At 40.7% G+C, this 122,017-nt stretch overlaps 1 protein-coding gene across 1 annotated transcript; it reads left to right on the top strand.

The window, feature by feature from the left end:
* Nucleotides 1–11,111: 11,111 nt before the first annotated feature.
* On the top strand, nucleotides 11,112–106,680 carry GLDC (glycine decarboxylase). The gene is made up of 25 exons (XM_047700955.1): nucleotides 11,112–11,589; nucleotides 12,133–12,211; nucleotides 29,141–29,276; nucleotides 35,739–35,903; nucleotides 42,797–42,874; nucleotides 43,898–44,045; nucleotides 44,550–44,746; nucleotides 47,459–47,555; nucleotides 53,413–53,518; nucleotides 55,323–55,462; nucleotides 56,029–56,109; nucleotides 58,313–58,410; nucleotides 59,102–59,186; nucleotides 59,349–59,390; nucleotides 60,737–60,879; nucleotides 75,558–75,633; nucleotides 81,412–81,537; nucleotides 83,188–83,337; nucleotides 84,714–84,826; nucleotides 86,221–86,362; nucleotides 89,904–90,015; nucleotides 97,556–97,651; nucleotides 102,464–102,636; nucleotides 104,320–104,400; nucleotides 105,978–106,680. The coding sequence occupies exons 1-25, from the start codon at nucleotides 11,335–11,337 to the stop codon at nucleotides 106,119–106,121; spliced, it is 3,063 nt and encodes a 1,020-aa protein (XP_047556911.1). The 5' UTR covers nucleotides 11,112–11,334; the 3' UTR covers nucleotides 106,122–106,680.
* Nucleotides 106,681–122,017: the final 15,337 nt, after the last annotated feature.

The following is a 122,017-nucleotide window of genomic DNA, read 5'->3' as shown; positions in this document are numbered from 1 at the left end:
ATTTCTCTTTTTTGAAACAGCTTCAGTAGAATAGGTATTATTTCTTCTTTAAATGTTTGGTAGAATTCCCCTAGGAAGCCATCTGGCCCTGGGCTCTTGTTTTTTGGGAGATTTTTGATTACTGATTCAATTTCCTTGCTGGTTATTGGTCTGTGCAGATTGCCTATTTCTTCCTGTTTCAGTTTTGGTAGTTTGTAAGTTTGCAGGAATGCATCCATTTCTTCCAGATTACCTGATTTGTTGGCTTATAGCTGCTGGTAATAAGTTCTAATAATTGTCTCTATTTCCTTGTTATTAGTCGTGATTTCTCCCCTTTCATTCATGATTTTTTTAATGTGGGTCCTTTCTCTTTTCTTTTGGATAAGTATGGCCAGAGGTTTATTGATCTTATTAATTCTGTCAAAGAAGCAGCTTCTAGTTTCATTGATCTGTTTTACTGTTCTTCCAGTTTCTATTTCATTGATTTCTGCTCTAATCTTTATTAATTCTCTTCTGCTGCTGGTTTTAGGCTTTATTTGATGTTCTTTCTTTGGGTTCTTTAGATGTAAGGTTACCTTGTGCATTTGGGATTTTTCTAATTTTTTGAGAAAGGCTTGGATGGCTATGTATTTCCCTCTTAGGACCACCTTTGCAGTATTCCATAGGTTTTGAACTGATGTGTTTTCATTTTCATTGGCTTGCATGAATTGTTTAAGTTCTTTAATTTCCTGGTTGACCCAATCATTCTTTAGCAAGATGCTCTTTAACTTCCAAGTGTTTGAATTCCTTCCAGATTTCTTATTTTGGTTGAGTTCCAGTTTCACAGCATTGTGGTCTGAAAATACACAGGAAATAATCTCAGTCTTTTGGTTTTGGTTGAGACCAGATTTGTGACCCAGTATATGATCTGTTCTGGAGAAAGTTTTGTGTAACACTCAAGAAGAATGAGTGTTCTGTTGTTTTAGGGTAGAATGTTCTGTAAAAATCTTATGAAGTCCATCTGGTCCAATGTGTCATTCAAAGCTCTTGTTTGTTTGTTGATCTTCTGCTTAGATGATCTGCCATTAATAGGAATGGAGTGCTGAAGTCTCCTACTATTAATGTCTTATTATCAATATGTTTCTTTATTTTGGTTGTTCCTTGGTTTATATAATTGGCTACTCCCATGTTGGGGGCATAGATAATTACATTTGTTAGATTTTCTTAACAGAGAGACCCTTTAAGTGTGATATAGTGTCCCTCTACATCTCTGACTTCAGTCTTTGCTTTAAAATCTAATTTTTCTGATATGAGGACTGCTACCCCAGCTTTCTTTTGAGGTCCATTGCGGTGACCAATGGAGAGGAGGTCCCTCCCCTCACTTTCAATCTGGAGATGACTTAAGTTTCAAATTGAGTCTCTCGTAGACAGCATATGTATGGGACCTGCTTTTTTATCCAGTCCGAAACCCTGCATCTTTTGATTGAAACATTCAGCACATTAACATTTGGAGTAATTATTGAAAGATATGAATTTAGTGCCCTTGTATTGCCTATAAAGTTCCTGTTTCTGTAGATTGCCTCTGTCTCTTTCTGGTATATATTACTCTTGGGGTCTCTCTTCACTTACAGAATCCCCCTTAATATTTCTTGCAGGGCTGGCTTGGTGGTCACATGTTCTTTCAGTTTCTGTCAGTCCTTGAAGCTCTTTATCTCTCTGTCCACTCTGAATGAGAGCCTTCCTGGATAAAGTGTTCTTGGCTGCATGTTATTCTCATTTAGTAAACTGAATACATCTTGCCAGCCCTTCCTGGCTTGCTTGAGTCTCCGTGGATAGATCTGATATTATTCTGATGTTCCTCCCTCCATATGTAAGGAATCTCCTCTCCCTAGCTGTTCTCGGGATAGTTTCTTTGGCTCTAAGATTTGCAAGCTTCATTATTATATGTCGGGGTGTTGATCTGTTTTTATTTGATTTTGGGAAGGGTCCTCTCTGCATCTTGGATGTGAATGCTTGTTTCCTTCCCCAGATTAGGGAAGGTCTCAGCTATGATTTGCTCAAATATACCTTCTAGAGAGAGCTACCCACCAAACTTGGGGGTCCCAATAATTCTGACACTGGAATGTTTCATGGCATCATTAATCTCTCTAAGCCTTTTTTCATGGGCTACTAGCTGCCTATCTCTGTCTTCTCAACTTCATTCCTTTCCATCAGTTTATCTTCAAATCACTTATTTTCTCTTCTGTATCACTGACCCTAGCTATTAGAGTAACAAGTTTGTACTGCATCTCATTCCTAGCATTTTTATGTTCAGCCTGATTGGATCTCATTCTGCCATTATGCTCTTTTCAAGCCTAGTTATTAACTATATAATTGCTATCCTGAAGTCTATCTATGACATCTTACTTATATCCATATTGATTAGCTTTGTGGCAGAGAACACTGCCTTGGTTCTTTTTTGTGTGAGTTCCTCCTTCTTGTCATTCTCTCCAGAGAATGATGGCTGGGTGAATGAACAGAGTCCAAAATATCAACCATGACCCAAGCAAGATGCACTCTAGCAAAATCTGGCATGAGTGGAAGCCATCACAGAAAAACAAAGCCAAAATGAAACACAAGAATAAAAATTTTTTAAAAGGGGGTGGGGGAAGAGGGAGTATAATCTTGCAGTGTGGACAAAGCAGGGTGTTGCACTTGTTCCTGGGTGAATTTTGTTCTGTGTGTTTGAAGACACTAAATCCCAAAATTGAAAGGAAAGTAAAACATATATATTATAAATATATATAATGTATAATGTATAATGTATAATATATAATATATATACTATTATGTGTAATAATATTATGTGTAATATTATGTATAATAGTATATATATTATATATTTATAATATATAATGTATAATATATAATAATAAATAATATATAATATATATGTATATATATACATATATATAGTTGAATAGAGTGAAAAAGGGACTAAAATGAAGCATGTACCTATAAATAAATAAAATGTGAAAAAGTACAGGTTAAAAAGCAACCATGAAATACAAGTTAGTATAATAAGCAACTAGTTGAAATGAGAAAAAGGTTAAAAAAAAAAAAAGGGAAAAAGCATAAGAAAAAGAGAAAAAAAAAGAAAAGGAGAATTCTTCTGAAAAATAATGAGTTGTGAAGCAACACCTGAATCTCAATATACTCTTTTCCCCTGCTGTTGGAATTTTATAGTCCTGTGGGACCCATAGGCTTGTCATCCACCTATTCTTCCAGACTGTCTTCTTGAGGAAGGGCCTGTTGCATTGTTGCTCAGGTATCCCTGCCTGGGTGGTGATGTCCCATCCCCTGTCAGCGGAATGGGCTCAGCACAAACTTGGTCCTCTGTGGCTTTGTTCCCTGGAGGCTTTCTGTGCCTCTCCAGAGGATCAGAACAAACATGGCTATAGCCAAACCTCTGGGCCAGAACAGAAAGATCACTGTCTGCCCTCTTTAATAAACCCTTCAAGACAAACAGTCTGCACTTCTGTATGAGCCAAAAACCGCAGCCTCCCGCAGTGAGTGCTGCTGCAACTCCCTCAGAGGTAGTCCCAGGGGCCTGGCAGTGCCACTGCCCTTTGTGAATCTAAAACCAGGAGTGGCTGCAGGCTTGCAGTCCTAGATCATGTCTGGGTGCTGACCTAATGTCCATTCGAGGCCACTACCACCCTGCGAGCTTTTACCTGGTGGTGGGTGCAGGTTCCAGTCTTTCTCAGGCTGCTCAAGAAAAGAGGGATTACTGCATGCCAGGATCATGGTTTATGGCACCCTCACTGACCATAACCTGCTTGCCAGTTCTACTGCTAGGGCACTTGTACCGGTTCAGGCATCCCTGTTCACTCTGTGACTCATCGGATCCCAAGACGACAATGCCCTATCTAGAATTCTGTCTTTTCACTTCCAGAGTCCCTTTCAGAAAGGGATGTCTCTCACTAGAGCAGATTTCTAAGAGTTCTGATTTTGCACTCCAGTGTTGTATCACTGTCCAGGAGCCAATATATGGAGGCTCCTTCCCCCTTCTGTTTATCTTCTGATACCTCCCTATAGATTCACGACTCTGCATGTCCTATCTTGCAAAAAGCAGTCGCTTTCCTGCTTGTAGAGATCCAGATATATATTCTTACATCTCAGGCTGATTTTGTGTGTTCAAAATGGTTTGACATATATCCAGCTAAATTCTGGGGACTAGTTGAAATGGGGTCCCCTACCCCAACCTTGCCTCCTTCTCTCTCTGGCTTTTAAAAAGATTTTATCTTTTGGGGCACCTGGCTCATTCAGTGGGTAGAGCATGTGACTGTTGATCTTGCTGTTGTAATTCTGAGCCCCACATTGGGAAGTGATTATTTTAAAATAAAATCTTTTTTTTCCAAAGATTGATTGATTGATTGATTGATTTACTTTCAAAAGAGAGAGCACACATGCAAGTGGGCAGGAGGGGCAGAGGGAGAGGCAGAGAATTCCAAGCAGACTCCAGCCTGGGTTGCAGAGCCCAATGTGAGACTCAGTCTCATGACCCTGAGATCATGATCTGAACCAAATCCAAGAGTTGGTCGCTTAACCAACTGAGCCACACAAGTGCCCCAACAATAAAATCTTTTTTAAAAATTTCATTTTTTCCCTTGGTTTTCTTCAGTCTGAATATGATATCCCTAAGTGTTGTTGTATTTCTCTTACTTAGTGTGTTCTCTGATCTTCCTGTGATTTTTGTGTTTATTTTAATTTTTGAAAGTTTTCTTATTATTACTTCAAAAATTTCTTTTACTTTCTCTTTTTCCTCCTCCTAGTATTCTAGTTATGCACCTTTTGAAATTCTCCCATAGTTCTTGGATGTTTTGATCTGTTTTTTTGTTTTTGTTTTTGTTTTTGCTTTTTCATTCTGTTTTCTTCTTCTGAATTTCAGTTTGGGAGAGTTCTATTGACTTACGTTTGCATTCACTAATTCTTTCCTCAGCTGCGTCAAGTCTACTCATCATCACTTAGAAGGCATTCTTCATGTCTGTTACAGTGTTTTGATTTCTATCATTTCCTTTTGATAATTTCTTGGAGTTTCCATCTCTCTGCTTACATTGGCCATCTGTTCCTACAAATCATCTAGTTTTTCTACTAGAGTTTTTAAACATGTTAATCATAATTATTTTAAATTCCTTGTCTGATTATTTCTACATCTGTATCATATGTGAGTTTGATTCTGATGATTTATGTCTCCTCAAACTGCTTTTTTCTTGACGTTTTGCGTGTCTTGTAATTTTTTGTTGAAAGCTGAACATGATGTATATTGTGTGATAAGAACTGAGGTAAGTAGGGCTTTAGTGTGAGGACTGATGCTAGTTTGGCTAGGGTTGTATTGTGTTTAATGTTTGCTGTAGCTAACAGTGACAGAGGCTTCCAATTCCTCTAGTGTCCTTGTTTATCTTTCCCCCATTGCTTGTAGGATTCCCTAGTACTCTTCTTCAGAGACAGCCTGTGTCTGACAGCAATTTTAGTTGTTTCATTGGAGTCCTATTTATGTGGTGGTGTATTGTGGTAGAGAAGTGGTTTCTGATGTTCCAGTTAAATATAGGCCTATATCTTGGGCTGTGAACCTCCAACTGTATCTTCCATGATTTAGCTCTCTCACCCCCACCCCATCTCATACTCCTTTCCTTGGCTGCAGGGTTCCCAATCTATTCCCTCGAAGCACTAAACCTAGTTGATTTTTTCCCCCACTATGTGAGATAAGAAGGCTGGAGGGGGCTGGAGTGGGAGGAATTCCCTTCCCTAGCTTAGATAAACTCTGGAAGTCCTTTTCTTTGGAGAATAATTCTTTGTTGTGAAGATGGCTCTGGGCATATTTCACAGTGGTCCTTTTCCTACCAGTGCTAGGGGTAGATATTTCTTGGATTTTTACCCTAACTGTGGTGGAGCTCCTAGAGGTAAAGTCCATGAAAGTGTGGACCCCACTAAAACTGTAACCCCCAGGAGTTTCTCCCTCTCAAGTTATCCACCGTCAGCACCCAATGATCCTTCATAATTATCATTACATATTCCTACCAGTTTCTAACTCTAGCAGCTTCTGCTCTAGGCAAGCAAATCTTGGCTATGTCTCTTTGGATGAGCCTGTCTACCAGATTTCAAGGTGGCATTTTGTCCTGCAATGTCAGTTTTCAGAGGTGTCCAAAAGTCATTGATTTTTAGTTTATCCAGCATTTTCTTGTTGTAAGGACAGAAGTGATGATGTTTCATGCTCTTTACGTATTGGAACTGAAGGTAGAAGTTCTAAATCTCCATTTATAATCACACTTCCATAACATCCCACTACAATTAATGGACCAGAGTAGTTTGTTTTGGATCTGCAGAATTTAGCATTATCTTGGAACCAGGTTCCAGTAACTGCCCAAAGTTTGGGTCTTTTCCTTTCCTTGGAGTATTAGTCAGTGTTCTCCAGAAAAACAGAATCAATAGTATATATATATCTATATATATCAAAGGATATATATAGATATATATATATATATATATCAAAAGAAGTTTTAAGAAAATGGCTCCTGTTGGGACACCTGGGTGGTTCAGTCAGATAAGTGGCTGCCTTTGGCTCAGGTTGTGGTCCTAGGATCCTGGGATTAAGTTCCATGTCCGGCTCCCTGCTCATCAGGGACCCTACTTCTCTCTCCAACTGCCATTCCCCCTGCTTGTGTGCTCTCTCTGACAAATAAATAAATAAAATCTTAAGAAAGAAAGAAAGAAAGAGAAAGAAAGAAAGAAAGAAAGAAAGAAAGAAAGAAAGAAAGAAAGAAAGAAATTGGGCTGCCAAGTCCAGAATCTGCATTAGCATGCTAACAGGCTGGAGACATAGAGAAGAGCTAATCCTATAGTTCATGTCTAAAGATTAGGGAAGAGCCAATATTACAGTTCAAGTCCAAATGTTCCTTGTTGCAGAATTTCCCCTTGCTTAGGGGACATCAGTTTTTTGTTCTATTCAGACCTTCAGCTAATTGGATAAGGCTCACCCACTTTTGGAGGTCAATCTGCTTTCCTCAGAATCCACTGATTCAAACGTTAATTTCAACCAAAAACATTTTCACAGGAACACCAGAATAAGGTTTGACTCTACATATCTGGGTATTGTGGCCTAACCATCACACTTGGTAAATGGCCACAGGTATCTTTAGGGGAGTTTAGGAAGAGGATTTATAGTGTATATGTATAGCAGAGTTATAAGATCTTTTCTCAGGTGTTCTTTTTAAAGATTTCCTTCATTTGGGAGGCTCTGGGTCTATGAACTTGCTAAAGAAAACTACTTGAGAGGCTGTGTCTTTTTTTGGGTGACGTATCAAATTTTGGTTCACCAAATTAAGGAAGATTTTCTTAGGTTAGTCATTAATTAGCACCAAAGATCCCTGTGGATCAAGCCTGACTAGTTACTACTCTGACTCTGCTGCCCTTTACAGCAAACTTGCCTGCTTTTCTCTGTTTTCTAGTGCTGCCAATTGCCCTACCACTCTGGGACTCTATCATTACCACTGAAAACAAGGAGCGCATTTCAACAGTGGTATCTTCTACCATCGTCTCATATATGCAGACACAGAAAATACAGGCTTTTTAAGAATACTACTGCTCCTCTTAGCAATGGATATCTCAAGGTTAAGGTGAAGTGATTGTCCTTTGGGACTTCCTGAGGGATATAATGAAAGGGTTGAAGAGTACATTGCACATGATGAAACCATCCCAACATTCCTATCTCATCAAGCCTTTGGATCCTTTCTTTTCTGTTATGCCAAGAAAGTTTTAGTATATTAACCTAATTTAATGAAGGCCATTGTTGAGTCTGGTTTCAGTCAACCAACTCAGCAAACTCTTAGAGCCACTCCTGACTGATTGAGCTGATACACTGAATCCAGAATCTCTGATGCTACTAACATATCAGTAATTTCAATATTATTTTCCTTGGTCTAGAACACACTCCCACTCAGTACTGACCCAATCCTCCAGTACTGACATACATTAACAATATCTTGCCATTGTTTCCCTGTGTAGGCTTCTCCTCTAGTGTCAGGCATCTTACTCATCTTCCCAGGGCATGCTGAGATCTGAGTCTTGTGGATCTAGAGGTAAAGAAGTATTAACATACCTTTGCAAGATTAATGCTTTAGTGAAGCCATCATAGGATCATTAAGCAAGGGATGGTCAGCATTTCAAAGAGGGGATGAGGAGCAGCTTCAGCTGTCAGAGGGACTCAGTGAAAGTTGAAGGTTCATGATAATCAAATTCAACCCAAACTGCTAAAATGTCCCTGTTCCAAGTTAAGACTTAGTTTTTAATTAATCCCAAACTTTAACATGTGAGACCTGATAAAGCTGTGAATTCAACTTGTATGATAACTGGGCAATCCACAGGATCAAACATTGGTGTGATTTTTTGGGGGGGGGTCTCTCAAAAGAGTTTAATGAAGTACAATTTTGATATAACAAAGCAGAGTGGTATAGGGCAAGAAATAGGATTGACATCATGACAGGAAATGAAACTGAGAGCTATCTAATGGTGAAGCACCCCCCCCAAGGGCCATCCCACTGGATCCTTCCACACAACTTTCCCTACATTTCCTCTAGTTGTCAGAATGTCCCTCTTGGCTTCTGGAGTGGGTGTGATTTGTAAATACCTTCTCCCTGCAGCTAAAAAAGTTAAGAGATTTTTTTTTTTTTTAGAGTGATTGAGCTCTCTAGTTTTTGGAATTATCATTTTATCCTGTAAATTCTCTAGGGCACCTGGAAGCCACAGGCTCTCCCTATAGTCCTTGTAGATATTATTCACACCACAAAGGTCTATCGGCAACTAGTTCATCTAACAAAGACGTCCCTTCATGGGGACGTCCCCATTTCATGGGGAATTAAGTAACTGTTTCCATTTCATGACAAGACTATCATTATCTAATTTTCCACTAGTGACAGTGTTATCATGTACTTCAAACAGAACCAGGTCAGACAGTTAATCGCAGATTCCTGTCTTTGAGGCTTAATTTCTTAAAGCTACTTTTTGTCTCTATTACAGGCTCTCCTAAGATTCATTTAGAAAACACGGAGTATTTCAAACAGAGGAGGATTAAAATGCCAGGAATAGGTGTATATAAAACCAGTGGAAGAATTGCAAGAGCAAAAAACAGAGTAGATAGACCACCACTATCTTCAGGTAAACCACTGAAGTTCAGTGAGAAATTTCTGCTGCCTCCTATGTTGGAAAACCAAAGGACATTTCCACTGAGGGACACAGCTACCCTGCTGTACCAGTGTGGGTGGCTGGTAAGGAAGCACTCCATGTCTGCTCTCAGAGAAATAAGAAAATTATTTCTGCTTTATCCCATTTTCTAGTTCTCACACAAGTCTATCTTGCTGATAGAAGATTAATAATATCCAGAACCTGGAGCCAAAGGAATCTGGTAATTATAGTTCTCTGCCTTCTAGTCCCTATGATACACAGAGTGTACTAGACAGGAATAGGGATGGGATCCCACACTGAGGGTATCTACCAACTTTTATGAAGGCTGTAATTTCCATTCCAAATGAATGAAAACCTCAAGGACATTCAACCTAGCCCTTCTAGCTCACCACTGCCCCTGCTTACCAGATGCACACATTTTGCTTACTGTTTTGTTTTATACTTTCCGCCTCTTTGCCTAGTCTATGTGCCTGTCAGCTATGGAATCCAGAATGTACAGAGGATGATTGAAGAAGGAAGCTTAGAGGAGAAAAGAACAGGTTCTACTTATCTGTAGTCTAAGTGATGTTCTGATAACTTTTGGCCAGTCTTATTTTCCTTATATTAGGACAATTGTAATTTTGAAAGTTCATTCTTTGTTTTTTTGTTTTTTTTTTTAAGATTTTATTTTTCAGTAATCACCACACCCAGCGCTGGCTAGAACTCACAACCCTGAGATCAAGAGTCATATGCTGTACAGACTGAGCCAGCCAGGTGCCAGAAAGCTCACTTTAAAAAAAAAGATTTATTTATCTATTTGGGAGAGAGAGTGTATGAGACTGGGGGTGGGGGGGGGACGCAGTGGGCGGGAGAGAGAAACTTTAGCAGACTCAGCGCTCAGCACCAGCTGAATGGGGCTCCATCTCACCCTGAGATCAGACCTAGCCTGAAAGCAAGAGTAGCCTCTTGACTAACTGCATCACCCGGGTGTCCCTTCAAAGTTCATTCTTTTTTTTTTCCCCTTTCTTTCTTTCTTTTCTTTCTTTCTTTCTTTCTTTTTTTTTTTTTTTTAAAGACTCTACCTATTTGACAGAGAGAGATCATAAGTAGGCAGAGAGGCAGGAGGGGCTGAGGGGAAGCAGGCTCCCCGCTGAGCAGAGAGCCTGATGCAAGGCTGGATCCCAGGACGCTGGGATCAGGACCTGAACTGAAGGCAGAGGCTTTAACCCGCTGAGCCACCCAGGCGCCCCTTCAAAGTTCATTCTTGATAAAAATATCAAGAGATAGCTGGAGAACTTAGAGGTACACAATTTTCTAACTAGGACGATAGTGCAAAATATATACCTCAATATCTTTTGCATTCTCTCCCTCCCCACTTTATGTATGGGGAGAGATAGAGAAAGAGAGAGAAATGATTCAGCCTACTGTTGGGACAGTTCTTTCAATGCATAATCTCTTTTAAATCCATCCAGCTGTGTGAGTTGAAAAAAACCTGAAGCTCAGAGGTTGATTAACTTGCCCACAATCATAACTATAAAAAAAAAACTTTCATCTGCCCATATGGGTTTCCATGAAATATAGCCAGGAACGAGACCCTAAAATTAATTAATGGAAACTAATTATTTGAGCCTGACTTCTCTATCAGAATCATCTTTCATCTCAGCTGAGTTCCCCAAGCGCTTCGCCCGCAGCTGTGCAGCCGGATCCCGCGCCAGTGCCGTCCCAGACCTTAACCCCAAGCGCAGGGATCGCCCTAGTGTTCGCGTGAGCTAGAGATGGAGTAAGAGTGACTGAGGATGGCAGGCTCTGGGCCAGGAGCAAGACTGCTGAGGGCCAGAGTGGGGAGTAGGGGAGGGGGCGGGGCGGCTTGTGCCCCGCCCCTGCCCCTCTGTCCACTCCCATTGGCAGAGCCTTTCCTGGCCCCATCCCACCGCCCGCCTGCAGAGCAACGCTTAAAGTGTGCGGAGCAGGTGCCTCGCGTGGAGCAACAACTTTGTGCGCGTGTTCAGGCTGAGCGCTGCGTCCATTCACTGCCCACGAGCGCGCATCCGTCTCTTCAGCCGGTGGCCCACGAGAAGAGGCTCCAGGCAGAAGGCAGCAGCCACCTGGCTGCGACCAGAAGAGGCCGACAGCGCGGCTGACCCTCGCGGGCCGGGGCAGGGGACTGTGGCCGCGACCATGCAGACATGCGCCAGGGCCTGGGGGCTGCGTTTGGGCTGTGGAGTCGGGGGCGGCCGCCGCCTGGCTGGAGGCAAGGGACTGCTCTGGGTGCCGCGGGGCCGTGACAGCAGCAGCTGCGGCGGGGATAGCAGCAGGGCTAGGGACTCGCGCCTCCTCGAGCGCCTCCTGCCCAGACACGACGACTTCGCTCGGAGGCACATCGGCCCTGGGGACAAAGACCAGAGGGAGATGCTACAGGCCCTGGGGCTGGCGGTAAGGACCCCACCCGGCCTTCTAGGGCCTCCTCCCATCCTGCTCGGTTTCTGACGGCGGGGCCTCTCGGCCCCCGCCCGGAGCTCTGCTTTGCTCCGCGTGAGACGGGCTCCCGGCTCTGGGGCCCTAGCATGGAAGCGAGCCTGCGAGTTCGGTTCCTGTGCCCCAGCCTTCTCTCACCCATTTACTTTCTCCACCCGCTCTTCGCGCCTCAGAACCTTACGTTTTTCAACCCAACTCGCCCTCCTGATGAACCCTAACTTTGCAAAAGGAGGACCGCCTGGTTTATCCTATTATCTCCGGCTGCTGGCTGAAATCAAACCTGGAGTGGTCGAATCACTAACCGAATTCATTTGCTTTCCTCCAAGTGATTTCTGGTTTGCTCAGTTGTTCTTTTCTCTTAAAAAAAGAAACCGTAATTAGGCGATTTAAATGAGGTTCCCACAAGCCTTTGTAGATGCAAAACACAGAGGTGATTCTTTTTAACTCCCAAAGCACTTTCCTCTCCCTTTAGTGTTCATGGACTTAATGTTTTAATTTTAGAGCATTGATGAACTGATTGAGAAGACGGTCCCCGCCAGCATCCGCTTGAAAAGACCCTTGAAAATGGAAGACCCCGTTTGTAAGTTGCCGGGAGGACTCGCTTAGACTCCGCTTGCTCTGACCTATTTGTCTTCTATGGTCTCTGAAAATACAGCTCTGGGTTAGGATTGCCCAGGACTGGGAATATGTTTATTAAAATAAAACAGCGGCAGGTACCTTGATGGGCAGGAGAAGGTGGAATATTTAGTTCCTGGAGCAGTCAGTTCTGTACCCTAGGTTGGAGTCCATGGCTCGCCTTTCTAGGTTTTTATCTAGGCGCCGGCAAACTTCCCATGGGAAGGCAGTGCCCAAAGGCCTATGCAGGACTCCCCACTTCCCAGGCAACCATCTAGCGCCACGGTTCTCATATCCTTTGGGTTAAGAAGTGTCATCACCTCTGTGCAAGTCAGGATACTGTGAAGGGAAAAAGGAATTGCAAATATCATACAGCAACGGGAGGAGATGCAAACCGTCCTCCTAGCCCAATTTTCTTTATAGGACTGCGGTTTCACATTGTTTACTTATCTCAGGTCTAGTTTCATTATTTATGCTTAGTGTAAGGCAGCAGTACTCTTCAAGGTTAAATGATTTTTGTAAAGAAACATGCAAATAATATTTGTGCTTGGTTTAAAATGCTTAGTTTACTCATAGAATTAGAACTTTTTTATACATTTAAATCTCTAATAATCTGAAGACTAACTTTCAGAGGTATTATTTAAAGATTTTATTTACTACTTGAGAGCGAGAAAATGAGAGAGTGAGAGCGAGATCGAGAGAGAGAGAGAGAGAGAGAGAGCGAGCACAGGCATGAAAGTGGGGGAGGGCCAGAGGGAGAAGCAGACTCCCTGAAGAGCAGGGAGTTTTATGGGAGACTCATCCTGGGACTTGAGGATCATGACCTGAGCTGAAGACAGTCACTTAACCAACTGAGCCATCCAGTCACCCATTATTTTTATGTGAGCACTTGACTTTCATGGACTTAGGCATGAGTTCATATGTCAAAGGATTAGTTAGGCAGAGCTGAAGAGCACTCTCCCTCTCTCTGAACAGGAAAGAATTCTCTTGGGGGTTATCTGGTTGTGAATCATAGAGATGCTGTCTCTTATACTTTTGTTGAAGTCAGGTGAAGAGAGGGTACTTTGTTTTGTTTTAGGTTTTAGGACAGAAAGGATATATAGATGGCAGACTTCATTTTTTTAAAGATTTTATTTATTTGTTAGTTTATTTAAGAGGGAGAGGGGGCTTTGCAATCCAGGAGAGGAGCAGAGGGAGAGGGACAGGCAGACTCTGCTCTGAGTGCAGAACCCAGCTGGGGGTTGGATCCCACAACCCTGAGATCATGACTTGAGTGGAAATCAAGAGAAGTCGCTTAACTGACTCAGCCACTCAAGTGGCCCAAACTTTATTTTGTTTTAAAATAGACAACTTGAGGGGTGCCTGGGTGGCTCAGTGAGTTAAGTGTCTGACTTTTGATATCCACTCAGGTCATGATCTCAGGGCCTTTGTGATCAAGCCCTGAGTCAGGGTTCTGAGCTGAGTGTGGACTCTGCTTAAGATTCTCTCTCCCTCTGCCCCTTCCCGCCTCCAAAAAAGGGGCAAAAACTCAACAACTTGAGGTATGAAGCCAGTCCAGCTCCAGCAGTCTAATATAACTCAAGCTATGATGAGGACTGCTTCTCTGGTTGATTTCAAATCTGAACCATTTCTCCTGACCATAGGGATCTTGCCTTTCAAAGAAAATCTGCACATTTTGTTCAGTTGAACTGATTGAGACCTAGGGATAGCTGGAAGCTTTATCTTTCAATTTTAGGAAATAATAATACTGATTTACTGGACGTTTAAAAAGTGAAGAGTTATATATGTTTTTTTTTTTTTTAAGATTTGTTTATTTTAGGGAGGGAGGGGCAAAGGGAGAGAGAGAGAGAAACTCAAGCAGACTTCTTAACATAGGGTTGGTCTGACAACCCTGAGGTCACCATCCTGAGATCAGAACTCTGAGATCACAACCTGAGCTGAAACCAAGAGTTGGTTGCTTAACCACTACACCACCCAAGTGCCTCAAGAGTTTTACATATATATTAGATTATTTATTAGATTTATTTATTTATTTATTTTTGAGAGAGAGTGAGTGAACAGGGAGAGGGGCAGAGGGAGAGAAACTCAAGCCGACTGAGTGGGGAGCCCAACTTGGGGCTTGATCCCACAATGCTGAGATCCTGACCTGTACTGAAATTAAAAGCCAGATGCTTAACCCACTGAGCCACCCAGGCACCCCCCAAATTGTATATATATTTAAGATTTTTAAAAATTTATTTATTTGACAGAGATCACAACTAGGCAGAGAGGCAGGCAGAGAGGGAGAGGGGGAAGCAGGCTCTCCGCTGAGCAGAGAGCCCGACACAGCACTCCATCCCAGGATCCTGACATCATTACCCAAGCCGAAGGCAGAGGCTTAACCCACTGAGCCACCCAGGTGCCCCTCCAAATTGTATATTTTTAAAGCAAGCTGTAGGTAATGCCTTTCTGAGACTTTCAAAGTCAGAAAATGTTTAGGTCAGCCCTTTTTACAGTCTGCTCTAAAATAGATGTTCTTTAAGAGCATTAGAGCCTAAGAAACTTGTCAAAATTGTCTGTCTAAAAAAAAAAGTTCATCTACTCATTTCCAGCTGAATAATGTGAACTTCGGGGGATTCCATTTTTCCTTTCTCATTGGAACCATGCTCCTGATAAGTAATACACAGCTTACTTATAAACTTTAAACCTAGTGGCTTCTGTGAGTTTTGGGGCTGGGTCCCTCTGGTTATTCTGAGGTGCCTTAGAGAAAATATTGCACAGTCAGGAGGTCTCCCTGCTACCAACCTTGCCACTTCCTTGCCTTGAAGTGGACTGGCTGTCCAACAAGGCTTGCTTCTTGGAAGAGTGAGGTCTGGTTGGGGCAAGCACAGAAGGTGTCAGAAAGGCATCAGTGTTTTACCAAAGTGTGCACGTGTCATGGTTAATGAATGTTCTCCACATGGGGAGAACAAATTGGTCCGTATAACTTCTAGTAGTAGTATTTCTGTAGCAGAGCAGCATTATCCAAATGGTTTAATGTTGAATGCCTGTGTTCTGTTGTAGTTAGAGAGGAATTCTGGACCTAATATTTGCTCACTGTATACACAGGAAACTAGTAAGAGCTAGTTTTTACATGAGTTTTAAATGCCCTCATTGCTGAGTAAAAAGAAGACTGAGAGCTGTAAGTACCATGGAGATACTTGGGTTAGTTCTTACACATAATTCAATAATCTCAAACATTTATGTAGTGCTTACCCTGTACTGGGCACTTTTAAGCGTGCCTTCTTTTTTTTTTTTTTTTTTTTTAAGATTTTATTTATTTGACAGAGATCACAAGTAGGCAGAGAGAGAGGAAGAAGCAGGCTCCTTGCTGAGCAGAGAGCCCGATGCAGGGCTCGATCCCAGGACCCTGGGATCATGACCTGAGCCGAAGGCAGAGGCTTTAACCCACTGAGCCACTAGGCACCCCAAGTGTGCCTTTTCATGTGTTAATTTAGTCCTTAGTGCAACCTTTTGAGGTAAATACCATTTTCTGTTCTAAAGATAAAGATATCATGGCATACAGAGGATATGTCATGACTTGCAGTGGAGACAGAATTTGACCCAGGCAGCCTAGCTCCACTGTCCACCCTCCAACCACTAGTTTAAACCACTGTCTTCATTGTTTACAGTTATGCACAAATCCAGTTATACCAGATTCCCCCTGCCATTTACCAGCTGTTCTGTTGGAAATGCAGTGGCATGCAGAGAGCACAGATGTGGGAACAGCCAGCCACAAACAGGGAGAGGGAAGGGGTCACAGGTGCAGGACTAGGGTTGGGTATTGAAGGATGAATAATGATGCTCTGCTGGGAAAGGATGGTGGAAGCTGTTGTAGGTAGAGGGATCATTATGTACAGGACATGATGTGACAGAATCAAGAAAGTACAGATGATTCATCTATCATGAAGATGCTCCCCTCCCCTAGGACATTTAAGTGCTTTGAAAGAATACCTTATAAGTTGTCTTCTCAGCAAATCATGCTTCAAAGAAATAAGGAAAGCTACTCGATTCAAAACCCTGTTATCCTGTTCAAGTGAATCCACCCTCTCTCACCCACATACACACAATAAGAAAGAAAAAAGAGTTACCAACGGGAGCATTTATTTCCCTGGATGGGCCATGTTGCATGATTTTAGCTTTCTTTTTTATTATCTTTTCCTAGATATTTTACAATAACTATATATTTATTTTGTAATTACTACCAAATTTCAAAGTACTTTATGAACCAACCCAGTCACTTTTAAGCTATAGTTTGCCTTACTGTGTAGTATTTTCAGTGAAGTCATCTCAAGCTAACCAGATTGAATTAGCTCATAACTTCACAGAAGCTGCAGGGTTTAAAGTTTACACAGAATTGCACATTGCTTATTGTGAGAATGCTTAGGAAGAGAGAGGAGAAACTAACTCCTCTAATGTTCAAATTATTCAGCCAGAACCAAGCAGCTGAGCTGTCACAATGAGACTTCTGATGAACTTGTGGGAACTTAATGTTCTAAGCCACATCGTTTAGAGAGGTGTTTAATAAATGGTTAATAAAGGGGATGTTGTGTAATGTAGCTGCAGGTGGTGACTGTGTCACGTGAGTTGGGTTTGGCATTCTCCTGCAATGACCCCAAGTACACCTAAACAAAACAGCTGTTCCCCAGACTGTGGATGTCAGGTGTCTTTCAGCTGAATGATATCTATCATTGGGTTTTGCGTGTAGATTCTTCTAAGTTTGCTACAAGGCTCTCCCTTGGCTTATTCCTGACCAGATTTCTGGCTTAACATGAATTATTTTGTCTTTAGGATAATACCATTGGATTTTCCTTATATGTTTTCCTTACATGTGAAAATAAATGAAAACCAATCAAATGAGAAAAGTTAGACTATTTATTCTGAACTTATTGTATGAAGGGAGTCAGACTTTTGTTTTGGCAGAGGAATGAGAAAGCCTTATAGTGAAATAAAGGAAGGACTTCAGAAATGCCCATGTCAAGGGCTATTGGCATGCAGAAGATGTTGGGGGGGTAAGTAGAAAGAGGGGATCCTGTGTGATTGGTTAAGGATGCATATTTGGGGGCGCCTGGGTGACATAGTGGGTTAAGCCTCTGCCTTTTGCTCGGGTTATGATCTCAGGGTCCTGGGATCAAGTCCCACATCGGGTTCTATGCTCAGCAGGGAGCCTGCTCTCCTCACCCTGCTGCCCCACCTGCCTCTCTGCCTACTTGTGATCTCTCTCTGTCTGTCAAATAAATAAATAAAATCTTTTTTTTTAAAAAAGGATGCATATTTGGCTTTGTATGATTGTTCCTGTATTGGAAGTCAAGACCAAACTTCAGCAAGCTGTCAATTATTAATCAAGTCCTGGCCAATAATTTTGGTCCAACTACTATATAAGTTATTGTGCTGGATTGTCACTGAAGATAGCAATTTGGCGTACTGCAAGTGTAACTTAAGCAGGCTGGCTTCTGGTGTTTTAGAAAAAGTGTTGGTTTCTTGAGCAGGTTGGTGCAGGTTGTGGGTGAAAGTTACATGGTAATAATATGGTCTAGCCGTTGTCTGTTTGTGTATTCAGTCTCACAATAGAATCTGTCTTGTCCTTAGATTTTTGTAATTAATTCTTTTTAGGCAGACAGCTGCTAATCTGAGTGATATCTTGGACAGTTGGTCTATTGCCTGAATTGCTAAGTGTTCATTGACCATCTAGTATGTGCAAAGCACTGTGAGGAAAAATAGGTGAATAAAAGTAATCACCATCCTCAAGAAGCTTATGTCAGAAAGTTAAAAAGTCCCAGGTGCTGTAAGAACTATGGATAAAATGCTGAGTGCTCAGAAATGTGAAGTTGGGAGAGAAATAGGGATTCTGAAACAACGTAAAGAGTTAGAAGCAAAAGCAATTATCTTTACATTGACTGTTTCTGTGGTGTGTATATAAGGAAAAAAATGCAAAGAAATAAAGGTATCTTCACAGAAGAAGAAAAGACAAATGCAACATGATAAGCACAATTAGGGAAGTATTTTAGTATTGTTGGAATCTTGTCATTGATGGAATCTTATCAGAATACTTACACTGTCATTTCGGGATTCTGGTGTATGTTCAGTTCAATCAACAAAGCAATTCTTCAACCAGGTGTTCTACAAATTTAACTCAATTCTGACACCTGGAGATAGCATCAGATCCTACAGGGTAAGGGCTTGGTTCCATGAAACTGTCCCTTCTTTAGATGCCAATCCCAAGTCCACCTGTACTTCTGACTGACAAGCTATATTTTCGAGGTTTCCACAACCCCCCCCTTGAGTCTGATTAATTTGCTAGAGCAGCTCACAGAGCTCAGAAACATTTCCATGTTTGTCAGTTTATTTTAAAGGATGTTATAAAAGATACAGATGAATCACCAGATGAAGAGGTACATACGGTGAGGCTCATAAGGGTTTTGAGCACAGGAGCTTCTTTCCCTGTGGGACTTGGGGTTCACCACCCTCCTTGCATATGGATGCATTAGTCATCCCAGAAGGTCATCAAATCTTGTTGTTCAAGAGTTTTTATAGGGGCGCCTGAGTGGCTCAGTGGGTTAAGCCGCTGCCTTCGGCTCGGGTCATGATCCCAGGTCCTGGGTTCGAGCCCCGCATCGGGCTTTCTGCTCAGCAGGGAGCCTGCTTCCTCCTCTCTGCCTATTTGTGATTTCTCTCTGTCAAATAAATAAATAAAATCTTTAAAAAAAAAAAAGAGTTTTTATAGAGCGTAATGTATTTTCCCATCCCCAACCTGTCTCCTTCCCAGAGGTCTGTGGTGTGAGGCCAACAAAGTTCCAACCCTCTAATTAGTAGGTTTTTCTTGGTCTTTCTAGCCAGCCCCATCCTGAGGTTATGTAGGGCACCACTCTAAATCACTTCATTAGCATAAGATCAGGTGTGATCAGAAGGGCTTTAAAAAAATTATTTATTTGAAAGAGAGAGAAAGAGTGCATCCTTCAAAGGGCTTCTTATGAATAACAAAAGAATACTACTGTTCAAATTCCAAAGACCATATATATATATATATATATATATGTGTGTGTGTGTGTGTGTGTGTGTGTGTGTATATATATAGTATTTTTTTTAAAGATTTTATCTATTTATTTGACAGACAGAGATCACAAGTAGGCAGAGAGGCAGGCAGAGAGAGGGGGGGAAGCAGGCTCCCTGCTGAGCAGAGAGCCCCATGCGGGGCTCGATCCCAGGACCCTGGGATCACGACCGAGCCAGGACCCTGGGATCACGACCGAGCCGAAGGCAGAGGCTCAATCCACTGAGCCACCCAGGCGCCCCTAGTATATTTTTAAATATATTTTTTACTATACCACAGTGATATTTCAGTTAAATGGTGGAGGCATATCCCTATAGAAGTGGAGAAAAGAAAACAATAATCTTAAAAGATGCACCCTTGGGGTGCCTGGGTGGCTCAGTGGGTTAAAGCTTCTGCCTTTGGCTCAGGTCATGATCCCAGGGTCCTGGGTCCGAGCCCCGCATCGGGCTCTCTGCTCAGTGGGGAGCCTGCTTCTCCTTCTCTCTGCCTGCCTCTCTGCCTACTTGTGATCGCTCTCTCTCTCTGTCAAATAAATAAAATCTTAAAAAAAAAAAAAAGATTGCACCCTAAAATAATCATTTTTTCCCTTTTTTTTAAAGTTAGAATTCAAACTTAGTATCTCAGTCTTTATAAGTTATCATTTTTAGCATTAAAATATTTTGGGGTGTCTCAGTCAGTTAAGTGTCTGACTATTTTAGCTGAGGTCATGATCTCAGGGTTGTACGATTGAGTCCCATGTTGGGCTCTGTGCTTGGTGTGGAGTCTGCTTGAGATTTTCTCTCCTTCTCTTTTTGCTCTTACTGTCTCTCTCTCTCTCTCTCTCTCTCTGTGTCTTTCTTTCAAATAAGTAAATAAATCTTTAAGATTTTAAATAAATCTTTAAGAAATAATAAAATGTTTTAGACTTCTTTTTTGACATATAAAGGATACAAACATATAAACATAGTGAACAAATAAAATAGGTCCTGTGATGGGGACAAAGAACATAAAATGTAAAAACAACTTTTTCCCTCTCCATCTTGATTCCAAAGGATCATGGAATTTATCCAGTATCATCAAATACATTTTATATAAATGAAATTACTTCTTTAATATTAATTTAAAAACTGACTTTTTTGGGGGGGAGGAAGCTATTTTATCTATTAGAAATTAACTGCAAAATTCTGTGACTTAAAACAACCATGAACATTTATAATCCTCACCGTTTCTGTGGGTCAGGAATCCAGGAGCGGCCAAGTGGGATGGTTCTGGCTGAGTCTTTTGTAATATTGTGGTCACATTGGTGGATGCTCATCTGGGCCTGGAGGAGCCACTTCAAGGTGGCTCACTCACAATAGCTGTTGGGGGAGGTCTTAGTGCCTCCTCACCTGGGTCTCTCCTTCAGCTGCAGCTGGATTCCCCCAGAGCCAGTGATTCAAGAGAGGGAAAGAAAGCCAGCAGAAGCTACCCTTTTTATGACCTACCTGTGGAATTCCTTTAGCATCACTTAACACCACTTTCTATTGATTAGAGTGACTCATTAAGTCCGGCCTGAATTCAAAGGAAAGGGAATTAACTTTCACTTAAAAAAAATTTTTATGCTTGAATATAGTTGGAACACAATGTTACATTAATTTCAGATGTACAATATGGTGATTTGACAAGTTTATGCCTTTTCTGTGCTGACCACAAGGGTAGCTACCATCTGTCACCATAGAATGCTCTTATTATATCATTGACTGTTTTCCTTGTGCTGTGCCTTTTATTCTCATGGCTTATTCATTCCACAACTGGAAGCCTGTATTTCCCACTCCCCTTCACCCATCTTGCCCATTTCCCCATCTTTCCTCCCCTCTGGCAATGATCAATCATATTCCCTATATTTATAGTTCTGATTTTATTTTTTGTTTGTTTTGTTTTTTAGATTCCACCTATAGTGGAGTCATAGGGAGTCTGTCTTTCTCAGTCTGACTTTCACTTAGCATAATATACCCAAAATACATAAAGAACTTATGCAACTCAACACTAAAAAAACAATCTGATTTAAAAATTGGCAGAGGACATGAATAGATATTTTTCTAAAGAAGATATGCAATGGCTAATGGACACATGAAAAGATATTCAACATCACTAATCATCAGGGAAGTACAAATCAAAACCACAATGAGATACCACTTTATACCCATTGAAATGGCTAAAATAAAAACAAGAAATAACAAATATTGGCAAAGATGTAGAAAAAGGATCACTTGTCCCTTGTCGGTGGGAATGTAAATTGGTACAGCCACTGTGGAAAACAGTATGGAGGTTCCAAAAAAAGTTAAAAAAGAGATACCGTATGATCCAGTAATTCCACTACTGGGTATTTAACCAAAGAAAATGAAAACACTAATTCAAAAAGATACATGCACCCCATGTTTATTGTAGCATTATTTATAATAACTAAGATATGGAAGGAGCTGGGAGATTGTTGGAGAGTTTAGAGATGATATTTGAAATGTGCATTAGTTCAGGTCCACCAAAATGTACTCACCAGGATGACATTAGATATGCAAGAAATTTATTGGAAGTGGAAATAGGAGAAGGCAGGGGGTCTTTAGACTGCCTTGGAGTTCTGACCCTGGTGGAAAGGGAGAGAGATAGAAGGGGAGGAATGGCTAGGAAAATCTTAGACTGCAAGCACAGATCTAAGAAAGTTTTGACTGGTCCAAATGGGAGTCCTTGAGCCAAAGTCACCCACGTCTTGCAAGAATGCGTCTGCATTAGTTCTCTTGATGTTCTTAGTAACTGGCTGTGAGCAGCCTATGGGGATTATGGTTTTAGTATAAACATGGTGTTGATCCAGAGGGGCAACAGGTGGGCTGTTAGTTTCTAGGCTGAGTGTCTGGAGATGATGGTAATGTCATCAACAGGAAACTGAGAAGCAGAGGGGCTTGGAGGAAGGAGAGATCATGAATGTTTGAGCAGAATTGTTTGAGGTATTCATGGAACATGCATTTGGAAATGTTGAAGCAATAGTTGGAAATAATGCGTCTAGAACTCAAAATAGAGATGAGAAATGGGGTTCCAGATTTAGTGAGTATTCTAAACAAATTCATGGGGGGTGAGATGCCCTGGGGATGGAATATAAGGAGCAAAATAGAAGTCAGGATGTTGGGAAACAGAGCATGTAAAAGGAAGCAGAGCTGTCTGAAGTGAAGTAATTAAAGAGGCTGGAGGATAAATTTTCAGCCAGGGGTTGTGGACCCCACTGGCATATTCTGGACTTTTTTCTTAGAAGAAGGAATAAAGTCCACCTGCGGATGTGAGGACACTCTGAAGTAAGAAGAGTTGAAGGGTTGCCTGTCTGATGATTTGAGTGAGAGACGGAAAACGTGAGACTGAATGTTAAAGAAAAGTGGGTTAAGGTTCAGAATAGCTATTGTGAGCATCCAAGTAGTAAGAAACCTGGTATTTTTACAAAAAAAAAAAAAAAGGTATTTTTGCAATGACCACATTATCAACATACTGATTAAACAATGAGGAAATATAATTTCTAAGTTTCTGAAATTAATTGCATTAATTAATACACAGTGTTGTTTCACAGAACTTAATAGCTGTGGTTTTCCATCCATAAATGTTTCTCTGAAGCCCATACTTTTAGGGATGCAGTTGAACCAAAAATGAAAACAGTTTGTGCATTGCTTTGTCATCATGAGATTTTGTGATGGGTGATTATGGTGAATATTTGAGCTAGCTATATGTGGGAATTTAGGCAAGTTTTCATTGCAATGCCTTGATTCATCTGTATTTTCTGAGCACCTGCTATGTGCCTAGCAACCTGCTATGCCCCTTCTCACAAAGAGATTATAATTTGGTGGGTGAGATTCTGGGTTGAACTATAACTTTCTAGTTATGCCTATTTCTTTGGTCTATAAAAAATTATCTTTCTTGCAAGCATGTTAGATTGTTTGAGTTGGACTCCTAGAACATATCCTTCCCTTCTTGTTTTTGCTCTGCTGGCTATAACAATGTCCCCACAGGGCAGCAAAGAGGAAAAACAAATACTCCAGGACTTCCACCCTGATTCTCATTTCAAACTCACCATTTGGCCTGATTATATAGGTAAACAGGTATACCAGATAGATGTGAATTGCAGTTTCTCTGTAAATTTCTTTTAAAAATGTTCGTATATTAAATGAAGAGAGGTGGTAGAGGAGGCCTCCCACAGAAAGTAGTGTGACCCAAGACCAAGGAGAAAGTGACAGACATGGTGCCTCTTGTCCCCACTTCCCCACTGTGGGATGTTCTCATCTTCTTACAGTTAGTATTAAGATCTTGAACCTGTATTTTGGGTGAATGGGAAGGGCTGTAGGGACTGCCCACTCCTATGGAGACGAGGGGCCAAGGAGCCATCACAAACACAGGTTGGACCTGCCTCAGCAACTTTTGGCTTTAGAGGTGCCCGCTGGAGGGCTTTAACCCCTGGGGGTAATGAGGGGCTGGGTGCAGTGGGATATTAACTGAGCAATAAGATGGGAAAGAATCTGGCAGGATTAGGGCCAGGTCGATCAGAGCCCCAGTCAGGCCTGCATGGTCCTGTCCCAAGCATATCTTGTCACAGGTTCCCCTCTGTGAGTATCAAAGAGTGTTCAATTTGAAGAGTTTCGGTGTCCTTATTCTACATGACACAGAGCTTACAGATTGGTTTACCTTTCTGGAACGGAGAAATTCTGTGATTCACAGACTTTGTGAAACTGTTCTTTGTTGGGGGAGGAAATTTAACACATAAGAGGGAGTAGCATTTATGGATTCGGTAAGTGAGTTTAAGTCAGGCGGTTATGGGGGAGGAGTGGGGTGCTGCAAATGATTAGGTGATGATACGGAAAGGCTGCACATTATGATGGAATTTGTATGCAAATTCCAGGTTCAACTCAGAAAATCAGAAAATGTCCTGACAAGGGCTATCATTCATGGTCTGTTTATCTTGATTGAAACCCTTGACCCCACCCCATGGTTTTCTAAGCAGCTTTGAAGTCAAGGATCTGCAGGTTGGCAAGAAAAATATGCTAAGGCAGTCTCTGTCCTAACATTCTGGCCCCAGCTTTCCCCTTCAGCCTCTGGCAGAAAAAGGCCTTTCTGGGCAAATTCAAATATGATTGTGTTGGTTTTCAGTCCTGATGATTTCCTTGGAGACCTTTTCTGAGTATCTTGCCAAGTACACGAAGGGCAGGGAGTGGGAGGGAGGCTCTGACATTGGTTGAGTGGCTGTTTGGTGCTGGGTGCTGCTGGACTTCCCGGAAAATGCCCTGTGGACCTTTGGCCACTGAAAGGTGTCTGCACTCATATATTTCACAAGGAGGATTTTGTTCCGCTCATAACATTTTAATTGAATTTTTAATTTTTGAATAACATAGGCATATTGTCCAAAATTTAAAAACACAGAAAGATATGTAGGAAAAAGCAAGACTCCTTCAGTCTCCTCCTGTCAGTTTCTTGAGAATCATTCCCAAGATATTCTGTTACTATGTAGCATATGCATATGTATTTATTCTTTTTTTTTAATATAAATGGCAGAATCCTTTATTTTCTCTCCTTGGAAACTTTGACCTAATATTTTAAGATTGCCAAGAAACAAAAACAAAGCATGGGTACATTTTTTCATATAATTGACACAAAAAGTAATCAGAGCGTTATGTGTTAGGGATAATGACTTAAGGGTGGGGAACAATGTGTGTATACATGTGTGTTTCAGTATAGCAGGAACATTGACCATTACAGCCTGCCTGTCTATTCTAACGATATTTTTTTCCAGTTCTGGTCAAAATTCACATACATGGAAAATTAAGACCTGGGCGCATAGTGCATGGAATATTTAATACCTAATTGGCTTGATCCTGTTAGGAAGTATTTGTTTGGTGTAGTGGTCAGTACAAAGCCCCGCTTGGTATTTTAGGTGCTGGTGACAAGGGAGTTGCTATTGGAAAGTCTCTTTTAGAATTAGTAAGGAGAAAGCGTTCATTCTGAATTCTGCGAAGAGGAACAGCATGGAGATCCACCTGCAGATTTCTTAGAGAGTGGTGCCGAGGTCACTGAACTCTGTTCTTGGTACATTAGAACCAGGGCATTATGCAATGCTCAGAGGCAGAGGAATAAACAAGGTCAGAAACAGGCATTTATTCCGTAAGAAAAGAACATATTGCTTGGATTCCTGAAGGACTACTGGAGGACTTTTGTCACTGGGGATGCACGGTAATGCACAGTGACTGACTATAGGCAGGAACTTGGACAGTGATACATTGTTTCCAAGTGTTTCTTTTTTTTTTTTCCAAGTGTTTCTTAATGGACACTCCCTTTCTCTTTCTGTCTCCTTTCCCCCTGGTCAGTTTCAAAGCCATTCATAAGAAAGACAGTTACTGGAATTGGGCCTGTTTACAGGAGGAGGCTGTTTTTGTCAGATTGGATGGAAGAGTGAGAAGAATGTGCACGGCTGTGGGGTTTGCTCTGGAGTAAAATGGGAAGCATTTCAGAAGCATGGCCAAGAACCTACCCTACTCTTGATGACTCAGGAGTGTCCATTACCTTGGTGTACAGATGTCTGCTCATTTGTTTAACTCACTTTGTTCCAAAAGAAGGTAAATAAGAAAAAGTCAAGTTTGAGAAGCAAGGCTTGTTGATCCTATAATGCTTCTGTCCTCACATGGCGTTCTCCTCATATGTGTAGCTCTACAACCAAATTTCCCTTTTCTTATAAGGACAGCAGTCACTGAATTAAGACCAACCCAAATATAGCATGAGTTCATCTTAACTTGATTACATCATTAAAACCCTAATTCCAAATAATATCATGTTCACCAGGGGTTAGGACTTTAACATATCTTTTTAGAGAACACAGTTCAATTCATGGCACTCTTCTGCCCATCTCCCTTCTGGACTAATGTACTAGCTTCTTACAATATCTCCATGTTTCTAGGGTCTCCCCTCTGACCTAGCCACCGTATCAGTAATTATCTTTCTGTAACATAGAAAAGATATTATTCATTACTCTGTTACTCCTAAAGGTTAAACTCTTTTTTTTTTTTTTTTTTTTGAAGATTTATTTATTTATTTATTTGACAGAAAGAGACACAGTGAGAGAGGGAAACACAAGCAGGGGGAGTGGGAAATGGAAAAGCAGGCTTCCCGCCGAGCAGGGAGCCCGATGGGGGACTCAATCCCTGGATTCTGGGATCATGACCTGAGCAAAGGCAGACTTAATGACTGAGCCACCCAGGTGCCCCCACCTAAAGGTTAAACCTTTGATTTGACAGATAAAGCCCTTCACAGACCATTCTCATTTGGGAGGTAGACCTTTTGTCCTCATGACATAATACAGAGCAGGGACCTGTCCTTCTTGCACAGAATTGTGCAATTGAATTGAAGCTGGCCTTGCTGAATTGTGTGCTACCAGGCACTGCTAGTCAATCCCAACTTGTAATAGGTTCTCAATCACCCTCTTGTAAGAAAGCTTTGGGAAGTGAATGGATTTCTTGCATGATTGCTTCTAAGGATGCTGCACTTGCATAACTCCTCAGATATTGGTTTATTGAATTTTCACTTATATTTCCTAAACTTTCAATGGAAAAAGGTAAAATTGTCTATCATAAGGCAGTTGGATGATATTTACTCATGAAACTGATACCTAGAAAACTGTCTTCTCTTTCCTTAACCTAGTCTGGCAAAATGACACATCTCTTGTGAATTTACTTTTTGTGAAAGCATGTGGAGTGGGAGGGTGGGATGGAGGGTAAAAGTGTTTTCATTGAGGATAAAGAAGGATTAATGAGAGCAATAGTCACAGAGTTCAGTAGGATTAAAATAAAGTGAAGCATCCTCTTATCTAGTTTGCCATTTTAGAGACTGCTGTATATAGATTTTTCTCTGACATAGTAACAATAAAATCAGACAATTATAAAATTTAAGTGACTGAATCCCTGAGAAGATCTTAGAGGAGCCAGATATTTGCCCAAGTAGTTAAATTTTTACTGCAATGATGTATCTATAGGCAGAAGGGCAGAAAAAGAACCATGTAAGGTCATTTGTATCTAGAAACTATCTTTTAGTATAAGTGCTATGCCTGAAGCTGGTTTGTACCTGGCCTGGTGGGGAGAGTGTAGAATCTGGAGTCAGACAGACTGGGTTGTAACCATTCAATTTAAAGCCATGTAGCCTTGGGCAAGTGATCCTATACATGCCTCAGATTCCTAAGGTGCAAGAAAAGCATTTGGTATGACTCCTGGCAAAGAGTAATGCTCAGAGGTCAGATTTTGTTGTTACTATATGAATGACCCCAAATAGGGTCTCACCTGCATCCAAGAACTTTTATAATTCTTTCTTAATTATCGAAGTGTCCTAATGGGAATGCTGGTTAAAACTGCATCTTCTATTACAGCTGTTACTTTACAATATTGGGTGAAGGGCTTTTTATAAGTAGCCCTGTAAGTGACACAAAGGAAAAAATGTCAGCGTTAGTAGAGGAGTTTTAGAGAAAAATATAGGTCATGTGTTATTTAAGACTTAATATCAATATTGGTATTATAAGGCAATTTAAAAAGGAAAACAGTATTTTACTAAGAGAAAGCAGAATTTACTTTTTTAAAAAAAATTTAACATATAATGTATTATTTGTTTCAAGGGTACAGTCTTTGAATCATCAGTCTTACATAATCCACAGCACTCATCATAGCACATACCCTCCCTAATGTACATCACCCAGCCCCCCATCCCTCCCACCGTCTTCCACTCCTTAACGGTTTATCTCCCTCTCTGATTTCATCTTGTTTCATTTTCCCTCTCTTCCTCTATGGTCCTCTGTCTTGTTTCTCAAGTTCCTCATATCAGTGAGATCATATAATTATCTTTCTCTGACTGACTTACTTCACTTAGCATAATACCCTAATTCCATCTATGTTGTTGGAAATGACAAGGTTTCATTTATTTGATGGCTGCATAATATTCCTTTGTGTGTGTGTGTGTGTGACTGATACTTTTATATACATTTTGTGTATATATATGTATACACACTACATCTTCTTTATCCATTCATCTGTGGATGGACATCTAGGTTCTCCATAGTTTGGCTATTGCGGACATTGCAGCTATAAACATTGGGGTGCTCGTGCCCCTTTGGTTTACTGCATTTGTATCTTTAGGGTAAATACCCAGTAGTGCAATCACTGGGTCATAGGGTAGCTCTATTTTCAACTTCTTGAGGTACCTCCATACCGTTTTTCAGAGTGGATGCACCAGCTTACATTCCCACCAACAGTATAGGAGGGCTCCCCTGAGAAAGGCGAGGTTTTAAAAAATATTTTATTTATTTAGTTGGGGGTGGGGAGGAAATGAGAGATGGGGAGGGAAAGGGACAAACAGATGCTATGCTGAGCGGAGAGCCCAGCACAGGGCTCAATCTCACAACTCTGAGATCATGACCTGAGCTGAAATCAAGAGTCCAACACTTAACCAACGGAGCCACCGAGGTGTCCCAAGAAAGTAGAAAATGTAAATACCATAGAAATGTAAAGGGAACAGTAGAAACTCAGAATGAGGCAAATATTAAAATTGGGCAAGTCTAACAAAGCCAAAAAAAGAAGAGCCCAAAAAAAACTTATGGGGAACCAAACTGGAGTGGTAATTGAGTGCTGTTTTGGGATTTTTTAAAATTTCTGCATGCACTATGTAGTATTGTTGGGGGATTGATTCTTATATTTTTCATATAACTGTTTTCATATATATATATTCAAAGAAAACAAAGTTCTTACACTATAGTTAGAGTTCTCTTTTGAGATGTTTTTCTGCTTATAATATTTCTCTCTTTTTTGTAATCAGGTGAAAATGAAATCCTTACAACTCTGCATGCCATTTCCAGCAAAAACAAGATCTGGAGATCGTATATGGGCATGGGCTATTATAACTGCTCCGTGCCACAGACGATTTTGCGGAATTTACTGGAGAATGCAGGATGGTAATGTATTACTAGATTGAAAACAGGAGTACTGTGTTTTGATCTGCGTGAGTTTCCCCATTTCCCCACACAAGCTTGTTTTTTCCCCATTTCCCCACACAAGTTGGTTTCTGTGTGTTTGAGTCTGTGAGGAGTTGATGTTGTGTTGGCCATCAATACACACCGTCCTCATCTGCTGCCTCAAGTTCACAACTGCAGTTCTGAGGCACAAAGCATTTGTCTAGGCTAGGGCAGAGGTTAGCCTGGATGGATGAGAAGCACAGCACCTTTGTATCTTTTTCTGCTTTTGAATAGCAAAGCAGTCCTGGTTCATCAGAGTGCTTTGTCCTGGATTAAGTCGCTCATGTCCCATCATTAGAGGAGCCAGATTTATTGGCCTAATCACTCCCGCCTCCTGGCCAGAGCTTTTAGTTTCAATATGCTCCATTTCTTCATTAGTAGGAGAACAGGAAAGAACCATCAAAGAACTAGGTGCTTTTTGTTTTTGTTTTGTTTTTTTGCTTTTAGTGTGTGTGCGAATAATTTGCACTGCTGAGGTTTCTTTTCCACTGTGGTATTGACAAAAGTTTGCATGGTTGAACTCCAAGTTTGATTTCAAAAGCAAATGGCCCGTCTTTCCCCTTACAAAATAAGCCTCAAAAGTGCATGAATGAGCTGCAGCATTTTAGCTCTCTGTATACTGGTCAGAGCCCTTCACTCTTGGTGGCCATAGAGAATATTCACCATATTGATTCCTTGCTGTGAGTGGATGTGTTAATTTACTTTAGGAGCTGCCAGCATTTTGAGAGGGAAACAATGTTGCTTTGCTTTTTCAGTCTTGGTTTTTGGGCAGATTTTAAATGTTGTTCCTTTCCATTCACTGAAAGTTGATTTGAATCTCAGAGGGTAATATTGTACTTCACCAGCACTGATAGAGAGGGCTGTGCACATGAGGGTGAGGAGATTTCACAGCATCACCCTTCTGAATGGTTTCCATAGAGACAGAACCAACAAATTCCGGTGACGTGAGGTGAAAATAAATGGACAACATAGCTTCAAAAGAATACAAACATTTTTGCTCTTACAAGAAAATTTACATCAGGTCCAGAATTTTATTTTATGGGGTCCACTGTTAAAACAAATCTTTCACGGCTGGTAACATCAGTAACTAATAGAAAAAGACTTATATTTTCCTTGTGGCTGGCTATTTCTGTTCTGAGTAACTTTGGCGCTGGGATTAAAAGGAGAGAATCTCATGAATGTTTGTCCAACTGCACTACCTCCTCCTTTCTCAATCCCACAAGAATGTCACAGCCCAAAATCATAGAAAATACTGATTATTTTGGGATAAATGTTAATGCCATGTTAAATATATCAAGCATCTTGTTTGAGCCAGATAAAATGCTTTCTTGGATGTGCAGATGCTTTAAAAATATATTAAAATACATCTAGAAACAGAAATGAATTGAGTTAGTCAGTTGAAATAAAGAAAATGTAGGGATGCCAGGCTGGCTCTGTCGGTAGAGGATGAGACTTTTGATCTCAGTGTGGGGCCTTTGAGCCCCATGCTGGGTGTAGAGATTATTTAAAAATAAAATCTTTAAACAAAAGAAGAAATAGAAAATGTAGGTCACAGACACCCCATCTTAATCACCACATTTTGCCTAATTGAGTCAGCAAAACCTTTGTATAGATGACAGCAGGTCCATGTTAGCATTTTTCTCCTGAAATGAGGGTTAATTATTAGTGTCCTTGGGCCTCAGACTTACTGTCCTGAGTTTTTTAATAGAGGCTTGTTAAGACCTTTAATACCTGTTATTATAGTCGTCCAGAAAATGTGTAGACTAAAAGAAGCTCACAAATAAAAAGAAGTGGGATCATATATTTATTTTTGCAAGAAAACAATTATAAAACTCTCTACCTTTAGCTGGACTAATTACCTTCAGTCTAAGTTTGGGCTTATTAGAGTGTTGAGCAAGACGAGAAAAGCTGGCAAGAGAAGAAAATATTAAATCTCAAAGTCTGTTATCAAACAAACAGTGTGTCTCAGGTATGGAGGACTGTACTTGGGATGGCTGGGGTTTTTTCCTGCAGGTAAACGGGGAGCCATCTCCATTTAAAAAGGGAAGTCAAATACTACACACTTCTGCACAACAGATCTTCAGTAAGTTCCTCTTTTAAGCACAGCATTAGGGCAGTAAGATAACAAAGGGCAAGTTGTGGATATGGGGCATTGGAAGGAAGATTAATGGGAATTGATCATAATTTGGGCTCAAAAAAACTGCAGTTTCTACCTTGAGAACTGGCACAACACCTTTGAAGGAATAAGAATATTCAGGAAGAGAAACTAGTGTATTTGGGGATCTAGTTGGAGGAAGAATAGGCAATGTGAAGCTGACTAAGATGTGATAAAGTTTCAGAAAAAAACCTTTCCAAATAGGAATACTTAATAATATCTGAGCAGAATTGTGAGTAAATCCTCTTAAAGATCAAAATAATGGAAAAAAAAACCTTTTTAAGACAACTAATATTTGGGCAGGATTTTACCATTTCCAAATGCTTTATATATATTAACCTCCTTTGAATGCTAAGAACATAATGATATAGGTGACGTTATCTTCATTGATCACCAAGAGAAATTGGGAGAGAGAGATTTGGTTACTTGTCCCAATTCACAGGTAGTACGTTAAAGAATTAAGGTTGAAACCCAGGGCTTCTTAATACTAGTATCATGATAATGCAGGGAAATGTGTGAATCACTATAGTACTAAATAGAGTACAGAAGAGTATGATCTTTCTGGAGAGGAACATGGCGATATGTACTGAGAACCTTAAAATTAATTATCATATATAGTTCAAAATTCTACTTCTAGCAATTTATCTGAAGGAAATAAGACAGAGGGTACTTAATTTGAGGGTACTTAAATAAATTATGGTAAATAAGATGATTTAATGCTATATAACAGTTAAAATTATGTCATTGAACAATATTAAAGTTATTAGAAATTGTTCATTGGATACTGTTAACATATAAAATGGCATAAAACTTCACACAGAGCATAATCTTATTTTAAGTATAAATATGATTATGGTGTAGAAAGAGTAAATTAATTAGCTTGATTATGATAATCATCTGCCAAAATATGTATATCAAATCATTATATTATATATTTTATTTTTTCTTATTTTATTTTATTAAGTAGGCTCCACACCCAGTGTGGGTCTTGAACTTACCACCCTGAAATTAGGAGTCGGACCTTCTACTGACTGAGCCAGCCAGGTGCCCCTGTACACTTTAAATATATACTGTTTTCTTGATTATCTCAATAAAGCTGGAGAAAAAAGAATTCTAAAGAAAAGTCACAAATAAAGAGGGGGCAGATACTACAACAGAAAAATGGGCAACATACTTGAGTGTGCCTGTCATAAAAGAGAAAAAAAACATTGAAAAGAAATGCATTTGAATGGTAACTGTTGTTATCTTGGGAGTTTTCAGATAATGGGTGATTTTATTTTCTCATCTGAATTTTCCAAATTTTTATAATAAAAAGGTGTAAGATAATCAGAAAAAAGGTCAAATTTACAAAAATGGGATCATGGTATTTGACACTTGTTCTTTTTAAATACATATATCAGGAGCATCTTCATGTCAGGAATTATTGTTTTATGGATTATTTTTAATAAATGTGTAGTATTATGTATGCATAATTCTCTTTTCAGTGAACACTTAATTTTGTTGGTTTTTTTGTTGTTGTTGTTATTACTTCTTTTTCAATATTCAGTGCTGTGATGAATTCTTTGGAATATTGCTGTCTCTATTCTTGTTGTATATGCTGTGTCCATGGGTATTCCTAATCTTTCCCATTTATTGGATGGACCAGTTAATTTATGTATGCTCATGTGTGTGCCTGAACAAGTTTGTGTGTCTATCTATATGTAAAATAATGACTCTGAATAAAATGAAAGTTCCAGATAGCCAGGCAATCTAAGCATGTCTTTGTGGTGGCAGGCCATGCTGTGTGTGAAAGTCTTATCGGATGTGAGGTCACAATTGCTTCTTGTCTGTGCCTTTTGTGTGACCCCTTTTCTACTCAGATTCCTTTTCTACTTTGTCTACAACATGTATTGTGTGCCTCATTCATTCCAGTTCACCACCCACTTAGAATTTGGCAAACTGATTTACAGTTGCTAAGCCAGGCTGTTCAAGGAGTTAACTGGAGCAAAAATGTACTCTGCTATACACCTACACACATACACACACACACAACTATGCCAGTTAAAAGTTTAAAATTATTTCAAACTCCTGACGTTGGACTGCTTGGTTAGGCAAGTTCCCCCACCCACTCCCCCTCAAACATAAGAAGTATTGGTTTCAAAGCCTTCAGAAAGGAAAGAAAAAGGATGGAAATATCCTGCACATGATTACCAGAGCAAGACAGAAAGGGATAGGGCTTGAAAAAAAAATTTTTTTTTCCTAATACTTTTCTGGCTTAGGAGAACAAAAATAATAGAATTATAAAACAATGTCAATCACATGTGGGAGCATGGATGCCGATCTGACCCACTTTGGTGGTAGAGTGAATGGATTCTGGGTGAAAAGATAGCAACTGTGTCACGAGTCCTCAGTCACCCTCTATCATATCACCTTGATGAAGTTCTAGAACCTAGGTGAAGTTCGGTGGGCCGAGGTCCGGAGCCGATGACCAAGAAAGAATTCTTGAGACATCTTTGGTGCAAAATGGTGGTTTATTAAAGCACGGGGACAGGACCCGTGGGCAGGAAGAGCTGCTGCCCTGTTATCCTGAGGAGTGGCTGATTATATACACAGGAGTTGGGTCGCTGAGAACAAAGGGGGTGATGTTAGTCTCTAAGGAATTTTGGAAGCAAGGTCTCCAGGACCTTGAGGGGCTAGCTATTGTTGGGAGAAAGGTTAGTTATTACTAGTAGTAAAAGTCTTCTTGTGAGACCCTTTAGATGTATATCAATGGGCCATATGCTTGGGAATGATTCTCGACACTATCTTGGAGATCTAGAGATAAAGTTTCACATTTCTCCTATCAAGTGTCCTGGTTAGTGAGATTTGGGTTTGGAAGAAATTTAACTTTATTTACATTTCCTTCTACCTCAGCCTCCTTCAGTTTTGTTTATGGAGGGGAGGGTGACATTAGGGCTTGAGGAACTGAGTTATTTGCCTCTGGAAATTGTGCTATTAATAAGGTAACTTCTTTGTTTGTAGATCTCTAGGACATTTGTAAACCAAGGGAGACTCCTGTCTTGCAGGATTGTGATCTCTGCAAGTTAACTATTTGTTTCTCGCTTATGGCAGTCAGGGGTGCCTGAGGAATGTCACACACATTACCCAGGGGAGCGGGTGGAGAGGGGGTGCAAGGTGCCAGCTTTTACTTTGTCCTCAGCCAGGCTCCTGTTCCCTCATCAACCTGATTTTATTTTTTTAAGAAAAATTTATCACTCTGAAATGATTTCATTTATTTATTATCTCTTTTTCCCCATGACAGCATATTATTGAGTTCAGGGACTGTTATCCATTTGTTTATGATGTATCATCAGCAGAACATAGCCTAGTTCTTGGTGTTACAGGCCTGTAGTAAAGTTTGTAGGATGAGTGAAATAATGAAAAAAGGATGAAAGTACAAAATGGATTAGCTCAAATACCTAAAGAAATATTTCTGGCTAATAACTAGAGGATACAGGACTAAAACTCTTGCTGTGCTGTCTTCTAACCATTTATATCCTTGAATTTTGATAGCTGCAGAGTTAACTTCTCCAGACTCTTAATAACTGAATAGTCAGGATTCTTAAATAGACCTCTCTTAATTTCCTAGGAGCACATAGAATTTCTACTGCTTAGTATAAAAACAAAGATTCAGCTCAGGTCATGATCCTGGAGTCCCAGGATTGAGTCCTATATCAGGCTCCCTGCTCGACAGGGAGTCTGCTTCTCCCTCTGAAAAGGTCATTCTTTGATGGTCTTCTCCACTCATGCTCTCTCTCTCTCTCTCATTCTCTCTCTCTCTCAAATAAATAAATAAAATCTTAAAAAAAAAAAACACTTTTGAGTATAGATAGTAAATTCTTAGATGCTTTCCTATTGTGGACTGTGATTGAGATAGGCTTTTAGCTAGAAGAAAGATAACAGGAAGTAAAACTTCTGTTTATATTACCGTAGGTAAACTCCCGTGGATTTAAGAACCAGGTTACAATAAAACACAAACATATGATAAGATTATTAATACAGACCTGTAAGATTAAAAAGTAACTTAAAAAATAGAAATGTAAGTACTGAATATGCCCAAACTAAAGATAATATTGTTACTGTGATTTAAGTCTAAGCATCCCTACTAATACACAATTCTCAAAGAAGGCAAACTTAATTCCAGTTACTAAATTCCAAAATGAACACATCTCATGCACTTTTCTGATAGTGAAGTCACAGTTTGGACATGGCCTTTGTGTCTTTCACAGGATCACCCAGTATACTCCATACCAGCCAGAAGTGTCTCAGGGGAGACTGGAGAGTTTACTAAACTACCAGACCATGGTGTGCGACATCACGGGCATGGACATGGCCAACGCATCCCTGCTGGATGAGGCCACAGCAGCTGCAGAGGCAATGCAGCTATGCCACAGGTGAGAGGCCCATGGGCCAAGGGCCATTCTCCAGTCTCTTCAGTTGTGCAGGTAGAGCTGGCCCTATTGGTGTCCAGTGATTCTTTCTCTCTCTGTCTCAGAAACACACACACACACACACACACACACACACACACACACACACACACACACACAGTAGCATTATACCAGTCAGCTGAGAGAACCAAAAAATCTGCAATAGTAGCAGGTTTAGAAAAGTGGCTTTTTAAAGCTGCTATTGTTTACCATTTAACATGAGAAAGCATTTGGCTCTTCTCATCCATTGTGTTGGCTCTGGTCATCCATTGTGTTAAGTTCAGGGATGTTAGGGCAGCTCTGAGATAGTATCAAGCTCCCTTCTCTGTGCCATCTTCAGTGTGAGGCCTTTGTCCTCATGGTCACAAGATGACTGGTGGGGCTTTAACCATGACCTCTGCACCCAGGAAGGAGGAAAGGGGCAAGGGTGCTGCTAGCTAAATAAGGCCTCTTGAAAGAGTTTGTTGGAAACTTGCATTCACAACTTCATGCTTTATTGACAACCCCTACCTATGTGACCTGGGGGAATGCTGCTTTTATTAGATGGGCGCACTGCTGCCCCCTGCGTTCTGGAGTTCTGTTCCTGTTGGTAAAAGGGAGAACAGTTATTGGATAGGAACTGGAGATCTGTATTGTTGAAATACCATTTTCTTTTTTTTTTTTTTTTAATTTTTTTTTTTAAGATTTTATTTTTATTTATTTGACAGACAGAGATCACAAGTAGGCAGAGAGGCAGGCAGAGAGAGAGAGGGGAAAGTAGGCTCGCCACTGAGCAGAGAGCCTGATGCGGGGCTCGATCCCAGAACCCTGGGATCACAACCTGAGCCGAAGGCAGAGGCTTCAACCCACTGAGCCACCCAGGTGCCCCGAAATACCATTTTCTTTCATGAAGCATATTGTTTTAGGTTGTCCTTAAATGTTTTATACCTTGTTTTCTTGTATTTAACAATACATTGTGAGAAGATTTGCTTTAGTCAGCTTTCTAGGACATGGCTTTTATTGACTACCTGGTATTACTCGCGTGAAAGTACCATAATTTATGTAACCTCATCTCTTTTGTTACACATTCACTTTGATACCATCTTTTATTGTTACAGATGCTATTGTTTTACATCTTTAGAATAAATTTTGTCAAAAGTTCTGATTGCGGGGCGCCTGGGAGGCTCAGTGGGTTAAAGCTTCTGCCTTTGGCTCGGGTCATGATCCCAGGGTCCTGGGATCGAGCTCCGCATCAGGCTCTCTGCTTGGCAGGGAGGCTGCTTCCCTTCCTCTCTGCCTACTTGCGATCTCTGTCTGTCAAATAAATAAATAAAATCTTAAAAAAAAAAAAAGTTCTGATTGCATGGAGCACTGGGTGTGGTGCATAAACTGAATCTTGGAACACTGAGAAAATAACTTTTTAAAAGAAACATATAAACATTTTTTTAATTCTGATTTTTTTTTTTTTTAGTTTTAAATAAAAATTTTTTTTAAAGTTCTGATTATTTCCTGAGGATGCGTTTCTAGAAATAGAACTGCTGGGTCATGGTATAGAGTTAACAGTTGCTTTCCAGTTCCTCACCTTCCTTTGTTCTTGGCCTTGTGAGTACTTTTGAACTTACCTTCCTGGTAGAATTCTCCCGTAGATGTCATCTGGTTGGGAAATCTGCCCATATATTCATGGTATGTTTGAAATTTTGTGCCTCTGGCTCTGAACTCTCTTTCTTGGCTTCCAGATAGAGATGGTTAAATTGGTTCTGGTACCAATTCCAATATGTGTGTGGAGGTTTTCCCCATACCAACAAACGATTCTTTGAGAACAGCAGGGTGTCTAAGAATTCCTCTCAATTCTGACACAATCTATCTAGAGATAGCATCGGATTCCAGGGGTTGAGGGTTCAGTCTCACAAGATTGCCCTGCCTCCACCCCTACTCCACCCCACCCCACTTCATACGCTGGTGGCAAGCCCATGTTATTTTCTTTGCTTCTGAGTGCCTGGCTATAAACAAGAAGTTCCCAGGACACCCTCAGTTAATTTGCTAGAGCGACTCACAGAACTCAGAAAAACATTACTTACTCCATCACTGGTTTATTATTAAGGAAAAAACCAGAAATAGCCAAATGGGAGAGATACATAAGGCAAGTTATGTGGGAAAGGTGTGGAGCATCCATGCTCACTCTCAGCGTACACCATTCTCCTCCAGTTGCCACATATTCATTGACCTAAAGTTCTCCAAACACTGTCCATTTGGGTTTTATGAAGGCTTCATTACATAAACAGAATTGATTAAATCATTGGCATTTGGGTATTGATTTGACCTCCAGTCCCTGTTCCTTCTGAGGTCAGGGAGTAGGACTAAAAGTTCCACCCCTCTAATCACATAGTCGGTTCCATTGGCAACCAAACCCCATCCGTGGACATTTTCCAAATTTAATTAACATTAAAAAAGACATTTTTGTGTTCTCCACAGTTAGGAAGTTTGGGGAGCTATGAGCCAAGAACTGTGGATGAAGGCTAAATATAAATGAAAATATGAAATATTTGGTATTCGATATTAAAATTTGGTCATGACCAAATATATATTTCTTATAAATCACAACATTGCAGTAGTGAACCCCAAACAAACTTGCTTAGCAGGTATGGAAAGCTCTGAATTTCCAGCCACAGGTTATTCTGCTTCCCAAGCAGCAGAGGTGGGTTCAGACTCTTTCACCTGATCCTGGGTGGACAGCCAGAAAGAATGCTTCTCTGTTCTCAGCTGTTTACATTTTCATCTTATCTCATCCTTATCCCCCTTCTTGTTGCTGCATCATCTCCCTCTGCCTCTCTTTCTAAGCTTCCATTTCATACTTGAAGAACCTGAGGCCTTTCTGGTTGATGGTTCAGGGGTTCAGTCCTGAACTGATTTGAGTTAATGAGCTACAGCACTGCAAATGCTCGATTTATTTTATCTCTCTTAATTCTCATACCTTCGGGCCTATGTTTAATTTGACTCTTGAAAAGTAGCTTTGTGGTTTTTATCTTTAGAAAAGATAAATAAAATAATAATATTAATAAATAAAAGTTAAAATAGCAGTGTTTTTGTTTCCAAAAACAGATGGCTCTTTTCTCCCAATTTAGATTCACACTGTAAAGAGCATTGTGCTTTGGATAATTAATCTCTTTTGTATCTACCCAACTCTACTTAATCCTCTATTAAATTTATGTTAATTATAAAAATACCTGTTCAGAGTGGAAAAATATGTAAACAGTAGAGAATATAATGAAGTGAACCTGCTGTTTCTCAGTCCTGTTCCACTGAGAAAGCTGTTGTTAACTGGTCAGTGTGTATCTTTCTGGGAAATTAAATGCATAGCACGATGTACATGTTGTGTTCCCCATCCTTTCTACCCAGATGTGCTCATGATACATGCACTGTTATATATACTATTAAAAAAAACAAAATTCAACTGAGCATATCTGAAGCATATCTGAACTGGCTTTATTATTAAACAGTTCACAAATTGGGCAGCATTCTACCTAGCAGGTAGAAAGGCTCCCTGAGGAGTTATACAAATGAAAGATTTTTTTTTTTTATAGGAAGGAGGGTGGGGCAAGAATGTGATAGGCAAGATCACCTTCCCTTAGGGGGAATGACAGGGTGTCTTATTATGCAGATGACCGCTTCTAGCCTTTGGTGGATGGAGAAAGCCCACGTGACAGGTTACCTCCTTTGTGCTTATCAGAAAATTCCTGACTCAGGGTTAAGACTACATTTCTGGAGGAGGTTGAAACTGCAGTTAGCTTAGGTATTAAGCCCTGGTTTGGTGACTGGGCCTGGTGCAAGAAACACCATTTTGGGCCTCTGGTTTTCTTTTTTTTATTTGACAGAGAGACAGTGAGAGATAGAACACAAGCAGGGGGCATGGAAGAGGGAGAAGCAGGCTTACCGCTGAGCAGGGAGCCAGTTGGGGGGTGGGGGGTGGGATCCATCCCATGACCCTGGATCATGACCTGAACCAAAAGCAGATGCCCAAAGACCAAGCCAGGGTGACGCCCCTCCCCTTTTAAAAAAATTTTGGTTTTCTTTTTAACAATCTCCATCAATTTTGTTTCCTGAAATCATGAACATTTAGAAAACTCCCAGGATTTAGGTCCTTTCTAGCTTTAAGGTACTGCCCATGTCTCTTCTCTGAGTTCTTTTCATGAATGAGGACATTTGGTTTAGATAATCTCCAAATGCTTCTTTGGCAGTAAAATTCTCAGATGTTTTTATTTCAACCTTTTATTTCTACTTGTACCCAGTCATTATCCTGTTTTTATTTCTTTTTTTTTAAATTTTTTTAAAAGATTTTATTTATTTATTTGACAGATAGAGATCACAAGTAGACAGAGAGGCAGACAGAGAGAGAGAGAGAGGAGGAAGCAGGCTCCCTGCTGAGCAGAGAGCCCAGTGTGGGGCTTGATCCCAGGTCCTGGGATCTTGACCTGAGCCAAAGGCAGAGGCTTTACCCACTGAGCCACCCAGGCACCCATCTTGTTTTTATTTCTTTTAACTCTTAACATATTTAAAAATTTAAGCCAGTTTAAGATTGATTTTGCTAAATAGGGTTGGAATAGTGTTTAAAAAAAAAAAAACCCAAATTCAACTGAGTAAATTTGAAGATCTAACTGGCTTTATTCAACGAGTCATGCATTAGGCAGCATCCCATCTAGCAAATAGAAAAGAGTGATAAAGGGCTACAGAAAGGGAAAGGTATTTTTTAAAAAATATCTGATGATTTAATTTCTTTTTTCAAATTTTTATTTAAATTCTAGTTAAAGTGTAATATTAGTTTCAGGTATAAAATTTCGTGATTCATCACTTACATAAAATACCCAATACTCATCATAAGTACCCTTCTTAAAATATTTTTTTGTTTTTTTTTTAAAGATTTTATTTATTTATTTGAGAGAGAGAGAGAGAAAATGAGAGAGAGAGAGTATGAGAGAGAAGCAAACTCCCTGCTGAGCAGGGAGCCTGACGTGGGACTTGATCCTGGGACTCCAGGATCATGACCTGAGCCAAAGGCAGTTGCTTAAACAACCGAGCCATCCAGGCACCCAACAAGTACCCTTCTTAATACCCATCATCTCTATTCAGCCCATTACCCACCCGTTGCCTCTCCACAACTCTGTTCTCTGTGGTTAGGAGCCTGTTTCTTGGCTTTCCTCTCTTTTTTTTTTCTCCTACATTCATCTGTTTTGTTTCTTAAATTCCACGTATAAGTGAAATCATATGGTATTTGTCTTTCTCTGATTGACTTATTTGGCATAACACAATACTTCCTAGCTTTATCCACATCGCTGCAAATGGCAAGATTTCATTCTTTCTTTATGACCAAGTAATATCCCATCGTGTGTGTGTGCGTGCGTGTGTGTGTGTATGTGTGTATAATCTTCTTGATCCATTCATCAGGCAATGGACACTTGAGCTGTTTCCATATTTGGCTATTGTTGATAATGTTGCTATAAATACTGGGGTGCATGAATCCTTTCGAACCAGTATTTTTATATCCTTTGGGTAAATACCTAGTAATGCATTTGTTAGATTATAGGGCAATTCTGCTAACTTTTTGAGGAGCCTCCATACTGTTTTCCAGAGTGGCTGTACCAGTTTGCATTCCCACCAACAGTGTAAGAGGGTTCCTCTTTCTCTACATGCTTGCCAAGACCTGTTGTTTCCTGTGTTGTTGATTTTAGCCATCTGACAGATGTGAAATGATATCTCATTATAGTTTTGATTTGTATTTCCCTGATGATGAGTGATTTGAGTATCTTTAGTCATCTGGATGTCTTCTTTGGAAAAATGTCTATTCACATCTTCTGCCCATTTTTTAACTGGATTATTTGCTTTTAGGGTGTTGAGTTTTATAAATCCTTTATATATTTTGGATCAGATATGTCATTTGCAAATGTCTTCTCCCAGTAGATTCTTCAGTAGATTGCCTTTTAGTTCTGTTGATTGTTTCCCTTGCTGTGCAGAAGCTTTTTATCTTGATGAAGATCTAGTCATTCATTTCTGCTTTTGTTTCCCTTGCCTCAGTTGACATATCTAATAAGTTGCTTTGGCCAATGTCAAAGACATTCCTGCCTCTGTTCTTCAGGATTGTTGTGGTTTCAGGTCTCGTATGTAGGTCTTTTACTCATTTTGAACTTATTTTTGTGTATGATATAAGAAAGTGGTCCAGTTTCTTTCTTTGACATGTTGCTGTCCAGTTTGAAAGAGAAAGGTTTTTATTTTTTTATTTTATTTTATTTTTTTAAGGATTTTCTTTCTCTATTTGAGAGAGATAAGGAGAGAGCATGAGCAGGGGGAGGGAGTAGATTCTCCACTGTGCAGAAAGCCTAACCATGGAGCTTGATCCCAGGACTCTGGGATCATGACCTGAGCCAAAGGCAGACACTTAACAGACTGAGCCACCCAACTGCCCTGAAAGAAGAAAGGTTTTTAAGGAAGTTACAAACAAAAAAGGGATTACTTAGAGCAATGTCACTTTACTTTGGAGGACAAAAAAGGTCTTATTAGGTGAATTACCACCTCATTGGTGCTTACCAGGAAATTCTAGGCTGACCAATTAAGATTGTATTACTGGGGATGTTTGAAACTATAATCAGGTATGTATTAAGCCCCACTTTGGTGACATGAACCTAGCACAAGTGACTCTATTTTGGGCCTTTGGTTTTCTTTTTAAGAATAGAAATTAGATTTCAGTAGAATTCTGATCAGTAGAATTAATGACCCATTTTTTACATTGCATTTAGAGTTTCCCTAAGTACCACCTTTGCTTTGCGTTCTTAGAAGCCACTTTGATTTCTTTAATGTTCATGTTTGAATGTGATTTTCCTTTTCAACAGACACAACAAGAGGAAGAGATTTTTTGTTGACCCCCGTTGCCACCCACAGACAATAGCTGTCGTCCAGACTCGAGCCAAGTAATTAATTTCAATCATATTTTGAACTTAGGGATAATCTATATCATACTCATCTCTGTTGTTTCTCTCTGTTACTTTCAAATTGATTGGAGGTGAACCAGGTTTACATTGAGGTTGTTCAGTTTTACTTTTCCTCCCACTGTCTTCCTGAGATCTTGCCTCTTAAGTAAAATGTGTCAGAATGGAGAATATAGAAGTGGCTTTAGTTGCCTTTGCTTTATATTGAGTAACCGTGTTGTTTGTTTTCTTTTTTTTTTAAAGAAAATTAAAAATACTAAAATAATTTCAGCAATGTTCTGGAAAGTTTGAAAAGTAGGGGGAAAATGGAATTCTCACACAATTGTTAGAATCTAGGGTATACTACTGCAAACATAGTTTATAGGGAATCTAACTAAAACCTAGGTGTGGTATGATATAGACAAAAACAAGTGTACTATATTAGTTTAGTGCTGTAATCAGATAAACACAGCACAACTATCCCTGGCCAGTGTATTTGTTTGTTTTCTTCTTATAAGAACTGGGCAATATTATATTCCCCAACCCCAAACCACCATCCCTTCAGAAGGGGTGTTCTCATATAGAATTGGAACTGGATGGTTAAGAAAGGTCTTTCTCTTTGTCTTATTGATGGTTTTCCATTCACCTAAAACCGATCCCAGGTGAAAGTGGTGACTGCTGTCTGAAGTTGGGTTCTTTAGTCCTAGGAAGCCATGTTCCTGACCCTTTCAGGAGCAGGTTCTAGCAGGAAAGGAGGAATGGGAGTGGTAAGGGTGGAGGAGAGAAACAGAAGCTAAGCTGTTGGAAGCACTTGAGATGGTGTGTAGCTCTGTTAACAATGAAAGGTCAGGTGTGAGATGGGCACACGCACATGTGTGCGTGTGTGTGTCAGGATGAGGTGGGGTGGGGGACAATGAGGAAGGACATGGAATATAGACACTATATCACTCAAAATAAATTGTAAGGGATTTTTATTTTCTCTTGAAAATCAAAAGCATGATTGCTCTTTGTCTTCTGTCTTTCCAGATACAATGGCGTTCTCATTGAGCTGAAGTTACCCCATGAAATGGACTTCAGTGGAAAAGATGTTAGTGGAGTGCTCTTCCAGTATCCAGACACTGAGGGGAAGGTGGAAGATTTCACAGAGCTTGTGGAGAGGGCTCATCAGACTGGGGTAGGCAAATCTCTCCTTGTGGGGGTCCATGGAGGTATGTCCCAACTTTGAATGAATGATTTTAATGCATCTTAGTTTCTATACCTGTATCGCCTAGAATGTTAAATTCTATCCTTCCTGCCTTTTTTCAAGTTTATTTTGTTCATTAATTCCTGGCACTCGGTAATTTTTTTTTTTTTAAGATTTTATTTATCTAAGAGAGAGAGAGCATGAGGAGGGGGAGGAGCAGGAAGAGAGGGATAAGCAAGCCCCCTGCTGAGTGAGGAGCTCAATGTGGGGCTTGATCCCAGGACCCTGAGATCATGATCTGAGCTGAAGTCAGATGCTTAACCGACTGAGCCACCCAGGTGCCCCTTTGTAAATAGTTTTGAATGAATCCGTGAGTAAATGGAATTCACCAAGTATGAAACAACCCTGTCTGTCTGCTTATACTGAACATAATTTACTACTCTCCAACTGCTCTCAGGGGAAGGTGACAATTAACCACCACTTTCTCCTTTCTAGAGCCTGGCCTGTTGTGCTACTGACCTTTTAGCTCTGTGTATCTTGAGGCCTCCTGGAGAGTTTGGGGTGGATATTGCCCTCGGTAGCTCACAGAGGTTTGGAGTGCCACTGGGCTATGGCGGACCGCATGCGGCCTTTTTTGCTGTTAGAGAAAGCTTGGTGAGGATGATGCCCGGGAGAATGGTGGGGGTAACAAGGTAACGCAGCTCATGTTTCTCCACTTTTTGATTGTGCTTATTGTTTTCCCTGTCTCGTCTGATTACAAAAGTTGTTGATTTTTCTCTGAATTTAATCGGGCCATGCACGGTAATTTACAGCATATTGGTATTGAAGTCATATAAGTTAATTTAATTAGGTTGACAAAAGCATTGAAAGACTGGACATTTTAGGTGTGTTTTATATCTAACCACTTTCATTCTCAAAAGCATTATCATGCGACACAATTAGGTAAAAGACACGCACAGTGAGAGATTACCATGTACACACTGTTATCTACATTATTTCATAGAGGTCTGCTACTTGTTTTTTCTGGTAATTTCTAAACGTACTCTCTCAAGTGCTTCTCATTGATACACCTCCTCAGATTAAGAATTTAGATGAATGTCATGATTATTACTGGGGAAATTTAGCATGCTCTTTTAGACCTTTCACTGAAGTTGGACTTATTAGCCTAAGTGAATAGTCTATATTAGTGAATAATTTGAATTTTTGAAAAGCAGCTTACCACATAATAGCAAGAGGCACCTCACTTTTTAGTGTAAAAATAGTTTCTTCAAGTATTCTTTTTTTTTTTCTTTTAAAGATTTTATTTATTTATTTGACAGAGATCACAAGTAGGCAGAGAGGCAGTCAGAGAGAGAGAGAGAGGGAAGCAGGCTCCCTGCTGAGCAGAGAGCCCGATGCGGGACTCGATTCCAGGACCCTGAGATCATGACCTGAGCCAAAGGCAGCAGCTTAACCCACTGAGCCACCCAGGTGCCCTCTTTTTTTTTTTTTTTTTAAAGATTTTATTTATTTATTTGACAGAGATCACAAGTAGGCAGAGAGGCAGTCAGAGAGAGAGAGGGGGAAGCAGGCTCCCTGCCAAGCAGAGAGCCTGATGCAGGGCTCGATCCAAGGACCCCAAGATCATGACCTGAGCTGAAGGTAGAGGCTCAACCAACCGAACCACCCAGGTGCCCCAGTTTCTTCAACTATTTTTACATTTGCTTCTTTCAGTGATGTATCTTTACCAGGTGAAATGAGGCAGAAAATTTTCTAATTAAAAAGAATTTAATATATTGTTCTATGCTGATTTTTTTTAAAGATTGTATTTATTTGTCTGGGAGAGAGAGCACAAGCAGTGGGAGAGGCAGGCAGAGGGAGAGCAGGCTCCCCATTGAGCAAGGAGCCCGATGTGGGGCTCCATACCAAGACTCTGAGATCATGATCTGAGCTGAAGGCAGATGTCTAACTGACTGAGCCTCCCAGGCATCCCATCTGCTGATTTTTTTTTTTAACATTTAATTTATTTATTTGACAGCACAAGCATGGGGAGCAGCAGGCAGAGGAGGGGAAGAAGCAGACTCCTTGCTCAGTGGGAAGCTTAATGTGGGGTTCTATCTCAGGACCCTGGGATCATCCATGACCTGAGTTAAAGGCAGACACTTAACTGACTGAACCACCCAGGACCTCCTGTCTGCTGATTTTTTTTTTAAATTTTTAATTTTAGTTATTTATTTGACAGAGATAAAGAGAGAACACAAACAGGGGGAGCAGCAGGCAGAGGGAGGAGGAGAAACAGGTTCACCGCTGAGCAAGGAGCCAGATGCGGGGCTTGATCCCAGTACTCTGGGATCATGACCTGAGCTGAAGGCTGACACTTAACAGCTGAGCCACCCAGGTGCCCCATATCTGCTGATTTTTGTATTGAGTTTCTTATCTTTCTGAAAAACGGACCCCAGAGCTTGGTGAAATAAAGGACAGGACTGTTGAATCTTTCTTTTTTTAAAAAATTTTTAAATTAGGTTATTTTTAAGATTTATTTGTTTGTCAGAAAGAGAAGAGAGAAGAGAGCACAAGCAAGGGGAGTGGCAGGCAGAGGGAGAAGCAGGCTCTCCACTAAGCAAGGAGCCCAACTCCAAACTCCATCTCAGGACTCTTTATTAAAGATTTATTTATTTATTTGAGAGAGAGAGAAACATGAGTGGGAGGGACAAAGGGAGAGCAAGAGAGAATCTCAAGCAGACTCTGAGTGAGGAGCCCTACTCAGGGCTCGATCCCACAACCCTAAGATTGTGACCTGAGCGAAAACCAAGAGTCAGTTGCTTAACCAACTGCACTACCCAGATGCCTCTAGCCAAATTCTTAATTATATTAGGAAAGAAGGAAAATTTTTCTTAGAGATAAGTGGTAAGATTATTAATATTCTTTTTTTAAGTTTTTAAAATCCAGGTAACATACAGTGTAATACTAGTTTCAGGTGTACAATTTATTGATTCACCACATTCTTTTTCTTTGTAGCAGTACAGTTGCTTTAGATTCTAGTGCAGAAGTTGATTCCTTTGTCAGATATTTTTTTTTTCTGTGTCTGCCAAGATGCTTAAAGTGAAATTGAATTTTCTCTAAATTTAATTTTAAATTGAATCCTCATTCACCATCATTATATTAGTCTGGGTAATTCCTGGGAAGTTTCCTTTCAAGGTTGCTAGTCTTACTATATATATCTCAGTTCCTCCCTCAGAGTGCATACTAAAAATTATTAGTCCTATTTAAAACAGGATGGCTTAGGAATTGTTTCTTTATGGCCTTGCAGCCAAATACGTTTTCTGGGTTCCTTTCAAGCTGGGAAGGAAAGAAATAGGTCCATTTGTGACCACCCTTGGTGCTATGATCATATGTATTAACTAAGTATTTTATTCTCGGACCAGAGATGCCACTGGGAAAGAAGTGTATCGTCTTGCTCTTCAAACCAGGGAACAACACATCCGGAGAGACAAGGCTACTAGCAACATCTGTACAGCTCAGGTAGATCATATGCCTGCCTTGTGCACTGAATCGTTTACAATCTACAGAAATGAGCTGCTCATGCATTCACTCAATTGTTCTTTCATACGTTTACCACCTACTGGCCAGTGTTTGCATCAGAAATGGTGTGATCTTATTGGTAGAGAAGCCCTGTGGTCTTGTCAGAACCAAAATATAATGTATTTTCCTGGAGCTCTATGTACGAATATACGTGATACTTCAGTGTTTCTAGCGTTCTTGGCCATTGGGCCAGGTCCATTATGGGTGGCATGCGACTGAGCACTTTCCTTAGGGTTGAAATGGAAGCCCTCTAGGAATGTGGTGAGGAAGGCAACATGACTGTGCTTGAGGGGTGATGAAGATTGACTGGTGGTGGTCGTGGGGTACTCTTGTTGGGGACTCAGGATAAACATTCCTGAAAGGATGGAATAAAAGAGGAGTAGCTTCCTAAGTTCCTGATGATTTTGGAAGTTGCCCAGGGTTCATGTCAGAGGGAGTAGTGTTTGAGACCAGGTCAGTTTCTGGGCTTAGGTGGAGGATTCTTCCTGAGCAACCAGTTCATTCTAGATCCATCTTCTCCTTCAGGGTGAGAGAAAGAGCTCTCTTCGACATCTCAGTGGGCAATACAGTGCATTTTTCTCTTAGGGCATTGGCTGAAAGCACCACCACCAGGTTTTAGAAAGACCATCCAGGGGCAGTAGATAATAAGATCTTTTTTTTTTTTTTTAAAACATTTTTTATTTATTTATTTGAGAGAAGAGAGAGACAGTGAGAGAGAGCATGAGCGAGGAGAAGGTCAGAGGGAGAAGCAGACTCCCCATGGAGCTGGGAGCCCGATGCGGGACTCGATCCCGGGACTCCAGGATCATGACCTGAGCTGAAGGCAGTCGCTTAACCAACTGAGCCAGCCAGGCGCCCATAATAAGATCTTATATTTGGTTCTATAGCCTTTGGTCTTTGGACTAGTTTCCTCTGTAGGTTTTGTTGTCTTATTGCCTCAAAAAGGTGGCTGCTGCTTTTTAGTTAGTTAAGAGCCCTTCTGTTATCACAGGAAGGAGCCTGCTGTCAAGAGTTTTTCCTCTGTTGATAACAAATTGAACTTTATGTGATGCTATTACTTTCTGTAGTTTACCCCTCATTTGTTGAATTCCCTGCTTGCATATTTCCCCTTCCTTTGCAACTACTTATTGTTCCTCATTGTTCTGCCCATGTACTTGCAAAAGATACCTGTCTGGTTATAAATGCATTAAGGGGTTTTCTGCTTCAATGTTTGAAATTAATTTTACAGGTGAACTTGGGCTGAACGAAGGTCTCCATCTTTTTCAGCAATTATTAAAATGATGTTTGCCTTGGAAATAGCCCAACTCTGTCTTCTTTGATTTTTTTTTTTTTGAAGATTTTATTTGCTTGTTTGTTTATTTATTTATTTATTTATTTAACAGAGATTGAGAGAGAGAAAGAGACAGTGAGAGAGGGAACACGAGCAGGGGAGTCGGGGAGGGAGAAGCAGGCTTCCTACAGAGCAGGGAGCCTGATGTGAGGCTGGATCTGAGGACCCTGGGGTCATGACCTGAGCAGAAGGCAGATGCTTAACGACTGAGCCACCCAGGTGCCCCTTCTCTGATTTTTTTTTTTTTTTTAAGATTTATTTATTTTTTTTAGGGAAAGAGTTGGTGGGGGGCAAAGGAGTAGAGGGAGACAGGAGAGAGAATCCCAAGCAGACTCCACCACAGTGGGTGTGGAACCTGATGTGCTGCTCAATCCCAGGACCCTGAGGTCACGATCTGAGCTGAAAGCAAGAGTTGGACACTAATTGACTATGCCACCCAGATGCCCCTGTCTTCTCTGATTTTTATCTTCTCATTCTAGAGAGCTTCTAGCTATCCATTGTCTATTTCATTTCATGAATTTCTTTGCATAATTGGTTGCATAAAGCAGTTGCTCATAATTCCAGTGTCATTCTCTATAAGCATGTAATTAATCTTTTTTGTTAGGAGATGACTGATAATCTTTTGAGATGCTCCTTGAACACTATTGCCTTTAACTCCAGCTTTCTGCTTCCTTAGCAACTGTTCTGTGTTCTCGTGACTGCCTCTTTCCTCTTGAGCATAATAGGCTCCATGCTGGAATTGTCTTAATTGTGCACTGTTGGTAGTACAAAGCCTTTTTTTTTTTTTAATCTCTGAAAGTGTGTTATTGAATTCTTTTTAAAAATTCTTTCTATAAACTTGTGATATTTCACAGATATCTGACTTTGCATCATGTCCTGTTCTTTATGTCTTCTTTTTTCTTGGGTTCTACTACCACAAGCAATTTTTTCATTAGCTTTTTCTAAAGTCATTGTGTTAAGGTATAATTTACATTTCATTAACTCTTTCAGTGAGCTATAACTCTTCATAAAATTTGACCATTTAAAGAATACAGTTCAGTGGTTTTTAGTATTTTTGTGAAGTTGTGCAACCATCACTAGCATTTCATTTCTGAACATTGTCATCACCCCAAAAAGAAACCAGTTTATGAAGCAGTCACTCCCCATCCTTCTCCCCTCCCTGCAGCCCCTGAGAACTACTAATCTACTTTCTTCCTATATGTATTTGCCTATTCTGGACATTTCATATAAATGGGATTTTTACAGTATGTGGCCTTTTGTGCCTAGCTTCTTTCACTTAGCATAATGATTTCAAGGTTCATCCATATTGTGGTATGAATCAGTACTTTTTTTTTTTTTTAAAGATTTTATTTATTTATTTGACAGAGAGAAATCACAAGTAGGCAGAGAGGCAGGCAGAGAGAGAGGAGGAAGCAGGCTCCCCGCTGAGCAGAAAGCCCGAAGTGGGGCTCGAACCCAGGACCTGGGATCATGACCTGAGCCGAAGGCAGCGGCTTAACCCACTGAGCCACCCAGGCGCCCCAGTACTTTTTTTTTTTAATGGCTGAATATTGTCCCATTGTATGGACATGCCATGTTTTGTTTATTCATTTATCAAGTGATGGATATTTGGGTTGTTTCCACTTTTAGGTATTTTGAATAAAGCTGCTATGCACATTCACTTACAAGAGTTTATGGGGAAGGGGCGCCTGGGTGGCTCAGTGGGTTGGGGCTCTGCCTTCGGCTCGGGTCATGATCTCGGAGTCCTGGGATCGGGTCCCGCGTCGGGCTCTCTGCTCAGCAGGGAGCCTGCTTCCTCCTGTCTCTCTGCCTGCCTCTCTGCCTGCTTGTGATCTCTCTCTGTCAAATAAATAAATAAAATCTTAAAAAAAAAAAAAGAGTTTATGGGGTCATATGTTTTCAGTTCTCTTAGGTGTATATCCAGGAGTAGAATTACTACACCATTTTATTGACCCACATTGAACTTTTTGAAAAACTTCCAGACTGTTTTCCAAAGGGGTTCACCATTTTTTATTCCCTCCATCAGGGAATATTTTATTTGAGGATTGTAATTTCTCCACATTTTTGCCAATGCTTCTTATTGCCTGTCTTTTCAGTTATAGCCATCCTAGTGAGTGTGAAGTGTTATCTCGTTGTGGTTTTAATATGCATTTCCCTTATAACTAATGATTTTGAGCAACTTTTAATTATGAGTTTTTGATTATACTTTTTTATTACTTTATTTAAGTATACTAGTTAGTTAAGTTTGTCCAGGTTATCCAGGAAATTTGAATTTTCTTGGTCTTTATTTCTTTGAACTTTGGAGTTCTAAAGCCTTTCTAAGATTTCTAAAAATGATTTTATATTTGTTGTCAATTTGTTGGCCAGTCACTTGATACAGTTTCCTCTTTGTGGAAAAGAACCATCTCTACATTATGCAAGATTGTTGTGATAAGAGGATTCCAGAGAATTCTGTGAATATCCGGCCTGAGTTTCTATTCCTCAGAAGTAGTCATAAGCATTCGCATACATAGTGTCATGGGTTGTTTAACTTGCCCTTTCCGTGACTAGAAGGTATTGTAGTGCTTCTATATTTATTTCTAATTGTTATACAGAGTCCACAGAGCTTCTGTACTCTCTTGGGGAATTTTTGTAAGAAAGTCTATTTCTGTGTTCTCAGATGTCTTCTTCTTTTTTTATAGAAAGGGAAAGAGAGGGAGAGGGAGAAAGGGACTCTTAAGCAGGCTCTATGCCCAGTGCATAGTGCAACGTGGGGCTTGATCTCAAAGTCCCAAGATCATTACCTGAGCCAAAATTAAGAGTTACGATGCTTAAGAGTTAAGATACTTAACCAACTGAGCCACCCAGGTGCTCTAAATGTTGTCCTTTCCTTTGCATGTTGTCTTCACTTTCTGGCATCTTTTTTATTTTTATTTTTTTGCTAGAGAGAGAGAGAGAGCACAAGTAGGGGGAGTGACAGGCAGAGAGAGAAGCAGGATCTCCACTGAGCAAGGAGCCAATGTGGAATTCGATTCCCAGGACACTGGGAACATGACCTGAGCTAAAGGCAGATGCTTAACTGACTGAGACAGCCAGGTGTCCCTTTCTGGCAACTTTTGAGAACTATTTCTTGTTTTGCAGTGGTCCCGTGGATTCCTTCTGGCAGCCTCGCTGAGAAAATCATACCTAACAAAATCAATCCAATATTGAATATCATCCAACTTTAAAGCACTATGTTTCTCAGGTTCCCTTCCCACTCCATGGTGATTGGCTGTGAAGATGACCTTGAACTAACTACTGACCTACTTACTACCTTAGGAGAAAAGTCACAAATGGGACTGAAAACTTCAGAGTTTATAGTGCTTACCTAGTAAAATAGGAGTGGCAGTGGGAGAATAGAGTAGGCTGGGCAGGGTAGGAATCTGAGACCTGAGTTGGGACCAGTTTCCTAGGGGGCCGGGATGGTATTGCATGGTTAGAAGATTGCTAATTGGCCGGAACTAGGGCGATAACGCAAATGAGGGATGGGACCAGGAAGAAGAGAAAAGCACGAGGTGGGCCTCCATCAATTTTTGCCACATTGTAACTCCTTTTGGTCTCTTATCCTAGCTATGTTATTTTATCCTCTTCCCTGACTCAACATGCCATCACAGTGGGTCCTTTTCCTTGTTTCCCGTGCAGGACTTCCTCACTGCACATCCTTGAGCTGACTGTGCCCCTTACTCTGAGAAATTCCAGTGCCATTCCTTTCTGTTTTTCATTACACAAAACACAGGCTTCCCTGTAAATGTTTTTGTGAAACCTCAATCCCGTGGTCAAGGGAGATATCTTTGCCCGAGAAAGTGACCTTGCTGTGAGCAGGGAATAGCCAATAGGTGCTGATTTTCTCTTTCTAATGTATGTCCTGCCAGTTCATTGTGGTTTTATTCCCCTGTGTCCTGCATTTTCATTTTCAGTAGTCCTTTTTCACACAATCTCCATTCATCTGTTGTTTGGCTGAAATTCAGCTTCTAGCACTTTATTTACGTTCTCAGGAGAATTGGGTTTTCTGAGTTCTTGTGTATTTGAAAATTACTTGTTGCTTTTATCTTTGAACTGTGAGTATAAAATTCTTAGATCTCACTTTTTTTTCTGACACCTTTATTACTTCATTGTCTTCCTACATGAAATACTACTTCTCAGTGTTTAATGACAGCCCCATTCCCCCCCTTATGGGTGATATGATTATAAAGTTTCATCCTCCTCCTTTATGGTGGTCAAATTTGAAGGTTTAGTGTCATGACTCCAGGGTGTCTTGGATGCTGTGTTTGCCCCTGAGATAGGCAGGTTATAAATGGGCCCCAACTTTCATGGAGAATGCAGGAAATCTGATCATTTTTTTGGTCCCTGTTTTCAATTTGGCATTTCAGGTCAAAATAATATTTCTTCTCACTAATTGTCTTCATCATATTGTTGAGCATGATTCCTTAAATGTTCTTGTTGTTTTAGGCTCTCTTGGCAAACATGGCTGCAATGTTTGCAATCTACCATGGTTCCCATGGGCTGGAGCATATTGCTAGGAGGGTACATAATGCCACTTTGATTTTGTCTGAAGGTGAGTCACTTATCTGTTTAAAAACTTTGGGACATAATAAGACTGATAAACCTGAGTAGGTAAAATAGAAAAATTGTGTCCAATACTGTTTACAAAATTGAAAGTCAAATAAAGTACTTCAACATTTCTGGGACACCTGGGTGGCTCAGTTGGTTAGGCCACTGTCTTTGGCTTGGGTCATGATCCCAGTGTCCTGGGATCGAGTCCCACATCGAGCCTCTTGCTTGGCAGGGAGCCTGCTTCTCTTTCTGCCTCTGCCTGCCACTCTGCCTGCTTGTGCATGGGCGCGCTCTCTCTCTCTCTCGCTCTCTGACAAATAAATAAATAAAATCTTAAAAAAAAAAAACCTATTTCAACATTTCTGATAGACTGGGTGTTAAAAATTTTAATATGGAGATCTCTTACTTGCTCCCCAACCCCATAAACATGAGCGGAATGATCACTCAGAGAAAAATGGGCAAAGGACATTAAGTGTAATTTTATTTTTTAAATTTTTTTAAAAGATTTATTTATTTGATTTTTAGAGAGAGAACCAGGGGGAGGGGCAGAGGGAGAGGGAGAATCTTAAAGCACAGAGCCTGATGCAGGGCTCAATCTCACAACCCTGAGATCACAGTCTGAGCTGAAATAGAGTCAGACACTTAACTATGTCACCCAGGAGCCTAAATGTAATTTTAAAAGAAGGAAATATACAAATAAGTGGCCAATAAGCATAAAACTTCAACCTTACTATTAAGGAACTGTAAATTGAAACAATATCGTTTTCTCCCATTACTTGTAAAGATTAAAAAGAATGCTGATATTGGTATAACTTTTTTTTAAAGATTTTTATTTATTTATTAGAGAGGGAGGGAGAATACAGACAAAGAGAGACGGGAAGAAGCAGATTCTTTGCTGAACAGGGAGTCTGACAACATGGGACTCTATCCTACCACAACCCTAAATCATGACCTGAGCTGAAGGCAGATGCTTAACTGGCTGAGCTACCCGGACACCCATGCTGGTATAACTTTTATGAGGGCATGTAAGCAGTACATTATCAAAAGCTTTAAAAATGTGCCTAAGTTTGAATAAAAAATTCTACTTCTAGAAATTTATCTGAAGGAAGTAATCAAGTAAGGATGTAAAGGATATCCACTGAAGTGTTGTTTATAATATCACAATCTTAGAAACAGCCTTAATGTTCAATAGTAAGTGATTAAACATTAAAAAGATGACTTGGATATTGAGCTATAGAAAAAAAATTCTTTATATATTACAAATGTTTTAAAGTGTAAAGAACTGTATGTGATATCACGCACACACACACACACACACACACACACACACACACACATTCCAATTCTAGAGTAATATACACCAAATTGTAATCAGCAAGTATTTCTGGATGGTGATTATGGTGACTTTTCTTTTTTTAAATATGTATTTATTTTATAATATTCTATAGCATAGTAATAAGCATTTAATTTCTTAAAAAAAAAAAAAAAAAAGCAGCTATCGAAACATTGGCTAAGACCAGGAACAGACTATAGTTAAAATTTACCTCTTGGGTCCCCCGGGTGGCTCAGTCAGTTAAGTATCCTACTCTTGATTTCAGCTCAGGTCATGATCTCAGGATCCTCAGCGCTCAGTGCAGAGTCTGCTGATCCCTCCCCTTCCCTCTGCTTGTGCTCTCTCTCTAAAATAAATAAATAAATAAAATCTTAATTAAAAAAAAAAGTTTACCTCTTTACTTCTCTGTGAAAGGTCAGGGGCTACAGAGCAGATTTCTTTTGGGGACTCATGGCTCTCCTGTCTTGTCTAGGTCTCAAGCGAGCAGGGCATCAACTCCAGCATGACTTGTTCTTTGACACTTTGAAGATTCAGTGTGGCTGCTCAGTGAAAGAGGTCTTGGACCGGGCCGCTCAGCGGCAAATCAATTTTCGGCTCTTTGAGGATGGCACAGTTAAGTAAAACTTACCCATTTTTTAAAACTACTTTAAAATTTCCTGACTTTTCTTATGAAAAATTTTCTTCTTAAAAAAATAAGCATTGGAATTTGGGGCATAATCTATGTTTTTTAAACAATCTTCATTTCCCACTAGGAACATTGTGACTTTTAAATAAAGGATAATTCATTCTTAGCTTTACTGAAGACTTTGTGTTTTCATGTAGGGGACTCTAAGCCACATATTTTCTCATAATACCCTTCACAATATGACTGTTGAAGGTAAAACATGATAAGTGATATAATAAATTAAGGAAAGAAAAGGGTAAGTGAATCTAGTGTCAATAGGGGTGACCTACAGGCACCAGACTGTTAGAGCCTGGAGGTGGCTCCTAAAACTCTAAACTTTGTGAAGCCTCGGACTCATCTAGTCACGGGCCAACTTGGATACAGTGGCACCCAGATATTTTGGAATAACTGAGGGTTTTATCCAGCATCTTCCTCCCTTTGACCTCTCTTGGGGTTTCTCCGCTGGTCTTGGTGTTTAGGGCTGATGTTTGCCTTTTCATTTTCATTTCTATAGCTTGGGATTTCTCTTGATGAAACAGTCAATGAAAAAGATCTGGATGACTTGTTGTGGATCTTTGGCTGTGAGTCATCTGCAGTAAGTAAATTAAGAAGGTGCATTTCTCATAATAACTGAGATGTTGTCAAAGATGACTTGGCCTCTTGTTCCATGTGTGACATTGGGTGGCCTGTTGTTAAAATTATGCCACTGACCATCCCTGACAGCTGGTGGTCACAGCTGTGGGCCCTAGCTAGTACCTTGCAGCCGGGCTACATGGGAGGCTTGTTAATGGTGTTTAATTGAAACTACCCTAATATGGAGAATCATGACATTGGTGTCTTGGTTATGTCAGTTTTGGGAAAATACTCATTCATGTAACATATTTATTGAACACCTAAAACGTGGCAGGTACTGAGGCCCTGAGGATGGTAGTGAATTAGACATGATTCCTGCCCTGACAGAGCTTATAGTCTAATGGGGACTCAGACATGTGAAGGATTAAAATCCAGGTGATATGTCATACTAAGTGATGTCTGAAGATGCTCTGTGAGGAGGAGCTTCTCCTCAAGACTTGGAGAAGTTGTCCTGAGCTGAGCTCTGAATAATGATGAGTGGGAGTTATCCAATCGGAGATGGCACAATTGAAGAACAAGGTGGTTGGGGCCAGAGGTGTTCTGGACACTGGGAAGAGCAACAATAAACACTTAGAGGAGAAAGATTACAATGTGAACTAGGGGCAGTTCATTGTGACTGAGTTGGTTTCTAAAGCAAATGAAATAGCAGGGCCATGTGAGGAGAAAGGAATGAAGATGATAGAGCAGTCAGTAGCTACCTAAACCTGTGGCGAGATGTTAAATCACAACACTCTACAGGACCCGGTGCATAGGAAGCACTCAGTAAACACTGTTGAATGCATCAGTGGAAGGAAATGTTTCCTATACAAGTAGAAATAGGTTCCAGAGTGCTGAACAGTGCCATCCTGGTCATCTATGTATTGTTTAAGAGAGGACTTCAGTACCAGATAACAGTTGTAAACCATCAAAGAGATAGCACACTGTTCTTTTTTAAGCCTTAGTTAATAAATCGGAGTGAATAAGCTGTCTTCTCCCTAGGACTCTGCATAGAATTTAACCACAGGTTCCGTGCATTTAAGGAATATTTATGGAGCACCCACCGAGGGCTCTAGATAGCTGTTACTATTAGCCTGCAGCAGAATGAGGAACAAGACATGAAGTTATATAATCTGGATGTTAAAGCCTTATCAGTTACAACATGCAAACATTTCTCCCATTCTGTGGGTTGTTCTTGATAGTGTCCTTTGAGATGCAAGTTTTTAATTTTAATTGAAGTCCACTTTATTTACTTTTTCTTCTGTTACTCATGCTTTTGATGTCCTATTTGAGAAACCAAAATCCAAATCCAAGATCATGCAGATTTGTGCCTCTGTTTTCTTCTAGGAGTTTTATAATTTTGGCTTTTAAATTTAGGTCCTTAGTTCACTTTGAGTTAATTTTTGTATATGGCATGTGGTATAAGGTATAAGGTAAGGGTCGGCTTATGGTATAAGGTATAAGGTAAGGGTCCAGCTTCATTCTTTTGTATCTGGATACCCACTTTTCTCAGCATTGTTTGTTGAAAGGATTATCCTTTTCCCCACTGAATGGTCTTGGCACATGTATTTTATTAGACTTGTTCTCACAAATGAAAGCACTGACAAGGGAGAATACTTATGTGAGTGTTGTCATCATAACTTTTTTTTTTTTAATTTACTTATTTGAGAGAGAGAGCATGAACAAGAGCATGCACGGAGGTGGGAGGCAGAGAGAGAGGGAAAGAAAATCTCAAGCTGACTCCCCGCTGAGAGCGGAGCCAGAAGCAGGACCCTGAGATGGTGACCTGAGCCAAAATCAGAGTTGGCTGCTTAACTGACTGAACCACCCAGGTGCCCCCCATCATAACTTTTCTGATAGCCCTTTAAAATAACTTACTAGAACTTGCTTCATTACTCAAGGAACATGCAGGAGAAGTCTTACTGGGGATGGGGGCAGGCAATAAAATTTGTAATTTTTCCTCTTTTCCTGTGACAAATGTCAATAGAACTTAAAAATGATGCTCTGGAGATTTGCCACAATTCATGACTCCTGATACCTGTTATCTCACCATGCCAGATGCCAGCGGGTGGGGCAGTGGTAGTAGATCTCTAGTGCTTTGTTGGGGTACATGCCGACCAGAAGCCTGGATCTCCACAGGTGGTTCCAGGCATGCTTTCCACTGTTTAGTCTGTGGTCTCTCCACATAGGAGCTGGTTGCTGAAAGCATGGGCGAGGAGCGGAGAGGTATTCCAGGGACTGCTTTCAAGAGAACTAGTTCTTTCCTCACACATCAAGTGTTCAACAGGTTTGTGTGGTTATGTGCATTGTGTGCTGTGGCTTGGGAGTACAATGGAGATTGGCTGCTTAATTTGTTTTAAAGATTTATTTATTTGAGAGAGAGAGCAAGTGAGAGTATGCAAGTTGGGGGAGGGACAGAGGGAGAGCATCTCAAGCAGACTTCCCACTAAGCATGGAGCCCGACATGGGGCTTGATCTCACAACCTATGAGATTATGACCCGAGCCAAAACAAAGAGTGGGAGGCTTAAGCAACAGAGCCATCCAGGCACCCATAGAGAGTAGCTTCTGGATCTAACTATGATATGCTCAGGTTATTGTAGCTCAGCCATGGCTGTCTAATAAACCATCTCCATAAGGATTCTATTCCTGATTTTGGCAAAGCCATCTCTTGGTGGCTCTGCTCCATTGGCAGTTTAACCCCTAATCCCACTTGTCAGGAAGAGAGGACTGTGGATACCCAGGAACTCAATGTACTCTTCTTCCCAACCTTTCCTCCTACCCACAGAAGCTTCTTGTCCTACTGCATCCCCTGAGGTTCGTGGGGGTTCTGTGTCTTTCCTTTCCTCTGATGCTTTTGTTGGCATGTTGCCTATGGCTCAGTTTGATCGGTATTTTGAAGGTGGACCTGTGTGTCTTATCTTTCAGGAGGATGATTACCTCATAATAATGCCCCATATCATGTGTTTTGTGTTCACAGGTATCACTCAGAAACAAATATTGTACGATACATGAAGAAATTGGAAAACAAAGACATTTCCCTTGTTCACAGCATGATTCCACTGGTAATTGCTGTCTTTATTCCTACTTCTAACCCTAACCCTGGTCCCACCTCTTTGGATTATATCTGATATGCTGCAAGAGGGATGAAGGGGTGGCCATGTGGGGAGATCAGAGGGTCAAGAGGAAATCACTAATGTGATTCATTTTGGATGTGCTTCTTAAAGGGGTCCTGTACCATGAAGCTCAACAGCTCATCTGAACTCGCAGTAAGTAGGATACTTTTCTTAAGAGGGAACTTAGTAGGAGCAGTGTTCTACCTTGTACATAATTACATAACTGGAGAAAGCTACTGGGATTGTGATTTAATAACTACCTGAATAATTCTTTACCTTGCTGTTCTTTTTTTTTTGTTTTTTTTTTGTTTTTTAAGATTTTATTTATTTGTTTGAGTGAAATAGAGAAAGAGCTCGAGTGGGCAGAGAGGGGCAGAGGGAGGGGAGAAGCAGGCTCCCCACTGAGCAGGGAGCCTGATGCGGGGCTCAATCCCAGGACCCTGGGATCATGACCTGAACCAAAGGCAGACACTTAACCAACTGAGCTACCCAGGCACCCCATCCTTACCTTGCTATTCAACAATTTTAGGAGAAATCCCAATTTTATTGCAACTTGATTGTTTAAATTTGAGTAAAATTATCTGAAATTAATACTATATGTTAATTAATTGAATTTAAATTAAAATGATTAAATATATAATATTCATGCCTTCCTACCCCCTATTTATTTATCTGTAGATTTTATTTTTAAGTAATCTCCACACTGAATGTGGGGCTTGAACTCACAGCCCTGAGACCCAAGAGTCACATGTCTATTGACTAAGCCAGCCACTTGCCCCTCCTATTCCCACTTTTAAACCTGCAATGCTTTTATCAACTTGTAGTTGTTAAGCTCAGTAGAATTCAGAACATTAAGCCTACTTTCTAGGAATCCATTCACAGTGCCAGAAGGATAGAGACTGCAGGTTTTGATTTATTTCTTGTATCAACAGAAGATTTGTTTAACTTGCTCTTGTGGTTGATAAATATCTCTCCTAGGCTAGGATCCATTTTAGCAGAACTGTCTTCTTCCCTTTTTTTCCATAGGATTATTCTGATATGACAAACCCATCAGACAAGAAAATCATTTTATGTTGTGATTGGAAGCATTTTCCCCGTTTGCTTTTGTTTGTGTCTTCTTCTGCTCAGTGAAGAGAGAATAAATATATGTGCCGTAAACCATACCAGAAACAACTCATTGGGTTTCATGGATATAAATCTATTTTGGGGACTTTTTGTTCCTGAAAAGATAAAAAAAAGTTTATATTTTTTTGTAAGTTCCCTTTCTAGGCCTTTCTGACCCACTTACAAAATGAAGGCAGTAAGAGTACTTATCTGGTAAGACTGTGGTGAGATTTAATGAATTAATGTGTTTAAAGTGCTTAAAACAATTCCTGGCACATAGTAAACACTCTTTGTGCTAGCTATTGCTATACTCATTATTGTCATCATTATTAAAGTTAGTATTGTTCTATTACAGTTGTACATATGTATGTGTTTTCTCCCCTGTTATTCTTTAGCCTATCACATGGAAAGAATTTGCAAACATTCACCCATTTGTGCCTCTGGACCAAGCTCAGGGATATCAGCAACTTTTCCAAGAGCTTGAGAAAGACTTATGTGAACTCACGGGCTATGACCGATTCTCCTTCCAGCCTAACAGGTAAGAGATTTCTTCTGTCTTTTCAGCTATCTCTTTTGGTATAGTACCCCCCCCCCCCCCACGCCAAAACTTTGAGACTTGAAACAACAATTTCGTATCATTCTGAGAGTTGAGTAGACAGTTAACTCCACTGGGGTGGATGGCTAGAAGGTCCAGCTAGTAGCCACATTCACATCGATGGCAAGTTAATGATGGGCTGAGAGCTCAGTGGAGGATGTTGCCCTGGGCCTTGGTTCTTGTTCAGGTATACCTCTCCATGTGGTTGCTTGAGGCTCATTCATCCTGGAATGATGTCTAGGTTCAAAGTGGAGTGTTCCATGATGGAAGAATGTGGGAGCTGCAAAACCCCTTAAGGCTCAGCCTCTGGAGTTTCACAGCATGACTTCCAGAGAATTCTATCTATTAAAGCAAGTGACAGGGCTAGCCCAGTTTGAATGCAGGAGAGGACAACACATAGGTGTGAATGTCCAGAGTTGTGTTTCATTGTGGGCCATCTTTGAAAACTAGTTACCATATCCATCAATGACATAGCATTAGAATTAGAATCAAGTACACATGTTAACTCCTAGCAAGCGGCAGTGTCTCAATCCAGTAGGGTCAGGAGAACCTAGATCCTGGTTTGTGCTATTACTAATAACTTAGAAAGTTCCCTGCCCCCATCCTGGCCTCTTTCTTTATCTGTAAAGTAAAAACTCTGAAGAACAGTGAGGTGTTTTTGTTTTTGTTTTTTTTAAAGCAGAAGACTCTAGCACCAGTTTTTGGGTACTTAATAAAATACAAATGTCTGTGTCCCACTGTAGCCCTACTGATCATAATCTCTAGGAGTTAAGACTAAGACACCTTATTTTTAAGAAGTAAACAAATGATTTTGATATACATCCAATTTGGAATCCAGTTGGTTTGTGATCTGTCTTCAAGGGAAAAGAGAGAGAGAGAGAGAGAGATGGGTAGACACTTTTATCAGCATGAATTCACATTTCAAGTATCTTCAGAAGAGTTGCGTTTCTGTGGCTGGATTCACCACCTTCTGCTACTCGAAGTATAATAATACTCCACCAGCAACCTCAGCATTTACATCACTCAGGAGCTTGTTAGAAATGCAGACTTCAAGATAAAAAAATCAAGGGTCAAATAATACATTATATGTTAATAAAAATAATTTTAAAAAGATACAAAAATGAATGTTTTTTTTAAAAGATTTATTTATTTGTAGGGGGTATTAGCAGAGGGAGAATCTTCAAGCAGACTTCCTGCCAAGTGAGAAGTCTGACAGGGGGCTTGATCTCACAACCCCGAGATCATGATATGAGCCCAAACCAAGAGTTGGAGGCTTAACCAACTATACCACCCAGGCACCCCCAAAATCAAATGATTTTAAAACTGAAACATTTATTGTCTCACTCTCTGAAATAGAAAGTAATTAGATCTTAGCTGCAATCAAGCCCTACCTCCTATTTGGTAACATAAGCTCTACAGCAAAGTCATGCACTATGTAAAAACATACATCCTATAAAATACAAACCCTTTAGGAAGGGGGCATATGGCAAATGAAAGGACACAGAGTTCTTTTAATAATAGCTTCTCAAATCCTGATTTTATAAATAGGAAGGAATGACATGCATGAAAGTCAGGCTTCATACCTTCATTAAAACATCATCAGCCCCTACCCCTTTTCAAAGGAAGAGAGAAACCTGAGTGAATTATTAATCTGTGGCATTAATACTTTAATTAAATGTTGAAAATGAAGAAACTTCGCCCTCTAGTGATGGAATATGATTACATCTTCTGTGTCCTATGGGAGAGTAATTGTTCAGGACTATTTAAACTCTTTAAGCCCTTAGCTTTTGCAGCTCATTGAGGGCCCAGCTGGGGTCCTAAAAGATGGGACCTAAGGAAAAGGAAGCTTGCCTTCCCTTAAAGCAATGGTTCCCAACCCTGGCTGGAAATTGGGAGTCATGTGGTGAGTTTATAAAAAGATTCTGGTATCCAGATCTCAGTCCCAGATGGAATTGTAATCTTAATAGGGAAAGACAGGGGTAAGGTAAGGGACACAGGCATGAGAGCTTCCCAGGTGATTCCAGTTTGAAGGCAAGGGTAAGAACCACTGTCGTAGAAGTTTCTCTTGTTGTTTTTCTTATTATATCTCTGTCCTGCTCTCCTCAGTCATGTGATTGGCAGTGAGATTCAGTACCCTGTCTCAGTTTTGTAGGAGGGAAGGAGATTGTTATTAGGATGTCCTTTCTGTCAGTGATGCCTTCTCCACCTTCACAGATTCCCAGATGTAACCCTCATTTCTAAGAGCTGATTTGAAAGGAACATGAGCCATGCCTAAAGTTGAGGCTTATTGAGGGATATTTCTGGTTCTTAGCAGAGGCTGCTATGACAGATGAGGAAATGCCCTACTCTTTTGTTGGGAAAATCATGCTTCCAGAGATTAAAGTTTGGGGGAAAGAGGAAGGGATATACCATATATTCATTATGTAAGGATTTTATTTTTATCTTGTTAGAACCCTCTTGGTTTATTTGTGCTGATCTTCTCTCCACAAGTGAATTATATATCTAGGTTTCATTATATTCTAAGTATTATAATTAGTCTACCCACAGGACTAACTATTTATTGATTAATTCATCATAATTTACTGCTGGCTATTGACCACTCCAATCCAAGGTATTGATGTAGCCTTCATATTTATTGTAAGAAGAAATACAAGTTTTCCTGGATATTCTGTATTGAGGGAGAATTTACTATATTGTGTCAGCCACTGAAATTATACTTCTAAAATATGGGGTGCAGTCGTAATTATCATTAGGAGACTATTTCTTGGTGTTTTCGTTTATACCTAATTGGAGTTGGTCAGTATATCTGTAGGGTTCTAGAGGTTAGTCACTGAAAAGTTTTCCATCTAAAATTTCTTTTCCTTTTTGGTTGTCCTATGATTTTTATGATATAAATATGATATGTCATATTTATATTTATTATGGCAAAATTTTTAAGAAGTAGCATTAGAATATTTTGCAACTCTAAAATTTTTTATTGTGGTAAAATACACATGACATGAAAATTTAGCATTTTAACCATTTTTTAAAAGAATTTATTTATTTATTTATTTGACAGAGATCACAAGTAGGCAGAGAGGCAGGCAGAGAGAGAGGAGGAAGCAGGCTCCCTGCTGAGCAGAGAGCCTGATGCAGGACTCGATCCCAGGACCCTGAGATCATGACCTGAGCCGAAGGCAGAGGCTCAACCCACTGAGCCACCCAGGTGCCCCATTTTAACCATTTTTAAGAGTACAGTTCAATAGCATGAATTCGCATTGTTTTGCAACCATCAGCACCATCCATCTCCAGAACTTTATCTTCCCAAATCAAAGCTCTGTTTCAGTTAAACAACAGCTCCTCATTTCTGTCTTACCTCAACCTCTGGCAACCATGATTTTATTTTTTGCTGCTATTTAGTTGACTACTAGGTATGTTATGTAGGTGGAACTATATAATATTTGTCTTTTTGTATCTGGTTTATTTCATGTCTTTATCCATGTTGTAGCATATGCCAGCATTTCCTTTTTAAGGCTGAATAATATTTCCCTGTATGTGTGGCCCCACATTTTGCTTATCTCTGCCCATTGATGGACATTGGGTTCTTTCCACCTTTTAGCTGTTGTGAATAATGTTACCATGAAAATTGATATATAAATACCTGAGTCCCTGGTTTTAATTCTTTTGGGTATATACTCAGATGTTGTTTTTTTTTTTTTGAGGCATGGCCATAACTGATTTATGTATTAATGCAGAGGTGTAGGTGGGAAGAGGTATATGAAAAGAAGGACAGTTAGTTTTCTCAAGGTGGTAGAACTTCAATGCTTTTTGTCCTTATGCTTTTTAATTTTTTTTTAATCTTGGTTTTCCCCTTCCCTGTCCTTACGCTTTTCTAGATTACTAAAAACTTCTTTAACCATGATAAATGTTATATAATCTAAAAAGAAGTTAATTTTATTGTGGGGAGCATGCATACTATGAAACAAACACAATGTAAGATGCTTACAGATTCATTTCTACCCTGGGTTTTCTGATCTCAGAGCATTTCTCTGTCAGCTGATGGCGTGATAAAGCTGGCTTTGACACCTGCCCTGGGTTTTGTTCCAAACCATATTCTACCTCAGTCTTAGCAGCAACATAGTACTCAAACATAAAGTGAGAAAGTCTTGCAACAAGGGCATAGGAAACAAGCTCTGAAGAACAGAATGAAATTTAACACCAAGTGGACTCATAACACAACTCTCTGGTTCTAAAGATGATTGTGTAGGAGAACAGTTTTCAGGCATGAACCTGAGTGTCCTGCATGTGGTCCTGACTGCTCCGCCTCATCTTTGCTGCTGGGCCTTCCTGATCTGATCCAGTAGAGTTCTACATTATGCTCACAGACGGCTTTTGGTCTTTCCATAGTGTCTGCCTAGGTATATACTGCCACAGGACCTTTCCCTTCAGTGGATTTTTTTTTTTTTTTCTGAAAGGGAATTCAGTAACTCAAAGGAAGGGTTAACACCCAGAAAATGTGAGACCTCCAAAGGGCTTCCTCCTTAGACATAATGTAGGTTTCTTCTCTCAGCGAGAAGGCACATGCTGTTATTGATCTGATTGAAGCTTAATTGAGGAATGGCTGATGATTGTGGTTGAAAAAGGATTTTATTATGATCAACTATGGCATGAAATCTTTAACTCATATGGCAAAACTTTTTCTTGCTCCATTTCCTGGGACTGTTAGATTCCAAAGGTGTTTAAGACTTGATAACAAAAAAAAAAATGTTAAGAAGCTTGTCCCCATTTCTTGTATTTATTGCTCCACCCACAAACCTGGAGAGCATTTCCAGTTTGGTGAAGAAAGTAACCAAATCAAATTTCATTATCTTTCCATTTTCTACTGTGCCCAGCATGGCTTGCTTTGGCTTTTTCCCCCAAAACACTGTGACACACTTAAAATCATTCAGCACACAGATACACTCCAGAAATTGCTGGGTTAGAGTTACGATGTAACATTTAAGGCAGACAGAAACAGTAATTAACATCTTTCACTGGTATCGAAAGTGAAAGACAAACCAGGATTATTATTAGCTCCCTTGGTTTATAATAAGAGGAAGGAAATTGTTTTCATCTTTAAAAACAGCAAACTATGATCATGAATATGGAGATGTCAGTTTCCCAGAATCTCCACCTGAAAGGTTCTTAAACAGAGGTGTAAACAGAATAATCTATGGATCTCAAACTTGATTGTGTAGGAGAATCACCTATGGGGCTTGTTAAATTGCTAAACTTCTCTGTCAGAGTTCCTGATTCAGTAAGGCTGGATTGGGGCCTAAGAAATTACATTTCTAGCAAATTTCTGGATGATGTTAATACGCTGGTTTGGCCACCTACTGTGAAAAACACTGGAGTTGCAGCCATTAACAGTCGTGGCTGCTTATTAGAATTAGTTGGAGAGCCTGTGAAGAATTCTGATGCTCTCCCTACCCCACAAACTAGTATCAGAATCTCCTAGGGTGGGGTGGGGAGGGGGGGGGAGTCATGGTTTTTTAATACCTGACCCAGGTGATTCTAATGTGCATCATTGTTTTGGAGAGTGTATTGCCCTGAACAAACACCAAAGAAGTAAGCTTAGTTAGATTAGTTAGTTAGAATATCTTCCAGTGGTCTGAACTTTGCAAGTGCCCTTTGAAGACTAAATCACAACCATCATGTGCCTATCAGGAAATAGAGCAAGGAGAATCAAACACCTGATAGTTGCTACCTCCCACACCCCCATCCTTGAGCTCATGACTGACGTCACTGATAGCTCTTAACAGGGCTCATACCATTGATAATCTCTGATCATACTTTCCACGGAGGCTGGTGCAGCTCCACAACCTCCCTCTCAGAGAACTCTGGGAGGCTAGATAGCAGAGACCCTCCTCTGGTTAGAGACTGATTTCCCAGAATTCCAGGAAGAAGAGAATGGTAAAGGATGAAGAGAGGCATCTTGGGGTGCGTGGGTGTCTCAGTCCTTAAGCATCTGCCTTCAGCTCAGGTCATGATCCTGGGATCCTGGGATCAAGCCCTACATCAGGCTTCCGTCTCAGCGGGAAGCCTGCTTCTGCCTCTCCCACTGCCTGTGGTTGTATTCCCTCTCTCACTGACTTCTCTCTCTGTGTCAAATAAAAAATCTTAGAAAGAAAAGAGCACCATCTTTGAGGACATAGAACACAGTAAGGAGATCTCCCCTTCCCCAATTTCCTTAACTCTCAAAAGTGTATTTTGATTTTTGCCGTTTGTAGGGTTTGGAGCAATGGTTCTCACACTTGGTCACACCCACAAGATTTTTTTTTTTTCCCTAAAGATTTTATTTATTTGTCAGAGCACAAGTAGGCAGAGTGTCAGGTAAAGCAGGCTTAGGGAGAAGTAGGCTTAGGGAGAAGCAGGCTCTCCGATGAGTGAGGAGCCCGATGCTGGACTTGATCCCAGGACCCTAGGATCATGACCTGGGCCTTAGGCAGCTGCTGAACCAACTGAGCCACCCAGGCATCCCCCCACAGGATTTTCTGATTCAGTACTTGAGAACTTGAATTTCTACCAGGTTCCGGTGAGGCTGATGCTTTGTTTGGGAACTTAAGTTTGAGAACCTCTGCTTTAAGGTACTCTTCAGATATCAGAATGGTTAGAGCAGCTGTATCTATTCAGATGTTTCTTGACCATAATTTGAAGGTTAAGTATAGAATTCAGTTTATGTCATATTAGATACAGATTGGTAAGAACATTCCAGAATGATCTTTTGAGAGGTTTTTATTATATCCTCATTGGAAAGGAGATCCAGGCAGTTTTTGGGTACTTGAGGTAAGCAACAGCATTAGACTGATTAAATCCTATTGCTTCCAAAGTACGTGTATTGGAAAAGTGTCAGTTAACCCTGTTTATTCCATTCATAAGATAGGAATCAGTGCCATTTTTTTTTAACCTTATTTTCTTGCGAGTGTCTGATGATGTTGCCATGGATTGAAAGTGGGATCAGTTTCACCCTGTCAGTTCCTTAGCTAATGTTTCATTTGGATCACTTAGTCACTTCCTGAGCACTTGATGGTGGTATTTTTAAAATAAAAAAGTTTTTGGATGAGGGGAGTTTGACATCAAAATGCTCAACATCAAAACATACATCACAAGAAATCATTAATTGGGTTTCCTTCTGGAGAGTGAGACTAGTAAAATAGGAGGGGGTTGCTTGTTTTACTGATACATATTTTTAAATCACACGAATGCATGATTTTATAATAATAATATAATATAATATAATATAATATAATATAATATAATATAATATAATATATAGTAACATAATTTAAACTTAAATCCACATATGAATTAGGTGGCAAGACCCAAGAGAGACTGGCAGCAGAGATCAGGGTTATTCCAGGGGAAGAGTCACCACTACCACTGGAAAATCTCTGACTGTCCCATTCCTTGGGTTACTCTTTCCAGATTGATGAAGTCCCAGGCTACTGGAGTATCCTATGGTTGGGAGTGGGTCATGTGTCCAGCACTTTGTTAATGGGTAGTGATTGGGAATGTCTGGTCCCTTCCTGCTTCTACAGGTGGCTTTAGGACCCTGCCTTTCTCCTGGGCTCACACAAAATGGGAAATTCCCCTAATAAGTAAGGAGTCTAAAAGACTTTGCATTCCCACATACACATAAAAACAGCAACAATGAATACCCAGTGAATCTCCAGCATCCTAATGGAAACCTTTCTTAGTATTTTTTTTTTTTTTAAGATATTTGTCAGACAAAGGGGCATGGGGGAATACACAAGCAGGGGGAGTGGCAGGGAGAGGGAGAGGCAGGCTCCCGGCTGAACAAGGAACCAGATGTAGGTAAGACTTGATCTTAGGATCCTGGGATCATGACCTGAGCCAAAGGCAGATGCTTAACCAACTGAGCCATCCAGGTGACCCTTCTTTAGAATTTCTAAGCACATTTCCGTGTTGGATCATCACAGCACCATTTTCTACTTGGGCTGTCTTTGATATCTTTACTGTTTATTTGATAAGTAGTTTGCAAATATTTTCTCCCACTCTGTAGCTTGTCTTTTTGCCATTTTAACAGGGTCTTTTGCAGAGCAAAAGTAATTACGGTGAAGTGTAATTTATCAATTTTCCTTTTGTGAATTGTGCTTTTGGTTTCAAGTCTGAGAACTCTTTGTTTAGTCCTAGATCCCAAAGATTTTTTCCATTTATTTCTAAAAGTTTTATAGCTTTATATTTTACATGTAAATCCATGATCCACTTTGAGATGATTTTTGTGTAAGGGTAAAAGTCTTAGGTTGACCTACATGTGTCTAACTGCTCTAGCACTATTTGTTGAAAAGGCTACTGTTCCTCCACTGCATTGCTTTTGCAACTTTTTAAAAAAATCAGTTTGGTTTATTTTTTGTGAATTGATTTCTGGTTTCTGTATTCTAATCCATTAATCTACGTGTCTATTCCTCCCCCAGTAACACACAATCTTGATTCCTGTAGGTATATAATAAGTCTTGGCATCAGATAGACTGATTCCGCCCACTTTCTTCTTTTTCAAAGTGTAGCTATTCTAGTTACTTTGCCTTGCATATAAATTTTGGAATAAACTTGTTTATATCTATAGAAATCTTATCTTTTAAATAATATATATTTTAGCTTCCAGATGTTACAATGCATACAATGAGCTAGATGCTAGTTGTTAGATATTATAGATAAAGGGAAACAATTCACTTCATATTTAAATGTATAATTTATCATCGAAGAATGATTTCTCATGAAGAATGTCTTTTTAAATGTAATAGTTAAAAAAATACCAAAAAAAACTCATCAGGAAATTCAAATATTATTAAAAATAAAATGGGTCCAGGGCGCCTGAGTGGCTCAGATGGTTAAGCCTCGAACTTTTGGTTTCAGCTTAACTCATGATCACAGGGTCGTGAGATTGAGCCCCATGTCAGGCTCTGTGCTCACTGAGAAGTCTGCTTGAGATTCTCTCCCCTGCCTCTTCCTACTTTCTTTCTTTCAAATAAATAAATAAATCTTTATTTTTTTTTCTTTTTAAAAAGATTTCATCTATTTATTTGAGACCGCACAAGCAGAGAGAGCTGCAAGCAGAGGGAGAAGCAGGCTCCCTTCTGAGCAGGAAGCCCAATGCATAACTCAATCCCAGGATTCTGGACCATGACCTGAGCTGAAGGCAGATGCTTACCTGACTGAGCCACCCAAAAGTCCCAATAAATAAATCTTAAAAAAAAAAAAAAAAAATAGGCCTACTGACTTATAAACAGCATAAAAGAGAACTTCTCTTAAGTCACACATTAAATGTGGCCATCAGTGTGCAAAAAATAATAATGGGGATAAAAACAGAAAATCATTTCTGTAAGAATATCTAGAGAAAATTAAGATAGGAACAGATCTGATAAATCTAGGTACTTGATAATTCAAAAAAAAAGTATGAATCTTAAATTACTGACACCAGATTTTAAAATGGTAGAATCCATAACATGATCATTTTCTTGAGGGCACATTTTTAGCTGCTTTTGATTAGTATAAATACAGTATCCTCCTAGAGAACACAAATACTGTTTTCTTAGTACAGTTGCAGTATAATTCAGCAGGACTTTTGGTGACTACTGGGGTCACCTTAAATCGTGAATTATCATGTTCTGCAGTCTTGTAAAATGTGTTCTATGTATAAATATAAAAACCATGAAATATTTCTTTTAAAAATAGCAGCTTTAGAGGCGCCTGTGTGGCTCAGTGGGTTAAGCCTCTGCCTTTGGCTCAGGTTATGATCTCAGGGTCCTGGGATTGAGCCCCTCTGCTCAGCAGGGGCCTGCATCCTCCTCTTTCTCTCTCTCTCTGCCTACTTGTGATCTCTGTCAAATAAATAAATAAAATCTTTAAAAATAGCAACTTTAATGATGTCTCTAAATATTCCAAAGCAGCGAAATCCTGAGGAAATTTCTATGGTGTCTATAATGTCAGCCACCATATTCTTGAAGCAGATTGAGGGTTTTTTTTCATGAGTCATCAAAAATTACTTCTGTAATCAGTGATAAATATACACAGTAACTGACCAAAATTCCTTCTTTACAGGATGCAGTTCATTCATAATCTTAATCCATCATTAGTTCTATGCTTAGGAAGTGCTCAGCTTTCCACCAGTGACCACTGGCCATGAATGTTCTGCACAGTCTGTAAGAGCACGCCATGTTCCTTCATCATATACAGACAGATCATTTGCTGTCATATTTCTAACATCTAGCAGAAGTCTCTAACTTTCCCTTGGGATTGATCTTGTGTAAGGGTGCAATAAAAATTTGTTCCAATATCTAAAAATGTAACCCTTCCAGGTATAATTAAGCTGTAGTATTTCTAAATTCCAACCTTTTTGCCCAGGGTTTTTAGCAAAGGTAAAGGTAAAGTGATAAAAATCTTCGACATTTATTGTGTCCTTAAGCTCTTGTTTAGTCTTGGCAAAAGAGCTGAACTATCACCTTGGCCCTGTCATGTCATCTTCAGATTTCCCCTCCCCCTTCCCCTTTTTGATAAATTCACATTGAGTAGCTGCCTGAAATTGTCTAGAGGATGCTGCACTGATACTAATAGAGTCCATGTTAAGTCATTAAAAACTGTGGAATTCAATCAACTCCATCTTATTTTCTCCTTGTGGGACTTCTAGTCTAAGAGTGAGTCTGGGTTTTGCAGGAATCATCTGCTCGATTTCACTCCTTCTGCATGAAGCAGTGTAATATGCAGCAGTTCTTGCACCAGCCTGAATAAATGCCATGGCTGAAGGACTTTATTTATTTTTTTTTAAAGATTTTATTTATTTATTTGACAGAGAGAGATCACAAGTAGACAGAGAGGCAGGCAGAGAGAGAGAGAGAGAGGGAAGCAGGCTCCCTGCCGAGCAGAGAGCCCGATGCGGGACTCGATCCCAGAACCCTGAGATCATGACCTGAGCCGAAGGCAGCGGCTTAACCCACTGAGCCACCCAGGCGCCCAGGACTTTATTTTCTAAGACAGTTTAAGCCTATGCTCACTTGGCTCACTTTTCTAAGACAGTTTAAGCCTGTGATCTCTGGGTCCGAGGCTCCCCACCCACCGCTGTCCTTCTTTCTGTTGCCAGCTCTCCAGGTCCCAGTCACCAACTACTTCCAATTTAAAAGATGTCAGAAAACCACTATCCTTGCTGCTACTCCACATGTAGTTTTCTGATAGACTTTCAATCTGGGTTTTGGAGCCAAGCAGTTATTTTTCATAATACTTTTCCACCAACAGGTGGCACTAATAATTCCCCTTACTTTATTTTTCTTCTTCTTCTTTTTAATTCCCCTTACTTTAATAGAACAGCAGTAATAAGGTTTATGTGGCCTTTAGAACATATATTTTGCACTTTTTGAGTTGCTGCATCCAGCATTTTTTTTTTTTTTAAGATTTTACCTATTCATTCGACAGAGAGAGAGATCACAAGTAGGCAGAGAGGTAGGCAGAGAGAGAGGAGGAAGCAGGCTTACCGCTGAGCAGAGAGCCCGATGCAGGGCTCGATCTCAGGACTCAGGGACCATGACCTGAGCCGAAGGCAGAGGCTTCAACCCATTGAACCACCCAGGCGCCCCTGCATCCAGCATTTATGATGAAGTCTTTAGCATATTTCCTTTCTCTTGGATTGCCAGCTCATAGTTCCAGTCTCTTTCATTCTTGGTCTGAATACTTTGGCTCTCCAACAAAACAAGATGAACAGAAGTTGTGAGAAAAACACATGGCCATTTGTTGAGGCCCCTTTCCATGGAAGAAAGGATGACAGTGTTGACTGCCTGGGCTGGAGATGGGAACTCAATTTTGAACAAATTTATTCAGCATTTATTGCAGAGCTACTCCATGCAGAGTACTATTCTATGTATTCTGAGACCCAGATACTACTCTCAAAGCTTACACTCTGAGACAAGACAGGCACACAAAGTAAATGTGAGCTCTATAACCATTTTCAATGTACAGTACATGTATAGGATTGTATTAACAGAAGAGTGAGCAAAATACTCTGAGTGCATATGGGTGCAATTTATTATCCCTATTTTAAAGATGAGAATACAGAGGCACAGAGAGGCTAAGTAACTAGGAGTGTGGGTGGTTTGCTGAAGCATGTTCATTTTTCTGCTCCCAAAATAAAAACATCGTGTGAACTACAACTATTTTTCCAAAGCCAGGAAAGTGGGAGACTGGCGTCTGCCTCCCTCCCAAAAGCAAGCAGAGCAGAATTTTTATTTAAACTAAGCAATGAGGAGCTGGGTGCCCCAGTCTTACAGGGACAGGTCTTCTTTTATGTGTAGTTAAACTTCCTCATTCTATCACTCAGACAAGGGTTCTGTGAAGGAAAACCATAACTCTGACTCCTCTGGGAAGCACAGCATACTCAGAGGAGTAGCACAGCTTACCTGGGAATCATGAGCCTCCTTGAGAGGCCAAGTGGTATGAAGTGTAAAATCTGCCACTGTGGGCCATTGGGCATGTAATACTCAGGCCTCAGTTTCTTTTCATGCAAAATAGGAGCAATGGTACCTACTTCATGGGAGTATTGGGACGATTAAATAAGATCATGAAAAATGCTTGGTGGCAACCACCACAAGGGCTACCATTTCCCAGTGCTTCCTTTGTGCACTCTGCCTGATAACTAGGACATGCTTGGTTAATGGAACAGTTTATACTTATTACTGTTACTTAGCTCATCTCCTCAATTTTATTGCTCTGCAAATCACCACTTCCCTTCTCTTTCTCCAGCCACACTCCAAGACTTTCACCCCAGATGCTTCCCTGTTCTATGTCCTCCCCAAGTCCTCAATTCTTCTGTCTCCTGACACCAGATGATCAGTGTTCCACAACAGTTTGCAAACATTTCAAATCCAACTAGTTTGATCCTTGTGTTCTCTTGAAAAATATTCCAGTACTCAAAATTTTAGCTTTTGGTTTATAAATCAAAGTTAATCTAGTTTGTCCTTAAGCCTTGTGCTTTTAGAGTATGACCTCAATATTGTGGGGTGATTAGAAAGGATGAATGCCAAAACCACTGGGCTTTCTATAGTTAAAGAATGGTATAATTTTGCGAAATAGAGGAAATACGCATTTGAATGGGATTTAAAAACCTATTACTCACTTCCCTTTCTTTCCTGCAGAAATTACTGAGAACATTAAGTAACAGTTTATGATTGAGTCAGCATCACTCACTGGACTGTTAGTCATTAAGTGTGCTCTGAAAGTAGTGCCTTCCAGGACTGCTTAGTTGGGTATGGCCGGCCTAGCAACCTCATGGATGTGGGGCCTGGGAAAGCTCACCCAAGAGACTAAAGGGAATGTTGACACATTCAAAGTACATAGTTCCTTTGGGGTAATCTGATCACTGACTAAAAATGTGGTGGTATTGAGAAATTGTGGTTTTAGGTATAATACTTTTGGAGATCTTACTTTATTTTTATTTTTTATTTATTTTTATTTTTTAAAGATTTTATTTATTTGACAGAGAGAGAGAGAGAAAGAGAGAATGAGCACATAAGCAGGGAGAGTGGCAGACAGAGGGAGAGGAAGAAGCAGGCTCCCTACTGAGCGGGAAGCCTGATGCAGGGCTGGATCCCAGGACCCTGGGATCAATGACCTGAACTGAAGGCAGACACTTAACTGACTGACCCAGCCACCCTATTATTTTAATTTTTTTTATTTAAATTCAATTAATTAACATATAGTATATTACTAGTTTCAGAGGTAGAGGTCAGTAATTTATCTGTCTTATATAATACCCAATGCTCATTACATCACATGCCCTTCTTTATTTTAGAGAGAAAGTGAGAGAGAGAGAGAGAGAGCATGCACGTGGAGGGGAGGGACAGAACGAGAGGGAGAGAGAAACCCAAGCAGACTCTATGCTGAGCATGAAGCCCACTGGCAGTTTCCTCTCACAACCCTGAGATGAGACCTGAGCTGAAACCAAGAGTTGGATGCCCAGCTGACTGCACTACCCAGATGCCCCTGTAACTATATTTTAAAAAACAGTTGTTATCTTTGAAAGATAAATAGTGAAATTTGAATTGATAAAATGATATGATTCTTGAATTTTGCTTCAAAATAACATGGTTCATGGTGCCTGGCTGGCTTAGTCCATAGAGCAAGGAACTCTTGATCTCAGGGTTGTGAGTTCAAGCCCAGTGTTGGGCATGGAGCCTACTTAAATAATAATCTAGTTCAGAGTGAGGGGGTTAGTGAGGGATATGGTTGGAAAAAGATTGACCGTATCTGAGAATTGTTAAAGCTGGGTGATAGGTACATGGCAGTTCCATATATTCTTCTATTTTTGTATAATTTTGAAATTTTCTGTGATAAATGAAATCTTAGGTGCATGGTCCCAAGCAGGGCTCGAAAGGACCATCTCTGAGTAGCAGTGGGTAAGCTTTAGTACAAAGACCAAGATCCGTTCTGTGGTTGTTCAAGAACTTTAGGCTGGTGCAGCGATCCTCGGTGAGCTTTCAGTGGTGTAGGGTAATATCTTTAGGTCACATGTTGGTGAACATGCCGCCCATGCCCAGTGAATATTGAATGAGTAAATGAAAGCAAAGAGGCCCAAAGCCCTGACCCTCTTCTTATCTTTGCAGCGGAGCCCAGGGGGAGTATGCTGGGCTGGCCACTATCCGAGCTTACTTCGACGGGAAAGGAGAGGGACACAGGACAGTGAGTATGGACAAGTGGTGGTTGCTTACCACCGGGTGGCAGTGGGTCCAACTCTCAGCATCCTCTTTGTTCTGTGGTACACTCCCTCTGAACCTTCTTGTAAGCAGTTAGGGAACATACAATTAAGAAACAGATTTCTTTGAACTGGCCATTACGGTCCTTACCCCAGGACATTTCACAGGACCATTTTAAGGGAAAACATTTGGAGATAAAAGTTTTTGCTCGAACCCAGTGTGTAAAAGTCAGCCAGTTTTTAGATTCTTCATTGCAAAATACAGGCAACTAACTAGTCATAAACAATCTTCTCATTTTAATAAAACCAGAAATGGACTGAGATTGGGCCACCACCCAATCTGTACCCCACTGTACCCCACTTACTTGGGTAGCCAGAACAAGCCTGACACCCTTTTCTCTAACTCTCCTGGAAGCAAAGGAAGGAAAAGACAGGAATGTTACAATTCCATGTCTTAGGCCTGGAGAAAGAGCAGAGACCAACCTTTAATTGTTCTGTAACTCCTACTGTGACTAGGCACAATTCTGCTTTCTGTATGCTCAAAAAATTTTTATCAAGGGGTGCCTGGCTGGCTCAGTTGATGGAGCATGTGACTTTTTTTTTTTAAGGTTTTTATTTATTTTTTTGACAGAGACAGAGGGGAACACAAGCAGGGGGAGTGGGAGAGGGAGAAGAAGACTTCCTGCTGAGCAGGGAGCCCAATGCAGGGCTCAATCCCAGGACCCTGGGACCATGACCTGAGCCAAAGGCAAATTCTTTTTTTTTTTTTTTTTTTTCCAAAGGCAAATTCTTAACTGACTGAGCCACCCCCACCCAGGTGCCCTGGAGCATGTGACTCTTAATCTCAGAGTTGTGAGTTCGAGCCCCACGTTGGATGTAGACATTGCTTAAAAAAGTACGGGGAGAAGGAGAGAGAGAATCCTGAACAGGTTCCATGTCCAGCATGGAACCCAACATGGAACTTGATCCCATGACCCCAAGATCATGACCTGAGCCGAAATTTAACTGACCGGCCCACCCAGGCACCCCATAAATAAATTTTTAATTAAATATTTACTGAATAAGTAAGTTCCCTATTGAGAATTGTCATCTCTAAGCAGCAGAAGAAGACATGGAGCAGAATTCATGGTTCTGCTTCAGTTTTTGCTTTGAGTATGAGAGTCTAGTCTCTAGGGTCCAGATTGCTCTTGGAGCCTGTATAGGGACTGACAGAGGTGCTAGTGGGATTGACTGGACTCCACTAATGCCCAGAGGCAGTGCTTGTAGCGATTATCTGAACTTTGCTTCCAAGTGTGGTGAAAGGGACTGTGTTTTAGGGAGGTCTTCATTTTGGTGATGACCAGCACTAAGCTAGAACTTCCACTGAATTGTAGACATGGGCTGTCCACATGAGCTGTAGACTGAGCTCCCTCTTAGAGGGAGCAGTGGGTAGGGGTTGGGAGCAGGACAAAAGTGACTGCCCATCTCAGGAGAGTTAGAGAAAAGGGTGCCAGGCTTGTTCTGGCTGCCCAAGTAAGTGGGATACCGTAGGTAGTGGCCCAATCTCAGCCCATTTCTGTTTTTATTAAAACTAGATTATTCATGGCTAGTTGCCTGTATCTAAAAAGCATTTCGTCTCTCTTTCAAAAAAGGAGGGAAGAAAGAACATTTTCTTTCTCCTTCTGTTTATTTATCCTGATTCCACAGGTGTGTTTTCCCAGGCCTTTACCCTAGTTGGGCAGTAAGTAGAACTGATTTTCAAAGAATTTTTAAAAAGAGGACATTCATTAATTGAGTAATTATTCAATACTGGTCATATACAAGGTACTGTGTGTACCAGTCCAGAGTTACATCAAGTCATAACTCAGATAGACATAGTCCCTGATACACTAGTTTGGTTTTTTTCACTTGGGTTCTCTAGTGGTTTTGAATTCTTTCATTTTCTTTTTTTTTTTTTTTTAAAGATTTTATTTATTTGACAGGGAGAGAGAGCATAATCAGGGGGAGCGGGAGAGGGAGAAGCGGGGAGCCTGATGGAGGACTCAATCCAAGACCCTGGAAAGGCAAACGCTTAACCTACTGAGCCACTCGGGCACCCTGAACTCTTTAATTTTCTAAGCAAGGGTTAGTTTAGAACTACTATTATTCTTTAGCATCATAAAGGAAATACTGAAGCTCCTGTTGTTCAGGGAAAGGATGCCATGTGACTGACATTAAAAGTCCCCCATCTGTTTTTCCTTTGTGGCTTCCTCAGACTGAGATAGCCACTAGAACTCCCCCTTGTTACACTTTTCAGCCACAAGGTATCTAGGAATCCTGGGAAGGGATCCATTCATCCAATGTGACCACACTGCCTCCTTTGTCTCACCCCCCTCCTTCCCAGAGGCTTTATAGAGAGGCCTCGGAGATCTACACTCTGGTGCTTATGGAAGGCAAGCGATGAGCCTGCCTTCTAATAACTAAGAGCCAGCTAACATACATTTTCTGTCTACTCCGTGATGCTTCCCACCCCTTATTGTTTCCTAGTTCTCCAGTGTGACACTAGGAAGTATCTGTGAATGTTCAGGAGTTGGGGACCAAACCAGAAAAGTCAAGGAGAAAGGATAAAAGAACTTTTGATTGCACCTGGGCAGAGATCTTGGACTCATAGATTTCTTTCTTGTGCCTTTCCCCTCTATGTGTTTTTCAGTCCTTCCTTCTCTGTCCCCTGTGTGTGACATTTCTTCTCTCACCATTGTCTACACTGTTATCACCATGTGTCCTTGTTCCATTCTGAAGGACAGAGGGGAGCTAGGTGCAGCGGTTCGGGGAGGGCTCTGGGAGGAAGAGGCAGGGAAGGCCACTCAGAGCTTATAGAAATACAGAATTCTTAAGTTTGGAAATGTTAGCATCCTTTCTAGATTAAAGATTTTAATTAAAGCCAATGTTTTCAGTTGGAAAAGAAGAAAATGACTTATTGCTCAAATAATCAAGGATTTTTCCACATCAGAGAAATCCAAGGCAGCTGCTACTGCACAATAGACTCTAATGGAATCCAGTAAAATATATCCTTCTTTTTTGAAAAGGAGTGTGGGGAAATCATGTGCCTCAGAACCTCCCAGGTTCCTGATGGTTCTCTTACTTCAAGCTATTGGGTAGTTATTTTCACATTTGCTCTTAGGTTAAATTTCAGAGGTTCCTAAAATGCAACAGCCAAGTTCCTGATTTACCAGTTTAATTTGGGGGAATATAAATTTATTTAACAAATACTTACCAAGCACTCTCCAAAGCCCTTTATAATTAATAATTCAACTTGTTAGTCAAATATTAACTTAGATTTGCTGATCAGAGATGAGATTCTTATACAAAGGGAAAACATTAACCCCTAGAAAACACCAAAAACCACTCCCTACCCGCAAATGTATATGGGAGTATTTTCGCTTCCCAACTGTCTGATATGAAATAGTAGACTTTGGTTGTTAGATTTTATTAGTGATAAGAAATTTATTTCCCTTACAAAGGAACACTGCTCCTTAATCCCTCACTCATTCAGCAAGTGTTAGAGGATGAGCTCTAGGTTGGGTCTATCCCAGGTACATTGGGGAGTTGGGAAAACATAGCATCCACCTAAATGGGCATGAATGCACCAAAGAGGAATGTTTTATATAAACTAAAGCATCAAATCTGGGTCCTGTTATTCCTATGTTCCTTGTGACCCCATAATTTTAAAGTGAGAGAAAATTACCATTAAAAATTCCCCCCCAAAATTATTAAATAAGTTTCCTATTTCCACATAGAAAACCAGAAATATATAACAGCAACATATAAATGATCATTGACAAAACCGCTGAGACTTTTTTCTTTCTACTGCCTCATGTCAGGATATGTATTAGTTTCTTGTGGCGGCTGTAACAAATCCTCATAAACTTAGTGACTTGAAAAAAACAAAAAATTATTTTCTCACTTATGGAATCTAGGAGACTAAAATTGGATTCCCTCGGCTGAAGTCAAGGTGTTGGCAAGGCTACCTCCTTCTGGAGGATTTAGGAGAGAATCTTTTTCTTTGCCTCTCTGGAGGCCTCCTGCATTCCTTGGCTTGGAGCCCCTTCTTGCCATCTCTCCATCCTCCCATTCATTCATGAAATTTTCTACTTACTTCATAGTCAAACCTCCCTCTGTTTCCCTCTGCTAAGAATACTAGGAAATATATATTAGGGCCCAACTGATAACCCAGATTTCAAGAACCAGAATTTCTCCTCTGAAGAACCTGATTTAATCAGTCACAAAGTCCATTTTGCCCTGAGATAACATCCACAGATTCTGGGGATCAAGTCTGGACATTTTAGGGGATCCATTATTTAGCTTACCACAGGACAGTTGACATTTTTACCTTGAATTTTTTTTTTTTTCCAGCAGAACTTCGCTGGTACAAATTCTTAATTTAGGCCTTTAACCAATATTTTATATTCATTCAAAAATTTTTAACTTGAATAAGTTGACTATATTAATTTTTCATATTTGCCTTTTCCTTCTTGATCAATGTTCTGCCCAGAAGGTGTCCTTTTATCCAAAGATTCTGTGATAGAATAAAAATACTTCATAGGAATGGACAAGTGACTTTGGTTGAGAAATTAAAGAAAGTCAATATAGTAGGGAATCATTTAAACTAGAAAAAGGATTTGAGGACACCCTGCATAATCAGCGTGAGACCAGTAACCATTCAAAAGAAGCACAAATGTTCTGTCAACAGAAAAGTGACAGTTTGCCTTTGTGTATGCACATATTTCTTCAGTAGACAGCTTTGCTGTTTTTGAGGAAACAGCTATAAGCCAAGTTTCCCCTTCATAAGCCTGTTTCCGTAATGCCCATCCATTTCTCTTCAAGGGATTGCAGTGATGGTTCTGGGATTTAGAAACAGGAGGATTATTTTCAGGGTGATCATTGCTTCTCCTGCTGCTTTCCGTTGGGAAAAACCTTGATGCACTTTCCTGTAGTGCAGCGTCATCACATCTACCCAAGGATATGTGTTTGCTTGCGACCATGTGATTTGTAGGAGGAAATGAAAATGATTTAAATCTGGGAATTCTAAAATTGTACCCACCATCCACCTTCTGTGGATGAATTCAGCTCATTTTTAAAGGCTAGCTTGGGCTCTAGCTCTGGAAACCCTTTCCCTTTCCCTCTTCTGCTTGAAGTGACACCCCTTTATTCTGAGTTCCTGTGGCCCCTGTTTATACATTTGCATGCATTTTCCATGAACACATGGCATGCTTTCATTCTCACCTTATGATTTGTGTGACAACTAACAATTCATTGCACAGATTAAGCATCCAGTAAATGCTGACATAACTGATGTATCAGCACTGGAAGACCTTGGAATTACCTCTGCCATTGTCATCTCTCCTGGATCTCAGCAAAGCCATGCTGAGCACTGAAGCTGTGATTTGGGCACTTGGGTCCTAGGGTTTAACTTCCAACCTCATGTTCTTATAAGATGCTTTCTTTCTACATGTTATAACTGTGACAAGGTCACAGTAAGCCTGGGTCTGGTTTTTGCTATGCTGAGATAAGGGAGGAGAGTACACGAGTCTTTAAAGAGCAATATTTGTGGATTCAAAGGCAGACTTCTCTTTCGGACATTGTTTTACACTACAATAATACTGAAATCATAGCAGATTTTAAGGCAGTAGTGACCAGTTTAAATAAAGCATGTGGTGCCTATTTAATCTGTATTTCAAGCATCTGTAGGATTTTTCTGCCATGAGTAGCCTGGTGATGATTTTTTCTCCTTCCTTTTCATTCCTAAGGTTTGCCTTATTCCAAAATCAGCACATGGGACCAATCCCGCAAGTGCTCACATGGCAGGCATGAAGATTCAGCCTGTGGAGGTGGATAAATACGGGAATATTGACACGGCTCACCTCAAGGCCATGGTACCCATCTTCCTCTAAACAGATGGGCGAGGTCTGGGTTGGGAAGAGGTGGTGGGGAGAAGGGACTGGATGGTTTATATCAATGTTATCTTTCTTTGCATTCTAATTAAAAGACTGCAGTTCCTCCTCTGAATGGTCTGGGTAAAATGGTGTAAAATCAGAAAACCTAACCATCTCCATTAGAAAAATAAAAAGCAACAGTCACATTTTTGGTCCATAATAAAACTGAACACAGTCTACTTCTTCCTTCACTAACCGGGAGAAGGTCCTTTAAACTGAAATCCCATCCTCTTAATGCATATGTAAGAAACTGAATGAATTATTCATGGTCATAGTAAGGTGACTCCTTGCAGGGCCTGCCTGCCTCCTCCTTCCTGCCCAACCTTCCCCCGTTTTCCCCATTAATAATCAAACTAGCGGTCACAGTTTATTCTCAATCTTTGCGTTGGAAATTAAAACATAAATGTAGATTTTGCAAATGTGTGTGACTGTCCCAGCCATTACCTGCTGAAATTCGGGCAGCATTCCATCTCCTTCCTGCAACATCAACCCCCACTCCCAACCTCCCAACCTCCAGGAAGAGGTTGCCTAGCAACTGTATCTGTTTTCCACTGGTGGACTGGAGGCTGCATCTTGAAGAGGGAAGGAAATCAGTTGAATAGCAATGTGATTTTGTCAGGATTACTAGGCATGGAGACTGAGAACTTCATGTAACTGCCTTCAAAGGAAGCTGAAAACATACAGCACTGCTTGTCTCTTCCATCCATCCCCCCTTCCAGAGCCCCACAAAGTTTATACCAACAGATATTTTGGGGTAGTTGTAATTACTAAGTTTCCCCAATATAGGATATGACCTTAAAAAATTTTTTTTTTTCATTTCCACATAAGCTCACTCTGACTCACTGGCCAGAACAACAGGAATGTGCTTTTTATATATGTTTGCTTTCTGTGAAAAGGAAATGTGAGGGAGATTTCTTTTTATCAGAGCAGAACACTCCTTATGGGAATTCTAATTTCAACAGAATGAGAGGGAAATGGAATAGGGGTGGGTATGGCAAGATGAGCAGAGAGAGATTAACTGTGAGAATAGACATGTCTGGAGCCAAAAAGATCTGAAATAATTATTCAGATGACTAAAACCAAGGAAAACCTTGGGGAGTTGAGCCTAAAATACCCAAAAATCTTTCTTTTTTTTTTTTAATATTTATTTATTTGAGAGAGAGAGAGAGAATAAGGGAGAGAGAGAGAATTAGAGAGAGAGAGAGAGCATGAGAAGGAGGGTCAGAGGGAGAAGCAGACTCCCTGCCGAGTCCCTGATGTGGGACTCAATCCCGGAACTCCAGGATCATGACCTGAGCTGAAGGCAGTTGCTTAACCAACTAAGCCACCCAGGCGCCCCCCGCAAAATCTTTCTAATAGTCTTTTAGGTCTTGATCTTGGAGACCTAACCTAAAGGCGTTTTGTTATTTCTTTGGAATGACTTAAGAAAAGACTAATGGCTGTGAATTGTTATTGCCATGGTACTTTGAGAAAATTCCAGAAATGGAAAGTCCAAGATTTCATCTTTCCTAATTCTGTAAAGTAAAAAGAAAGGGTTTGGCCAATAAACATATCCTCCTTTGTCTCCCTCTGCTCTTTTCTATCCCACAGGTGGATAAACACAAGGAGAACCTGGCAGCAATCATGATTACATACCCATCCACCAATGGAGTATTTGAAGAGAACATTGGTGATGTGTGTGACCTGATCCACCAACACGGAGGACAGGTCTATCTAGATGGGGCAAATATGAATGCACAGGTAGGCAACACAAAGAGGGACTCTCTGGGAAAATGGTTAAGTCAGAAAAAGATTTTTTTCCTCTGACTTCTTGACAATTGTCTCAAAACATGATACTGAATTCAGAACTGTGGTTGACTTTGTTTATTGCCAATTTCAAGCAAAGTGCTTCAATTTCTCTGAGGTTAGATTTGAAGGAGGTGATAGTGGGGGTTGGGGAGGAGATAAAGAGAGCAACAGGGTACAGGGAATGAACTGAATGTCCTTAGTTCATCAGAAGTTGGGATCTCTCTCAAGGTGCTACTGGTAAGAAGGTCACTTGACTCCCTGCCTATGAGCGTTCAGACCCAAGTTCTGGCCATTCTGGATGTTGATCTCTCACAATATCCCTTGACAATGAACAAGCCATTAATCTGGCTTCAACTTTTTCAGTGTGAAGTGGCTGAATAGTTCTGTCCCTGAAGGGCCAATCCTGATTACTTATGTGGGGTGTGTGTGTGTGTGTGTGTGTGTGTGTGTGTGTGTTAGAGTGAGAGAGGGAGGGAGGGTTGGATAGGGTTCTGTGTAATATACACCCCTGAGCAAATGCTGTAGGGGCATTGGAGCAGAGGATGTCATGATCTTTCAGAGTTTTCCTAACTTCTTGGTCATTGTTTGTTGTTGTGATTGTGGGTTGGTTTTGTTTTTCGTTCATTTTTGGTTTTGGTTTGTTTTACTTAGCCATTTCAAATTCTTCCTGCTTTTCTTTACTTCTGTCTGATTGCTTCTGTAAGTGTGGTCCAGGGATTATCTGTTGCATCACTAGCATTAATGCATGCTTCATCTTTGGCCACATTGAAAATTAGTCCTAATGCCAAAGTGGCAGGAAGGCCTGTTGAATGTTGTGGTTGGTGTTAGGGTGGTCTCAGGAAAACTGTCAGCCTCCCTTCCTTGCCCTTGGCCCAGCATCCTCTCAGGTGGCCTTCTATCCCCTTCCACTGGTGTGCCCGAAGTACATGATACTCAAAGCCAACCAGACAGGGGGAGGTAACGTTGCTAGGGTGAAAGTAATCTCTTCGTGCAGCAAGGAGGTACTTCCCTTTCTTTTGCTTAGGGTGCTTCCTCTCCTCCCTCTTGTGGTGGAAAATTAGGAATTGACTGTATATTCAAATCTGCATTTTAAAATCTAAATTAGGCTAAATGGTCAGTTGCTGTTTCCATAGAAACTATAAGCTAGGCTGCCTGTGGGATGTGAGGTTTTGACTGCAGAACTTGGCCAGTATTGAGAAAATTTCTGTGAACAGCTCTGCCTGCCTTTTCCTCTAAAGGGAGAAGCTGCAGTAAATAGCATGGCCACCTTTCCAGAGCACCATTTCAAGCTCTTGACTTTTGATTTTGGCTCTTTCCCTTTGTGGTAGGTGGGAATCTGTCGTCCTGGAGATTTTGGGTCTGATGTCTCACACCTAAATCTTCACAAGACCTTCTGCATTCCCCATGGAGGAGGCGGCCCTGGCATGGGGCCCATCGGCGTGTGAGTTCTGGGCTGCTTGTTTCAGGAAGGTTTTAGAGACTAAAAATGAAAGAATGCCCCCAAATTTGCTGTTCTTCTCATCAAGGTCTTCAAGTGTCATGGACACCTTCATATCTAGTGTTCTTGTAGGGGCTGGGAGAGAAGCAGTGAGAAGGGTGATTAAGGGGATGTCCAAAGAGGAGCATACTTAGATTTTATTAACCACAATGCTCGATTGACCACACTAAGCTCATAGTCATGTGTAGATAGAGCTGTTTATTAGCAGAGCAATGAATAGGGAGTTTACTGAGGTATTATGTATCTGAACTGGAACATTAGCACCTGCAAGTGTCCCTTAGACTTTAATAGATTTCCAAGAAGCTTTTCTTTTTATTCATTCTTTTTAAAAAAGAAATCAGCTGATGGTTATGTTGAAAGTGAATTATCTATCAATAACAGAAAGAACTCATAGGAAAAAATTGCTTGTCAGGGGCTGGGGAGCAGGGGGGTGGGTAGGGAGAGGTTGGTAAAGGGTATAAACTTTAAGTTATGAGATGTGTAACATGTAAAACATGTTGATTACCATTGATAACACTGTATTGTATATTTGACATTTGCTAAGAGAGTAGAAATTAGATGTTCTCAACAAAGAAAGAAAAAGAAAGAAAGAAGTGAGTTGGATGTAAAGTGTTAAACACTTTGCAGGCTGGATTCTTACTACATCTGAGAGAAGTCAGAAGGAAACAGACCTTAATACTAGAAATAATTAGATGAGGTCAGAATAACACTAAAGGAATGTCTCGTAGCTGTTGATAACTTTTTACACTGTGAAGTTGAATCATCTTGTGAAAATGATGCTGAGTAGCCATTTCCTGAGTTTCTTCAGTTTTCCAAAAATGGACCAAAGGGCCCAGACTTCAGGTTGCTGGGAGCCTGGCCCTCTTGGTTTTTCCTGTTTTTCTTTTTGATTATTATTATTTGTAACTAGTGGGGTCGCCTCAGTACCTCAGCTGTGGGGAGGTGGGATAGTGGTGTTCGGTGCTGGCCTCTGATGTTTAGGCCCATGGGGCTCTCTCTCAGCAGCACTCTCTGTCCCTTAGATGCCTTGGGGAAGAATGTGGGGCATGGGGCTGGGAGGTCCCCACATCCCGGTGAGTTCATTGCAAGCTATTTCATGCCTATCTGCCAAGTCATCTGCCATAGTTCTCTGGTGAGCCACTGGGACATTGATGGCTTGTGAAGAGGAGGAAGGAAGGAATACTTCCTGAACATCTGTTTCTTAGCAAGTGTCAGGTCCTCTCCACTCGGAGTTCCTCTACTAGGAATAGAGCTTTCGGAGAGGGCTTAGCACTTGCCTATTTGTTTGGTCTGGATCTTTTCATTATATCTTCTGAATTTATGTTTAAAAATAACAGGAAGAAGCATCTTGCCCCTTTCCTGCCCAGTCATCCCATCATCTCGGTAAAGCCAAATGAGGATGACCGACCTGTGGGTACTGTTAGTGCAGCCCCCTGGGGCTCCAGTTCCATCTTGCCCATTTCGTGGGCCTATATTAAGGTAAGGCCTGTGACTGTGTTAGGCAGGTGGGGGATGTGATATGTGGGTGGGAAACTAAGGCTTTCTCCTTGACTTAAAAATGAAGAAATCCAGGGGTGCCTGGGTAGCTCAGTTGCTTAAGTGTCCAACTCTTGGTTTCAGCTCAGGTCATGATCTTGTGGTTATGAGATCGAGTCCCACATGGGGCTCTGCACTCACCTCAGAGTCTGCTACAGATTGTCTCTCCCTCTGCTCCTCCCCCCCCAATAAATAAATAGATAAAATCTTAAAAAAAAAAAAAAAAGAAGAAGAAATCCATGATCTGAGATGTGGTTCAGTGAAGATTGCTGACTTTAGGTGGAAGAAACCTTCTTAAAGAGATGAGATAAATTTTATTTCATCTCTTCTAACAGTGCTATTTCCTTTGGGTTTTCATAGTGGGTTTAACATCACAGAAACTAGACATGCCAGATATGTTTTTCCAGACCAAGTTAAGTTCCATGAGTCATATGGATGTTCTGGCTACGTCATTTTAGTTTCCTGTAGGATTTGTATAGCCTCTTGCAAGTGAAAAATAGTGCACGTACTAATTATTACACTTGGTTGAAATCCTGAGGTAAATCTTTAAGAATAAATCTCATGTTGCTTTATATTTCTTAGGTACCTTGAAGGTAAGACTAAAAAATAGCAGAAATTTGCTTATGTGGTAGTTTTCCAAAGCTCTTTGCCCTTTAGAGCCTGTGGAACTATAACTCTATGGGGTAATTAGACTTTGTTAGAGAACAGCTTTCCTTTCTTTGTGTTTCTCCAAAAAACTGTAGAGCCAGAGTTTATTTTATACAGCTCTTGTTCAAATGGGCCTGCCCACCTCCTGGGCTGACAAGGCTATGCACTGGATAGGAACACTTGTTCAGCAGCTAATTAAGCAGCATTCCCAAACTGGCTTCCCTCCTTAAAGGAAGAGTGGCTTCTAGTGAAATAAGACTCCAAACTCAGCTATGCAAGTCATGTTGAATGGCTCTCTGGGGCTGGCTGTTACTCTGAAACAGTGTGGCATTTATGATTCTTAATGAAAACTTTCTGGGAAGCTGGAACAACAATTCTGTACCTCAGAGACTAAAACCTCCTTTTAAAAGTGATATTCGAACTAGAGGGTATCATGCTTAGCGAAATAAGTCAATCGGAGAAAGACAACTATCATATGATCTCCCTGATATGAGGGAGAGGAGATGCAACATGGGGGGTTGAGGGGGTAGGAGAAGAGTAAATGAAACAAGATGGGATTGGGAGGGAGACAAACCATAAGTGACTCTTAATCTCACAAAACAAACTGAGGGTTGATGGGGGTAGGGGGGTTGGGAGAGGGGGGGTGGGGTGATGGATATTGGGGAGGGTATGTGCTATGGTGAGTGCTGTGAAGTGTGTAAACCTGGCGATTCGCAGACCTGTACCCCTGGGGATAAAAATATATGTTTATAAAATTTAAAAAAATTAAAAAAAATATATTTACTGTATTAAAAAAAAAGTGATATTCGAGTTGTTTTACAAATAGTAACAACAAAAACAATCATAGTAAAGGTCTGCTTCTTTACAGACAGAATCTTATTCTCAGGTTCCTTTTGGTCCTGAGATCCTATAAACCTGGATTATTTATTATGGATATATTTGAGTTAGAGAGTATTTCCCACATAACAAAAAATAATGTCCCAAGTCTGGTTTGGCCATATGCCAGGAATACCAGACATTTATAATCTCCGTTATAAATGAAATAAATAAAATAGGTTTTAAACTACCCCTCTGACCTTGACCCCTCTCTTTATTTCAGGCTATTGCCTGGGCTCCAGAATTACGTTCTTTTCCTGCTTCAGTCCATCTTGGACACTCTGTAGTACAGCAGGATTCCCCTAATGGCCCAGATTATCTTCTGGTTTCCTTTTGCCGCTACTGCTCAGTCGTATTAGCCTACACAGAATCCTTAGGGGATTCTTCCCAAAATGCACATGCCTAGGCCCCATCCCAGAGGGAATCAAATTCAGCATATGGGAGGTAGAGGTTGGGTCATCAAACTTTCCATGTGACCCATGAGTTGAGAGCAATTGACTGGCTGAGCCAAATCCAAGTTCTTCATAGCAAAGGTTTGAATCTTCTAAGAGGATTGTCACAGCCCACCACCTCCACAGTAACCCCCAGACTGCAGCCCTGTGCCTTCACTTCCACGCTGCCCTGGTTTTTGTCATTCTTATCACCTGGAGCTCCTTCCCCTTTCTTTTTGCCTCTCCAAATTCCACCCATTTTTAGATTTCCACTCAAGTTCTGACTCATACTCTGGTAACCCTTCTTTGTCCAGCTTGGCAAGATGTGTCCTCTCCTTACTTTGGACATTGGTGTCACTGTTTTATTTGATGCTTTCTCATGTGCTTGATACTATTATGTATTTAATATATACCAAGCCTCCATCATACATGAGGTATTCTGGAAAGAACGTCAACAATAAAAATTGGTGCAATCTTGATTTTAAGCTCTTTGCTGGTGATAATGTTCACCCTGCGTAACCACAGGGATTTAGAAACTATCAGAAAAGGATAATATCAACTCTGGCTGTTGTTAAACATATACATGACCCTGAGTATGGACAACTGTAAGACAAACCATACAGAATTGATTCAGGGGGGATTTAGGTCAAGATCGCACAAGATTTCTGACAATTACCAAGACATTTCAAATTCACAGTAAGCAAACATAAGCTTTCCCAAGTGCATGTAATCTAAGATGCTTTTTCCTCTTTATTTTTTTCTTTTCTTTTTCTTTTTTTTTAAATTTAAATTCAGTTAATTAACATATATTATTTGTTTCAGAGGTATAGGTCTGTGACTCATCAGTCTTATATAACACCCAGTGCTCATTACAACATATACCCTCCCAATGTCCATCACCCAGTTACCCCCATCCCTCCACCTTCCTTTCCTCCAGCAACTCTCAGTTTATTTCTTGTGATCAAGAGTCTCTTATTCTGGGGTGCCTGGGTGGCTCAGTGGGTTAAAGCCTCTGCCTTCGGCTCAGGTCATGATCCCAGAGTCCTGGGATGGAACCCAGCATGGGGCTCTCTGCTCAGCAGGGAGCCTCCTTCCTCCTCTCTCTGTCTCTGCCTGCCTCTCTGCCTACTTGTGATCTCTGTCAAATAAATAAATAAATAAATAAATCTTTAAAAAAAAAAAAAGAGTCTCTTATTCTTTTTTCTTCCTTAGATAAAACACAGTCAGCAGCCAATTTTACCCTATTGTAAGCTTTGTTACTTTGTTCCTTTGTTATTATCATAAGAAATATAAAGTTATGTTCCAAGGAGAAAACTAAAATTTATTTAGAATTTATTTAGAGAATTTATTTAGAAAAGACTGGCAGACCTCCTTGTTGGGATTTTATACCAATTTTATACCAATCTGTAATCCAGAGTGATAGTGGGCTGACTCCCTTTGTAAGTCAGATTTATTTGGGGATGTCTTTTATTGGTGTCCATTTGTTTTACTTATTCTGTGGTTGATGACTCTTTCTCTCTCTGTTGCAGATGATGGGAGGCAAGGGCCTTAAACAGGCCACAGAAATTGCTATATTAAACGCCAACTACATGGCCAAGCGACTAGAAAAACACTATAGAGTCCTTTTCCGGGGTGCAAGAGGCAAGTATCAACCTTAGTTTACCATCACCTTGGTATCAACCTTAGTTTACCATCACCTTGGTATCAACCTTAGTTTACCATCACCTTGGTATCAACCTTAGTTTACCATCACCTTGGTATCAACCTTAGTTTACCATCACCTTGGTATCAACCTTAGTTTACCATCACCTTGGTATCAACCTTAGTTTACCATCACCTTGGTATCAACCTTAGTTTACCATCACCTTGGTATCAACCTTAGTTTACCATCACCTTGGTATCAACCTTAGTTTACCATCACCTTGGTATCAACCTTAGTTTACCATCACCTTGGTATCAACCTTAGTTTACCATCATCTTGGTTTTTTTCTTGACCAAGTTTGACCTAATGGTTTTCTATAGTGGGTAGGAAATTTCCGTTTCTTAGCATATGCCAGAGAAAAGCATAGATTTTTTTGGAAATAACTTCTATTTAGTGAACAGTTTAGGAGTATTAGTATTAGTATTAGTATTTGGAAGGCTGTGTGATGCAGTTAGTGTACACAGCCCAGGTCAACAAGGAGCCACACCCACTGAGAGAATCATACATAAATATTGAAAGCTTGGGGGCGCCTGGGTGGCTCAGTGGGTTAAGCCGCTGCCTTCGGCTCAGGTCATGATCTCAGGGTCCTGGGATCGAGTCCCACATCGGGCTCTCTGCTCAGCAAGAAGCCTGCTTCCTCCTCTCTCTCTCTCTCTGCCTGCCTCTCCGTCTACTTGTGATCTCTCTCTGTCAAATAAATAAATAAAATCTTTAAAAAAAATATATTGAAAGCTCATTACTTCACAAAGTGCTATGGGAATGCCTCTAGAAGAGTGGAGTAATTCAGATTGGACAGAGGAGGGACGGAATAATTGGGAGAGACATCTGGGAGGAGCCCCTTGAGATGAACCTGGATGAGAGAGGAGCAGACCCCAGTAAACAGAGACTGCAGCATGCCAGAGTTGTTTAGGTGGTGGAAGGCTTTGGCCGGGGTTGATAGATGGGATAGGAGGAAGGGAAACAGATGAAGAATGAAGGTGGAGAGGCAGTGTGGGTCCTTGAAGGTCTCAGAAGGCTCTTAGCTTTATCCTTGGGCCAGATGATAGCCATGAAAGGTTTTTTCATCAGGGGAATGACAGGATTAGGAGAATGATAAAGTCATTAAGAAAATTGGCAGGGGATGAACATCCTATTAGAAGTAGAATCAATAGGACTTAGTTACTGATTATTTGAGTGTGAAGAGAATTTCTGTGTAAGCCTCTTAACTCTGACAATAGAGGCATAATAGTTGGAATAATAGAAGGGGGAACGAAGTCACCCTGGAAGATGGGGAGGGGATGGAGCCAGACAGATCTGCAGAAATTTGGCTTTGGGCACAGACTCGAAGAGCAGACTCTTAGAAATGGTGAAACCCAAGAAAAGAGTTTTGAGAAACTAGAGCAAAACCCGTCAAGCAGATGGCTACAGTAACAGGGATGAGCAGGAAAGGGGTACCTGGTGAGGGAGGGTTCCATGTTTGAGGCAGCCTTAGGGCCTCTGCATTTGTCACTGTACCTCTCCCAAGAAAAGCCCCTGCTTGTCCTGTGTGTCTCTGTTCTGGCTTCACCTCCTCCCGGAAGCCCTCTTTTCCTGGCAGAGAGAACTACTCCTTCCCTTGTTCGTCCACGACTGAAGATTTCTCCCTCTCGGTTTCTTGTCTGGCTCTCTCCATCAGACCTTGAACTCCTGCAGGATAAAGACTGTGCCTGCTTCCACTCTCTAGCACCTATAACCTGTCAGTCATGCCTGGCCAACCATAAATGTATGCAGTGTTGCACAGCAGAAACAGACTGGTCTTATGACACGAGTCTTAAAAAGAACCTTGCCTTTAACAGTTATGAACATTTTGGTCACCTTTGAAAGAATCAGGACAAAAATGATAAGGCAGATGCCAAATGGAAATGAGCTGAGAAATGGACTGAAGGTGGGGAAAAGAACGGAGAGGCATTCATGGTTTGGGGGAGTTATTCATGGTAGTGAAGGCAGGGGACAGGTGGGAGCTGCTCCAATAGGATGCAGTTTTGTTTTGAAATAAGAAAAGAACATGATTTTAAACTGCCAGAGAAAAGGAATTGAAGAGGGGAAAGTGAAGCTACAACAGAAGGAATAATAGATGGGTGAACAAAGTCATCCTGGAGGTGATGGGAGGAGAGGGTGCTAAGAGCCAGGTAGATAGGCAGCACATTGGCTGTGGGCACAGAATCAGAGACAGGGACAGATGGGGACTTGGAGCTTGGAGCAGAGAGACAGCAGTCAATAAACAGCATGGGCCACAAGAAGGAGGCCGTTCTGACTCTTTGTTTCTCTAGCTCAGGTGGAGTATATATCTACATCTGGGATCTTGCCTTAAAAATATGTATCAAAAGGGTTAGTTCTGGAGTTTGAAAATAGAAAAGAGCTAAATAACTAGAAGCTCTGGTTAGGAATGCTCCCCAGAGATTAGGAAAGAAAGTTGTGGACAATAGGTCTCTAAGCAATGCAGTAAAATGCTTCTGAGGTGGGTAATGAAGAATCTACAAGAGCTACTAATTAATTCATTCAAACAGAGCTCCATGTATCCTGCTTATGTATTGACCTTCAGGATTAGTTTAAGTATTTGTTTTGTCTGAGTATATAAGTAATTTGTGTATGCTCAACAAAAAAATTGGGAAGATAAAAACCATGAGGAAAGAAATATAAATGATCCATGGTTTCGTCAAGCAGCCATAACCACAATTAATATTTTGCTATATTTCTTCTTTTACATTTAGACCATTCAAATCACATTACAAATACAGTTTGTGTCCTGGTTTTTAACTTATCTTATATTGTGATCATTTCCCCTTGTCATTAAATGTTATTTGAAAGTAGCTATGTTGATTCTATTATATGGATATACCAGGATCTAGGTATAATGTTTTCCCCCTAGTTGTTTGCTTTACATTTGTAACAATGCTGCAACAAATATCTTTTTTATTTAGATTTAAAAAAAAACATTTCTGATTATTTCCTGAGGTTAGAGCTGTAGAAGAAAAATTGCTATCTCAGAGAATGAATGCATTTAAGCTCTTGTTATATGTGGCCTGGTTGTCCCCACAGAAACTTTGTACCAATTTATTTCATGCTAATAGCATATGAAGTGACCATCACACGAGGGCCTAGTGAACACCAGGTGCCAGGCTAAAAAGACACCACCAACACAGACAAAGTATCTTTGCCATTCTGGTGGTTGAAAAAATGATCTTTTTGCTTTAATTGACAAGACTTAGGTTTTTTTTTTTTTTTTCTGTTTATTTTTTTTAAGGTATTTGAAATTTACTTATGATTAACTTTATTTGAAAACTTCATTGAGGCAGAATTCACATACCATACAAATGACCCACGTTAAATGTACAATTCATGATTTTTAGTGTGTTCACACAGTTGTGCAATCTGAAGTTTAGTTTTTTAAAGCAAGAATGCATGTGATCAAAAAAAAAAAAAAAAGAATGCAAGTATCTGGACTTCATGGGGGTACAGTGGCAGTCTAGCAGAGAAAGTGAACAAGCGTTTCTCAGGTGCCCACCATGAGCTTAGCATTTGAGTGACTACTTTAAGCAGAGACGGTCTCAGTCCTTGGGGATTTGCAGCACAAAATGATAGATGCACTTTCCATTTGTTTTGACATTTTATCCCAGAATTAAATAATAAATTGTATTTCTCATCCCATGCAGAGATATATTGGTGATTACAGATTTTATTACCTAATCCCAAGTTCATGAAATAAAAAATTGTCTCATGTTTGGTCTGGTAAACACATTCATTATATAATTTGAAGCTGAGTATTCTAGGGCCTAGAAAAGAATTATCACCATACCTCCCGAGGGCCCAAAATAGAAATGTTCTTAATAAACACATTGTATTCCAGCATGTCTAATGGCAATGTTAAAAGACCATTATTCATCTTAATCATATTTACTAGTTCTATATAAAGGACTTTGGAATTACAGATGACTATGAGGCAATAATTTTAATGAACTCCAGGTTTCCCTTTATGAACTATTTCTTTGAGAGATTTAAAAAATACCAGCTAAACCACTGAGGCTTATGGTTTTCTGAAGTAAGGAAGTGACAGGCAAGAATTGGGTTGGGGGATGGGATGCCTGGGTGGCTCAGTTGGTTAGGCAGCTGCCTTTGGCTCAGGTCATGATCCCAGCGTCCTGGGATCGAGTCCCACTACGGGCTCCTTGCTCTGCAGGGAGCCTGCTTCTAACCTCTGCCTCTGCCTGCCATTCTGTCTGCCTGTGCTCGCTCTCTCTCCCTCTCTCTCTCTGATAAATTACACTTGATCTTAGCCAAAAGGCCGAGAAGCGATTCTCTGATAAATTTAAAAAAAAAAAAAAAAAAAAAAGAATTGGGTTGGGGGAAAAGCAGCAGTATTTAGGATAAGGAAAGAAAGGAATTACCTCAGATAGAATGGTATCTTTTTTTGTTTGTTTTAATGATAAATTCTTATTTATTGAAAAACAGGGGTACCTGGGTGGTTCAGTGGGTTAAAGCCTCTGCCTTCAGCTCAGGTCATGATCCCAGGGTCCTGGGATCGAGCCCCACATTGGGCTCTGGGCTCTGTGGGGAGTCTGCCTCCCCCCTCTCTCTCTGCCTGCTTCTCTGCCTACTTGTATTCTCTGTCTGTCAAATAAATAAATAAATAATCTTAAAAAAAAAAAAGAAAGAAAAGGAAAACATCCAGTTGAGTGTTTTTGTTTTAAGATGGTACCTTTTTTTAAAGGAGGAATTTAAAAAATTCACAGATGTCTACTCTAGTGGGAGGCTAAGCTTACGGATCTAAATGGAGTTTCCATCAGTGGAGCAGGCAACTTTATTAGTATCCCAAAGTTTTATTTAGGTTCTAATTTCTTAAATGCCTATCCCTTTTTTTTGTTTTGTTTTGTTTTGTTTTGTTTTAATTTTTAAAGATTTTATTTATTTATTTGTCAGAGAGAGAGGGAGAGAGAGCGAGCACAGGCAGACAGAATGGCAGGCAGAGGCAGAGGGAGAAGCAGGCTCCCTGCCGAGCAAGGAGCCCGATGCGGGACTCGATACCAGGACGCTGGGATCATGACCTGAGCCGAAGGCAGCTGCTTAACCAACTGAGCCACCCAGGCGTCCCGCCTATCCCTTTTTGACCTCAGACAAACCTAACACTGCCTGGAAATTCCTGTTCCTCAGTTGGTTTCCCAGTGTCTTTTGTGGGCAGACATGGGCCTAAGGGGATGGGATGGGCCTACACATCCCAGGCCAGGAAGTGACCCTCCTGAGGCCAGAGGCCCCACCTATCCGACCTCATTTCCGAGGAAGCATTCAGTTTTGCAGTTTTGATTCTATTAGTTATGGTCCCTGGATTGCAACTGAAAAGCTTGACCAAGCCCTGATTGCCCTCCTAATAAGCTTTATGAGTTCCGTTTGTTTTTTAGGCAGTCACTCTGAGGATGCGGAGCTTAGAGCCAAGCCACTTTTATTTTGGTTTTCCATCATGCCATCCTCCCCTCCTTGGTCCTTTAACTTGGTATCTTTTCAGACTCTCAGCTATAGTCATGGTTAGGCCCAGCAGGAGCATCAACTCCAGAGGAAATTAAAACTTGTGCTGATCAGTTTATGTATTTCTACTTCAAATTGCCCTGACTCACCATATGCCATAGAAGGTTTGTGTATCTTTTCTCTTTAAAAAATATAAATAAAGATGAACATCTTGGGATCTGGCCTCTAACAGCCACAAAGAATCAGTTTCACCCCCTTCAGGGCTCAAGTATAGAGAGAGAGAGAGAGAGAGATACACTGAAATTACACGGTTTCCATTTGAACACCTTAAGGTGTGGATTTAGAAAATAACATCTGAACCTTATTTTGAAAATGGAACTCTTTCCAAACCGCCTGGCTGTGGTGGGGGCCCTGCAGACACGGGCGTTGTGTTAACAGTACCGGGCGGGGCCCCGCGTGACTGAACTCTTTGGAAGACTGCCCTCTGCCTGCCACCCGGAGTGACTCCTTTCCTCCATCATGTGTCCCTCTCCCGCTTCGGCCCGCTGAGCATCCTTCAGAGCAGTGAGTTCCGTTAGCCTTCTTTCTTGGGTCACTGTCACAGTGCTGGGGTAGCTGCCAGAGGCTCAGAGAAGAAAGGTTAAAGGTTGAGGCTGGGCTACCAAAATGGGGTAGGGACAATTTAGTATTTAGGATTTCTAGACTTAAATGATCTCCTCATTCCCACCCTCCCAGGCCACTCCCAGCCCCCTGCCGCACCCAGTACTCCAACTGATTGTTCTTTTAGGTATCTTTTCCTCCCTGACTACCTAGCTAGGAATACAGCCTTGTACTTTGGAATCCCATTTCCTACAAATTTAATCCCCATCATTGTTAGGAAGAATATTTTAAAAATACTCAGTGACAGTATATTTAAAGTTTCAGGTTTTCATACTTTCGTTTTCTAACAAAACCAGTCCTTTCTTACCTAGTCATTACATAAGAAGCAGAGCAGGTCTCAGGGGCTATTATTAATGACTGGAGCAGTTCTCAGGCTTGAGGAATTATGTCCACTCCGTATTTATAAGTAAGATTCATTGTTTGCTGAGATTCAGGAGAAGTAGGTTAAGAAGAAGGTGTACATTATTATCTCAGGAGCAGATACTTTCTTAGAAGGAAACTCATCAGTTGTGTGAGACCTGGAATTTGGACGCCCCCAGAAATGTTGTTCTATTTATGAAAATGCTGACTTAGTTGATGACTTTTTCCTGCTGACGGGTGGGGGTGATCAAATAGCTCATGCTGAGCAGATAGCAGCCTGGGCCTGGAGGGCCGTTAGTACAAGGACTAGAGCAAAGTGAACTGACTTCCAGAGCCTTTGGCTTCTTCAGCTTCTTGCCAGTTGTGGTGTGGTGTTTGACAGTCCCAATTTCTGATTCTCAGCTTGAAGCCTGAAACCAAAATCCCAAGAGCCCCTTTGAAGAATCACATACAATTATGTATGTGCCCTACAGATAGAGGTTTACTATATATTTATATAGACTCAGAAGAAAGTTATTTGATACTGGGGGCAGAGTTCCTGAAAACAGTGTCAGTGCATCTTTAGCTCTAGAAATAATTTTGTAATATAAGGGTCAGGCCCGTGATGATATGTTTAACTGTTGGAAGTAGATTTTATAACCACAGAGTAGAAAAAATATCATCCCCAGGAATCTCTAGGCAAATCCTGCAGCAGTACATCGGCACCTGAGTCCCAGCTCTCATCAGCCTCGGGCTCAGGGGTGTGTTGTGCACTGAGGATTGGACACATTGACCTGACGTGTTAAAAACCTCTTTATTTTTACAATTATTTTTATATTTTATATTTGATAAAGTAGATGAGGTCTTTGTTACCAGCAATAAGTTTGGCAAGTGACCATGACTTCTTGGTACTTCGTTGATACGTGCTAAAAAGCTGGTTTATTTGCTCATTTGCTTGTGGGTAAAACAAGCTGATGCTAATCTTGAGCTGAAACCATTTTCCAGGTTATGTGGCTCATGAATTTATTTTGGATACGAGGCCCTTCAAAAAGTCTGCAAATATTGAAGCTGTGGATGTGGCCAAGAGGCTTCAGGATTATGGTGAGTGACCTTGTGGGAGCAACTCCTTTTAGGGCAACTCAGGTTTTTGACATTCATGCAGTTTTCCATGCTGGCTATGGGCCACTTCCTCAAGGCACTAACCACATGTGCAGGCACCATAATAAACTGGCTATTGGCTAAACGGTGAGCACTGGGTTCTAGGCAACCTTCAAAATGATGAGAAAACACTTTCCCTATGACTGCATTGGGTAATACCCTTCCAAAGATATTAAATCATATATCCTGAATCAATTGGCATCCTAGAAAAGAAGTCTTTGTAGTTAACATAATTAAAAACCCCAAAGAAAATGGCTGCTGTTTCCTATATTTCTTTATTTTTTTTTTTACATTTTTTTTTTTTAAAGATTTTATTTATTTATTTGACAGAGAGAAATCACAAGTAAGCAGAGAGGCAGGCAGAGAGAGAGGAGGGAGCAGGCTCCCTGCTGAGCAGAAAGCCCGATGTGGGGCTTGAACCCAGGACCTGGGATCATGACCTGAGCCGAAGGCAGCGGCTTAACCCACTGAGCCACCCAGGCGCCCCCCCCCTTTTTTTTTTTTACATTTTTAATTAAGTTTTTAATTTAAATTCCATTACAGTTAACATACAGTATTTGTCAGTTTCAGGTGTACAACGTAGTGATTCAGCATTTCCATACATTACTCAGTGCTTATCACGATAAGTGTACATTCCCAGCACCTATTTCACACATCTGCCCCACATCCCCTCTGGTCACCATCAGTTTGATCTCTGTAGTTAAGAGTCTGTTTCTTGGTTTGCCTGTCCCTCTTTTTTCCCCTCTTTGTTCATTTGTTTTGTTTCTTAAATTCCACATATAGGTGAAATGATATGATAATTATTTTTGAAATGATATGATATATGAAGTGATATTATTTTTCTGTGACTAATTTATTTTGCTTAGCATTATACTCTCTAACTCCCATCTGTGTTGTTGCATATGGCAAGATTTTAGTCTTTTTTATGGCAGAATAATACTTCATATACAACATCATCTTTATCCGTTCTTCAGTTGGTGGACATTTGGGCTCTTGCCATAATTGGCTATTGCTGATAGTGCTGCTCTAAACACTGGGTGCATGTGTCCCTTTGAATCAGTAGCTTTGTGTCCTTTAGGTAAATACCTACTAGTGCAATTGCTGGGTCATAGGGTAGCTCTATTTTTAACTTTCTGAGGACGCTCCATGCTGTGTTCCAGAGTGGCTGCACCAGCTTGCATTTCCACCAACAGTGCAAGGGGGTTCCTTTTTGTCCACATCATCGCCAACACTTTTTGTTTCTTGTGTTTTTTAATTTAGCCATTCTGACAGTTATGAGGTAATATCTTAGAGTTTTGATTTGCATTTTCCTGGTAATGAGTGATGTCAAGCATCTTTTTTATGTATCTTGTGGCCATTTGGATGTCCTCTTTGCAGAGTGTCTGTTCATGTCTTCTGCCTTCTTTTAATTGGATTATTTGGTTTTTTGTATGTGTTTGTTGTCTTGCTTATGTTTCTGGTAAATTCTTACTCCTTTTCCACTCTTGGTAAACAAAGGAGTCCATGAAGAGATAAGTTGATGTATGGTGAAGGAAGTAGAGCAGGTAACAAATAGAAGTGTTCGAGACCAATGAATGGCATTTGAGTGTTACAAGCACCTCATTGTGGCATAGCTGTTTTAGCTGTTTCTATAGATGAAGGAGTAGGCTTCCTTCACCTTATGAAGAACTTCTTTCACCATAGGAATATGGTTTCATAAAGACAGTGCAGTTTTCTGGGAAGAAGTTTGAAAGACACAGGCCCTTCATGAATTAGTGGATGTTCATTCAGCACAGTCCTTATTGAAATACATGTTTTAGTGCCATTATCAATAATATCAGAGACACTTCTATTCTCTGGCTAAGGTGGGGAGAACTTTGCCTTTCAGTGGGTGTGGAGTTCTATCTGAATTTTAATAATTTGAATAACTTCTCTTAAATAAGGAAAGTGAAAGCTTCAAAAATTTAAGTTTCCCTAGTGCATCATAATGGGAGTCCCACATGTGTGGCTCATTCCTCTCCTGAATGCATGATCTTATTATGCAGAGTTATAATGATAATAAATGGGAAAGCCAGAGGAAGTTTTCATTAATGAAATTAGCAGTTACTCCCTCAAAATCTCTTGGTTGCTCCTGTCATCTGACGTGGCCTTCTGGCTAATGACTGAGTGATGGGCGGATTCACGCAGGCTACAGCTTCACCTCTGAGCTTCCTTCTCTGCCTTACATGTCTGGCAGCAGCAGCATCTGCAGGGAGGGACAGGGCAGGTGAGGAGGAAGTTGTCACTGAAGTTACGACCCAGTACTTCCAAGTCTTGCTCTATCTCCAACCTTGACATTATTTTGACGTTTGATAGGGTGATTGCCATCCTTGCCCCAAGTCTAGGTTGCACAGTTGCCTAGCACTTTGTAAACACCTCAGAACACACGTGTTTAATAAGTGATAAAATGAGGTGCCTGGCTGGCTGGCCATGGAATATGCAACTCTTGACCTTGGGGTCGTGAGTTCGAGCTCCACATTGGGTGTAGAGATTACTTAAATGAATAAACTTTTAAAAAAATGTGAGAGAAGGAATGGATAGCTAAGTAAAATAAACAAACAAAAAGCCCATCAAAAACCCCAAAACAGCAATTGAGAATGACAACACAGATTCTAAATCACACCTACTGGATCAGAGTTTCCAGGTAACCTGTATATTTAACAAGTACCCCACAGATTAGTCTTAACAGCCAAAGATGGAGCACGCTGCCCTGGGGGAGAAGTTTCCAAACTTAGTAATAAAAGTCACCAGGGAGTTTTTAAGACTCATAAATTTCTGAGCCTTACTTTTGGACTTCCTGAATCAGGGTGAAGATCCAAGAATCTGTGTTCCTAAGACAACTCTGATGGTTTTAAGATACGGGAACCGCTATAGCAGAATATGTTGGGCTGAATTTGCTACACATGAAATTGAGGTTGGACTTAATGGGTAATGAGATTAGCTTGTTTTTAAAAAAATAAATGCTTTTCTGGTTTGAGTGACATAGTTATATGTCTTTGTGAAAACTTAACTAAATAATTTAAGATTTGTGCATTTTACTTTATGTAAATTTTATCACAAATACATGTGAACAAATACTAAATTCTAGTTCATAATATGCATGCTGAAGTATTTAAAAGAACAGTGCACTGATGACTGAAGCATACTTTGAAATGCATCAAAACTAAGGCGGAGGGGCGCCTGGGTGGCTCAGTGGGTTAAAGCCTCTGCCTTCGGCTCAGGTCATGATCTCAGGGTCCTGGGATCGAGCCCCTCGTCGGGCTCTCTGCTTGGCAGGGAGCCTGCTTCTCCTCTCTCTCTCTCTGCCTGCCTCTCTGCCTACTTGTGATCTGTCAAATAAATAAATAATATCTTAAAAAAAAAAACTAAGGTGGAAGAATGAATACATACGTGATTAAGCAAACAGCATCATTTTAGAATCTAGGTGGATGGTATATGGGTATTCATTCACTCTGTAGTCTTCTCAACTTACTGTTTGAAAATGTTTATAACATGTTGAGGAGACAGTCCCTTCAAGCACACAGACATGACCCTAAAGCACCCCATGTGATTTATGCAGATCAGAATTTGGGAACCATTTAAATTTAACTGACTGGTGTATATCAGCTTTGGGGCTGTTCATCATCTTTTAACAGTTTCATAGAAAAAGGGTAAGAAATGGGAAAAGGTGGTTTTTGGCCTTTGTCTAGGAAATCTCTCTGAAGCCTGTGTCTTGTTGATTCATTTTATGTATGAAAACTTTTGGAAACAAAAATACATTCAGCCTGTATTCAGTGTAAAGACAAAAGGCTTTCCGTGTACTGGTCAAGCCTCAGTTTCCTCATCTTTGTCTGTTAAGACTCATCTGTGGAGGGGGCGCCTAGGTGGCTTAGTCATTAAGCATCTGCCTTTGGCTCAGGTCGTGATCCCAGAGTCCTGGAATGGAGCTCCACATCAGGCTCCCTGCTAAGCGGGAAGCCTCCTTCTCCCTCTCCCACTTCCCCTGCTTATGTTTCCTTTCTCTCTGTGTCTTTCTCTGTCAAATAAGTAAATAAAATCTTTAAAAAAAAGACTCATCTGTGGGATGCTTACTAAATACACAGGTTAACTGGAAACTCTGATCCAGTAGGTGTGATTAAGAATCTGTGTTGTCATTCTCAGTTGCTATTTCGAAGTGAGTAATACTCACTTCAGGCTTATGGTTGCTATGTTGTTATTTAACTTGTGATAGGCTATGATATTTTAATTTCTCTCAATTACCTGTAATACACAAGCATTGTAGATTCTAAAACAAAACCAAAGGAAATAAAAATAGTTTATATTTTGGTGATAACCCCTATTAAAATTCTAGTATTTATTCTTCAAGGTGTCTTCCTTCATAATAAATACTTTGTCACTTTTTTTTTTATAAAAATGGAATATCATTATTATGTAGCTTGCTTTTTTTGACTTCATATTTTTTAATGTTTACCCAATTTACAAATACAAATTTACTTACATTTGAATGGCTGCATATTTATTGTTTAGATACCCTGTAAAACTTAGTTAACCGATCGTCTATTGTTGGATGTTTATTTCCCCTGTTTTTCTTTTTTCTTGCATAAACAGTGCTGAGATGAATCCATATACGTATGCAAATTATATATGTAAGCACATTTATCCAGTGATTTCCTTAGGATAAATTATAAGACGGGGAGGGTCTCTTCTAAATTGGGGAGGTCAAAGTTAATGACACAAATTCCCCTATTTCCTTCGCAGGCTTTCATGCCCCTACCATGTCCTGGCCGGTGGCAGGGACTCTCATGGTTGAGCCTACTGAGTCAGAAGACAAGGCAGAGCTGGATAGATTCTGTGATGCCATGATCAGCATTCGTCAGGAAATCGCTGACATTGAGGAGGGCCGCATTGACGCTAGGGTCAATCCACTGAAGGTGCGTAGGCACTGGTACTTTATCCAAAATGTTCCATAGAGAAAATTGAGTATGGCAGTGTGCCAGCAACTCCCGAACTCCCATCAGAAGGTGAGATTATTCTTGCCTAGAATAAGATTATTATTCTGAAAAAATTCATTACTCGCAAATTTAAATCTTCTTGAACAACGTAGTAGCAGTTACTCATGCACAATGTGGATGTTTTGAGATACATTTAAATTTTGTTTATGTAATTGTTTTGTCATTGTGGGAGGTATATCTCCCACATGCACATGACTGGTTGCCAAAGGAGGGAGCAGAGGCTGAAGAACTGTGTAGTTGGGGAGTCTTACCATTCTGTGTCTCTGTTTGATACACTCTAGTGAGATTATTTACCTCACAAACTCTGGATAAAGACAAGTTCTTATATTGGAGCAGTTATTGCTTAGAACAACTAATTGGTACTTGGCCTTTTATAATGTTATGGCCTATTTTGGAGAAAATCTGAAACATGTTTGTTGTGAGCTTGTGAGCTGTAAGTCTCTTGTTAGGTCCAGACATTAAGCTGGGGGTGGGGGATCATGAATTGAAAATACTGTGAAGACTATGGTTGTGCTATTATGGTCCCAAGCCAGAGAACAAGTCTGAGATGGTTGGGGAAGCTCAGGCAAGTTCCAGAGTGTCCAGCTGAGGGCGGAGTACCTGGGCTGGCAGGAAAAGGGATCTTGCTTATTGTTACTTCTCTTTTCTGTGGATACTGCTGATTCTAAGGACTTAGGCCATTTTTAAAAATGGCAGTAGAAATCTAAAGAACGTAATACTAAGTTACAAAAACAAGTGGGGAATAATATTCACAGGATGATAATTAAGATTTTAAAATGTGCCCCAGTGTGCTATATGCTATTTATGCATATATGCAGTAATAGTATAAAAACAACCAGCATGGTGAACACCAAATTCCACATAGTGGTTATCACTGGGGAGTAGAGTTAGAGATGAGATGGATGGGATATATAGGCAGCCTCAACTGTATCTGCAAGGTGTTTTTTTTTTTTTTATTTGACACAGAAAAGGAGAGCACAAGCAGGGGGAGGGGCGGGGCAGAGGGAGAAGCAGTCTCCCCACTAAGTGGGGAGCCCTATGAGGGGCTCGATTCTAGGACCTGTGGTTCATGACCTGAGCTGAAGGCAGCTGCTCGACCAACTGAGCCACCCAGGTGCCCCTGTTTATTTTTTTAAAGACTTATTTATTTTGAGATAGTGAGTGAGCACATGTGGGGATGGGCAGGGGCAGAGGGAAAGGGAGAATTCAAGCTGACTCCCAGCTAAGCATGGAGCCTGACACAGGGCTCGGTCTCAGGGCTCATGATCTGAGCCAAAACCAAGAGTCGGACACTTACTAAAGGAGCCAGCCACCCAGGTGCCCGTCTGCAATGATTATTTTAAAAGGTTAAGCAAATAAGACAAAACATTGATTTATGTTGGTTGGGTGGTAGATGTTCTAAAATACTACCATAACTTTCTGACATTTGAAATGCTTCACAATGAAAAGTTTCCTATCAGTTTTTTCTCCCTTAAGTTGAAATTAAACAAAACAACAGCCATGTGTCCCTGGGCTTCCATCAGCTCACTGGCTGAAACAAAGCACAGGAGGAGAAGGCAGTGTTCTAGTCTGATCCCTTTCCCATCTGTGTGTCTGTTTCAGATGTCTCCACACTCCCTGACCTGCGTCACATCCTCACACTGGGATCGGCCTTATTCCAGAGAGGTGGCAGCATTCCCACTTGTAAGTTCTCCTCTGAAGCTGCACATGCCAGCTGGTAGTGTTCATGTGTGTATGAAGGGCCATCGCCGATCCGGTGGGGCTCCCATCCTTGCAGCCGCATTATAGTAACTATATGTGGGATGCTTTTTTTAAATATAAAGATTTTATTTATTTATTTGAGTGTAAGAGAGAGAGAGCAGGGAGTGGGGAGGAACAGAGAGAGAGGTACAAGCAAACTCCACGGTGAGCACGGAGTCCAATGTGGGGCTCAGTCTCAGACATTGAGACCATGACTTGAGCTGAAATCAAGAGTTGGATGCTTAACCGACTGAGCCATCCAGGCGCCCCTATGTGGGACACTTTCTTAAATGGGTCATGACAAGTGATACAGAGCACAGGCATTGGCTTTGAGAGGTCTGAGGTCAGAGTGTCAGCCATAGGTTTGGGAATCCACCAGGTACACGGTGGAGGAAGACCAAATAGGAGTCCCTGCCAAATTTCTACTGTCATCCAACAGGGAGATAGCTCCAAATGCACCAAATACAGTCTTTGTTTCTTTGTTTACAGACTTTCTGATTCTTACATGTAAAAAGTCCTCTATAGTCTGTTTGGCAGGGTGGAGACAAGAGTCAAAAGTTGGGATTTTCGGGGCACCTGGGTGTCTCAGTGGGTTAAATCCTCTGCCTTCGGCTCAGGTCATGATCTCAGGGTCCTGGGATCGAGCCCCGCATCGGGCTCTCTGCTCAGTGGAGAGCCTGCTTCCTCCTCTCTCTCTCTCTCTCTCTCTCTGCCTGCCTCTCTGCCTACATGTGATCTCTGTCTGTCAAATAAATAAATAAAATCTTAAAAAAAAAAAAAAGTTGGGATTTTGGGGGACAGTAACAAAGGGGTTGCTTTTAGCTTTTTTTGTATTGGAATATAGTTGACAATGTTACATTAGTTTCAGGTATACCATATAGTGACTTGACAACTTGGTACATTGGGCTGTGTTCACCACAAGGGTAGCTGTCATCTGTCACCATACAAAATGCTCTTACAAAACTCTTGACTCTGTTTCCTGTGTTGTATCTTTTATCTCCCTGACTTATTCATTCCATACCTGGAAGTGTGTACCTCCCACTCCCCTTCACCCATTTTGCCCATTCCCCACACCCTCCCCTCTGTCAACTGTCAGTTCTCTGTGTTTATGGTTCTGTTTCTTTTTTGTTTTTTAGATACATGTAAGTGAAATCATATGATACTTGTTTTTCTCTGATGTATTTCACTTAGCATAATACTCTCTAGGTCCATCCATGTTATTATAAATGGCAAGCTCTCATTCTTTTTCATGGCTGAGTAACATTCCTGTGTGTGTGTGTGTGTGTGTGTGTGTGTGTGTGTGCGTGCATGTCTTTATCATCTGTTGGACACTTGGGTTGCTTCCATATTTTGGCTACCATAAATAATGCTGCAATAAAATAGGAGTGTGGGTTTTACCTTCTTATACTTTTGGGCACTTATTGGGGGTTAGGCTGTGGGGACATCACTGTAATCTCTTCTTTCCCCAAGAGAAATGTTTCAGAATACCCCAGAACATTTCCATCTTTTGTCCCTTGCAGCCCTTTGTGAAACCAGAGAACAAATTCTGGCCAACCATTGCCCGGATTGATGACATCTACGGAGATCAGCACCTGGTTTGCACCTGTCCACCCATGGAAGTTTATGAGTCCCCATTTTCTGAACAGAAGAGGGCCTCTTCTTAGTCCTAGTCTCCCTAAGTTCAAGCAACTGACTTGATGTCTCACTCTGGAGCATTCAATGAGCAAGAACTATATAATTTTCCATCCCAGACTCAACTTGGGGTTTTATATACTGTATATATTTTTGTAATCTCTGTCAAGGTAAATGTAAATACCATTAGCACAGTGAGTGGAAACTCATTGGAAGCCTGATATGCCTCAGTGGCTGCTTCCATATGTAGTAGTTGATGTTCAAGTTGCCTTGATTGGGGGCCATTTAGTTTTTTGCATAGAAAATTTTGGGTATGCTAGGAACTTTAACTTTCAATGTAGGAAGTTCAGAGACATGATTGATAGAGGTTCTACTGTAAACTCTGATAGATTCTTGTTCCAAATAAGTCCTTGTGGACTGTGCCATCTGTGAGGAATCCCAGGGCAAATGTTTACATTTTATATACACTGAAGAAAATTTTTCTCTAATTTGCCTAATCTATAGTAGCATTTCTGAGTGTTTTCAGTTTTCCATGTGTGTGGTTTGCATTTGTCTGCAATTAGTATTCTAATAAAAGCATTTCACTTTGAAGAATGCCTTCTTGGTCTGTCTTTTCGATCTTCTTTCCACATAGCCCAGGTTCGGAGAGATTTGAAGGGCAGTGAGAATACCCAACCCAATAGCCATTTTTACATGATCAGTTTTGTCTAGCAGTTTTTCCTCATTAGACACTAACACAAGAGATAATAAGACAAGGTCTAGTGTTCCTCCAGTCTTCCTGTTGTGCCTTCCTTTGCATGTTGTCATCATCCTCATGGTTTTCAGATGGCTGTGGTGTATTGACATCACATAACCATTTTAGATAGGAAAAAGGGAGGAGAACAAAAGGCAAATTCCATCCACATTAACTTCTTTTGAAATGCTTTCTCAGAGATTCCACCCAGTAACTTCTGCTTGCTTTTATCTGGCCAGAATTGTTTCACATTGCCGCTTCTAGCTGCAAGGTAGTATGAGGAGGTCTTTTACCTGGGTATGTTAGTGCCCCAAAGAAAATCAGGAGTTTGTTAGATAAATTAAAGGGAGGAAATGGGTTTTACGTACCCAACTACCACACCTGCCACAAAATAACTTTCCCCTAGAAACAGCAAATGTTTCAGAGCTTCTTCCCTGATTGTGAGCACTTGTTCGATTCCTGATTACTTGGTTCTTTGCAGCTCACTCAATCGACTGTTATTTAAGCTATTATGATAGTCATCAGAAGAAAGGTCTTAGTGCTCTATTGAATGCTCTGCAAGTGGTCCACTTAAACATTTGTAGAATAATTTACTACAGCCTAACTAAGCAGTAGAGAAGTGATGAGATCCATGTGTGGGTTTTTTTTTAACATTATAATTAAATGGTTAATATTTACTGAGTTCTCTGGGGTCAGGTAGTCTAAACTTTTAAGTTGTATTATCTCATTGGAGCCTCACAACAGTCCACTTTTACACAAGAGGGTATGGTGCAATGCCTAAGGTCACACAGCTGATTAGAGGGAGAATCTGAATTTGAACCCAGGCTGCACAACTCCAGTGGCAGCTGGTCAAAACAGGTTACCACACTACCATGGTCACTGCATACCTGGAGACTGTCCTTCCTGAGCTGGAAACCAGGCTGTGAACACAGACTAGCCTTCAGGGTATGGAAAAGTCCCTTTGGAAGAAGGACAGGATATGAAAACAAATCACCGAAGTGAACAGCAGCTCTTTTCTTTTCACTGTGAAGTATATCAGAGGTGCAGGTGAGCAAATATTCAAATTGTCCTTGGCTGTTAAGCCGCTCATATGTTCCCATGATGCTTGTACCCATCTTTACCGCCCCTGGGTCTCTGCCTGAGTGGTGTCCTCCACCTGGAGCACTCTCCCCTCCTATCTTTGCTTTACTAGCTCCTGTTAGTTCATTTTAGCATTTCCTTAGGAAGATTTTCCATAGTCTGCCCTCCACCCCTGGAGTAGCTAAGAGAAAGCTGAACCAGGTTTCATACATGTGGTCAGCCAAACTGGCATTCCTAGCCCGCTTCAGAGAATGGGTCAGCTACAGGGAAGAGCCTACCGTGGGAATGAAGGTGAGCCCAGGCCAGTTGCGTCACCTCAGAAACATGGGCCGCCCTGCCACTTCCAGCTTCTTCCTGGTCTTGGAGGCCAGACCTGATCTTCTTCAAACACCTATTGCTTCGTAGGCCCAGGAGGGTATTTGTCATTTTTCGTAGTGCTGTCGTGTTTTTGAAAATGACTTAACGCCAGTAAAGAGCTTCGTCCTTGGTAGATGGTTAAGAAAGATCACTTTTCCTCTCTCATCTTACTTGCTTATTCTAAAACCTACAGTTAGCAGGATGAGTAGTAGTTTAGTCCCATTTTCCAGATAAAGAAACTGAGGCCACTTGATCAAATGACCTGTTGTCCTAGGCCTAGAGTCTGCAGCATCTTTGGAAGAATGCCCTGGATCTGTTTTCATGCTTTGTTGCTCACTGCATTGCCTCTCCCTGCCCCGCCCCCAAAACAAGCATGTTTAAGGATATCCTGGATCTAGGGGGCCCTGGGTGGCTCAGTTGGTGAAAGCAGCTGCCTTTGGCTTGGGTCATGATCTCAGGGTCCCTGCTCAGTGACTCAGCAGGGAGTCTGCTTCTACCTGTCCCTCTGATCCTCATCCTTTCTTGTGCTGTCTCAAATAAATGGGTAAAATCTTTTAAAAAAAAAAGAAACAAACAAAAAAACACCATCCTGGATCTAAGTAGAAGAGGAGCTTCAGGAAAGAACAACACCTGAATGGTTTAAGGATGAGGATTGGTGGGAATCAACTTCTGAACCCTCCTAGGGGCTAACTGGTTCACACCAAAACCTGCCCTACTTTGAATAGGAAGAGACTGTTATGTTTAGGTATTGTGTGGAGAAATAAAGAATTCATTTGGGGGAAAAAAAAAAGGTCTTCCACACATCTGTGAAATGTGCTATGATTTTGTATCTTGGCACTCAGCTTGCTTTCCTTTACCCTTAGCAGAAGTAATTACCCTGTTTACTTGGTTTTCTTCTACCTTAGCAGACTAGGTTCCCTGAGAGCAGGGACTATAAATCTCATTCATCATTGGATTTCCAGTGCTGAGCCAGGGTCTTCCACATAGTGTATGTTCAACCACAAGAAATAGGAATTGAGTAAAGGAATGACATTTTTTTCTTAAGGTTTTATTTGTTTATGACAGTGAGAGAGGGAACACAAGCAGGGGAGCAGCAGGCAGATGGAGAAGCAGGTTCCCCGCTGAGCAGGGAGCCCAATGTGGGACTCAATCCCATGATGCTGGGATCATGACCTGAGGCCAAGGCAGATGCTTGTCTTAAAAGAGGGACACTCTTATGGAAACCAGTATTTCCAGTGCCTGCTGCTAGTAATTGTTCAAGTACAAAATGCCAGGCCTTAAAGACAAAGCCTCTAGATAGGCTTTGTATTGGATGCCCCCCCACCGTCCCCACCTTTTTTCTATTGTGGTAAAGTATACATAAAATTTACCATTTTAAATTATTCAATTCAGTAGCATTAAGTACCTATACAGTGTTGTGTAGAATGCGCCTTTTCAGCAGTTTTGAAGATGAGGATCTGAGGTAGACATGCACATACTTCGTATAAATGGGGCATTCCCCTCTGCCCTCTCCCAACCCTGGGACAGGAAGCCACTGTTGGAGCAATTATTGCCTTGCTGCTATGAATGATAGAGGGCAAGGGCCTAGTGTGGAAACCCCACGAAACCACTATGTAAACATAGGGGTCATGTTTTCCAATGACAAAACTGGTGCCTATCATCCAAATAAAGGATGGAGGTGCCACTTTGGGGTATAAGAAGCCATATGGGACAAGTAGTTTGGGAGCTGAGATGTTAGCACTTTTGGAGGGTCAGAGGGCTCTAGCTCAGAATGTGTAGGGTTTTTAATTGGTCAGGAATGTGTCCTAAGGCAGTGATTTTTAAACCTTAGCATGCATAGTCCACTAGGAGGGCTTCTGAGTCCCTGGCCTCAGTTTGATACAGTTCTTGGGCAGGACCAGAGAATCTGCATTTTTAACATGCTCCAGGTAGTACTTCTCAGCCTTCTTTGTTCACATTTCAGACTTTAAAGGATGGGTTTTGAGAGGCTAAAGGTGGGTGAGAGGCTAAAGGTGGGTAAGAGGCTGGATTTAGTCAGCCTTGCATTTTTTTGTGCAAATCTTACCATTTCGAGAAAAATGCCTCTTTCCCCTGCTGTCATCAAGGATCCTAAGGCAGGAGGAGGCTCTTCAGGAGTGGAAGCAAGCCGGGCTTTGGCCACGCTCTCTGATCTAGTAGGCTTGCTCCTAACAACGTGGTATCAAGGATCAAGGAATTTTTCTCTTTCTCTCTTTCTCCCTTTCTTCTTTCTCTTTCTTTCTTTCTTTTTTTGAGTTCAAAATAATCAGCTTTATTACTAATAAAGCTGATTGGTAAATGGTGTTTTTAGTTGAATCAGAAGGGCTTGCTCTCCATTTTTGTCACTCTGATGCTTCTCCAATCTAAGCCTGGGATAGCCACTCAGGAAGACAGTTTGGGTCTGTAGAGCAATGCACCGGTGCAGAAGTGCTGCCCCGTGCTGATCCCAGGTGAACAGAGGAGATACCAAGGGGTCTCCCCTTACTAGTGGAGCACCATGGATGAATGGATGTTATCATCAGTTGTCTCCTCAACGGACAGCAGTGAAAAGTAGGCCAAGAGGCAGGACAAAATCCAGGAAGCAGGACTTAGTGCCCAACACACAGTATTCCACTCTTCTTGCTTAGGGTAGTGCAGGATGGCAATTAGAGTACTTGCTCCAGAGTCAGATCCTAGCTTCCCCATATCCCAGCTGGATGACCTTAGGATAAATAGCATCTCTCAGCCTCAATCTTCTTACCTGTAAAATGATATTACCTACCACTCTTGGGTGAAGTGTCAATATATTGCTCCAAACAGTGCCTGACACAACATAAGTGTTTATTAAGTTAGCTCTTACTTTCATCTTCATTAAGGAATTTGTGTCCTATACTGTAAATCCCTGCACTCTCTTCTCCAGGAGTGGGATGCTGACCCCATTTGGACCTACCTTGCATTCAGATCCATTTCCTTTGCTTTCCTTTCCATTTCCTCTGGATGGCCAGAGAAAGTAGAAGGAACATGGGCTGAGACTTCATACAGATCTAGAATAAATTCTCAGATATGCCAATTTTTTTGAGACAAAAGGCAAATTCACTTATCACTTCTGCATTTGAGTTTAAGGTTTAAAATAGCAATAATATAGTACTTATATTAATCAGGCTTGTTCTAAGGATTAAATGAGTTAACACAAAGTGAGCACCTAGCATAGTGTTCATAGAAATCATGAACTTATTCTGCGAATTCTGATTGAGCCATTTTGTACCAGGCACAATTCTAAATGATAGCTCTTTCGTGGTGCACCAAAGCTAGATGGACAAACAGATAACACATCAATCAAGACTTCAGTGTTAAACATTCCTTAGAAAACAAAAATCAAATGATATGTATGGGGGATTTAGAACCTTTTCACATTGGTAGGTAGGTAGGTGGGGAAGGATTCTCTGAGGAGGTGATTTTTCAACTAAAATCTAAAGAAAAGGGGCGCCTGGGTGGCTCAGTGGGTTAAGCCGCTGCCTTCGGCTCAGGTCATGATCTCGGAGTCCTGGGATCGAGCCCCGCATCAGGCTCTCTGCTCTCTCGGGGAGCCTGCTTCCTCCTCTCTCTCTGCCTGCCTCTCTGCCTGCTTGTGATCTCTCTGTCAAATTTAAAAAAAATAAAACAAAATAAAATCTAAAGAAAAAAAGAAGCCAGCCATAACTAGATGTGGGGAAGGGGTAGGGGAGTGTTCAGGAATAGAGAGAAGCATGTTACTATCTCCATTGCAGCACTTGGTTATTTTCATATGTAAAGGTTTGAATCCCTGGGAAATATGGAGGGGAGAGAGAAGATGAGGAATAAAAGCTGAGGCTGGGGAGATGTGTGGGACTCCTTCTAGGAGTTATGAATAGTGAGGAGGGGTTTTAGCCTAGAGTCAAGATCACAGAGAATGAAAATAGGGTCCAGAGAAGAAAGGGACACTGATTCAGGTGAAGGGCTTTGAGGAAAAGGAAAAGGAGAAAAGAAATGGGGTGGGTGGAGGTCCTTGGGTCAGAAAGAGAGGGAAGGATCTATAATCGGGGACAAGAAGGGAGAGAGTAGGATAGAAAGTGGGAGAAATATGCAAGAAGGAAAGGGTCGAGGAGGTAGAGAAGGGCCTCTGGTAGGGATGGGGAGAAGGAAGGGATTAAGATGTGGAAAGAGAAAGAACATCATCAACTCAATGACTAGACAGAAGAGTCAGGAAGTGCTGGGGTAGGAGAGATTGGAGAAAGCTCTCACAGTGGGAAGTAAGAGAAGGGAGTCAAGAGAACGAGAAGGCATGGATCAAAAAGTGAGAGACGACTCTGTCAAATTAGGAAGAGGACAGGGAACAAGATGAGACTGGGGAAGGGGGATGGTTAACATCTTTTTGCACATTTGAGTGCAAAACTCTGGGAGGGTCGTTGGTCAACTGCAGGGTGGCCTCTTAGTAAAGGGGTAGAGAGAGAAGCCCATGATTGGAAGGGAAAGGTGTGTGAGAGGGGAGGACCCTAAGAGAAGAGAGGAGGTAAATCTTTTTTGGAAACCAACTAGGCAGTGAGATTGTTGAAGTAAACAATGAACCTGAGGCCAGAGGTAAGGAAGCAGGAGGCAGGAAGGGAATGCCCTGGGGTTAGAATGTCTGCAAAATTGAAATCTGAGCCCAGGTTGCAGCAAAGTCCTGAATATAAGGCTGGTGGAAACTTCCCAAGACTATTCCAGTAACCCAGAATGGGAGGCTGAGGTACTGGAAGACCCACTTGCTCATTACCAACTTTATACATATACAGGTGCCCTGATATGCATGATTTGTGTAGTGTGTTTATATACATCAGAGTATGATGTGCTTTTCCTACTGTGCCTTTTTCTTCCTGCTCCTGTTCATACGCAATTCTCATTGCTTGCTTCACTGAATACTCTATCTTACCCTCTTCTCCTCCTCCTGATGCCCTCGAGTCCTTCCAGTTCAGGGGTGCTTCCAAACTGTTGCTTTACCTTGCCAAGCTTTAACCATCCAATTTTGTATACATTGTTCATCTAGGGATTTTCCCATAGCTCTCACCTCTCATACATACAACTCACTGGGAATGGAGATAAGTCTCTGATATTAAAGAAGTTACAATTTGTGCTCTTGGCTCACCCATCCCCAAATTTGGAGAAATTTAGTTGTTTTGGGACAGGGGATGGACTCTGGAGCCTGGGACTGGCAAGGGATACCTTTTTCATAAAAGCAGTTTTGCTAAATTATGTTTTAATAGGCTTCTATACACTAACCTGGGAACCTACCCTTTTTCTCTGTATCATTGTTCCTATAGGTAATATTTGTACAAATTCATACAGATGAGATTATTACATTTTCAACCTACATCGAGTCAAAGATCATGGCCTTCATTCTTTTACAAATTAACTTCTAAAATGCAAGTTGAAGATTGCCTGATATTTCTTCTAAATTCAACAGAATGGATGGAGGGTTGAAAAAAAATGAAGTACAATTTTTTTTAATGAACCAATCTATCTGACTTTCTGGGTGTCTGGACCTCTCTTATTTTCAGAACCAATGCAAGAGAAATTTTAGCGTGCTTTTGATCTGTTTGTTGCACTGTATTTTAACCTTACCAATAAAGTGTTATCATTCAGGGTATGGAAGATCATTTGGAAAAAAAATACAAAACTTGGTGAGATTTGAAGATTTAAGGGCTTTAAGTAGCAGCCAAAGTTATAAGTTCCTGGAAAAAAGGGTGTAATCCAAAAGCACCAGGAGCGATGTCAGTCATCCTAAAAATATGCAGACTTTCCCCCCAGTAGTGCTGCCACTGGGAACTTGATCCAAAACTGCTACTCACTGAAGTATGAGCAGCCAAAGCAGAATTAGATGCAAACAGATCCTTTCTTTAAAGTCTGGGCATAAAGAATGGAAAGAAAAAAATAACTTGCTTATGTTCAAGACATTCTATCCAATGTGAACTACAGATGAATATTAAAGCTCCCCAAAATATAAGAACTAGATGTTTTTATTGGTTAAAAGAAGCTGCTTCAAATGCATTCCAAAAGACAATGAGGAAAATAGTCACCATGGAAAGAGACAGCTGGGTACGCTGTTAAATAAACTCGAAAATAGCAAAGGAGTGAGTATAGTAAGTAGTGCTGGCCATGCTGGGAGGGAGGGGTGGACTGTGGGGGGTAGCGCCATTTCTGTGGTTTGTCAAAGATAGGCTTTATCTTGGGACGTACCTGCCATTCAGAAAATTGCTGTCAATCTGAAGACTAACGGTCCTAAGATGCTAAAAGGTGCCAGAGGCAAACAGGCTCAGTACAGTTCTTAAGACAATTTTAGGATTTCCCAGAAATTAGTTGCCTTTAAGAATGAAACCAGGATCTATGTGTCTGTTTTTGTGCCAGTACCATGCTGTCTTGATGATGACAGCTTTGTAATAGAGCTTGAAGTCCGGAATTGTGATGCCACCAACTTTGGCTTTCTTTTTCAATATTCCTTTGGCTATTTGAGGTCTTTTCTGGTTCCATATAAATTTTAGGATTATTTGTTCCATTTCTTTGAAAAAAATGGATGGTACTTTGATAGGAATTGCATTAAATGTGTAGATTGCTTTAGGTAGCATAGACATTTTCACAATATTTATTCTTCCAATCCAGGAGCATGGAACATTTTTCCATTTCTTTGTGTCTTCCTCAATTTCTTTCATGAGTACTTTATAGTTTTCTGTGTATTGATTCTTAGTCTCTTTGGTTAGGTTTATTCCTAGGTATCTTATAGTTTTGGGTGCAATTGTAAATGGGATGGACTCCTTAATTTCTCTTTCTTCTGTCTTGTTGTTGGTGTAGAGAAATGCAACTGATTTCTGTGCATTGATTTTATATCCTGACACTTTACTGAATTCCTGTACAAGTTCTAGCAGTTTTGGAGTGGAGTCTTTTGGGTTTTCCACATATAGTATCATATCATCTGCAAAGAGTGATAGTTTGACTTCTTCTTTGCCGATTTGGATGCCTTTAATTTCCTTTTGTTGTCTGATTGCTGAGGCTAGGACTTCTAGATCAATGGAACAGAATAGAGAGCCCAGAAATAGACCCTCAACTCTATGGTCAACTAATCTTTGACAAAGCAGGAAAGAATGTCCAATGGAAAAAAGACAGCCTCTTCAATAAATGGTGTTGGGAAAATTGGACAGCCACATGCAGAAAAATTTAATTGGATCATTTCCTTACACCACACACGAAAATAGACTCAAAATGGATGAAGGATCTCAATGTGAGAAAGGAATCCATCAAAATCCTTGAGGAGAACACAGGCAGCAACCTCTTCGACCTCAGCCGCAGCAACATCTTCCTAGGAACATCACCAAAGGCAAGGGAAGCAAGGGCAAAAATGAACTATTGGGATTTTATCAAGATCAAAAGCTTTTGCACAGCAAAGGAAACAGTGAACAAAACCAAAAGACAACTGACAGAATGGGAGAAGATATTTGCAAATGACATATCAGATAAAGGGCTAGTGTCCAAAATCTATAAAGAACTTAGCAAACTCAACACCCATAGAACAAATAATCCAATCAAGAAATGGGCAGAGGACATGAACAGACATTTCTGCAAAGAAGACATCCAGATGGCCAACAGACACATGAAAAAGTGCTCCATATCACTCGGCATCAGGGAAATACAAATCAAAACCACAATGAGATATCACCTCACACCAGTCAGAATGGCTAAAATTAACAAGTCAGGAAATGACAGATGCTGGCGAGGATGCGGAGAAAGGGGAACCCTCCTACACTGTTGGTGGGAATGCAAGCTGGTGCAACCACTCTGGAAAACAGCATGGAGGTTCCTCAAAATGTTGAAAATAGAACTACCCTATGACCCAGCAATTGCACTGCTGGGTATTTACCCTAAAGATACAAACGTAGTGATCCGAAGGGGCACGTGCACCCGAATGTTTATAGCAGCCATGTCTACAATAGCCAAACTATGGAAAGAACCTAGATGTCCATCAACAGACGAATGGATAAAGAAGATGTGGTATATATACACAATGGAATACTATGCAGCCATCAAAAGAAATGAAATCTTGCCATTTGCGACGACGTGGATGGAACTAGAGGGTATCATGCTTAGCGAAATAAGTCAGTCGGAGAAAGACAACTATCATATGATCACCCTGATATGAGGGAGAGGAGATGCAACATGGGGGGTTAAGAGGGTAGGAGAAGAGTAAATGAAACAAGATGGGATTGGGAGGGAGACAAACCATAAGTGACTCTTTTTTTTTTTTTTAAAGATTTTATTCATTTCATTTGACAGACAGAGATCACAAGCAAGCAGAGAGGCAGGCAGAGAGAGAGGAGGAAGCAGGCTCCCTGCTGAGCAGAAAGCCCAATGCGGAGCTCGATCCCAGGACCCTGGGATCACGACCTGAGCCGAAAGCAGAGGCCTCAACCCACTAAGCCACCCAGGCGCCCCCATAAGTGACTCTTAATCTCACAAAACAAACTGAGGGTTGATGGGGGTAGGGGGGTTGGGAGAGGGGGGGTGGGGTTATGGATATTGGGGAGGATATGTGCTATGGTGAGTGCTGTGAAGTGTGTAAACCTGGCGATTCGCAGACCTGTACCCCTGGGGATAAAAATATATGTTTATAAAAAATAAAATTAAAAAAAATATTCTCCCAACATTTTAATAAAATTAAAATTGAACCAAAAAAAAAAAAAAAAAAAGGATGAAACCAGGGGGGGGGAAAAAAAAATGAAACCAGGGTTTTTAAGAGTATGAAAATGAGGGGCGCCTGGGTGGCTCAGTGGGTTAAGCCGCTGCCTTCGGCTCAGGTCATGATCTCAGGGTCCTGGGATCGAGTCCCACATCGGGCTCTCTGCTCAGCAGGGAGCCTGCTTCTCTCTCTCTCTGCCTGCCTCTCTGTCTACTCATGATCTCTCTCTGTCAAATAAATAAATAAAATCTTAAAAAAAAAGAAAAAAAAGAGTATGAAAATGAGAAGAGCCTTTAAAAGAAATATGCACCAGGCAATAACCATTTGGATATTTTTTTTTTTAAAGATTTTATTTATTTATTTGACAGAGAGAAATCACAAGTAAGCAGAGAGGCAGGCAGAGAGAGAGGAGGAAGCAGGCTCCCTGCTGAGCAGAAAGCCCAATGCGGGGCTTGAACCCAGGACTTGGGATCATGACCTGAGCCAAAGGCAGCGGCTCAACCCACTGAGCCACCCAGGCGCCCCACCATTTGGATATTTTGAGATGAAATTCAGTCAGGTTGCACATGACTTCCCTCTAAGATAGTGGCCAAACCTGGTTTTCAAAGGCAAAAGGTTGTAGTATAAATTTAAAGTAAATACTGTAGTAAATAAATAACACTGAAGCAGAAAAACTAGCAGAAAGTAACACATAGCCTTAAGTTTAAATTCTATCTGTTGCCAACTACCTGTGACTTGGGGTGAGTAACTCTCTGAAATCATTTTACCTTGTCTGTAAAATGGACATAAACTATTTACCTCACAGAGTGTGTATGAGAATTGAAATAATGTTGAAAAATGCTCATAGCACTCTTCTTTTTGGACACAGACTCCACAGATGTGAAAACTATTGCCATCCCTGCTGCAAATGAACATGTTAGGAAAATACTTCTTCCCCCAATTAAACAAACAAACAAACAAACAAACAAACAAACCAGGAAAATAAGAACTGGTTATTGAGGAAGAAAAGGAAAACTCCAGGTGGCAGAATTGAAGAGAGAACCCATAGGGTCTGAAACTACCTGGGCCATAAGGAGGCTGGACTAGATGTGTGTCTTATGATTGGGGTTTCAATGATGCCTGGGAATGAATGTTAGAATTTAAAGCTGCATTTATAATAAATAGTAAGGAACAGAAATGAGGCATGTTCAAAACTGGGAAAGCTCTATTCCAAGAGAACTGAGTTATTATTCTACTAGCCCAAGGTCACAGCAGGAAACAAGCTTTCTATCTGAGGTCACGGGTGAAACCAGATTCAATAAAATTCACATAACAACTGGTTCAGTTTTAGGAAACCTCTAAGGGCCCTAAAAGAAACAAATCTAAAAATTTCTCCAAAGGAAGTGACTACACACAAAAATAAGCCATAAGGAAAACTCTCTGAAAAGAAAATGCCACAGAAGATGAGCTCACAAATTTACAAAACACAATGAAGTTCAACGTTAAGCACCAACAAATGGCAGAATTCTTACTTAAGGAACTGGAAATGACAGAAAACACCTTTGAAATAAGTATGTTTTAAATGCTCAAGGAGAAAACAGAAGGACTAAAATCCATAAATGAGAACAGGAGATTATGAAACAAGAACAGATAAATGTGACAATAAAATTAGAAGAAAACAGTTGTTAAAGTCAAATATAACATTAGATGGTTAAACAGTAGGCTAGACTAAAAAAGAAAATTCAGTGAATTACAAGATATGAGGAATCAGGGCGCCTGGGTGGCTCAGTGGGCTTAAGCCTCTGCCTTGGGCTCAGGTCATGATCCCAGGGTCCTAGGATCAAGCCCCGCATCGGGCTCTCTGCTCAGCAGGGAGCCTGCTTCCTCCTCTCTCTCTGCCTGCTTCTCTGCCTAGTTGTGATCTCTGTCTCTCAAATAAATAAATAAATAAAATCTTAAAAAAAAAAGATATGAGGAGTCACCTAGAATACAGCACAGAGTGGGTAAAGAGATGAAAAATGTAAGAGATGTTAAGGTAAAGCAGATCAAGAAGGAGACAGAGGAAACAGGAAAAGTTCAATGTTTTTAGGAGAAAGTAAAAAATTGTCAAAATGAAGACATGCATTCCCAATTCAAAGGCATACAACGAGTCCCAATACAAGCAAATAAAAACTAATCCACACCTAGGTGGATTTCAGTGAAACTCCAAAGCTATTAGAGAAGCTACATCCTTAAAAAAAAAATGACAAATTGACACCCAACATTTCAGTAACAAGAGATGTCAGAACATAATGGAATGTCTATAAGACGCTGAACAAAGATAACTAGCAACCTAGACCTAAACCAAACCAATTTTTCTAACAGTGTGAAAAAGACATTTTCAGACATGCAAGATTGAGAAAATTTATTGAAAACAGACATTCACTGGAAGGTCTATGGTACAAAAACATCTTTGAGTATTCAACAAGAAATAGTGAACAAGGAAATAGACAAAACTTGTCAGTAAATCCATAAGTCACATATTTTAAAAAACAACTCAGGTTTTAAAGAGTTCTAACTAATATAATAAACACATGGAAAACAGATCAGAAAAGGTATTTGAAGGCTGGTAGTAAAAAATAGGGTGAGATACTTATCCAGGAAAAAACAGAGACAATGGCCATTTTATAAATGTTTATATGCTCCAAAGTATAGGTATGTTAAAAACTTAAGAATGAGTACAAAATTGGGGTGGCTGGGGGCTCAGTTGGTTGCATGCCCAACTCGACTTCAGCTCAGGTCATAATCTCAGGGTCCTGGGATGGAGCCCTGCTTTGGCTTCTTGCTCAGTGGGGAGTCTGCTTCTCTCCCTTTCCCTCTGCTGCTCCCCCTGCTCTCTCAAATAAAAAATAAAATTATAAAAGAGTAAAAAATAATAACTGATTTAATATGTAAATAACTTTTGGTGCTGTGCAAGGGAAAGAGGGTAGGTTCAAACCCTCTTTAGAGGTAAGGACAAGAGGGAAAGTTAAGACAGGAATTACTCCTGCCCTTTTCATAATAAAGATAAATAGAAAACAAAATGCAATGAGAGGAATAAGTCTAAATATTTCAGTATCATAACAAATTTACCTTTTTTAAAAGAGAAAATTACCCAAAGCACAAAGTTGGTAAAAAAGCTAATTGCAGAGTACATACAATATACCATTTACATAAAACTTAATACTTGAAATACTATATTTTATGAATACTTATATAAATGAATACATAATAAAAAGTAAACTGAGAAGGCATCACTATATTCAGGATAATTTCTTGGGGTGGAGGGAAATATGGAAAGGATGACAAAGTTGTCAACTTCATTTGTAGTTATTTTGTTCTTTATTTAAAAAAATGTTAACAATGACTGATACTGAGTAGTCTATATGCAAGGTGTTTGTTACAATTTCTTTGTAATTTTTCATACTTTAAAAACAAGCAGGCAGGGATGCCTGGGTGGCTCAGCTAGTTCAACAACTGACTCTTACTGATTTTGGCTCAGGTGTGATCTCAGGTTCAGGAGATTGAGCACCAGGCTGGAGTTTCGGCTCAGGTACTCAGCGGGGAATCTGCTTCTCTCCCTCTGCCCCTCCCCATACTCACAAACTCTAATAAATAAATCTTAAAAAGCAAAAAAAAAAAAAAAAAGCAAAATCCCCACAGGCATAGAAGTTACTTTCCTTCCCCTGGCTCGAGTTTTTTTTTTTTTTTTTTTTTAATTTTATTTATTTGACAGAGAGAAATCACAAGTAGGCAGAGAGGCAGGCAGAGAGAGAGAGAGGAGGAAGCAGGCTTCCTGCCGAGCAGAAAGCCCGATGTGGGGCTCGAACCCAGGACTTGGGATCATGACCTGAGCCGAAGGCAGCAGCTTAACCCACTGAGCCACCCAGGCGCCCCCCCTGGCTCGAGTTTTATAATAGAAGGAAATGATCTCCTTGGTTTGTTGGAAATTTTTAATATTACTTAGTATAGTGTTTGATACCTAAGTGCTTAATGTCAGTTTCCTCTCAAATAGAGTTCCTTTAATATTAAACATGCTTTGGTTTCTCAGTAGGTAAAAATTAGTTTTTGAAAGCCTACTTGGGGGACTTCAAGTTTCACACAAGATGAAGTAAGTATATTCCACTCTATCCCTGCCGCTAAATATAACTAAAAACCCAGGAGGAAATACATAAAGCAACAATTAAGACTCTGAAAGGTGGGAAAAATGAAGGTAGCCTGGGGCTAGGCATTTTGGAGCTTGAGAAAATGATCTGGCAGTAGTTTCCTGAGGGTTTTCTTTTTTGCCTTCTTTTTACCTTCTTTGCTTGGGTGCAAGGGAAGTTATAACCTGAAAACATTGGTGGGCACAGCCACGCTGCTGCTGCTCCCCAACCACCCCCCGCCAACTCCTCCCAACAAAGCCTTATTACAAAGCCAAAGGAATGGGAAAAGGGTGACCTGTATGAAAAATGCAGTTGATTTTACCTGCCCCACTCCTGGTGAACACCCATCTCCCTACTCACTGATGTGGCCAGGCCTATGGGGAGGAGCCTTGCAGACCATCCCTAAGTGACCAGCTGCAAAGAGGCAGCCCCTTAACTATTTCTACTGGAGACTGAGGGAGGATTAAGGAGGGAGCTGGAGAAAGGGTTCCTTTAAATCTGTATATGAAGTCCTGGGGAGTTCCTCAAGCAGACCATGCATGAAATAAAACCATAATCAACACAGCAAAATGAACTGTGTGGACTATTGCCCAGGTTTCAGATTGGGTGCTGGGTAAGACCCAAGTGGATGCAGACCAAAATAGCAAAGCAAAAGCTTAGAAAATTAAATTGACAAGGACCCACATAAGTGGAACAGAATATGCATTCTGAACCTAAGTGGTTTGACTGTCATATAAAATAGAAGATTTAAATAGGAACAAGAGTTTCATAATACTCAAAATGTCCAGGATACAATGCATAATTACTCATCATATCAAGACTAGGAAAATTCAAATTTGAACAAGAGATATACAGAAATTTTATTTTTTAAAAGATTTTGAGAGAGAATGAGAGAGCACA

Source organism: Lutra lutra, chromosome 13 (genome assembly GCF_902655055.1).
Source record: "Lutra lutra chromosome 13, mLutLut1.2, whole genome shotgun sequence".
NCBI classification, from domain to species: domain Eukaryota; kingdom Metazoa; phylum Chordata; class Mammalia; order Carnivora; family Mustelidae; genus Lutra; species Lutra lutra.
The sequence above is the reverse complement of the archived record's forward strand: the minus strand, read 5'-3'. Positions and strand labels throughout refer to the sequence as shown.

What these genes read in the sequence shown, in the direction of transcription:
- GLDC (XM_047700955.1), top strand. Translation starts at nt 11,335, where the DNA reads ATGCAGACATGCGCCAGGGCCTGGGGGCTGCGTTTGGGCTGTGGAGTC. An exon ending in ACAGCTCATCTGAACTCGCA is followed by an intron (nt 59,391 to 60,736) that starts GTAAGTAGGATA and finishes GTTATTCTTTAG; the next exon opens with CCTATCACATGGAAAGAATT. An exon ending in CAAGAGGCTTCAGGATTATG is followed by an intron (nt 97,652 to 102,463) that starts GTGAGTGACCTT and finishes TTTCCTTCGCAG; the next exon opens with GCTTTCATGCCCCTACCATG.